This window comes from Engystomops pustulosus, chromosome 6, assembly GCF_040894005.1.
Source record: "Engystomops pustulosus chromosome 6, aEngPut4.maternal, whole genome shotgun sequence".
In the NCBI taxonomy this organism is placed as follows: Eukaryota; Metazoa; Chordata; class Amphibia; order Anura; family Leptodactylidae; genus Engystomops; species Engystomops pustulosus.
The window spans coordinates 157,599,276-157,743,454 of NC_092416.1; the positions used below are offsets into that span (position 1 = coordinate 157,599,276).

Below are 144,179 nucleotides of genomic sequence, written 5' to 3' on the forward strand. Positions count from 1 at the left end.
GCTCCTGTACGGCACCGTGCGCCCATTGCTGTCTATGGGGGACATATACACTCACCGGCCACTTTATTAGGTACACCTGTCCAACTGCTCGTTAACACTTAATTTCTAATCACATGGCGGCAACTCAGTGCATTTAGGCATGTACACATGGTCAAGACAATCTCCTGCAGTTCAAACCGGGCATCAGTATGGGGAAGAAAGGTGATTTGAGTGCCTTTGAACGTGGCATGGTTGTTAGTGCCAGAAGGGCTGGTCTGAGTATTTCAGAAACTGCTGATCTACTGGGATTTTCACGCACAACTATCTCTAGGGTTTACAGAGAATGGTCCGAAAAAGAAAAAACATCCAGTGAGCGGCGGTTCTGTGGGCGGAAATGCCTTGTTGATGCCAGAGGAGAATGGGCAGACTGGTTCGAGCTGATAGAAAGGCAACAGTGACTCAAATCGCCACCCGTTACAACCAAGGTAGGCAGAAGAACATCTCTGAACACACAGTACGTCGAACTTTGAGGCAGATGGGCTACAGCAGCAGAAGACCACACTGGGTGCCACTCCTTTCAGCTAAGAACAGGAAACTGAGGCTACAATTTGCACAAGCCCATCGAAATTGGACAATAGAAGATTGGAAAACGTTGCCTGGTCTGATGAGTCTCGATTTCTGCTGCGACATTCGGATGGTAGGGTCAGAATTTGGCGTCAACAACATGAAAGCATGGATCCATCCTGCCTTGTATCAACGGTTCAGGCTGGTGGTGGTGGTGTCATGGTGTGGGGAATATTTCCTTGGCACTCTTTGGGCCCCTTGGTACCAATTGAGCATCGTTGCAACGCCACAGCCTACCTGAGTATTGTTGCTGCCCATGTCCATCCCTTTATGAGCACAATGTACCCTGTAACATCTGATGGCTACTTTCAGCAGGATAATGCGCCATGTCATAAAGCTGGAATCATCTCAGACTGGATTCTTGAACATGACAATGAGGTCACTGTACTCAAATGGCCTCCACAGTCACCAGATCTCAATCCAATAGAGCATCTTTGGGATGTGGCGGAACGGGAGATTCGCATCATGGATGTGCAGCCGACAAATCTGCGGCAACTGTGTGATGCCATCATGTCAATATGGACCAAAATCGCTGAGGAGCTTCCAGCACCTTGTTGAATCTATGCCACGAAGAATTGAGGCAGTTCTGAAGGCAAAAGGGGGTCCAACCCGTTACTAGCATGGTGTACCTAATAAAGTGGCCGGTGAGTGTATATATAAAATGTATATATTTCCCCCATACGGCAGTGTGAATGTAGCCTAAAGGAAGACATCCACATCACCCTAATTAGTAGTAAGCACCTTATAAGTTTGCAGCCATATGTTGTACCAACTATTGTTATGCCCCATCCACAGAATATGGGACAACAATCTGATTAGTTTGGGTCCAACGGCAGAAGCTCCCACTGATCAGGAGCACGGTGGTCCCATTCAATAAAGTGGCAGGTCCTGCATGTGTTGTGCCGGTCTATTCAATCTGATTGCTATTCCCCCCCCCCCATCTTTGGAGAGGGATAACATATATAAGAGCCACAATCACAGTGTCTGGGTCTATGAGTAAGTGTCCCTGGTTTATGATAGATTTCGATGGTTGGTTCCCCAAGAGTTCCATCTGCAAATGACAAATGTAATATAAATGTCACAGGCCCCACATTACAGGTGACCAGGGTGGGTCGGAGATGTCATAATGTGTATCAGTTTTAATGCCCCATTTTCTCCCAAATACAGAACTAAGTGTCAAACTCTGCACCACCTTGGCAAGGATTCACCTGCAGTCTACCTGTGAATTCCATCACCTTAATAGGGTCTGCAGCATCCAGACACCATAACAAATCGCGTCTTTGCAGAGAGGTCAGGGGTATACAAGAACAAGAGACAACGACATGTAAGGTGTAAAAATATTTTTTATTCGACGTGACTTCTGACATCAGCACGAGACATGTAAACAGACCTGACCCCCCCCCCCCCGGAAAACAGATATAAAAGCACTTTATTTGTACAAACACAATAAGACAACGAGTATTAAGTTACACATATATTACAGCAGCCATGTACAGCGCAGCCAGTGCCTCAGATGTCCTTCTCCTTCACCTGCTTCTTGTACTGCTCATGTAGGTGCTTCTTGTAGGCTGGAAGAGAGAGAAGGATTATCATAGACGTCAGGTCTCCCCAGTCCCTGCACAGCATCAAAGGCTTTTGCCTTCTTCTGTATCAACGCAATATAATGTATAGGTTGGACTTTATGTCTTTGCAACCTTTTACTAGGATACAGACCAGGAGGAGTGGGGAGGGGTTGTGACCTCAAATCACCCAGGGCTGGCGCCAGCACTGGTCATACCTGGGTAAGTGCCAGGGCCCATATAAGGCTGTATAATGAATCCATAGGGGCTTTAAAAAATAACCATGAGGGGGCTGTTTGGCATGATAAACTAGGGAATATGAGACTTCGTTTATATTTTTATTTTTTTTTAATGCCGCAATGCGAGTTTACTGCAAAGGGGCCCACTGAGGCTCTGTCGCCCAGGGACCTACTGAAATCTGGAGCCGACCCTGCAATCAGCTGTAGTTAAGTGGAGTCTTGTACAACATAGTAATATTGCATCAACCCCAGTCTGAACACATCCTTAAAGAGGTGTAACAGGGGTAAAAGCTGCTATGGGGCTCACACATATAGAGTACGTGGTATCGGTGTGGTGTGTCTGTATAAGGTATTGTACGGATATGGTAGTTTATGTATACATGCTGTGATGGTCACCGATATGTGAGAGGATACAAATACAGGTAATCCCCGAGTTACATACAGGATAGGTTCTCTAGATTTGTCCTCAAGTCGAATCTGTATATTTTAGAACCAACTCCAGAAAAAATATTTCTTTCCCAATGACAATTGGAGTTTCAAAATTTTTCTGAAAAGGGAACAAGGATTATCAATAAAACTAGGGGTCATCCAAGTCAGGTGCTGTCACAGGGCACCACTTGTCACAGGGCACCACTTGTCACAGGGCACCCCCCCCCCCCCCCCCCCCCATTTCTCCTAGTTATGCCCCTGCGTCCTTGGAATAAAGGATCTTATCTGTGTAGGACTTTTCATGCACTACATGTAGCTTCATGACCAAAGTCAGGAGAGCAACATAGTATCCAAGGAGATACCTACAAATTGACACATAGTAATTCTACTTACCTATCTGATTCTGCCAGAGTTCTGCAGCCTGAGGATTCAGGGGGCTGTCATTATTGGGTTCTGAAAGGACAAGCATTATACAAGATTAGCGCTCGTTGACATTAAAAAAATTTTTAGCCATCAAGTAAAATCACAAACAAAGTGCCACTTTAGGACTCTCCCCACCAATCTGTGTGTAATCAGGACTCTCCCCAGGATTTACCTTAATGTTTATTCCAAAATCCTGGTCCTATACCTCCATATCTTGCCCTCACATGAAGACACTGGCAGGTTCTCTTTAAGACTGAGCTCTTGCTACATCAAGTTTCTGCAGCCCCCTGACCAGAGGCCTAGAAATCTGCTTATGAAACACTGGTCTAGTTAGACGCAGAGACATATATAATTAATACAAAAGTGAATAATTAAAGCTGGTGTGACCCGAGAGATGAGACACTGCATGTGTGCGCATAGAGTAGTAACAGAAGTGAATTACTGTCAGTCATCCAGTGCTCAGTGTAGTTGTAGCCATCCACTTTCCCTTATAGCGTCAGGGTCCTCCTGCCACCCCAAGTGCCCACTGTGCGAGATAAAGTCACATGACAGCGGTGGACAGTGTCTAAATCTGTTCATTGACACTGGACTTCTGCAGAGAAGATGTTCAGTCCTATTTTGGGACATGGACAACATCTATATGGATTTAATTTACACAAGTGTGAGCATGTTACCCTAGTAAGCCAATTTAAGGCTTCCAAAGGAAATTACCATAAAAATCCATCATAAAAAAAATAGGGACATTTATTCATAGACCCAGGCACCGCAACTGTGGTAATCTTCATTAGTTATCCATCTACTTCCCCATAAAATGTCATGGTTCTCCCCTACCATTGAGCTCCTAATGAGTATCTGCAAATTGATCTACCACTAGGATGAAGGATTGTAAAACAAGTACAGTTACATACTGGTGTGTGCCCCTCTGGCAGAATCCGCTCTTTAGCTTCATATACCCTTGTTTTTAACGGGAAAAAAAATTGTTTTAAAAATTATGCAGAGGAGCCCCTCAGGCTCCGGGCCCCATAGATTGAAATTGAGCCCCTCAGGCTCATTTGTAGAATTACCGTATATAATCGAGTATAAGCCGAGGCCTTTAATTTTACCACCAAAACTGAAAACCTGTTGGCTTGAGTATAATCCGAGGGTGGGAAATGCATTGGTCACAGCCCCCCCCCCCCCCCCCGCAGTATACAGCCAGCCCCCTATAGTATACAGCCAGCCCTGCACTAGACTTCTGTCTTCTCCGTCATGCTCCGTTCCCCCGAGGCTCCTCTTTTGTAACAAGCGGCAGAGACTGGGCCATTCGCTCTGCCGGCCGTTACAGAAGACAGAAGAGGAGCCTCGGGGACTGGAGCATCAGGGAGCAGACAGAAGAGGAGCCGTGCTGAACCGGAAGGAGAGTAGGCAAGTTTATTTTTTTTTTATATTGACTCGTGCATAAGACAAGGTGAGGTTTTTCAGCACATTTATTGTGCTGAAAAACTCTGCTTATACCGTATTCAAACTTTTTCTTAAAAGCAAGGGCATAAGAAGTTACAAGAAGAGCAGATCTTGCCAGAGGGGGCACACACACCAGCGTACAAGTGTACTTTGTTTACAATCCTTTTTCCTGGTGGTAGATGTCCTTTAAGCAGGAGTCCTGCCACTCTGGTTCAATGTTGCATGAGTGGTGGAAATAGCGTTCCTTGTGGGGGCACAGTACTGGCAGCCCCACCAATCACATTGATAGAAGAGAACAAGGAAACTTGTTAGAACTGCCTTAGGGTGTGTCCACACAGCAGGTTTTCTGAAGCCAAAACGCAGGTGCTGATCATGATGGGTGGGAACAGAGTTGCTACTCTTCCACTCCTGGATTGGAGGTCAAATACTGCAGTCGAGAAACTGAGGGTGTGGACACAAATTTTTTTAAAAGCAAAAAGAATTTCCATGTGGATACCAAGCCCATGATGCCTCAGCAAAGCAACAGAGGCAACTAGAGCAAGTCATCTCAATCTCATTCTCCTAGACATTCTAGTCCATAGGCAAGAATTGTCATTTTCTACATCATAACTAGCTCAGGAGCAGGTCTAATGATTGGCAGTGACTGATTCCTGTGTGGTTCAGGATATGCATCTCCCAAAATAACAGAAAGGCGAGTGCTTACAGATTTATCCATTGTTCTGTGACACTTAAAATGTATATTCTGAGGCCAACGCAGACAGAGGCTGGCATGAGGGATTATACGACTATCAGCCAATATCCGTCATCTTCTCCACATGAACTTGTATTATACTTGGACATGGATGAGAAACTCACCTCCCAGAAGGCTCTGTAGAGAAAGCAGGATGGTCCGGACATCGTAAAGCGCTGACCATTTGTCCTTCAGAATGTCCAAGCAGATGTTCCCATGACTGTCTACATTCGGGTGGAAGCAAGGGGTGATAAATTTCACAGTGGGGGCGTTGTAGGGGTAGCCGCTTGGGAACTCCAGAGAAAGCTTGTATCTTAGAGACTCATAGACCTATGTACAAAAACACATTGAGTAAAGGGAACACATTAAAATGAGGTTTTTTAGGTTTCCTGCACACAGGTTACATTATTGCCTCCCCATGACCTAAAATCTATGGGGTAATGAAGCAAATGGATTATGTGGTTGGGTCTCACCTTGAGATGGGAAAACCTCATTAAAAGGGAACCCATCTGTGGTTTCCCCGACCCCCCCCCCCCCCCCCCCAATCTCTATACACATTAGACCCTGCTGGCGGAAGCCAACATATCTCCTATGAATTAAGCTGGATCAGATGAACGGCCCCGCCCCTGTGACTAGTGAAGTCAAATTGACACATAATGAAAGAAAAACACACGTAACATGATAACCTGCCCGGCCGTCACATGGAGGACACAGTAAGCACGAGACTTTTCTAGAATGAAACGTTAGAAGGGAGGGACAGATTCTGACTGTAAAGCATGCAAGAGGCACAGTCATGTGTGGTACAGGACTAACAGAACTGAAGAAGTCATTCCCTTGGAGATACACGCAGTCCCAGCACGTGCAGGCATGGACAGTCGTGTAACGCCTCGTACCGTTTCGTGGGGGAGGATTAGAGATTGGAGGCAGAATAGTGAGACATGAAAATACCATTGCATTGGTCATATTACTACTACAGGACATTTATAAATACCCCCCCCCCCCCATAAGACAATTCCTTTAAAGAGTTCAAAGGGACAGGGTTTATTTGGAAAACAGGAAATGAGTGGTTCAGCATCTAAGTAGTTCTAGCCATAAAACTGGCGAAGTTCGCTTAAAGGGGACCCAAAACAAGTTAGTGTCTATGGAGCCGACGCAGAGAGCGATGAGGGGTCCAACTAGGATACATCGGACCCCCGTTCTCGTGATCGGTGAGGGCCAATTTGTTACATGGCAAAACCCCCTTCGGCAGGAGCTTCACTTGATCTCCGATCCACTGTATAGGGGATATCAAGGTGATTGGTGAGGGTCAGACAGATCCACCCATTACTGAGAAATGGATCCCTCGTGATAGGTGGGTGGTCCCTGTAGTCGAACCCTCACTGATCTGCTCATTGTCACCATCCAGTGTATAGGTAACAACTTGTGCACAACCCCTTTAAGGCATTCCCTCTACTATAGTATGAATGGAGCAGTAATGAGCGTAGATGACCACCGGTTTGTGCACATAAGGGATTTTAGGGACCACCGTGGTCATGATAAATAGGATAACAGCGACCAGACCCCCAGAAATATAGACAATAGGGATTTTTGTAGCAGTAACAAAGTAATAGGAATCATCATCAGTGAGTCCGCTCCATGGATTTAGATTAGAGCCGACAGGGCGGGCTCAACCAGTGCCCCAACAGAGGACCAGTCATACCCAGCGATACAGAGTGCGTGTCACTTACCGTGCCCACAGCGCCATCAATGGTCCCGATCCATTTGAAGAGATTATCGGACTCTGGGAAAGCGGAGATCCCTTTATCTCCAGACATCTGAGGACAAGACAGACACAGTTACCACCATCAACCGCACCGGGCACCCCCCAGCTGGGTATATGGGTAGAGCAGCGCGCCCCCAGCTGGCTATACAGGCATAGCAGGGCACAGGTTTCTGTCAGGAGGGTATTCGGGTATAGAAGGGCACCCCCAGCTGGGTATAGCAGGGCACAGGTTTCTGTCAGGAGGGTATATCAGGGCACCCCCAGCTGGGTATAGCAGGGCACAGGTTTCTGTCAGGAGGGTATATCAGGGCACCCCCAGCTGGGTATAGCAGGGCACAGGTTTCTGTCAGGAGGGTATATCAGGGCACCCCCAGCTGGGTATAGCAGGGCACAGGTTTCTGTCAGGAGGGTATATCAGGGCACCCCCAGCTGGGTATAGCAGGGCACAGGTTTCTGTCAGGAGGGTATATCAGGGCACCCCCAGCTGGGTATAGCAGGGCACAGGTTTCTGTCAGGAGGGTATATCAGGGCACCCCCAGCTGGGTATAGCAGGGCACAGGTTTCTGTCAGGAGGGTATATCAGGGCACCCCCAGCTGGGTATAGCAGGGCACAGGTTTCTGTCAGGAGGGTATATCAGGGCACCCCCAGCTGGGTATAGCAGGGCACAGGTTTCTGTCAGGAGGGTATATCAGGGCACCCCCAGCTGGGTATAGCAGGGCACAGGTTTCTGTCAGGAGGGTATATCAGGGCACCCCCAGCTGGGTATAGCAGGGCACAGGTTTCTGTCAGGAGGGTATATCAGGGCACCCCCAGCTGGGTATAGCAGGGCACAGGTTTCTGTCAGGAGGGTATATCAGGGCACCCTCAGCTGGGTATAGCAGGGCACAGGTTTCTGTCAGGAGGGTATATCAGGGCACAGGTTTCTGTCAGGAGGGTATATCAGGGCACAGGTTTCTGTCAGGAGGGTATATCAGGGCACCCCCAGCTGGGTATAGCAGGGCACAGGTTTCTGTCAGGAGGGTATATCAGGGCACCCCCAGCTGGGTATAGCAGGGCACAGGTTTCTGTAAGGAGGGTATATCAGGGCACCCTCAGCTGGGTATAGCAGGGCACAGGTTTCTGTAAGGAGGGTATATCAGGGCACCCTCAGCTGGGTATAGCAGGGCACAGGTTTCTGTAAGGAGGGTATATCAGGGCACCCTCAGCTGGGTATAGCAGGGCACAGGTTTCTGTCAGGGGGGTATATCAGGGCACCCTCAGCTGGGTATAGCAGGGCACAGGTTTCTGTCAGGAGGGTATATCAGGGCACCCTCAGCTGGGTATAGCAGGGCACAGGTTTCTGTCAGGAGGGTATATCAGGGCACCCTCAGCTGGGTATAGCAGGGCACAGGTTTCTGTCAGGAGGGTATATCAGGGCACCCTCAGCTGGGTATAGCAGGGCACAGGTTTCTGTCAGGAGGGTATATCAGGGCACCCTCAGCTGGGTATAGCAGGGCACAGGTTTCTGTCAGGAGGGTATATCAGGGCACCCTCAGCTGGGTATAGCAGGGCACAGGTTTCTGTCAGGAGGGTATATCAGGGCACCCTCAGCTGGGTATAGCAGGGCACAGGTTTCTGTCAGGGGGGTATATCAGGGCACCCTCAGCTGGGTATAGCAGGGCACAGGTTTCTGTCAGGAGGGTATATGGGTATATCAGGGCACCCTCAGCTGGGTATAGCAGGGCACAGGTTTATGTTAGGAGGGTATATGGGTATAGCAGGGCTCCCCCAGTTGGGTATAAGACACTGTTCACACTCACCATCAGCGTCATCAGCTCCTGCTGCAGCCTGTAACACAACACAAGGCGTTATCAGCACACTGCCCGCACCATAGATAGCCCCCCACAATGTGACAGTGCGGGCGCCCCCAGACCTCACCTTTTGCCCACAGAGCCGCGGGCCGCCTGAGCCCCGGCCTCCATCCCCTTCCGGGCGGTGGCAGAAGAAGCCGCGGCGGGGTCTACATTCTGTGAGGCCATTTGTATATCAGACAATGAGAGCAGCTATGGGGCAGCTCCGCTCAGCTCTCCGGACGCTTCAGCACTGATCCTACCGCCCTCAGTTTGAATGTTTTAAAGCCCGAGCTCGTCAACCAATCGCCTATGCCGGAGGATTTGATTCCACCAATCACAACGCGTTGTATCTGCAGTCACCAAGGTGATCGGCGGCTGTGTCCGGGGGGGTGCTCCCCCATTGAACGTTTAAAAAGCAAGCAACTGATAGGCTGTAATTATACCGCCTCCTCGGCTCACGGTGATTGGTGTATATGAACGTCAGTCACACGGCGGCCTGACGTAATTAACCGGTTCGCTGCCGCATATTAAATATTATACTGCTAATAAATCACTACTATACAGGAGGCGGTACTGGGGGCGGTATGGTGGAGCAGATGACTATGCTGTATGACTACTCCTGATAAAGGAACATGCATGAACTTAGCGCCATGTTCACACTGGTTGGATTTTCTTGTGGATTTATTATTTGGAAATGACACATAATAAACAGAAATGTGTAATAAAACACCAGATTCACCTCTGAAACCAGCAGAAGTCAGGCGGTTCTGTCAGGATGTGGGCACAGAAACCTGAATACAAGAACAGGAGCTTTCGCTGTGTAGCCCATAGAACCGCAGTGCCAGAACCAGGACCGGCTGCCACCGGACCATTGTATTCAGGGACGTTTTTGCACTTGGGAACTAGTTGTGTTGGTACTTTGGACCAGAACTTAGCGTCGGCACCTAGGGACCAGTAATGTTAGTGCTTCAGACAAGAACTATATGTTGGCTCTCAGGGACCAGTTGTGTTGGTACTTTGGACCAGAACTAAGCATTGGCATTTAGGGACTAGTTGTGTTGGTGCTTTATACCAGAACTAAGCTTTTGCACTTGGGGACTAGTTGAGTTAGTGCTTTGGATCAGAACTAAGTGTCGGCACCCAGGGACCAGTTATGTTAATGCTTTGGACAAGAACTAAGGCACTCGGGGACCTGTTGTGTTGGTGCTTTATACCAGAACTAAGCTTTTGCACTTGGGGACTAGTTGTGTTAGTGATTTGGATCAGAACTAAGCGTCGGCGCCCAGGGACCAGTTATGTTAATGCTTTGGACAAGAACTAAGCGTTGGCACTCGGGGACCTGTTGTGTTGGTGCTTTATACCAGAACTAAGCGTTTGAACTTGGGGACTAGTTGTGTTAGTGCTTTGGATCGGAACTAAGCGTCGGCGCCCAGAGACCAGTTATGTTAATGCTTTGGACAAGAACTAAGCGTCGGCGCCCAGAGACCAGTTATGTTAATGCTTTGGACAAGAACTAAGCGTCGGCGCTCGAGGACCAGTTGTGTTGGTGCTTTGGACCAGAACTAAGCCTCCGCACTTGGGGACTAGTTGTGTTAGTGCTTTGGATCGGAACTAAGCGTCGGCGCCCAGAGACCAGTTATGTTAATGCTTTGGACCAGAACTAAGGCCGCGGTCACACGTACCGCTAGACGTCCGTTCATAGCGCGACGCTAGCGCACAGGGGGAGGTCCTCGGCCCGAACGCACATGCGTTTCCAGAGAAACGCATGCGATCGGCTTAACAATCGCATGCGTTTCCCTGGAAACGCATGTGCGTTGGGGCCGAGGACCTCCCCCTGTGCGCTAGCGTCGCGCTATGAACGGACGTCTAGCGGTACGTGTGACCGCGGCCTAAGCGTCGGCACCCAGGGACCAGTTGTGTTAGTGCTTTGGATCAGAACTAAGCGTCGGCGCCCAGAGACCAGTTATGTTAATGCTTTGGACCAGAACTAAGCGTCGGCCCCCAGGGACCAGTTATGTTAGTGTTTTGGATCAGAACTAATCGTCGGTGCTCGGTGACCAGTTGTGTTGGTGCCTTGGACCATCTGTTTTGGTGCTGCCATAGAAGATGAATATTAGGCTGCAGTGTGACGTACGTGGCTGTATCTACAGCACAACTCGCTCTTTATTCATTGCCATGAGATATAATGAGGAATATGGCGCATCTATGTTCCTGGTACACAAGTTACAGCCTAAGAAACTGGGTCTGAATAAATAAAGCGCTGAACCTTAGGCCTCTTCCACATTGGCATTTGTCTTCATATGATTTTGGCTTATGGACACATCCAGATTGTTTTTTTTCTTCCTGGATTTGTTTCTCAGTGATTTGTCTCTGATGTCCTACTGACCTAGTATTTTCAATGGGCCTTTTCACACGTCACTATTTTCACTGATCTAATGTTGTCAGTAGACGCACAAAAAAGCAGTTTCTACATTTCTTTCCGCTAACAAAATCCAAAAGCGTGAAAAAGCCCGTTGAAAGACCTGGTCAGTAAGGCATCAGTGACAAATCACTGGAGCCAGGAAGAGAAAACCAATCTGGATGTGTCCATAAGCCAAAATGGCGTCAGTGAAAAATTACTGTGAAGAAAAACGCCATTATGAAAACACCCATAGGCCTCATGCACACAACCGTAATACAGTAATACGCATGTGGTCCCTAAGTGGTCGCAGAAGTGAGATCACCGACCTGTGACTGTTCTCGCCTCTGTGATTGGCAGCGGCAGTCATGTGACTGCTGACACACCTGAACCGTCAATGTTAACAAAGCACCAGAGGGCGGCGCCCCAGGAACAAGGAGCCTGAACAGGGACGTAACTGGGCGACAACCTCTGAGGCAGCGTTCACACGCTGCGTTATGGCCTGCATTTTGATTGCATTTGAATTGCATTACAACAGCTGAGAGGAGGTGATTTGCCCAATTACATTACTGTTAACATTTCCGTTTACAAAATGCATTGTAAATGCGGTGTTAATGCATGTGTTAACAAACGTAAACAGTAACGTAATCAGGCAAATCACCTCTCATCAGCTGTTGTAATGCATTTCAAGCGCAATGCGAACGCAACCAAAACGCAGCATGTGAACGCGCCCTTAGGGCAATAACCTAGATATCTGTGAAACAGAACCCTGAGGGCGCGTTCACACGTTGCGTTTTGATTGTGTTTGAAACGCATATACAACAGCTGATGTGAGGTAATTTGCCTAATTACATAACCGTTTACGTTTGTAAACGCAATGTTAACACATGCGTTAACAAAACACATACGTGTGTTAACATCGCGTTTACGATGCGTTTTGTAAACGGAAACGTTAACAATGATGTAATTAGGCAAATCACCTCTCCTCAGATGTTGTATATGCGTTTCAAACGCAATGAAAACGCAACGTGTGAACGCGCCCTAACAGAACCCTCTTATACCATTCCCCTTCCTACTTCCCGCCCTTTTCCTTGTGTGTATGGCTTGTTATTTGAGTTGTTTTGTTACTGATGCATGTAATATGTTTATGACAGGATATGCTGGTATAATACCACCCAGCCAGAAAGGAGGGTCTTTTAACCCCTTTCTGTACAAATGCCTGTATCACATTTATTGATAACACTGATTATTGAACAGGCCAAGCTCTAGAGCTCTATACGTTCCCCATACATCGCAATGGCCTCGCGGTGCCGTACGGGAGCAGTGCGGTGCCGCACCGTACCCCATAGAAAGATAGGGCATGACATGACAGGAGGGCGTGATACAATGACCGCCTTCATGGAATCTTCTAGGAAACACACTACAAAGCCGGGTCTTGGTCATGTTTTTTTATTAGAAGAAAACTTTTGTATTTTTCCAGCTCAGCTGTGTCCAGGAGCCGTGTACAAGGGATGTCACAAGTCAGGTGTGGAGGAACCCAACTATCTGCATATCGCCTCATCGGAACCTCACTGTCCACCTTTGGGATGACTGGAGTGTGGATTGTAAATCAGACCTTGGTGCCCCAATCCCACAAATGATCTTTAGTGGTCACAAGCAGCCACATAAAACACTCCAAAATCTCCCTATGTTCCTAATAAAGTGGGGAATGAGGTAAACCCCTTACCCAACACATTTAGATAGCCATCATGGTGAGGGGATCACTTCATTTTGACCACATAGGACATTTACATTTTTACCAGTGTCACTTGACTTTCAGTTCAGTAGAAAAAAAATAAAAAAAAACAAATAAAAAATAAACCACACAACTGATTTTTTCTAATAACAGAAGGTTTAGTATAATGCAGATGTGTACATTACATACAGAGAGGAGAGATGGCGCATGGATGAACATTGGCATAGATGTGGAGATGATGACAAAGTGTATAACGCCCTTAAACATTGTGAAATATACTCAAATATACTCTTTATGAAAACTATTCACCACAAACAACCAATCAGGAGAGGTGATGGAGCACTACGTCATGTCTTTCTTGATATGTAAAGTGAAGCCTCCTGTCTTTTACCTCATCAGTCAGAGATTCCTGACCATAAAATGGCTGCAGAAGGAGGGTCATGTGACAGACAGAGATCACATGACCCTCCATCTGCGGCCATTTTATGGTCAGGAATCTCTGACTGATGAGTTAATATACAGGAGGCTTCGCTTTACATATCAAAAAAGCCGAGCAGAACTATTAATAATTAGTAAATTACCTCATATCCTGCCACCCCCCCCCCCCCCCACCCCGACATTACAAAAAAAGTGAGGTAAAGTGGCCAACCCTTTTAAGGCTGCTCAACGCAGCCTTAACACCTGCAATGGATCCTGGCACCGACCGTCAGTGTTAACCTTTAAGTGCCATGGATGAAGCCTCTTGAAATGACATTGGTTCATGTATGGCTCCATCTATGGCCATGAGGGGGGGGGGGGGGGGGGTAACTAAATCTGCTCCCATTATAGCTGGAAAGCTCCTAAGCCTGACATTATACGGGACCTGTAAAAAGCCCATATACTGCAACACATCTGTATATGGTAAGACCCCTGAAGATGAAAGTAACCTGGGGGTCTAAAAATACAATAAAAAAAAGAAGGAAAAAACCTAAAAGTTAAAATCTTCCCTCTTTCCCTAGGACAGTGGTGGCGAACCTATGGCACGGGTGCCAGAGGTGGAACTCAGAGCCCTCTCTATGGGCACCCTTGCCATCACCCCATTGCAGAGTTCGACAGACAGGACTCAAGCACTCTTGCAGTCACAGGCAGCCCAGGACCCTAGAAGGAAGCTACAATGATAACCAAAGTTTTTTCTCCTTCTGTATTGTTGTCCTCAGGTGCCTATACAATTTAAACATGTGACAGAGCAGGGAGTAATAAGTTACTGTTTAAATTGTTGCATTGGCACTTTGCGAAAAATATGTGGGTTGTAGTTTGGGCACTCGGTGTCTAAAATGTTTGCCATCACTGACCTAGGACACAAATTTAAAAAAAAAAAAAAGAAAAAAAGTATCTCTGTCTACCAAAATACTCTGAGCAGTGAATCCTGTAAATGAAAATGGTGTCTGAATCACCACTTTTTTGCCATTTCGCAACACATTGTAATACAAAATGATCAAAAGGTCATACAGTCCCCAAAATGAAAACATCAGGTCATCCAGCAAAAAAAATGCCCCCTTACACAGGTCCCTACACATAAGCATGACCTCAGAATATGGGGAAACAAAGACATTTTTACAGGCATTAAAACATAATAAAACCTTTACCCGAAGTACAATGTGTCCCGGTACCGGGGACTTTTTTTGGTACTTAATTTAGACTGGCTGACGTGTGGGATAAAGCAGTGCTATAGTGTCATGTTTGTGTCTCATGTGTGCGCATCCAAAATGCAAGTGGGAGGGGGTTTGAATTTGCATATGTGTTTAAGCCAAACCCCTTCCCACTTGCGTTTTGGGTGCATTTAAAACGCAATGAAAACGGCACATGGGAAACTGCCTTCAGGAGGCTTCCCTGGTCTGCGGATCGCTGGTGGCCCCAGACATATGGGGGCCTATACTACTACATAACACAGGATACTTGTAGGTCTGGTTCCACAGTGGTCATTGTGTTTTATTATACATTTTATATCATGCATCATCATACAGACGACTACTCCTGCTCCGTCCTCACATACTCCATGTATTTCCTCATCTTGTCAATCATCCCTGGAGGGGCCGTAAACGCCTTCAGCTCATCCAACCGCAGCTCCTTGCTGTCTCTGCAACATATCGGGTACAAACCAAGTGTCAAAGATATAAAAAACAAAAAAAACAAAAAACACATACAGAATAGAAAGTAACATCGTCACATTCTCTGCCAATAGTGTACTCCATTCCCCATGATATGAAAATGTGGTACGTTCTGTCCCCACTGTCATTCTTCATGTAAAAATGTAAAGAAGTTGTCCACTACAGCAAATAATTAATATGGTTTGTGTTACACGATTTTCTAATATACTTTCTGTAGCAATTCCTCATGGTTTCCAAGATCTCTGCTTGTTGCCTGCTTGCTGTCATGTGACAGGAAGCTTTTTCATGTACTTCCTGTAGATACACACGTCTCCATGGTCATGTGATGTCACACAGGTGCATGGATGATTATAACATACAGTGTAATCAGAGCTGTGTGATAGTAACGAGCCATACACCTGTGTGACATCACATGGCCACGGACCACTGTTTATCTACAGGAAGTAAACATAGAGGTTTTCGATAGCATGACAGTAAGCAGAGAGCTAGGAAAACGTGAGGAATTCATACATAAAGTATATTGGACAATGCAATAACTTTTCATTATGCAAACAATATTAATCATTTGCTGTAATATGCTTAAAGTCGACAACCCCTTTAAATTACTGGGTGTTACTATACTCGGTGTCAAAGGGTCATGTCGCTATAGTGTGAGCACTGACCAGACACTGTAAGGCTGCATTCACACGACTGTTGGGAAACGTATATACGGCCGCAAGCTTGCGTATATTTGTCCCCCATAGGCCGGCACTGGGCGCACGGAGCGGGACGGTGCAGCACACGTGCGACACTGTACCGCTCCGTAAACGTGGAAAAGATAGAACATGTCAGTATCATCTTCAGTATTTCCAAGCAGAATTACAGAGTTATGACGCAGCAATGTGATGATCATTCATGATATTATGAGGCATGTAAGGATTTACTGAAATACACCTGTCAGGAAACAGTAGGGCTCCTCTGGAAGCACCAGGGAGGGCTACAAACCCCTCATAGGACAGGAATAGAAATCGGAACCTTTAGGTTACATGCACACAGCCAAGTGCATTGCCCAGGCCGGATCACAACTGGGTGCAGAAGAGGTGGAAGTGGGGGAGCGCTCCTCACTGGTCGTGTGAATGTAGCCTCACAGATTGTAAATTTTACATATAAACTGATGGTTCAAGGGCAGTACTTTTCCTTTTTTTTTGTTATTCTTACATAAGGGCCTATAAACGGTTGTTCCTATACCTGTAATCATCTGAAGTTGACAATTCAAGGATATCTTCTTCCAGAAGGAGATATACCTACAAGATAAAAAAAAACACATAAGTGGTGGCGCTCATATCTGGATGACATGTACCTATATATTACGGGGGAGTCACAGTATGTGGAAGGGTGGACATGCGTGCACAGCTCTCTCCATTCACTTCTATGGGACTTGCCAGAATAGTGAAGCCTCCTGCTCCGTAATCCTTGCACATTCTTTATCGGTGCAGCAAATTCACTGAAATTTTTCCATTCACTGCATCAACGAGACAAATGTGGGTCCCTGAGGCATATACTGTGGATATCCTATAGAATAACTACTTTTTAAGGTAGTCAGCAGAATCAGGCTGCCCTACCCAGGAGGCAGAATGAAATAACCTCTGGCTGCCCCTCTTGAGGGCAAATGTCATCTGGGTGGCTCCTCTATAACAATTTTCCCCACCAGATTTGACCTCATTAACCTACCAGCCCCCTCAAGTAGGGTATAAAAAGCCCTTTCTAGAATTCCCTCTAAATTTTCCCTGTTTACCTATAAAAATATCTAACAGATGCTGAAACATAACCTGGGGGGCAGAAAACAATGGAAACTTGTGTCCAGATATACCAGTGAGTGCATTGGAGGCAGGGCGCTGCTGTCCACCAGCAGGATAGAGGACAGTAAGCAGGACACTGAGCGGCTGGTACATTTCCATTATACTGTTCTGATAAGGGACCCTGAATGGGTGTGGGATCGCTCGGTATGCAGGTAAGTGTTTGCTGCTCAGGGTTGGTTCCTGTATAATGTAAACCTCAGTAACGCACCATCTTCCCGCCGGTGGCTCTCATGTGTTGCTTTTCCGTCAACCATTGCTTGTCCTGTGGATCGACTGCATACTGCAATGGAAGAAGACAATTCTTTTATCTATAAAGCCAATTACCAAAAACCTGTTCATTCAGTACTGAGACCGATTTAAGTTAAGTGAAGTGGTTTTTACTGGTACAAAAGTAGTCAGTAAATTGGCAACAAAATTCCTCTGCAAAATAAGCCAACTCAGGGCGAATTCACACTAACGCGTGCCTGCCGTACCGTAGCATGGCGGGCACACGTCGGCACAAGGGAATGTCCTATCTTTTCCCCGGGTACAGAACAGTGCCACCTGTGTGCTGCACTGTACTGCTCCGTACGCCCATTGTTGGCCAATGGGGGACGTAAACGACTTATATACGGCGGCCGTATATATGCCCCCCCATCGGCCTTGTGAATGTAGCCTTTAATAATAATTAAAAAAAAAAAAGACACCGACAGGCAAGTCATTAAAAAATATGGAACTACTTATATCCTGCATCCCCCATATTTCCATTCCCTGTGGGGATGTCAGGTGATAAGCTACCTCCAATCCCTGCCCTTAGTGTTATACTGTTAGAACCAGTGATTGGCTACAGTGGTCATGTGTCATTTACAAACACTGGCAGGGAGTGATGGGAATGCCGAGGGAAATCCCCCATTATTCTAACCTCCCATCTGCCGTTGGCTCATTGCTTATCAAATTTCAACAACCACTTTAAAAGTCAAGGCTCAATTTTACCATTTTGTATTTCCCACTGTAGCTACAAGAAAAAAAATAAAAATTTGCTGTCCCGGTAGAGGGAGCTAAGAGAACATGGATCTACATTGCCACCGTTCACATCTAACCTACCTTAAATAGCTCTGGGTGTTTCAGATATATCCGTCCCCTGGTCCCTCCCATTCCTAAAGCCCTAGGAGACATAAAGAGAAGCGGTTATGCATCGCACATGAATATATGTATACATGTAATAATCTAACAGTCCGCTCCTCTTACTTATTAGCCCGCGATCCCAGCACAAACTTGGTTGTCTCATTCAGTCTGGCAGGATCCCACTGGAATATAGAAGCAGAAGAACTTTACATTTCTTGCTTTTATTAGGAATATCATAGACTGCCTTTTCCCCAATATATGAATATATATGATATACAAATATCTTAATCAAGAATATAATATTAAATTGGCCTATATAAGGGACTCAGTCACTAGTTTTTGCACCATTAAAACTAACAACCCCCTGAGAGAAGGGATAAAATGTCCTTTCTACCTTTCCCTTATGTTAAAACGCACCCGTTTACCTATAACAAAACAACAATCCCTCCAAATGCAAAAAGTCACTTTTAGAGGGAGCTTCAATTTCAAGTGCTCGATGGCAAATAGTACCATGATTTTGGTGTAATTTTTAATAATAGAATCTTATCATTCAATACACATCAGAATCATGTCACTAGGAGCTACAGAACCAGAGATATAGGTAGTTGGAGAAATAGGGAGGAATTTATCATACAGCGACACTCATGCACCAGTGTATGATGGTGGGTAAGCCCACATTTCTACAGCTCATCACAAAGATGCACAATACATGATGCATTATGTAATATGAGATCAGTATTATTACACCCATCTATTCTGCCAGTGCTCAGGTCTCTCTGCTCCAGTACACAGGTGACACTACAAGTTTACATACACTATATAAAAAGACACATTTCCTATTTTAGGTCAATTATGTGAGAGAGTGAGAAATTTAAAGGCATTTTTACTAGAAGTTTCCATAAATTTTGCAAACATTTGGTACCATTGCCCTTAAACTGTATGACTCAGGTTTATCTTTATCTTCCTGGCTGATGTCTGGAGATGTTGCTTCAGTATTATCTCATAGTGTTCTTTTCTCATGATGCATCTATTTTGAGTAGTGCACAAGACCCTCCACAAATGCTGCCCCCTGTGGGTCACAGTATGGATGGTGTTCTCAGGCTTGCAGGCTTCTCCGTTTTTTCCTCCAAAATGTAATGATGGTGATTATGGCCAAACAGTTCGATTTTAGTTTCCTCAGACCACAGGACAAGTTTCCAAAAATGAAGGTCTCTGTTCCTGTGTATTTATAAAAATTAACCTGGCGTTTTTAATGTTTCTTTTGGAGTAAATGGCTTTTTCCTGGCAGAGTGCCTTTTCAGCCCATGTCAGTACAGGACTTGTTTCACTGTGGGTAGTGACACACTTTTACCAGCTTCAACAGCATCTTCATAAGGTCATTGGCTTTTGTTCTTGGGTTGAGATGCAAATTTTGGACCATAGCATGTTAATCTCAAGAACTCGTCTCCTTCCTGTGCTTTATAATGGCCGGACATAACCGTCTTTATTGTACTTGTGTATAATTGTTTGTACAATTATTATGAACAAGACACCTTCAGGCTTCTGGAAATTGCACCCAAGAATGAACTAGCCTTGTGCAAGTCCACAATTCTCTTCCTGATATCTCGGCTGATTTCCTGAGACTTTCTCATGATGTTACACAAGAATCAGTTTGTTTCAGGTGTGCCTTCAAATACATCCACAGGTGTGTCTATGATTAACTAAGATTAGAGGAGCTTCCAAAGACACATCATCATAAGGACTGTCCCTAACTGTTTAGTAATCTTACTGTATGTAAACTTTGCAGAAAGTAATAAAAATGCTTAAATTATCACTTTCTCTCATTGTTCTGGCATTTGGCAAATATAAATAATTTTTGAAATGCTAACGGACCTAAAACGAAAAAGATGTATTCTGACTTCATGTCAGGTAGTGAGAAAGCCATGCATAGGGTATCTATATGTAAACTTCTGGTTTCGATTGTACACATCTCTAGGTGTTCCCCATACACAGTATTGTACCTTTGGCCCCTCACGTCTTATAGGTTCAGACTTGATTCTTAACCTGAAAAATAAACAGAGCAAACACTTTGATCAGTACACAGACTGCTAATAGTCCACGGCCCTGCATCTCCTTTCACAAGGGAGCACATATGTCTAAATCGCTGGCTCTCAGCGAGCCAGCAGAAATACAGGGTTCTGTAAGTTCCCTGTAAGTGACCAATGTAAATTGAGTGCTGGCGTAGAGGTTCGGCTTCTTCTCTGGGTTGAATCGACTGGGGGCAGAGGATACATGGGGCATGTGCGTCTACCAACACTCAGCAGGTGAACGTGCACACGCATATACTGAACACCAGGTGGCACCATCCTATGAAAGTGAATGCTACAGCTTTTTACGTTTTAAAAGGAGCGGTACCAAATTTGATTGTCATCCCATAGACAGGGAGCCCTTTAATGGAAAACAGTGTTCAGTCAGGACAAGTTCTGAAGCTTGGCTCACCTTTCCCTGGCTATCCATACAAATTATTCAGAAAAAATATTTTACTGTGATTTCTATATTTTTCCCCTGAAAGTAGTAACATACATGGAGAAGACCCCATGGAGGAGCTGTGCCTGTCCTCTGCGTCTAGATGGCTGGGGGTGGGATTATTACCGTATATACTAGAGTATAAACCGACCCGAGTATAAGCTGAGACCCCTAATTTTTCCATCAAAAACTGGGAAAACCTATTGACTCGGGTATAAGCCGAGGATGGGAAATGCATTGGTCACAGACCCCCCCCCCCCCCAGTATGTAGCCAGCCTGCCCCCAGTAGTATACAGCACTGCCCCCAGTAGTATACAGCCTCCCCGGCATAAAAAAATAAAAAAAATAAACTTATATACTCACCGTCTTCTGTCTTCTCTAACTTCGTGCTGGGCGCCGCCATTGTTCTCCCCCGGACGACGCTTAGTATGACGCGCCGCTGCTGACGTCATACTAGCCGCTGCCTGGGAGAGAAACATGGCAGCGCCCAGCACGAAGTTAGAGAAGACAGAAGACTGCCGCGGAAGCCCCGCAAGGACATCGGGGGAGCAGCGCTGCACGTCTGGGCCACCAGAGGGTGAGTATATAAGTTTATTATTTTTTAAATATTTTTTATGACTGTATACTGTACATTTTTTGTGCTGAAAAACTCGGCTTATACACGAGTTTATACGGGTAGTTATACTCACGATGTAAATCCTGCAGAACTCCGCTCATGTAAGGAGCTCGGTCCCGGAGGCCGCCCCTTCCTCTGTAAGAAGAAGACAGCTTAGACCTTCCTCTTTATCACGACATCTCATAGAAGTGACCGTTCAAGTTGTTTATTACCTTTTTGGGCACTGGACTCCTCCATGTCTCATCTTCCGCTATCCTTGTTCTCTGATGAGCAAAATAGAATAAAGAAATATGAATGAAAGGGTCAGTACAACGTCTCATCGGCAGCGCAAGGACCCATCAGTGATCCAACCAGTCTCTAGGAGTAGCTAGCACTATACCTATGAAAGAACAAGGCTAATAAGGGGCCATATGGTTAACGCTTTAGTGCATCACACTCTACATGTACGGTGCAGCGTTCAGGGAATTATTGCTCTGCTGCCTCTGTGTTACATCCATATGAGTGTTCACAAGGTTCAGTAAAAGGACAATGTCAGTCATCGAAGAATACAGGGGATACATTTTGAAACTTCATGTAAGGACCACAAAGAGGACAGAAATCGAGTGGTAGATATTAAAGGAAATCTACCACCAGGATGATTGTATACCAAGCACACTGATATACTGGTGTGTGCCCCCTAGTATCCACTTGTATTTAAGCTTCTTTTGCCCTTATTTTTAATAATATAGGCTTTTAAAAACTTATGCAAATTAAACCTATGGAACCCCTCAGACGTTTTTTTGTAAAAAACAGGGTTTAAGAGCAGATCCTGTGCCAGGGAGCAAACACCAGCATGTAAGTGTGCTTGGTTTACAAGCCTTGATCCTGGTGGTAGATGTCCTTTAATTTTTACCATATATCATGTACACTGCCCTTTTTCTTTGGAAAGAAGATGTGATAGGTCATCCCATTTTCGGCATTTGTGTTTTATCTAAAGAAAAAACACTATGGGCCATATTTATCTTTCTGCTTGTGACAGAAATGACCCACAGGATAAAAGATTATCTGATCAGTGATGGTCTTACTGTTGGGATACGGACTGATCGGAGGATGTCCCAGCCGCACTGTTCAGATTTATAACTTCAAAACTTGGAGAATCCCCTTTAAGATCAACTCTGGACTAACTGTAAAGGGGTTTTCCCACAAAGCAAAGTTAGGCCCTATCCACGGGATAAGGCCTAACTTGCTGACCAGTGGGAGTCCAAGAGCTGAGTCCCCGCAGATCGCGAGAACGAGGGATCCGTCGGACCCCTCGCGGCTCCTCAGACTAATGGAGCAGACTGCAGTGCATGACCGTACTGCTCCATTAATCTCTATGGAGCTGATGGAGATTGGTGAGCGGAACTTTCGGCAATTTCTGTCAGCTCCATAGAGATTAATGGAGCAGAATGGTCATGCGCGGCCATCTGCTCCATTAGTCTGATGGAGCACTGAGACCCCCACTGATCAGCAAGTTAGGCCCTATCCTGTGGATATCAAGATATTTTAAAGTCAATTTGCCTCATTCATCAGAAACACTTAACCCTAAAACTGTTCTTGTTGCCCAAAGCTCAGCTTCTGAAAAATAAAATCTGAGCTGTGACACAGTGGGGCAGATTTACTTACCCGGCCCATTCGCGATCCAGCGGCGCGTTCTCTGCACAGGATTCGGGTCCGGAAGGGATTTATGAAGGTAGTTCCTCCGCCGTCCACCAGGTGGCGCTGCTGCGCTGAAAAGCATCTGAACGCGCCGGAATACACCAGCTCGGACCAAGTGAAGGTAAGCGCTTCCCAAGCGACACTTTTTCGGTTTTTAAATGCTGTGGTTTTTCCGAATACGTCGGGTTTTCGTTCGTCCATGCCCCCCGATTTCCGTCGCGCGCATGCCGGCGCCGATGCGCCACAATCCGATCGCGTGCGCCACAATCCCGGGGCAATTCAGGTACAATCGGCGCAAATCGGAAATATTCGGGTAACACATCGGGAAAACGCGAATCGGGCCCTTAGTAAATGACCCCCAGTGTGTCACCCAGCACATGTCACCTGCACCCAAGCCATGTGTGACCACCCTTACTGATCCAATTAACAAGTATGAATGATACAAAGAATAAGAGAGCAGGTGCGGAGCCTATGTGCCCTCTGGGTACACGTGCTGGGTAGAGCGCCCAATTTCCAGGCTGTTCCGATGTCTATCTCTTCATTCATAAGATACAGAAGCCACAAACACTGTCTGTATTCTTTGGATAGTGCTATATACTTGTATGTCTGCATCTTCACATTTACCTCAAGTGCTCCGGATCACAATGAAGTAATGTTCTCAGTGCCGCTGAGCTACATGGCCAAGTTTCTAGTAAAAGTGTCCCCACTACTAGGAGCAGTGAAGGATAACACTGGCACATAAATAGTCCACTATATTTCTGAGGAAAGCCCCCTTAACGTCAGGATAAGTCAGTCAATCGCTGAGCGCTCCATATACATACACTGGACTCATAAACCACGTGTCTGTTGTGGCTTTTCTGCTGTTATGTCTAAAAGGAGCATGGACCTGTAGCTGGGAACACTCCCCCCTTACCTTCACAAAATTGCCTTCCAACACAGGCTTCCCCACAGGTTTTTCTCGGTCTGCAAAGAGCGCCTTAGCCTGCATAGAGAAATAGGACAGTAATTAGTAAGCGTGTTAAACAGCCCAGGTAAGGGCAAGACTAACACTAAGTAGTACCTGATCCAGACAACTGCGACAGGTCTCTCGGATCAGCTGCTCTGGGTCCACTTGATCACCGACATTTTCCCTCACATTGATGGCAGCTCTCTGAAAAAACTAAAAGAAGACGACTATATTGTGGCCAATGTGTAACACATAATATACTGTGCACTCTCACTTGGTGGTGCATTTGTATTAGCCGCTCATCAGACACCAAGTATTTCATTAGTTAAAAACATCACAGAGGAAGGTTTTCTAATCAAGATGGCAGATGTGTCCTAGTCATATATTATATGGTCAGCTGTATATTATATGGTCAGCTGGGCGCTGCCAGACACCTAGGTACTTAAGCAGCTGATCTTATCTGCCATCAGGGACGAGAAGGGGGGTTATTCCATTAACCAATAGAAGAACGGTGACATATTATTTTTATGGTATGCAGAATACCGTTTATACTCGAGTATAAGCCGCGACCCCTAATTTTAAAACAAAAAACTGGTCACAGCCCCCCATTATATAGCCTGCCAGCCCACTCTAGTGTACAGCCAGCCCCCTGTAGTATATAGCCAACCCCTCTAATATATAGCCTGCCTGGCCCTATGGTATATAGCCTGCCAGGCCCTATAGTATATACAGGCGGGCTGGTGTCTGTATACTACAGTGGGCTTGCTGGATATATATTAGAGCCCCTATAGTATATAGCCTGCCAGGTCCTATAGTATATAGCCTTCCAGCCCCTATAGTATATACAGGGGTCTGGTGGCTGTATACTTCAGTGGGCTTGCTGGCTATATATTAGAGCCCCTATAGTATAAGGCCTGCCAGACCCCTGTAGTATACAGCCAGCCAGACCCCTGTAGCAAAAAAAAACACCCAAAAAAAAAAAAAAAAAACACACTGTACTCACCTTTCCGATGCCCTCCGTAGGTCCCCTTCTTGCTCCAGTGCCGGGTCTTCGCGCTCGGCTGGCACATACAATGACGTCAGCCACATGCCGACATCATGGTTTGTGAGCCTCGCAAGTGGTCCTGCTGAGAAGACCCAAAGATTTGCTGGGAGAAATTGGGTATCAAACTTTGTGGAGCTTTTCATCATTTAATCCATGGTGAGTGTTTAATGTAACTGTCCAAAAAAATTCCACCTCCTTTTTGTTTTTACCCATGTAAAACACCTTAAGGATTAACAAACTTCATAAAGTTGGTTTTTCATGTGTTGAGGTATGTAGTTTCTATAATATTCATATGAAACCATAGCAACATAAAGCAGACATTCAGGACATGTTAGTTATGAAGTTATTTGAGTGCTTTAACTATATAAAGTTTTCAACTAATTTGAAGTACTATGTGGCATTACAGAACAATTTCAAAATCCCCTGGATACGTTCAAGTGTTATAACCACTTATAATGACAAAGGGCAGATTTAAAAGTGGTAGTTTTTACACACAGATACATGGCACCAGCTCAGGGTGAGCTGGTGCCGGAGCATATTTTCATCAGTAGAATAAAGCCAGTATCACTAATCAGTAACATTTATATTGGCGCACTGCACTAGGGCACGGCGCACCATGCGCACGCCCGTGCGTGCGCCGGATTCTGAAGTGCTGGAGAGCCGGTGACGTCACCAAGCTCTCCGGCATACTCGCGCCTGCACAACTTTGCACGGGGAAACAGGCCGTGCTAAATTGCGCAGGCGCAAGTGTGCCAGAGAGCTCGGTGACGTCACCGGCTCTCCATCACTTCAGAATCCGGCGCATGCATGGGCGCTTATGGTGCGCCGTGCCCTAGTGCGGTGCGCCAAGATAAATGTTAATATAACTTATAAATCTTTGATACTGGCTTTATTCTACTAATTAAAAGATGTTCCGGCACCAGCTCACCCTGAGCTGGTGCCATGTATCTGTGTGTAAAAACTACCACTTTTAAGTGGTAGGTTTCCTTTAAGGTTAAGGGTAAATTCCATACAATTTTTTTTTTTTTTTTTTTTTTTTTTAATTTCTACTGACAACTCTATCAAGAACACCATCTTATGGCATATGGTCATGTGTTTTTCCCTGTGATAAACCACAGGTGCTCAGGATACCACAAATAAACTTTACCTTCATATATTTATCAAAAACACCTTGAATTTCCTCATTGATGCTCGGCTGCAGGACTGCACGCAGGAGATCCATGGAGACATTGGGATCAGTGAAACTGAAAATCAAATAGAACACATGAACTATACAGAAAATCCCAACACATACAGAAACGAAACATGGAATAGAACTATAACAAGGGACCCATCAGTATCTTACCTAACTGCAACGTGAGCGCGGCGCCCCCTACGCTGCACTTGCCTATGCTTGATCATAATATTCCATGGATTCTGAAAAAAAGTCAAATGAAAAACAATGAGGGATTATTTTGTGCAACACTAACTCAGAATATAATTATATCCAGGTATCCTATCCAAGTATCTAGGTACTTTTTAGAGTTCATCAAAATTTTCATGTTTTGATATTAGGTATGAATATGAATCTGTAAATTACATGAGAATCTTCTGCATTGACAGACCATATCCTGGTATCAGAGGCGTAACTACAGCAGTAGCAGCCATAGCAGCTGCTATGGGGCATGCAGTGTCAGGGGGCCCTGGCATCCGGCCCAACACACTAAAGACTGGAGCATGTGTACCTTTATATACATATTACCCTGCACATTGTACAGCATAATATGTATATAACACTGCACAACTTCCACAGTTCCCACCTGTACTGTTTGACAGCAGCTCAGATAAGAAATGTTGGGGAATGGAGAGGGAACAGCAGCACAACAGGACTGGAATCTCTCATCTCTACTTCCTGCAATCTACTATGTACACTCTGTATGTGTATATGTGATGTGTATATTCTCTATATAAAAGAACTGTATGTATATAAGTATGCAAATGTGTGGGTATATATCCATGTGTGTGATTGTAACTTACATGTGCGAGTATACAAATAGGTATATTTATAGGTAAAGGGAGCCCCATACAGAAGTCGAATATGGGGCCCTGTCTCTCTAGTTACGCCCCTTCCTGTTATAGACACATATTCCATATTCACATGCATAAGTGTCCAAGCACTAGGACTCTGTATTGGACGGGGGCAGGTGCACATGCTCGGCTTACCCTTCATTCACCTCTAAAGGATATCTATAGCTGGAAATTCTATAGAATGGGGTGCAAGTCGAAAATCTGTACCCGCTATCCATTTCTTATTGGATTCTTCAGGATTACTTCATTCCCTTGATCTATTGACCGATGAAAGCCCCAACGACTAGTAACATATAATTTCACCGGCAACGGGGGAAATAACTTAAAAGACTGGAAGGACCAGAGCTATGCAGGATACAGAGTGTTTTTTTAATCCATATTATATTATGTAAAACCCGTCAGTTATTTCTTCTGGAAAACGATTAAATAAATTGACAACTGGGTGTTACAATTCCTCTCGTCAAAGTGGTGTCTCGTTACAGAGTCTGATATTGCCTACACAGATTGGATAGTAGTACCAGTGTGTTTGGGGGCCCCTCTAGCATGTGGTAACACCGAGCTGTCAATGTCAGGAGTCAGCAGGTAGGATTGTATCCATCAAAAGAATGCCTGTCGATATATGCCTATAAATTGTTCAATAAATTTTCATGTAGGACTTTCTTTCACAGATCTGAGCACAGCATGAGCCCTGACCTGATCTTTTAGAACCGTACATGCGGATGAACCACAGATTTACATTACATACATGAATAATGCAGTCAGAATCCACTGATCAGCCCGATTTTTTTTTTTTTTTTTTTTATCTATATCCGATATATAGATTGTGAGTAGGACCCCCAAACACTGAGCCCAGCCACTACGCAACCCCTCATACTGCTATAGTTGGTTTCTTATGGAGGATCCACGGTTCCTATGTAAGCAATTAAAGGGACATGGATCACCCTTTTAAAGGGGTACATATGACCTGTTCACAGGATTGGGGATCCCATGTACCCCATGTGAATAGTAGGTCTCCCACCACCTCCCATAGACACTGATGATAACCATGTGTGCGGCCACTTACCATCAGATACCTTACATGCAACCTTTAGACAAGGTAGGTAGATACAGCAGGCGGCCTCATACTCACCGGGGATCCCCTGTCTCCGGGGTCTCCATCCTCCTCGCCCCCGCTCTGGCCTCTCACCTCCGAATCGTTACTCGTCCCCATCATTGATTATAGTCTCAATCCCGGACATCAAAACACCGGCGCGATGACGTCATCCGGACGCGACCTCCTCCCGTAACCACGGGAACCTCCGTGAGCTTCCTCTACAAGTCCTATCACAGTGCCCCCACTCCGGGTGTCCCTAATAAACATATCCTTAATCTACAGCTCTATCTATTCTACATTGTCAGACAGACAAGGAATTGCTCATTCCAGTAGTAACCAATCAGGTTTCGGCTCTCTGTGCCGAAAGGGTAGATGGAAAATAAGAGCAGGAATCTGATTTGTTGTTATGGTCTTTTTATGTGTATGGGTTTTTTTTATTTTTCCATTCACACACAGCAGATTCTGTTCTAGTAAAATAAAAAAATAAATATATTTTGTAACGCCATTACATTCCACAGCGCTGTACAGTTATATGGCACATATACAGAAATTACAGAATAATAGGTTGTCATGTAATGAGGGACCTGCTTGAAAGAACTGACGGCCTCTTTCAAGCAGGTTGCTCTTTCAGATTTTAGTTCTCTTCAGTTTTTTAGCCCAAAAAAAAATGCAGTGTATGAATTTGCTTCTAGAGTTGGACAACATTATATACAAAAGGAATATTTAAAGGGGATGTCCAGGAATTGGTTGAATTAAGCCAACTTATTAAGGGGTATTTACTAAGTGTCCTATGTGTCTTTTCTGGAGCCGAAATCGTTTCTCGTTTCTTATGTGCTTTCTCACGTTATTTATTTTTATCGCTCAATTTTGAATCCGGATACTTTTCCTGCAATCCTAGTTTCACCAACACTTTTTCTGGTGCATAATAACACCAAACAAAAGCAAATCTACCAACTTCTAAAACCTTTCATGAATATGTTTTGTCAAATCATACCACTCATTCGTTCATCTTATGGTGTGCGCCAAATACATAAAGGCTGTACAGGGCCAGCACGAGGCTTCATTAGGCACCGATCCAAAGAATTAAGTAGTCATTTGGGGCGCACAGTGAATGCCGTAAAATCCAAGCCCACAAGAATACCACCATTTCTCCACCATTTTCACTGCATTTGGAATTTTTTCCTGCTTCCCAGTACATGGCATGGAATATTAAATATAGTCACTAGGAAGTGCAGTTTACATGGAAAAATAAAAAAGTTATACATTTTTGAAGGTGGAGAGTAAAAAAACAGAAACAAAAACTAAAAAGGGCCTCGGCGGGAAGGGGTTAACTAAAGGTTTTAGACTAGTTTTGGTCAGTGGGGCTTATCCTCTCTAAAAGGGCGGACTCTGTGCCAAAGGAAGTGCGTAGCTGGGCAAATGCCAGGGCCCAGAGCTGCTGGGGTGCCCACATAAGGCTGTACATAAGGAAACCATGGGTTGAGGGGGCTATATTTAACCCCTTCCCGCCGCAGCCCTTTTTCGTTTTTGCGTTTTCATTTTTCCCTCCCCACATTCAAAAATCTGTAGCTTTTTTATTTTTCCATGTACAGAGCTGTGTGAAGGCTTATTTTCTGCGTAACAAATTACACTTCAAAATGGTAGTATTTAATATTCCATGCCGTGTACTGGGAAGCGGGAAAAAAATTCCAAATGTAGTGAAATTGGTAAAAAAAATGCATTTGTGCCGTATTCTTGTGGGCTTGGATTTTACGGATTTCACTGTGCACCCCAAATGACATGTCTACTTTATTCTTTGGGTCGGTACGATTACGGGGATAACAAATTTATATAGGTTTTATAATGTTTTCATACATTTAAAAAAATTAAAACCTCCTGTACAAAAATTTGGGGGGGGATTTTGCCATCTTTTGGCGCCAATAACTTTTTTATACTTTGGTGTATGGAGCTGTGGGTGGTGCCGTTTTTTGTGGATTTTGATGACGTTTACAATGTTATCATTTTTAGGACTGTACGACCTTTTGATCACTTTATAGAATTTTTTATTATTTTTAAATGTCAAAAAAGTGCCATTTTCGACTTTAGGCGCGATTTTCCGTTACGGGGTTAAACGCAGTGAAAAACCGTTATCATATTTTGATAGATCGGACATTTTCAGATGCGGCGATACCTAATGTGTTTATGATTTTTACTGTATATTTATATCAGTTCTAGGGAAAGGGGGGTGATTTGAATTTTTAGGTCTTTTTATTATAATTTTTTATTTTTTTTTTATTTTTACTATTTTGCAGACTCCCTAGGGTACTTTAACCCTAAGGTGTCTGTACGATCCTATCATATACTGCCATACTAGAGTCGGCCCGCAAGCCCTCTCCATGCACTCTGTACTATTACGTCACATGTCGGTAAGGGGTTAATGAATCCATAGGGGGCAAGGGGTGCTTTATATAGAGTAACCATGAGAGGGTTTTATATAAAATAACCATGAGGGGGCTGTATATAAAATAACCTAAGGGGGTTGTATATAAAAAAAAACCTAAGGGGGCTGTATATAAAACAACCATGAGGGGGCTGTATATAAAACAACCATGAGGGGGCTGTATATAAAATAACCCTGAGGGGCTGTATATAAAATAACCCTGAGGGGCTGTATATAAAATAAACATAAGGGGGGGTGAATATAAAATAACCATGAGGGGGCTGTATATAAAATAACCATGAGGGGGCTGTATATAAAATAACCATGAGGGGGCTGTATATAAAATAACCTAAGGGGGCTGTATATAAAATAACCATGAGGGGGCTGTGTATAAAATAACCTAAGGGGCTGTATATAAAATAACCATGAGGGGGCTGTATATAAAATAACCATGAGGGGGCTGTGTATAAAATAACCATGAGGGGGCTGTGTATAAAATAACCATGAGGGGGCTGTATATAAAATAACCATGAGGGGGCTGTGTATAAAATAACCTAAGGGGCTGTATATAAAATAACCATGAGGGGGCTGTGTATAAAATAACCTAAGGGGCTGTATATAAAATAACCATGAGGGGGCTGTATATAAAATAACCATGAGGGGGCTGTATATAAAATAACCATGAGGGGGCTGTATATAAAATAACCATAAGGGGGGCTGTATATAAAATAACCATGAGGGGGCTGTATATAAAATAACCATGAAGGGGCTGTTTGGGATGATAAACTAGGGAATATTTTAGGGAACAGGAGACTGTTTAAATTTCAGAGATCTGTCTAGTTCTACTCTGCACTAGTCTAAAGATGGACACATTAATACATCTCCTCCAATATTTATACTGCATTTACGTAAGCGCTATGTGAACGCAATATTAGCCTGCACACACACACACACTTTTCATTAGCATTGCATTTACGTTTTGTGAATATCACATTAGTGTAAACTTTGCTATGTGAATGCAATTTGAACATGTTTACACTGCATTAATGTTACCACATTACATAGCATTTATGTAAAAACAATATGGTAACACCACATATCAGTAGATAGTTGTATCCAAGGACAACTATCTAAGTAATTCTTGTGCATATCACACTGTTACTAATGGGGGACTACTGCTACTTTGGCCTGTGGGGTATACTCTGGCACAGGCCACTTTATACCCTGCGGTATAATCTGGGTTAGGTCACCTTTAGTCTGGGCTGGGAGTATACTCTGGTCTGTTACAGATATCTACCGCCACACATCAGAAGATTTTTTGCAGGATATCACATCTTGCAAAGAGCTGGGGCTAGGTGGTTTAATCCCAAAAGCTCTAATCCCCATTGTTTAGCCCCTGAGACACTGAAACGTGGACCGCATTGTCTACGTGGCTGCAGAGGTTGTGGTCTCTCTGTCTTCATCAGCACCCTGCAGCTATGATCACGGGTTATCGATGACATTGCACCACATCAGTGTTCCATGTAAATGAAGGTCATTTTATTAAAAAAACTATAATTTTAGTTTGTATGTTATTTTAGGTTCCACAATAAATGCATTAACTATTTACAATAAAATTATCATCAGATATGCATATATATTTTTTTAAATATACCGTACAGAAAGAGTTAAATGATACTAATGACTAATAATTTTTTTGTATGTTGCCCAAGGCTCTTTCATAATATGTAGAGCTATATCCATAGTTGGCAACTATCCAAAATTTGCCAAATTGGTCATAACCTCAGCTTGTTCCAGCCTAAGAATGCCCCAGGTAACAGTCCTGCCCCTAGGGTACCACTTGTGGATGGCAATTGCAGGAAACATCTAGACCAAGTAGAGGTTTTGTGGTTCAGTGTGGCGCCGCCTGCCTCTATCAGCCTCTGTAAACTGGATCAATGGGGCAGATTTCATTACTCGGTCCATTTGCGATCCTGCGGCGCGGTGGATTCGGGTCTGGCCGGGATTCATTAAGGCAGTTCCTCCGACGTCCACCAGGTGGCGCTGCTGCGCTGAAAAGCATCGGAACGCACACAAGTTCACCTGCCTATTCCTAGTGAAGGTAAGTGCAAGCTCCGCAACACTTTTTTTGTTTTAAATGCGGCGGTTTTTCCGAATCCGTCGGGTTTTTGTTCGGCCACGCCCCCGATTTCCGTCGCGTGCATGCCAGCGCCGATGCGCCACAATCCGATCACGTGCGCCAAAATCCCGGGGCAATTCAGGGGAAATCGCCGCAAATCGATAATATTCGGGTAACACGTCGGGAAACCGCGAATCGGGCCCTTAGTAAATGACCCCCAATGTGTCATATACCTGACTGAGCCATGTACAGCAAATGTTATATATATATATATCACTCTATTTGGGAAATTTGACCTTTCACATGAAGCTTCAATGTTATAATTCTGTAACACCTGCGTCTTATGCAATATCCTGCATTGCTAGGCCAACAATTTAGAATTTGCCTCCAGCTGCAGATGGACAGATATTGTTATCACAATGACCCTTCTGTGGTGGCGATGGTTTCATTAAATAAAAATAATTGGGCAATTGTTCCTGTCTGCCATGGTTTAGTAATCGCAGGGTGTGATTTTCACACCCTGATAGGATTCATTGTTTCATTAAAAAAATTCCATAAAACCAGCATGCAAACCTAAATGAACACAATGGAGCAGATTTATCAAGCTGTCTGAAAGTCAGAATATTTCTAGTTTTCCATGGCAACCAATAAAATTTTCAAATATTCATGAGCACTGGTAAAATGAAAGCTGAGCTGTGATTGGTTTCCATGGGCAACTAGAAATATTCTGACTTTCAGAAGGCTTGATAAATCTGCCAATATGATGATATTGAGAATATTCTAAGGCTGGGTTAAGGCTGGGTTAACATTAAGTTATTTGCCATACATGTTAGGAGGAACCGGACGTGTCCTTACAACGTATGGCACAGATGTATCCCACTGTATGCTTATACAGTGGGATACGCCGCCTGGGGACCCCGCTCCCCACTGAATGCAGCGGGAGGGGTGTACATTGGCGGCAGCCAGTTATTGGCTGCTGACGATAAACAGGGTGTTCCCCCAGTGATGTCACTGTCCTAATATGCACCTGATGTCTGAGGAAGGGGCCACGCACGAAACGTCACATGACACGCGAGACGGCGCTCTGCTCCATTAAGTAGCTGCATATGGTGTTTCAAACTCCGGCACCCCGCTGTCCACGAAACAGAATATTAAGCAACTATGGACATATGCACAGATGGGGTGAATATTGGTGAAATGTTGCCATGGAAAAAAACACCTGTGTGAGTTGTGCTGCAGTTTAAATATAACGCTATTTCTACGCATTTCCGCTTGGACTATCGTTTCATTGTATATATTGTGATTGCCAGCAGGTGTGGAAACCCAAAGAAGTTTGAGGAAATGGGGCTAGCCAAAGTATAAAAAGTTTTGGTTTATTGCCATGTTTGCGTCATCACACAATGTTCATGAGCAATGAACATAAGCATTTAACCATATACTAAGACAGAAGTACAATTAAGAATACATATTTACCATGTTGCATATGTTAATGGAAATACATGCTATCTGATCTATTACTTAACCCTTTCTTTGAAAATGTATCTAACTTCAGGATCCAATATATGGGGCACATTTACTTACCCGGCCAACGGAGTTCACCCGAAGTCCATTGTCCGACGATAATGCACTGTGGCGCGATTACCCGGTCCGCCGGAGTTCACCTTCTTGTTCCCGGTGTATGTTAGTGCATTGGTTGCTGGGGGGATAACATAAGAGTGGGGGTGCTGGTGACACGAGATGGAAAGATGCTCGATCAATAGTATGAGACGGTGGTGCCTGGGGGATAACATGAGGTGGGTGGTGCTGGGAGAATAACATAAGAGGGGTGCTGGGGGATAACATGAGGTGGGTGGTGCTGGGGGAATAACATAAAAGGGGTGCTGGGGGATAACATAAGAGGGGTGCTGGGGGATAACATGAGAGGAGGGTTGCTAGGAGGATAACATGAGGTGGGGATGCTGGGGGAATAACATGAGGGGGTGCTAGGGGGATAATATGGTGCTGGGGGGGATAACATGAGGGGGGTGCTGGAGGAATAACATGAGAGGGGGGTGCTGGGGAATAACATGAGAGGAGAGGTGGTGGGGGATAGCTTGAGGTGAAGGCTTCTGGAAATAACATGGGGTTCTTGTGGGGATAAAATGAGGTGGGGTGCTGGGGATTAACATGGGGGCTGCTGGGGAATAACATGGGGGCTGCTGGGGAATAACATGGGGGCTGCTGGGGGATGACACGTAGGCGGGGCTGGGGGATAACATGAGAGGAGGGGTGCTGTGGAATTACACAAGAGGAGGGGTGTTGGGGGATAACATAAGGTGAGAGGGATAACATTAGGTGGGGTGGTGCTGGGGAGATCATATGAGAGAAGGGTGCTGGAGGATAACATGTGAGGGGGGTGCTAGGGGATAACTTGAGGGGTGGGTGCTGGGGGGAAAGCATGAGGTAGGGTGGTGCCGGGGAGATCAAATGAAAGGGGGGTTCAGGGGAATAACATGAGAGGAGGCTGCTGGGGGGATAATATGAGAGGGGGTGCTAGGGGTATTATGTGAGGTAAGGGGGTGCTGGGGTGATAATATAAGGGGGCCTGAAAATGAGGGAGCCACAATGTGAGGAAGAGATGGTGTCTACATTAAGGAGGAAAATATACTGTGTGGGAGGTGCAAAAGGGGCAGGTAAAAGACGTGGATAAGGAGGAAAAGATTTTCAAAGCGTGCTACATGCGCCACTACTTTTGTCCCTTTTTTTGCCACTTCAAAAGTTGGGAGATATGTGAAACATCCCCCACCGGGGCCTAGCCTTTTCTTGGGGCCTGGAGGCAGGCGGGGCCCAGAATACTGGAGTGGCTGATGGTTGCGGCCTAGGGCGCTCTGATGTCATGGTGCTTGGTATGGGGACTGGAGGGCTGTCCTACAGCCTGGCAGGTCTCCAGCAGGTGGTGTGTGCAAGAAATATGGAGGGAGAGGCTTATGTACTGGTTCTCCCTGGGGCAATCCCTGAGTGTCCGTAAGATATGTCCCTGGGTGATGGATGGGGAGCCCATGGTGGTATAGCATTATCCAGGGAACAGACGGAGGCAATGTAGTGCAAAATAACTAACGGTTCATTATTAGAACAACTGCAGGCAAACGGCCAAAACAATCTCGGTACAGATTCCGGGTTACTGGAGATTCCGGGTTACTGGAGTGGTCATGGAGAGTGGTCCTCAGGGATTGGTTCACCAGCCTGGTAGCAGATGCAGCTCTTGTCCTGGGTTTAGTTGAGTGTTAGTGCTGAAGGTGCACAGTCTGTGACAGTCTGTGCTTTATAGTGAGAGCTGAGGCCTAGGAGGCAAGTAGTCAGAGCATGTGCTCAAAGATCTCTCTGGTAAGAGAGCTGGGTTCCAAGAGACCTAGCCCCTCCCTGTCCAGGGGTTTTGTCATCCTGGTCAGGTGGTGGCTTTCTCTCCAATCACACTGCAGTGTACATGGTGCAATACAGTTGGTAGACAGAATCACATCCACTTAACCCTTGCCTCTTTAGGCAAAATCTACAGCTGCTGATTACCTAATAAACCAGTGCTAGAACTTACTAGAAGGTTCAGGACACCCTCAGACAGCTCCTCACCTGGAGAGGGCGCTGTTCGCTACTACTCCTCTGCCCATGTATTGACAGGGGTGTTGCATATGTTCCAAGTGGTCTTATTGTACTACCAATGTTTTGTGTATGACAGTGTGTACAACTAGCTAGTGATACTACAAAAAACTCTTGAAACTGATCATGTTAGATATTCTAAATGAATCATTGATATATAGAGATGTAAAGGTTTTAGTAGATGTCATATATTTACAACATGATATATATTGATCCATTTGACTTCTTAGTGAAAAGTTGCAAATGTTTTACAACTAATTCTTAAGTATTTCCTAATCCAGAAGGGGACTGAAGTGATTGTGTGCTTAAATTTACAAATTTTTGAAAAGTGGCACCACATAAATCTGACTTCCACATCTGGACTCATTTGATAAATGGGGCGTAAGAAGGATAAAGTGAAAAGTGAAGTATGTTGGCAAATGTCACAAAAAAACAGACCAGAAAGGCACACAGTTTTGTCTAAATCGGCAATTGAGACAATTGTGAATAACTCCCAACACTCGGGATTGGCTGTGAAGGAGCAGGGGGTGTCGCTAAGCCAAGTGATGGGCATTTTCATATATTTGAAAAAATCACATGGAGTAGCTGCTTCCCAAGGGTGGGGGGGAACTGCTCCTTTCCAGCCCCTCCCGGTGGGCAACTGCCTAGTCACACAGCACATGCTAATGAAAGGTACAATATAACATATCTTTTTTTCTGTAAAACCAATTTTTAATACAAAAACACTTTGGCAGTGTATGCTCTGTGGGGACTGGGGGAGTGATAAAAATGGGTCTCCTGGTGACAGGTCCCCTTTAAGTACGAAGGTAATTTCCCCTCCGTGTTTTCTATGATAACTTTTTGCTCTCCTTGATGCTTGCCCCAATGCGGGAGGTCTAGCAGTTTCCATCCTTGAGGCCAGTAGTTTCTCGGATATCTGCAGTCTTTTAGTTGCTGGTCCTGCTTGAACACCTACTCAACTCATTGGACCAAATGTTTGTGGTCCTCGCTGTAACCTTTCTTTTCTAAACTTCTGCTACTAAATTTCTGCTTCTTTGTGTGACTTTGCTTCTGATTAGACTTTTCCTTCTTTGTATGTTCTTCTTGTGTGAACTTTGCCTTGAAAGTTTGACCTTGATCTTGACTTGTACAGTATCAAGTCACCATCTTCATCATTTAGTTCACTTGTAGAATATGGCCTAACTTTATTGTGTCTCAGTATTGGGGATTGTACTATTTTATAACTATTTTATATTCAATCATTTTATTGAAGTAAAAGAACTTTAAGTTACAAGTCGGGGATAAATAACAATAACACATACAAGTTACTGTCGTCATACATATTGGATACAATTACAACTATAAGTGCGTCCCCCCTTAGATTTTATCAGTTCAATATTGGAGGTGACCAGCTGTTAAAATCGCGGGCTTTAGCCTGGTCATATGTTGTGGGTCAACTGTGTTCTTTTTTATAACTATTTTATAACATTTTATAACATATTTTAAAGTTTATAACATATGAATTATCATATTTTTTGGCATAATTTACAACTGTAGCTAGACACTTTACATCAGTCAAGTGACGCTTGACTGACGTAAAGAAACCTGCGAAGAAACTGTGAGGCGAAACCCTGGGTCGGGCAGTGACTGGCGTCCTCGTGGATTTATAATATGCAGCCCTGAAGCGCGTTTCGGCTCAAATGAGACAAAACGCGCGTCGGGGCTGGAATCACCCAGGACACGTGAACCAATGTAACTAATATGGGTAAGAAAGTTCCGCTTTCTACTTGGGGCACATGTTATAGGACCTCATAGGCTCAGTGATATTGATCTTTGATTGCACACTGCACTTTGCTTTATACAATTTCCCAAGCTTGCTACCATGAACACTGCAAGGTTTCCACAGTGTCCAAATTGAGTGATTCCCTTGTCTGTGGATCACCATCTGTGGTTGTACATTTTTAATAGTTTTTGTATATGTATACTGAATAAAGATTTATTATACTACCTTAACTTATGTGGTCAGTGCTTTGTCCCACAGGTAGCAAACCCTCATATGGTTCTGTAAACTGAAAAATAAAAGATTTTTTAGCTTTTGTTGGGCAACGGGAAATGGAGAAATGAAATGGGTTTTCTTGGTTTATGAATTATATATATATGATATATATGATATAATACATAACATGTATTATAAGATATACATTTTAATGATGTTTAACTCCACAATAACTAACTTAACAGGGCATTTAGGGACATTCACATAAAAATAAAATATACTTTAAAAACACATCCCAAAATTATCCACAAATTGACTGGATAAATTGACAATAGGGTGATTTTTTTCAGGATTTACTTTGGATGTGCACCGTAAACCATTTCCTTGTGTTTTTTAGATATGATCAAATTTGTCTGGACTAATCTGATCTCATTTTTAATTACAGGAAGCTTCTTAGAAATGAATTGCATCATGGGACTGTAATTGTATCATTACAGCCTGGAGACAAACAATACAGGTTTTGCTTCGAATTAGACAGTAACTTTTTGTTAAAAGAGCCGCTCATTTGTCGTATTATGGCTAGGACCCTCCAAGAGTTGAATATTAAATTGCAGACAATTTTTTGCCCAGTTCTTCCTTCCTTCCTTCCGTCCCTCATGTCGTACCAGTTTACCGTCCCTCATGTCGTACCAGTTTACCGTCCCTCATGTCGTACCAGTTTACCGTCCCTCATGTCGTACCAGTTTTCACAAGTATTTATAGGGGTCGCCCAAAGTTTACAAGGTAGTTGGTGGGAACAGAGGTCACATAATCATTAATGGGTGGAGGTGCAGGACGTAGTGAGAACAGGATTACCATTCTATGGATTGCAGGGGTTCCGCTCTTGTAATTGGTGAGGTTCCCAAAAGTCACCTTGAGGATGACTTCTAAATGTGGGACAACCCCTTTAATGACGACGCAGTGAGGGCCACGTTAGCAGGTTTGTATTACAAGTTACTTTAAATCGGAGTAAACCCAGTTCACCTCAAAAAATTCCTAATTACTTGTATGTGACAAACAAAATCTCATTGATAAGGCGATTTCCTTGTTTCTGGAGGCCACCACCCACACAGAGGTTACCATTGCCTATATAAGAGCCTGGCACTGCCAGTATACACCACATCTACCATATCATGGAGATGAAGATGAGCCCCATTCAGGTCTCCTTCCTCGGGGTCTTCCTCTGTCTTGTTGTCCGGAGTATAACATCAGCTTGTAAGTCATGAAGGGGCTGTTTGGGATCAGGATACTGATGGCATATACTTGTAAGAACACATGTATTATACTTACTATACATATACTTACCCTGTGCTAGCTACATGTCATTCATAGGTAGACCCACAAAACAACCCAAGCATGAGACCCCACGTAGGGGTGGAAAGCAGCCAATTCTAAGCTATGGCCTTCTCTAGCATAACATTGTTTGTGGCGCCAGAAATGCGAATACAAATACCCCTTAATGAATGTTCTTTATGTTCACTTGACTGGCAAAGTTTTGATGCTTTATGATGAGGGATGCGAGATTATGATTATTATGTCATAGTGAGTATAACGGCCCTTTTGTCTAAGACCTTGGATAGTGATACCTTATTATCCGCATTTTACAACACTTTTGTGATGTGTATTGTACTCTTTGTATCACTTTAAAGCATTGATTCATATATAGAATGTGTAGAGGATCATTGATCACCCCAATAACGCCATCTGTCGTTAGAGTGTCTTGTAAACTAATTAGTGGGGCATTGAGATCATGGCTCTCTTCTAATAGTCAGTGCTAATAGTTAGTCTAAAAGAGAGAAATACAGGGAGGAACACAAGATTTTTACCTTGTAGAAGAGGCAGAGAGCATTACCATTGACTCTACAGGGAGCAATTGGGTGGTTATGAGGCCAGGAGAGCATCTGGATTTATCTAGTGGCCATTGGTTGCCAAATATAATTGTCCCCCAAAATACCTTTTCTACTTACCTTTACACTTTAAAGAGATTGGCCACTTATATCAAATGTTAAAGGAAATCTACCACCAGGATGAAGGATTGTAAACCAAGCACACTGACATATTGATGTGTACCCCCTCTGGCAGGATCCACTCTTCTTTTAGCTTCTTATGCCCTGGATTATTCAAAAAAAGGCTTTTAAAAGTATGCAAATGAACCTGAGGGGCCTGGAGCCCCATAGACTCATTTGCATAATTCTTGAAGCCTTTTTTTTTAAACAAAAGAATAGAAAGCTTAAAGAAGAGCAGACCTTGTCGGAGGGGGAACACACCAGTAAGTAAGTGTACTTGGTTTACAATCCTTCATCCTGGTGATAGATGTCCTTTAAGAAAGTAAGTATAAGACCATAATAGGCCCATCCCTCCAACCACTGTTATGGAAGTGCTTATGACAACTGTGGCATGCAGACAGTAATGATGACACAGTCCCCTCCATCTGTCAGAAGCCAGCAGAACACAGGATGGCAAAGGAAGTTCCAAGTCCTGTACCTGAGGGTCAGTGGCTCCTGGCAAACTTTAACAATAATATTATATAAAGATGAGAGGGTCGATCAAAATTCAGGTTCAACGGGTTCATCTGAATTTCACAACAAAATTTGGTTCGGGACCCTTATCTCTGGCCGAACTGTAAATCCCATTAAAGTCAATGCGGACCCAGATTTTAACAGCCAAAAATGGCTATAAAATGGGGATAGATGGCTGAAAAATAGTGGGAATAACAGGGAAGCTTTCCTGCCCACAATGGGCTAAGAAAAGAACTTGAAATAACATAACATTTAAAAACCACAAAGAAATAATAAAATATAATGAAATATAATATAATTAAAATAAATGATGTCACAGCGGTTAAAGGGGTTGTCCACTTTCAGCAAATATTTGATGTTGTTTGTGTAATAAAAAGTTATACAATTCTCCAAAATACTGTACTTTCTGTATCAATTCCTGGTGGTTTTCTAGATCTCTGCTTGCTGTCATGCTATAGGAAGCTTCTATGTTTACTCCAGTGAATGGGATGGACACACAGGTGCATGAGCCATTATTATCACAGAGAGCAATAGGAGTTGTGTGATAATAACGGCTTGTGCACCTGTGTGACATCACATGACCATAGACTGATTTATATTCTATTCATAAGCATAGACGTTCTTAAAGAAGGGCAGCAAGCAGAGATCTAGAAAACTGTGAGAAATTGATACAGAAAGTATATTGGAAAATTGTATAACTTTTCATTACAAAATTAATAGCAAACAGCTGAAAGTGGACAACCCCTTTAAACATTTGTGAATTTGAAGTTCCATTTAGTACAGAATTGAAAAATTTTAATTTGAAGTTCAATTAAAACTTCCATTAATCCCAAGTTATATGGGATCCATGCTTTGTTCATCTTAAAAAATGGTTAGGATGTTCACATTGCCTGTAAGAGGGCAGATTCTCTTATGGGTGATGACACCACCGCCGGTGCTCAACAGCACAGGAGCTATAGAAAGATCTTAATGGAAGATGCCCACTATTCAAGGGCCAAATCTGTTTTTCTAATGACGGAGAAACATGCAAACTGTGCCACTGATTTGCTGAGAAGGCCTGGAAAAACAAGAAGTAGCATGAGGAGCTGTTCCAGTATCTTAAAACCTATCTGCAACCAAGACATTTATGCTCTTCGGTTCTCATCGGCATCATAGTAAAGGACATCTACCACCAGGACACTTACATGCTGGTTTGTTACCTCTCTGGAAGGATCTGCTTTTCTTTTAGCTTCTTAAGTCTTCATTTTAACTAAAAAAGGTTTTAAATATTATTCAAATTAGCCTGAGGAGCTCAGGGCTCGATAGGTGACAATAAAGCCTGGAGCCCCAGAGGCTCATTTGCAGAAATGTTAACAACTTTTTTTGTAAAAACGAAGACATTAGATGCTAAAAATAGAGCAGATCCTGACAGAGGGGGCTCACACCAGTATGTAAGTGTACTTGGTTTACAATTCTTCATCCTGGTGGTAGATTTACTTTAAACACTTCATGGGATTGTCATAGTGGAGTCCCCGTTACATCAGAGATAAATCGGTATATTAAACTTCTCCCTCTCTGTATTGCGGTTATATATATTTATGGTTATATATGTATATGTTTGGAGGTGTAGTAACCAAGGTCAGTCCATATAATAAACATACCCTAGAACTTAAAGGGGTTTTCCCACGAGCACAAGTTAGGACTTATCAATAGACTAGGGTCTAAGATGCTGATCTGTGGGGTCTCAGTGATGAGACCCCCACAGATCACAAAAATGAGCGGTCCGGTGGGGTCCCACGTGCTACTAAATGGCAAAAAGTGGCGATCTAGGCATTTGGGCACCATTTTCCGTCACCTTTTCACCAGCGAGAATAATAATTTTTACATTATGATTGATTTGACATTTTGGGACGTGTCGATACCTAACGTGTTTATGATTTTACTTATTTATTTTGATATTTGTTCTAGGGCAAGGGGGGTTATTTTAATTTTTATATATTTTTATTTTTTTTTCTATTATTACAAGCCAGACTGTTCCTAGCTGTTAAGGCCACCAATCAGCACCCCCTGATGATGTCATGAAGGGCGCCGATTGGCAATCCAAGATGGCGGTGCCCCTCGGAAGCACTGTTAGGTGCCGCTGTCGGCTTTCACCTCAGCACCTAGCTGGTCAACTTCCGCTATTGGTGTCAGCACCGACCGTGGCAGTTACGGGCAGGTGTCAGCTGTGTAATACAGCTGACACCTGCTGCGGATGGAGAGGTCTCAGCCCATAAGCCCTCTCCATACTCCCCTCACTGCTATATGACTTATATAGTCGAACAGCAATATGGAAGTGGTTAACATGCTCTCCAGTACCCCGCCTTATTATTTTACTGTCCAGCAGACTCACTTATTTATATTCTGTCCAGCAGCAGCCTTCCTTAATAATACACTGTTCAGTAGTCCCCCTCATTAATGTACTGTCTAGCAGCAGCCCACCTCATTAATGAAATGTCTAGTACCTCCCCTTAATAATGTATTGTCTAGCAGCAGCCCACCTCATTAATGAAATGTCTAGTACCTCCCCTTATTAATGTATTGTCTAGCAGCAGCCCACCTCATTAATAAAATGTCCAGTAGCTCCCTTATTAATGAAATGTCCACAGCAGTCCCTCATTAATAAATGTCCAATGCAGCAGCAGAAGCTTTCCTCGTCACATTTAAAAAAATAATAAATTCATTACTTACCTCCTTTGCTCCATGGCTTGCTCCTCCGTAAGAGATAGAGACAGGTCTGTACAGTAATAGTGTAAATGAGGTTCAATAATGAAAACTTCTTTGTCTGTAACTATTTTTCTAGGTAATGAGAGGCCCGGAGTGTGCCCCCCAGAAAGGTTCTATAATTCAAGTGAGAAAATGGAGTCACAATGTGAAGATGACAGTGAATGCCCAGGAGACAAAAAATGCTGTGAAGACAATGGTGTCAAATTCTGCAAGCCGCCTGCTGAAGGTCAGTGTATGTGCTCCATACAACAATGAATGACAGGGATATACATTGCTAATTTAAAAAGAAGAACAAGTGCAGGGGCGTAACTACAGCAATAGCAGTTGGGGTCATCCGACTGGACACACTAAAAAGTGGAGAATGTGCACCATTATATACATAATGGGGCAGATTTACTTACCCGGTCCATTCGCAATCCAGCGGCGCGTTCTCCAATGCTGATTCGGGTCTTCCGGCGATTCACTAATGTAGTGCGCTCGATGTCCACCAGGTGTCGCTGCTGCGCTGAAGTCCGTTGGAGTTTACTGGAGTTCACCAAGCCAGGCCGGGTGCAGGTAAGTGCGTGTCAAGCGACACATTTATATTTTTAAATTCTGCGGTTTTTCCGACGGCCATGCCCCCCAATTTCCGTCACGTATACGCCGGCGCCGATGCGCCACAATCCGATCGCATGCGCCAAAAACCCGTGGCAATTCGGCGCAAATCGGTAATTTTCGGGAAACCCAATGAAAAAAAGCGATTCGGGCCCTTAGTAAATGACCCCCATTATACTGCACATTGCCCCAACTCAAGTCATAACAGCATTGTATAGGGGCACATAATAAGCTTTCCAAACATTTCTTATGTCCTAAGTATCTGTCATTTTAGAGAAAATGCCATCATTATTATAATTGATCCACACAAATGAGGTTCTTGGTGGCCTACATCTGGAGCTGATCCTGCCCCCTAACCTGCCTTATTCTTTATATGCTTCCTATCACCAACCCTTTACACAAAGATTGACATCTTCCATAGGTGTAAAAATAGTCACAAAGGGGGGTGGAAGGATAGTCTTCTGCCTTCGTGAAACCTTTGACTCTTTGACTTTGACTATTCTTGACGCCCCAGATCTTGGCCTTCACTTCAACCTCAAGAACATCTCTAGCATCCAATCCTTCCTCACAGTCAACAGTCCACAAAATTGCTGCTCCATTTCATCATCTCATACTTGGTCTACAGCAACATTCTTCTAAGTCTAGCTAACTCTCTGACACCCTGCTAATCCATCCTGCTGTCCACCTAATCCATCTGTCTCCTGGCTTGTCCTCTGCCTCTCCTCTCTACCAGTCCCTCCAGACTTACAAAGCCTTCCGTAACCTGTCTCCTCCATACATCTCTGACCTTCTGCTCCACTCTCCTACTCTACGCTCTTCTACGCAAACATCTCCAAGACTTCTTTTGTGCTGCCTCCAAATTACAGCTCTCCCCTTCCAAACCTTCAAACGTAACCCACAACCCACCTATTTAGTATTGTCTACTCCTCTGCTACGCTCCCTTACCTTATGTCTCCATTTACCGTCCCACACAGATTGTTCAAGTTTATGTAGTTTTGTTCCCTCACCTTAGATCTCCATTTACCGTCCCATAAAATTGTTACAGTTTTATGTAGTTTTGTACCTTTTGTACTTATTTTTGTTTGCTAAAATCTACTAATGTTAACTACTTTTCAAATGCAAAGCACCACATAAGCGGCTCTGTATAGTAAATACAATAGTAAGTAAACTTGCTATACTAGTTCACAGGGGCCTAGGGTTTAGGCTATCAATTCAAATATAAGGCTAGTATTTGTTTTTCTTGTTAAGTGTTATATTAATGATTTTTGTATGCATGCAGGAAGAAATGGCACATGTCCCCCGTGTTCATATCAAGAAGGGATTACTGAGCGCCGTGATGATGTGTGCAGTGCTGACAGTGATTGTGCTCCTGGATCTCTGTGCTGCTTTACGGACTCTAAGAAAGAATGTACATCTACTGAGGGTAGGTTATTTTATACAATATAATTTACATACCTCTTCACATGTCCATCAAGTTCAACCAAGGAAGGGATTAAGGGGAACAGTATCTATATAACATAACCGTCAATGTTATTTAGATGTAAAAAGGCATCTAGACCCTTCTTGAAGCTCTCTGCTGTCCCTGCTTTGACCAGCACCTGTGGCAAGCTATTCCACAGATTAACAGTTCTCATAGTGAAAAAGCCCGGTTGCCTCTGGTGATGTTTGACAAAGGCTCCTTGTGAGCTGAAACGTTGCACATGGAATAAAGACACCCCATCACTTTTGGACACTATCTTGTAGTGCTGCCGTTTAAAAAAAAAATTTATATATATATATATGTGGTCCATGGCATTGGTGCAAAATAATGAAACAACTGAACCCCACCACTTTGGCTCCTCTCATCTGCTTCCTACTGGTCTAAAGGGACATCTGCCACCAGGATCAAGATCGATAAACCAAGTATACTGACATATTGGTGTGGGCCACCTGTGGCAGGATCTGATCTTCTTTAAGCTTCCAATGTTTTTAAGAAAAAAAAAAGGCTTTAAAAATGATGCAAATGAGCCTGAGGGGCTCCAGGCTCCATTAACACCTATGGAGCCCCTCAGGCTCGTATGCATAATTTAAAAAAAAACTTAAAAAAAAGGGTATAAGAAGCGAAAAGAAGAGAGAATCCAGCCAGAGGGGAAACACACTAGCTTGTAAGTGTGCTTGGTGTACAATCCTTTACACTGGTGGTAGATGTCCTCTAAGGGTTGTAGTGGTTAGGTCACATGACCTGTGCAGCCAATCACTGACATCAGTGGTGCACAAAGTGGCTGCAACGATATCACTGCTGCAAACCTCAAGACCAACAGAGAGAAGAGGACATGATGTTGATGTGACATCCCTGCTGTAGCCAGATAGAAGAACGCAAGTGAGAGTTGATGGGTGGGCAGTAGGGGATTCCTACCTGTGCCTTAGTCTTGTTAAACTTGGACAACCCCTTTGAAACAAGAAAAGAAGAAGTCTTCATATAGACATTCTCAGAAGATATCTGGAAAAATAGAAGATCTTCCAGACTGGTAGAGGAAACAAAACCCCCACATTAAGGAAGACTTCCTATCTCCTCTTTGCTGGACTCCTTCTAGTTGTACCCGCACACATCCTAGCCCTTGTTAGCACCTCGGCAAAGTCAACTAGAAGCTCCACAGACCCAGTGGGGCACATTTACTTACCCGTCCTGCGCGATCCCCGAAAGTGCATTGTCCGACCGGAATACACAACTGCTGCGATCCAGAAAGATCGTGCAATATCCTGCATGTGTCGCTTCCCCGCTCAGGTCCGCCAGAGTTCACCTTCTTCTTCCTGGTGCATGTAAGTGTTTGGTCTTGCGACACAAATTGAATGTTAAATCCCATCCGAATCAGTCGGATTGTCACAGCCGTGCAAAACCCGAAAATGCCGGGAAGTCCGAAGGAAATGTGATCCTCGGACCCTTAGTAAATAAGCCCCAATGGGTCAGCACGCGGTACTTACAACTATCACCACTTCTATCATTGTTTTTGTTTATTTTTCTACATCTTCTGCCTTGTTCTGATTTTGAACTGTTTGTTTTCAGAAAAAGAAGGTTTCTGTGGGATTGCGAAATTTTGTTTTCTTCCACAACGCCCACTTTGTAAAAATGACACAGGATGCCCGGGTAAAGAAAAGTGCTGTCCATCCGAATGTATAGATATGTGTCTCCCTCCACTGAAAGGTACATTTTGATAACAAGGTTTTAGTTGTTACTATGGGGGTCATTTACTAAGGGCCCGATTCGCGGTTTCCCGACGTGTTACCCGAATATTTACGATTTGCGCCGATTTCCCCTGAATTGCCCCGGGATTTTGGCGCACGTGATCGGATTGTGGCGCATCGGCGCTGGCATGCACGCGACGGAAATCGGGGGGGCGTGGCCGAACGAAACCCGACGGATTCGGAAAAACCGCCGCATTTAAAACAAAAAATCTGTCGCGGAGCTTGCACTTACCTTCACTCAGCCCGGCTCGGTGAACTCCAGCGCGTTCCGATGCTTTTCAGCACAGCAGCGCCACCTGGTGGACGGCGGAGGAACTACCTTAATAAATCCCGGCCGGACCCGAATCCAGCGCAGAGAACGCGCCGCTGGATCGCGAATGGACCGGGTAAGTAAATCTGCCCCTATGAGTAAGGTTCCTATATCAGTTGTGTCACCATAAAATATAGAATCTGTAACACTTTTTGGAATTTTTGTTCTTCTACTATTCCTTTTAAAAAACGTGTTATGAGTTATTCAACTGGGTGTTGCAAATTGGTCCCCGCCCCATCTGATAAGGTCAACACTGATTGGACAGTATCAGAAACCAATAGGAAACACATCCTCCTGACATATACTAATTTTTTTTTTTTTACTGTTTATGTTACTTTTTTGGGGATTGAACGTGATATACTATAGTAATGTTTATCCATATAAATATCCAGCAATGGTTTAATTTTTTGTAATTTTTTTTTAGAGCGACCTGGTCAATGTCCCCCTGTGGTATCTGAGGAGTCAGACGAAGATGAAAGCCCAAAGACAGATGATTACTCAACTAGGATAATAATCCGATGTGACTCTGATGCTAACTGTACCGCTCCCTATAAGTGCTGCGAAACAATGTGGGGAAAGAATTGTACTGCTCCAATGGGCGGTAAGTCTATATCATATAAAGTAAACCTGCTTGGTGGTCAAATTAAAGGGAAGTGTTAAAGGGAATGTCCAAGATTATAATAATTACCTTTCTTTGTGCTAGAAACAGCGCCCCTCTTATCCATGAATTTCATTTGGATTTGCAGCTGTATTCAAGTTGGATACTCTTTACAAAATAAAAAGAAGCCCCATATTGTCTGTCAGCGGGTTTGACCATATAAAGCCGCAGCCAGTGTGAGGTATTGTCCCGGGAGGTCTGTGTAACCGTACCTATGTGTGTGTTGAACGGTGAAAATTTGCATTCATATTCCAGGATTGCAGCTGGACTTTTTGCAATGGTGTGCCCTAGTGTTTTACAACTTCTCACTAAAAAAGCACAACCCCTCCTTTTTGAGTTACTTCTGTAGTATTCACACAAAAGCCTTTTTACAGCAGTGACTGTGGAGGGCTGTGCTGCATCCCGGTGAATTGACCTCACACACACACACCAATGCTCTAAGTCCAGCTACAATCCTGGAATATAACTGCATATTTCACAGACCTGCTGCTAATAGAGCACACATAAAGGTAGGATTACACAGATCTCCAGGGCAAATACCATAACACTATCTGCAGCTTTGTATGACAAGTTACCTTTAGGTCCCATTAAGCTTATTTTATTACTTTCTTCCTTTTAGTGTCTTTAATATAGATATTGTGCTAAATGTGTAGGATGAGTCAACAAAATGGCTTATTTAATACCAATTATAGGTTGTAGCTATGATTATGTGGATGTCGGTTACTATGGCCAATTAAGAGAGAGTGACCTATACTTTTGCTTGAGTTGTATGAACCCACACAATTACCCTACATTTTTGTGGGGTTACCTTTGCCAGGTAGTATATAAAGATCAAAATCTTATCAATTTAAATGTCAATGGATAAAACTAGAAACTACAGTTATTTACCAGGTGACTTGTATTTACTGTATGTTTACTGTGCACAATATTTCATGATATTCCAGGTCTGACATTTTTTTGTCTTTTTTTCCCTCTAGTTGAAGATCTGGAATAGTAACGTGAAGTGACAAATATACAGAACAATGAGCAGTTCTTTTTTATTATTCTACTTTTCACCGTATAATCAGATATGTGATCAGATGACATATGACCCATGGTGGTCAGGGCAAAGAGACCCCTTGTAATCATCCTATTCTTAGATGGGGGTCACCCATAGTAATCCATTGTCGGTGCTCAGTCCGTCAAGTACAATCACTCATTAACCGCTCATTAACTCATTAATCGCTACATTAACATAATAACATATAATACAGTATAAGGAGGCAGAATTATGGGAAACCTCTTCTGGACTGCTACTATGGGGACACTTGGAAGCCTGATTTTCCTGCTATGCAAACTTTGTGGATTTTGGAGAAAAAATGATATGAAATAAAGCTTCTTAAATGTTCTCAATTTTGTAAGTTGTTCCTTGAGTACAGCGTGTTATAGTCACCCTACATATGCGACACAAACTCTCAGGGTGCGGTCACGCATAGCGTTTAACGCATGCGTTTGTTAACACAATGTTAATGCATGCGTTAACACAAACGTTAACATTAGCATTTTGTAAATGCAAGTGTTAACAGCTGTTTAATAAGGCAAATCACTTTTCAGATATTCCAATGCGTTTTTAAACGCATGCGGTAAACGCAACGTGTGACCGCACCCTCAGGTAAGTTTCAGAGGAAGCCAATTCACAATCAGCTGGATGTGTTGTAGCATACCGCCGCCATGCGCTAAAGGGTCTCACTGTGGTTATTCCTTCAGCTGATATCCCTGTTTTGATGGTCGAATGTACAGTGGGTACGGAGAGTATTCAGACCCCTTTATATTTTTCACTCTTTGTTTCATTGCAGTCAATTGGTAAGATCAAAAAAGTTCTTTTTTTTGCTCATTACTGTACACTCTGCCCTCATCTTCCAACAAAATATACAGAAATGTTGATATTACTACCACAAGAAAAAAAGGAGTTACTCAGTTCTCAATATAAAATTCCACAAAAATTTTTTACAAATTAATTACAATGGATGTAAATGGAAGAAATCCAATATCAAACTGGTCCGAATTAGCTAAAGTCCTGTGCACAATATAGGGTATACCCACCAAAAAAGGTAATAGATAATAATAAATATGCCTCTAGGGATCATTTTAGCCAATTGCACAAATGGCTAAAATGTATGAGATTGGTGGAGTGGGAAGTAATAGATCAGTGTCTTACCCATTTTGTAGTGCAGCAGGAAAAGCCCTTGGACACCCCAACGCGTGTTTCACCCACACTTCCTCAGGGGGTAGTTATGACATTTGGGAGTAGTTCCGTATTTTGAAGATGGAGGGCTAGATGCCCGGTCCTATTATGTAGCAAAATGAAGATGTGGTATCTAGAAATGTTGATATTGTTGGTAAAATATCACATGGTGATAAGTATTCAGCCCCTTTGCTCAGTGTTGAGTAGAAGCTTTGGAGCTGGTGCAGCCAGGAGTCTACTTGGGAGGATGTAACAAGTTCCTCACACCTGGATTTGGGGATCCTCTGCCTCTTCCTTGCAGATCCTCTCCAGTTCTGTTAGGTTGGATGGTGAATGTTGGTTGAAGCCATTTTCAAGTCTCTCCAGAGATGTTCAATTGGGTTTAGGTCCGCATTCATGTTTCCTTCAATTGTAACCAGTCGTCCTGTCCCTACCCCCAAAACATGATGCTGCCACCATGCTCTTACCAATTGGCTGTAATGAAACAAAGAGTGAAAAATGTAAAGTGGTCTGAATACTTTCTGTACCTACTGTAATTAGCAGGGGTCTTCTGATTGGGGCCCCTCTTCCCCTTAAACGAAACCTACCACTTGATCCCGGCCTAATGACCTCCTCCCACCACCCCCTGGGCTCTTTACCGCTGACCCCAGGACATATTTTGTTTAAGGACAAAAAACGATTGTTTAGACAAAAAAAGTATTCTATATTCTATAGAAATGTGGCTGCGGCGCTTCACTTACATCACCCTGGTAATTCCGCGCACATCAGATATTTAATTGTGCACGCCCCATCTTTGTTGTGTTCCTCCTCATTGGACCGAGAGCCGGTGATGTTACTCAGCTCTTGGCACTACCTGCGCATGTGCACGCAGTGAATCTCACACAGCTGCAATGTGCCGCGGCCGGCTGTGCAAGATTCAGTGACTGTGCATGTGCATAAGCTTCTTTTATATACAGCTCTCTCACCCCCTATAGATTCATCAGAAACAGCCTCCCACAGCCCCATGGATTCCTTATATACAGCCTTATGTGGCCCCCCCCCCCCCAGCAGCTCTGGGCCCCGGCACTTGCCCAGGTATGCTCACTGCTGGTGCCGGCCATGTGGATAAACCACATACTCATATATTCATATATATTTGTAATCCATGGCCTCGTTCCTTCTAAAATTAACTTTTTAAAGTATGCTAATGAGTCGGAAAGGCTCCTGGGCGGTTCCCAGAGCTCCTCTATGCTGCAGATTCGCCACAGTCACGGTGCCTGGTTGAGTAAGTGTCCTTAGGTTACCCATGCTTGAATTTTCTTTTTAAAAATTTTTATCCTCCTCCTTCTGGTCGTTTAGACAGTTATTCTCATGTGAATAAGGGATAAAAATTTAATCTATTGATGTGTCAGTCATGAGACCAGTGCAGAGTAGAACCAGACAGATCTCCAGTGCGCCAGATTAATCCCTGTGTCTGATCCTGGATGATTTATCTGGTCTACTATAAGACTGGTGAGTCAGACTTCGCTCCTCCTCCTTTAGTTAGTCTAGTTTTCTGCACCACAATATTGAATTTTCTTACACTATACAGAAAAAGAGATTCAATAAACGGCCTCAATGTGTCATACAAAAATACAAAACTTTATTTATAAGCCATAATGACATGAAACACACACAACAAAACAATCTAAAAATACTTAAAAAGGTACAAGAATGCACACATAAATTCAGGGACAATGAAAAGAACACAGCAAAGTCCCTGCAGACACCCCTCAACCCTGCCAAATATATGTAAACATACACTCACCGGCCACTTTATTAGGTACACCTGTCCAACTGCTCGTTAACACTTAATTTCTAATCAGCCAATCACATGGCGGCAACTCAGTGCATTTAGGCATGTAGACATGGTCAAGACAATCTCCTGCAGTTCAAACCGAGCATCAGTGTGGGGAAGAAAGGTGATTTGAGTGCCTTTGAACGTGGCATGGTTGTTGGTGCCAGAAGGGCTGGTCTGAGTATTTCAGAAACTGCTGATCTACTGGGATTTTCACGCACAACCATCTTTAGGGTTTACAGAGAATGGTCCGAAATAGAAAAAACATCCAGTGAGTGGCAGTTCTGTGGGCGGAAATGCCTTGTTGATGCCAGAGGTCAGAGGAGAATGGGCAGACTGGTTCGAGCTGATAGAAAGACAACAGTAACTCAAATCGCCACCCGTTACAACCAAGGTAGGCAGAAGAGCATCTCTGAACGCACAGTACGTCGAACTTTGAGGCAGATGGGCTACAGCAGCAGAAGACCACACCGGGTGCCACTCCTTTCAGCTAAGAACAGGAAACTGAGGCTACAATTTGAACAAGCTCATCGAAATTGGACAGTAGACGATTGGAAAAACGTTGCCTGGTCTGATGAGTCTCATTTTCTGCTGCGACATTCGGATGGTAGGGTCAGAATTTGGCGTCAACAACATGAAAGCATGGATCCATCCTGCCTTGTATCAACGGTTCAGGCTGGTGGTGGTGCTGGTGTCATGGTGTGGGGAATATTTTCTTGGCACTCTTTGGGCCCCTTGGTACCAATTGAGCATCGTTGCAACGCCACAGCCTACCTGAGTATTGTTGCTGACCATGTCCATCCCTTTATGACCACAATGTACCCAACATCTGATGGCTACTTTCAGCAGGATAATGCGCCATGTCATAAAGCTGGAATCATCTCAGACTGGTTTCTTGAACATGACAATGAGTTCACTGTACTCAAATGGCCTCCACAGTCACCAGATCTCAATCCAATAGAGCATCTTTGGGATGTGGTGGAACGGGAGATTCGCATCATGGATGTGCAGCCGACAAATCTGCGGCAACTGTGTGATGCCATCATGTCAATATGGACCAAAATCTCTGAGGAATGCTTCCAGCACCTTGTTGAATCTATGCCACGAAGAATTGAGGCAGTTCTGAAGGCAAAAGGGGGTCCAACCCTTTACTAGCATGGTGTACCTAATAAAGTGGCCGGTGAGTGTACATAGTAATAAAGCAGCCAACCATATAATTATGCAAATAAACTACAGCAGCAAAATCCCCAGCAAGTTTGTGCAATCAGCACGTAAAAATATAGTTCACAAAGTCAAAGTAGGTCAAGCTCTGTTAGGGCAGATGCGGGGGAGGCAGACGCCACGCGTTTCGTCACACACAAGTGACTTCCTCAGGGGTAAGTGGAATATCTGTTGTGTGACCTCTAAAAAATTGAAGTAAATCCACTCCCCCAAACGACCATCCCACCTCCCCTCCTTTGTTTCTATACAAAATTATACCTATTACACCTGTGCACATCATAACGGTGTCGAAAACAGTGTTGAAAACTTCCGGGAAATTAAGTAATGAGTGACGAAGGTATCGTCTCCAAGGCACTGGAGACGCTGGAAAAAGAAGCGCAAAGTAGCTAATTCACCAATGTGTATCACAGTAGTACAACTGAGAACAAGTAGTAAGTAGCCCCAACCAAAAGTGCTAAAAAAAATAAGTGCAAATCCCAAAAACGGGACAGAGCATGAATAATAACCCAATATAAAGATGTGTGAAGACTGAAATCATGCCTGCAATTGCAGTATACAGGCGATCCCCTGCTTAAGGACTCCCGACTTACAGACAACCCATAGTTACAGACGGACTCCTCTACCCAATGTGACCTCTGGTGAAGTCTTTGGATGTTACTATAGTCCCAGGCTACAATGGTCAGCTGTGAAGTGTCTGTAATGAAGCTTTATTGATAATTCTTGGTCCAATTACAACAAAAAATGTTGAAATTCCAATTGTCACTGGGGCAAAAATTTTTTTTTCCTGGATCTACCATTATAAAATATACAGTTTCGACTTACATACAAATTCAACTTAAGAACAAACCTACGGACCCTATCTGGGGACTGCCTGTAATGGAGTGAAGATCCACAAAAAGAAATAAACTTTGACCATAATACATTAGAAGTGACGCTCTATCCAATATTATTAATAGCAAAACGGAAGACGGCACAATAATTAGCAAAAACTATTATTAAAGATGCTCGAAAGAAGTTGAGACTCACACAAGATCCTGACACAGACATGTAATTACATACACAGTGATTAATAATCACACAACTCGAAAAGCTGCCAAAAAGGCAATAAAACCACACAGGGAAAATACCAGACGCCTGGATATTCACATAATAGGGATTTAACTAGAGATGAGCGAACATGCTCGTCCGAGCTTGATGCTCGTTCGAGCATTAGCGTACTCGAAACTGCTCGTTGCTCGGACGAATACTTCGCCCGCTCGAGAAAATGGCAGCTCCCGCCGTTTTGCTTTTTGGCGGCCAGAAACAGAGCCAATCACAAGCCAGGAGACTCTGCACTCCACCCAGCATGACGTGGTACCCTTACACGTCGATAGCAGTGGTTGGCTGGCCAGATCAGGTGACCCTGGAATAGACTAGCCGCTGCCCGCGCTGCTCGGATCATTCTGTGTCTGGATGCCGCTAGGGAGAGAGCTGCTGCTGGTCAGGGAAAGCGTTAGGGTGTTCTATTAGCTTACTGTTAGGCAGGAGTGATTCTCCAAGAACCCAACAGCCCTTCTTAGGGCTACAATAATGTTCTACTTTTTTTTTTTTTTATTTGCATCTAGTACCATTTTGTGAGGAATTAGCAGGGGGACTTGCTACCGTTGTGTTTAGCTCTTAGTGGCACACATATCCACCTTAAACACCAAAGTGGGTAAATTTAGTAGGGGTTGGATTTCAATTAGGCACAGTCTGCCATTTTTCCTTTTTTATTTTACGTTTATTTTGTTTAATAACTCAGTGTCATCTCATCTGGCATAGTAGTGTGCTTTCATACTTGGCTAGAAAATAGCCATAGGAGAATCCAAACGGCTTACGCCTACAGTAGCGTTATATATTTGATTTCTGGTTGATCTGCTGGTGGCTGTACTTGCTGCAGTGCATCTACTAGCCAATTGTGAGCAATTTGTAGTGAGACTTGCGACCGCTGTGTTTTGCGCTTAGTGACGCACATATCCATTGCAAAGACCGAAGTGGGAAAATTTAGTAGGGGTTGGATTTCAATTAGGCACAGTCTGCCATTTGTCCTTTTTTATTTTACGTTTATTTTGTTTAATAACTCAGCGTCATCTCATCTGGCATAGTAGTGTGCTTTCATACTTGGCTAGAAAATAGCCATAGGAGAATCCAAACGGCTTACGCCTACAGTAGCGTTATATATTTGATTTCTGGTTGATCTGCTGGTGGCTGTACTTGCTGCAGTGCATCTACTAGCCAATTGTCAGCAATTTGTAGTGAGACTTGCGACCGCTGTGTTTTGCGCTTAGTGACGCACATATCCATTGCAAAGACCGAAGTGGGAAAATTTAGTAGGGGTTGGATTTCAATTAGGCACAGTCTGCCATTTGTCCTTTTTTATTTTACGTTTATTTTGTTTAATAACTCGGTGTCATCTCATCTGGCATAGTAGTGTGCTTTCATACTTGGCTAGAAAATAGCCATAGCAATAGGATAGCATTGTTTGGTTTTAAAAACTCAAAAACACAAAAAAAAAAAAAAAACACAAAAAAAAGTTAAAAAAAAATTAAAGCTATAACTCTCATTTTAAAAATGTTTAACCCGAGGGCTAGGGGTAGAGGACGAGGGCGGGGACGTGGGCGTCCAACTACTACAGGGGTCAGAGGCCGTGGTCCTGGCCGGGGTGAGACACCACCTGCTTATGAGGGAGCAGGGGAACGCCGCAGAGCTACACTTCCTAGGTTCATGTCTGAAGTTACTGGGACTCGTGGTAGAGCACTGTTGAGGCCAGAACAGTGCGAACAGGTGATGTCGTGGATTGCTGACAATGCTTCGAGCAATTTGTCCACCAGTCAGTCTTCCACGCAGTCCACCCATGTCACCGAAATCGCCACTCCTCCAGCTCCTGCACCTCAGCCTCCTCCCCCCCAGTCTGCCCCCTCCCAGGAAAATTTGGCATTTGAACCGGCATACTCTGAGGAACTGTTTTCTGGACCCTTCCCACAGTCACAAACCACTTGTCCGGTTGCTGCTGAGCAATTTTCCGATGCCCAGGTTTTCCACCAGTCACAGTCTGTGGGTGATGATGACCTTCTTGACGTAGTGGAAGTGTGTAAAGAGGTGTCCGACGATGAGGAGACACGGTTGTCAGACAGTGGGGAAGTTGTTGTCAGGGCAGGAAGTCCGAGGGGGGAGCAGACTGAGGGATCGGAGGATGATGAGGTGACAGACCCAAGCTGGGTTGAGAGGCCGGGTGAACACAGTGCTTCTGAGACGGAGGAGAGTCCTCGACCAGAACAGGTTGGAAGAGGCAGTGGTGGGGCCAGACGGAGAGGCAGGGCCAGAGCTGGTGCATCAGCGCCAAATGTGTCAACTAGTGAAGCTCCCGTGGCGAGGGCTCTTGCGGCGAGGGCTAGATCTTCAGAAGTCTGGAGGTTCTTTAAGGAAACACCGGATGACCGACGGACTGTGGTGTGCAACATTTGCCAAACCAGGCTCAGCAGGGGTTCCACCACTACTAGCTTAACTACCACCAGTATGCGCAGGCATATGAATGCTAAACACCCCACTCAGTGGCAACAAGCCCGTTCACCTCCGGCCGTGCACACCACTGCTCCTTCCCCTGTGTCAGCTGATAGTCAGCCCCCTGCCCAGGACCCTGCCACAAAAACCCCATCGTCGCCTCCACGATCCTCCACAGCATCCACCAGCGTTCAGCTCTCCATACCCCAGACGCTGGAGCGGAAACGCAAATATAGTGCAACCCACCCGCACGCCCAAGCCCTTAATGTGCACAACTCCAGATTGCTTAGCCTGGAGATGCTGCCCTATAGGCTAGTAGAGACCGAGGCCTTTCGCAACCTCATGGCGGCGGCCGCCCCTCGGTATTCGGTCCCCAGCCGCCACTACTTTTCCCGATGTGCCGTCCCAGCCCTGCACCAGCACGTGTCAGACAACATCACCCGTGCCCTGACCAACGCCGTTTCTGACAAGGTCCACCTGACCACGGACACGTGGACGAGTGCTGCCGGGCAGGGCCACTATATATCGCTGACGGCACATTGGGTTAACTTGGTGGAGGCTGGGACCGAGTCTGACCCTGGGGCTGGTCATATACTGCCGACGCCGAGGATTGCGGGGCCTACCTCGGTCCAGGTGTTTCAGGCCTACTATGCCTCCTCCTCCTCCCACCCCTCCTCCACCTCCTCCTCCGAACTACCATCCGTGGGCACGGCGCCATCAGTCGGTAGCTCTAGGCACAGCAGCAGTGCCGTTGCTAAGCGACAGCAGGCGGTGCTCAAACTGCTGAGCCTAGGCGATAAAAGGCACACCGCCCAAGAGCTATTACAGGGCATCACGGCGCAGACTGATCTGTGGCTGGCACCGCTGAACCTGAAGCCAGGCATGGTTGTGTGTGACAACGGCCGTAACCTGGTGGCGGCTCTGCAACTCGGCAGACTGACACATGTGCCATGCCTGGCCCATGTGTTAAATCTGATACTTCAGCGTTTCCTCAAGACATACCCCAATCTGTCAGATTTGCTCACGAAGGTGCGCCGCATCTGTGCGCATTTCAGGAAGTCCAGCACAGATGCTGCCACTCTCAGGGCAGCGCAGCGCCGCCTCCAACTGCCCGCTCACCGACTGTTGTGCGACGTGCCCACGAGGTGGAATTCAACACTGACCATGTTATCCAGAGTTTACCAGCATCGCCGAGCCATTGTAGACTGCCAGATGTCAACTTCCACCAGAACTGGTAGTCAGGTCAGTCAGCTTCCTCAAGTCTACAATGAGGAGTGGACGTGGATGTCTGATATCTGTCAGGTGCTGAGTAACTTTGAGGAGTCAACACAGATGGTCAGTGGCGATGCCGCCATCATCAGCCTCACCATCCCGCTGCTTGGCCTGTTGAAAAACTCTCTGATCAGCATGAAGTCGGAAGCTTTGCGCTCGTCACAAGAGACGGGGGAAGAAGATTCCCTTGTTGATAGCCAAAGCACCCTTAGGTCTGTTTCTCAGCGCATATCGGAGGAGGTGGAGGTGGAGGAGGATGAGGAGGAAGAGGAGGAGAATGTTGGCGAGACACAAGAGGGGACCATTGTTGAGTCCTTTACTGTTCAGCGTGTATGGGCAGAAGAAGAGGAGTTGGAGGAGTTGGAGGAGGAGGAAATGGACAGTCAGGCCAGTGAGGGGAGTGAATTCTCACGCGTTGGTACTCTGGCGCATATGGCAGATTTCATGCTAGGCTGCCTATCCCGTGACCCTCGCGTTCAAAGAATTTATTCCAGCACCGATTACTGGGTGTTCACTCTCCTGGACCCACGGTACAAGCAAAATCTTTCCACTCTCATCCCTGCAGAGGAAAGGAGTGTGAGAATGCATGAATACCAGCAGGCCCTGGTGCACAAGCTGAAACAGTATTTCCCTTCTGACAGCGCTAGCGGCAGAGTGCGTAGTTCTGCGGGACAAGTAGCGAGGGAGAGTAGGCGAGCAGGCAGCTTGTCCAGCACTGGCAAGGGTACGCTTTACAAGGCTTTTGCCAGCTTTATGTCACCCCAGCAAGACACTGTCACCTGTCCCCAGTCTCGGCAGAGTAGGGCTGATCTTTACAGAAAGATGGTGAGGGAGTACGTAGCTGACCATACCATCGTCCTAAATGATCACACAGCTCCCTACAACTACTGGGTTTCAAAGCTGGACATGTGGCACGAACTGGCGCTGTACGCCTTGGAGGTTCTTGCCTGCCCTGCCGCTAGCGTCTTGTCCGAGCGGGTTTTCAGTGCAGCTGGTGGCATCATCACCGATAAGCGTACACGCCTGTCGACTGACAGCGCTGACAGGCTGACGCTTATTAAGATGAATAAAGCCTGGATTTCTCATAATTTCCAATCTCCACCAGGTGAAGGAAGCTCAACCTGAATAATTGATCCACTCCTCCTCCTCCTCATTTTCCTCCTTCTCCTCCTCTTTGTACAGTAAAGCAGAGTAAACTGGCTATTTTTTGACAGGGCCCACTGGCTCTTGCTATAGTACTTTATGCATTTAATTTTTCTGGAGGGCCACCGACCCGGTCCTCTGTTTTAAACAATTTTTGGGAGTGCCACATACAGGCACTCAATCTATTCAATTTTTCTGGAGGGCCACCGACCCGTTCCTCTGTTTTAAACAATTTTTGGGAGTGCCACATACAGGCACTCAATCTATTCTATTTTTCTGGAGGGCCACCTACCTGCTCCTCTGGTTTGAAAACTTTTTGGGACTGCCACATACAGGCACTCAATCGATTCCATTTTTCTGGAGGGCCACCTACCTGCTCCTCTGGTTTGAAAACTTTTTGGGACTGCCACATACAGGCACTCAATCTATTCTATTTTTCTGGAGGGCCACCTACCTGCTCCTCTGGTTTGAAAACTTTTTGGGACTGCCACATACAGGCACTCAATCTATTAAATTTTTCTGGAGGGCCACCTACCTGCTCCTCTGGTTTGAAAACTTTTTGGGACTGCCACATACAGGCACTCAATCTATTCAATTTTTCTGGAGGGCCACCTACCTGCTCCTCTGGTTTGAAAACTTTTTGGGACTGCCACATACAGGCACTCAATCTATTCAATTTTTCTGGAGGGCCACCTACCTGCTCCTCTGGTTTGAAAACTTTTTGGGACTGCCACATACAGGCACTCAATCTATTCAATTTTTCTGGAGGGCCACCTACCTGCTCCTCTGGTTTGAAAACTTTTTGGGACTGCCACATACAGGCACTCAATCTATTCTATTTTTCTGGAGGGCCACCTACCTGCTCCTCTGGTTTGAAAAATTTTTGGGACTGCCACATATAGGCACTATCCAAATTAAATTGTCTCCATAGCAGCCTCCACACGTTGTCTCCATTGCTACCTCCAAAAGTCGTCCATATAGCTGCCTCCATACATCGTCCCTTTATCAAACGAGGTGTGTCAGGCAGAAATTTGGGTTGTTTTCATGGATTCCACATCAAAGTTGTTAACTTTGTCGCCACCCAGCTGTGTTATCCACAAAATATACTAATAAACTTTTATCATTTACCAATATTATTTCAGCGCTTCTTGCGCATCTGTTTACATTCCCCTCACCCGCCATATCCTAAACTTATAAGAACGCTACTACACTTGATCTTATACAAAAGGTTCTTAGAAGTGCTGTTTGGGGAGTAGCCTAGAGACAGGGGCTTGGATTGGCGAAAGCTCGCCTGGCAGCGGAGCGCCAACTCCATGCCAAGATCCAACTAACATAGTTTTAACTGCAGAACCTTTAATCTACTACTAGTTCACTGCCTCCATACATGGTCCCCTTATCAAACGAGCTGTGTCAGGCAGAATTTTGGGTTGTTTTCATGGCTTCCATGTTAACTTTGTCACCACCCTGCTGTGTAATCCACAAAATATACTGGCAAACTTTTATCATGTACCGATATTATTTGAGCGCTTCTTGCTCACCTCCTTTGGTTCCTCTCTGCCACCCATTGGTCCATTTAGGGTATGTCGCCATGCCACTCTCTAGCCTGCTGCCGCTGCCTCTGCATGCCGTCCCCTATAGTGTCAGGGTCAATTATTGCATGTTTTAGATGCTATCTAGCTTCATTCTGTCACTCTGTCATGGCCATGCTGTTGCCCATAATTTTGGCATAATGGTGCGATTAAGCAGCCTCAGAGGCCTCCATGCATGCTGCCCCTGCTGTTTCCTGTCCATTTCCGTGGTGTTTCCATCCTTTTCTGAGGTTCCCAGGTGTTTGGCCAAGCTTCCCTGTGCAGAGCCTTGGTCCCCTTGAAAAATGCTCGAGTCTCCCATTGACTTCAATGGGGTTCGTTATTCGAGACGAGCACTCGAGCATCGGGAAAAGTTCGTCTCGAATAACGAGTACCCGAGCATTTTAGTGCTCGCTCATCTCTAGATTTAACCCATAATTACTAAGGGTATGACAAAAACCTCCCAATTGTAAAATGGTGTATGACAGTCAAATACAGGCGGTCCCCTACTTAAGGACACCCGACTTACAGACAACCCATAGTTACAGACGGACCCCTCTGCCCCATGTGACCTCTGGTGAAGCTCTCTGGATGCTTTACTATAGTCCCAGACTGCAATGATCAGCTGTAAGATGTCTGTAATGAAGCTTTATTGATAATTCTTGGTCCAATTACACCAAAAATTTTGAAACTCCAATTGTCACTGGGGCAAAAGAAAAAAAATTGTCTAAAACTTCCATTATAAAGTATACAGTTTCGACTTACATACAAATTCAACTTAAGAACAAACCTCCAGACCCTATCTTGTATGTAACCCGGGGACTGCCTGTATACCCTGATGGAATTTTTGAAAATGTGCCGCCACTGTTGACCATTGGTTATGGTAGACAAATGTGGTTGAATCCTTTGTTGTAACTTTTGTGTTGTTTGCCCCATGTAAGTCATGTATCACAGACAAATTAAATCATAATTGACGTTTCTGGTTTGACAATTAACACAGTGCGAAGAGCGTGTTCCTCATGATATGATGGATTAACAGAAATTGTACATGCTTCCATCAAAGGACATACTGAGCAATTGCCAAAAGGGAAAGAGCCTTAAAATCTGATCCCTGTACCCAGGGGTATAGTTGGGCACTGAAAGTGACTGTGCGATGAATTTCTTGCTCAATGGGAAGTCAAGCTTGGTACTGGAGTAACATACAGTTGGAGTCTCCCAAGAGGATATTCCAATATTTTTTTAGGAGATCATGAATGTCTTCCCATTGGTTATTAAAGTTAGTTACTTTTCTAGGTTGATCTGTTTTAGATCTATCTCTTGGTCTCAAAAGATCCCACTGATCTCAGTCTTGTGCACATACACTCACCGGCCACTTTATTAGGTACACCATGTTAGTACCGGGTTGGACCCCCTTTTGCCTTCAGAACTGCCTCAATTCTCCGTGGCATAGATTCAACAAGGTGCTGGAAGCATTCCTCAGAGATTTTGGTCCATATTGACATGATGGCATCACACAGTTGCCGCAGATTTGTCGGCTGCACATCCATGATGCGAACCTCCCGTTCCATCACATCCCAAAGATTCTCTATTGGATTGAGATCTGGTGACTGTGGAGGCCATTTGAGTACAGTGACCTCATTGTCATGTTCAAGAAACCAGTCTGAGATGATTCCAGCTTTATGACATGGCGCATTATCCTGCTGAAAGTAGCCATCAGATGTTACAGGGTACATTGTGGTCATAAAGGGATGGACATGGTCAGCAACAATACTCAGGTAGGCTGTGGCGTTGCAACGATGCTCAATTGGTACCAAGGGGCCCAAAGAGTGCCAAGAAAATATTCCCCACACCATGACACCACCAATACCAGCCTGAACCGTTGATACAAGGCAGGATGGATCCATGCTTTCATGTTGTTGACGCCAAATTCTGACCCTACCATCCGAATGTCGCAGCAGAAAATGAGACTCATCAGACCAGGCAACGTTTTTCCAATCTTCTACTGTCCAATTTCGATGAGCTCGTGCAAATTGTAGCCTCAGTTTCCTGTTCTTAGCTGAAAGGACTGGCACCTGGTGTGGTCTTCTGCTGCTGTAGCCCATCTGCCTCAAAGTTCGACGTACTGTGCGTTCAGAGATGCTCTTCTGCCTACCTTGGTTGTAACGGGTGGCGATTTGAGTCACTGTTGCCTTTCTATCAGCTCGAACCAGTCTGCCCATTCTCCTCTGACCTCTGGCATCAACAAGGCATTTCCGCCCACAGAACTGCCGCTCACTGGATGTTTTTTCTTTTTCGCACCATTCTCTGTAAACCCTAGAGATGGTTGTGCGTGAAAATCCCAGTAGATCAGCAGTTTCTGAAATACTCAGACCAGCCCTTCTGGCACCAACAACCATGCCACGTTCAAAGTCCTCAAATCACCTCTCTTCCCCATACTGATGCTCGGTTTGAACTGCAGGAGATTGTCTTGACCATGTCTACATGCCTAAATGCATTGAGTTGCCGCCATGTGATTGGCTGATTAGAAATTAAGTGTTAACGAGCAGTTGGACAGGTGTACCTAATAAAGTGGCCGGTGAGTGTATATAGACCTGCAAAAATCATTTTTGGGGGATATCCTCTTTTTCAAAAATGTTCATTCAAACCTTTAGAATGTAATTGGAAGTCTTCATTCATACAATTGTGTTTCATGGGTAGAAATTGGGCGAAAGAGGATGAAAGCTGGTAAAATGTAGTAAACCGTTAGTAATCGTCTGTCTTTGATATAAGGAAGTTACCACTCCTGATGATCTTTAAGTCCAAAAATTCAACCATCTGGGAATAGTAAGGGGTGAAAAGAATATTGAAAGAATTGTTTGGTCCACTGATAAATTGATGATCCAGGGACAAGGAACCAGTCCAAAACTGCAAGATGTCATTGATAAAACAGAACAATATTGTTGGAACAGCAATGGGAGGTAGACTTGACTCTCCTCCCACCAACCTAAAAATAGGTGGGAATATGAGGGCACTCATCGAGCCCCCATAGCCATTACCTGAAACGTGTCGATAAAAAGTATGATCAAAAAGAAAATAATTATGTTTTAGTACAAAGTCCAACAGATCTGCAAGAAAAGAGTTGTGTCTACGGTTGCCAGATGTTTAAGTATCATGAAAATGTGTACTGACCTGTATTCCATCCTGATGGGCACAGAGCCTCTACATATAAGGTAACCAAAAATGTATCATGAGGAAGAGAAAGATTTTCCATTTTCGATATTAAATGTATCGATTCCTTTATGTAGGTTGGTAAGGACAAAACAATCAGTTGTCAATATAATCCACACATATAGGGGATCATTTACTTACCTGGTCCTGTCGAGATCCAGCGGCTTCACTAAGATTCACTAAGGTTGTGTGCCCGATGTCGACCAGGTGTCGCTGCTGTGCCGAGGTCTGTCGGAGTTCACCATCCAATCCCTGGTGCATGTGGGTGATTGATTTTGCGAACACAATTCGTTTTTTAAATTCCGCGGTTTTTCCGAATCCGTCGGGTTTTCAGACGGCCAGGCCCCCACAGTCTTTTGCACACTATCCTCCTATATTGCAAAAACTTGATCAACGGAAAAATATGTGAGTCATAAGATATAGAACCATATACCGTATATACTCGAGTATAAACCGACCCAAGTATAAGCCGAGGCCTTTAATTTTACCACAAAAACCTTGTAAAACATATATATTTTTTACTCGAGTATAAGCCGAGTTTGGGTTTTTGTGCTAAAAAACTAGGCTTATACTCGAGTATATAAGGTAAATCTTTATTGACACACAGATAAAAACAAATGTATACAGGACAACAAATATACCTGTATAACAAATAAACGAATAGACCACAACTGGTTAAAAGAGTATGTCTAAAATATTGGCAAATATATGCCAAGAGGTAGGTCAACTAATCGTATATACAGTACTCAGGTAATCAAATATAAAATATGAAAGAAGTGATAAAAAGTCATATCAGAAGCAATCAGTAGGAGACCTGTATGGTCTTACCCCAGAGGAGGACTTATAATACCATACCAAGAGAGGGACCCCCACTGTATACCCCAGAAGCAGTGGCGTACCGCGGTCGGAGCCGTCGCCATTGAGACCGGGCCCATCGGAAGGGGGGGCCCGAGCGACCGTCTCGATGGCGACCATGGTACGCCACTGGCAGTCGGGCAGGGGTCCCCGTCCGTCCGGACAGGAAGCTCCTGGCCATCACTGAATAGTGCTCGATGCGGCCACTCGAGCACTATAACCGGAGCAATGTGGCCGGAAAACCACCCCGGCGCATATCGCTCCATGAACTAGGATGCGCGGCCTCGTGATGACGTCATCACCCGGCCGCGCACCCCTTCCTGTCTGGCCACGGGCAGAAGACAGAAGACGCGGGACTTGCAGCCAGAGGTTAGTACAGGTTTTTTTTTTTTAAATCAATCAGTTGTAAAAGGGGCTTATTGTATAAAATCATTAATTTGATGTGATAATTAATTGTGTGTGTGGGGGGGGGGCAGAATATGTAATAATTCATTGTGGGGGGCAGAATATGTAATAATTCATTGTGGGGGCAGAATATGTTATAATTAATTGTGTGGGGGGGGGCAGAACATGTAATAATTCATTGTGGGGGGAGAGAATATGTAATAATTCATTGTTGAGGGGTACAGAATATGTAATAATTCATTGTGGGGGGAGAGAATATTAAATAGTTAATTGTGGGGGGCAGAATATGTAATAATCACTGATATGTCGGTTAGCAGAAAGGGTTTTGAGGGTTTATTTTTTTTTAGGTATAATTGGGGGGGCGCCCCATTAGGAATTTTGTCCCGGGCCCAGTGGACTCTAGTTACGCCACGGCCCAGAAGTATATCACTTCTTTCATGTTTACTATTTATATTTGATTATCTGGGTACTGTATATACAATTATGTGACCTACCTGAGAAATCTCTTGTAGCGCAAAACGGGCCGGCTTTTGAGGGCTACAATAAAGTCTGCACTTTTTGCAACGCCCCGGAAGAAGCCTCGCTGACGAAACGATGGGTAGTGCGGTCACGAAAGCTAGCGTCCCACTATTGATTTTGATATGCCCATTTTTAACTTTGACTCTTGTGAGTATGATGAATTTAAATACATTTTAACTTGTTGGAACGTGCCTCACCATCTGCCTGTATATTTCTTCCAGCTACAGCGCTTTACAAATACAATTAATGGAGGATAAGGAAAGAGCGATGGTGCTAGTCTGAATGGTGACATACTTTCAGCAGGAGGAATTGTGGATTGGTGCCGTTCATCGGTGGATAAAGATTGAATAACGTGGGAGAGAAAATTATTGGGAGCTCCGGTTATAGTGAACACTCTTTTTCTCTATTTCTCTCTTTCTTTGGACTTGAGTAGCTCCACTAGGGGCAAATTGTGCACCACAAATAATTGGTTTTTGGTCCCAATACCTGCCTGAGGTGTGTTATGTGCGTGGAGGACGCAGTTGCCTGCTTTTTTTGCTCTGATTGTCTTGGTTCGTGTCCACATTTTTGAACTTTGGGTAGCAAATAAAAAGTGGGTACAACAGGATGTGTGATAGGGAGGTACTTATGCTCCTTTTTGTTTAGAATTCCATGTGCCATAATTAACAATCTATCTATTTTGTGCTGAAAGATGTAGGGTTGGCTGGAATTGAGGTATATTGAGTTTTGTGGTGCATAGACTGAATTGTCTGGTGCAAGTGTTATTTTTTATGCAGACACCCCCTCCCCTTTTATAGAGGACACCCCCTCTTTTAGTAAGAAAGATTGATAAATTTTCTTCACTATTGTCAGGGTCAGGGGCAGTGGACCACTTGGACCACCCTGGACGATGACGTAAGCCGACACCTGGGACCAGAATCTAAGTGGCACCTGATTTTCACCAGAGCCGCCGCAAAGCAGGTTGGACTCGTTGCGGCGTGGTACCACCAGGTGGTTCCACAGGCGCGACTTTGTCCTCGGTGGCGGCCAAGGCGAAGTACAGAATCGTCAGGCAACTGGAACAGACAGGAAGTCGAGACAGGCAGCACGGGATCAGAGTCAGGGACATAGCGGAAGGTCAGGACAGGCAGTCCGGAATCAGAGTCAGGAACGGAATCGAGGTCACAACGAGAAATCACTATAAACGCAGAGGACATAGGAACAAGCTTTCTCAATGGCAACAAGGTACAAAGATCCGGCTGGGAAGACATTAAGGGGCAGAGAATTTATTGCAATTGGCAGCCGGCCAGTGGCAATAATCAGCACGCTGGCCCTGTAAATCTCTGGAAACTGGAGCCAGTGTGGGAACGCGGAGAGGTAAGCACAGCGGCAGGGGTCTGCGGGCACATCTAGGAGCATGGGTGCACCTGCGACCAGGGTTGTGAGTCACAGGAACACCCGTGACAACTTTAAACAGTCTTTATCCTAATTAACTAACAAACCCTCAGGTAGGTAATAAAAGGTCCTATCTAGTGTTCCATTTCTTAGGTCAAATCTCGCCTGTTTATCTAAAACAAACACCAATGATGCCCAAAAAAGCTCCCTGACTTATCTACTGCTTCCATAATGGGGAATCCCTTTAGAAATTGACTAGATTTCCCAGTAAAGAAGATTAGGGCAGTGCGGATGTTGTGGTTGCACCTTGACTTTACTATGTAAGAAGTCATTAACTTATAGACGGACAAATATAGCTCCTTCACGTGCACTCAAGGAAGTTCCCACCAATTTAGTGAACCTGATGTACTTCATTAAAGTTGTGTAATCACAGTACACGTCAACAATGTTCTTTCAGGTTTTGCAATGATGACTTAGATGTGACCTTTAATGCAATTGTTCCTTTAATGTATCAATTAATATAAGGTAATGAACACAAAGATGCATTGATTCACCAGTGTCCTCTTATCTGGAGGTCACCACCCACACAGAGGTCACCACCACCTATATAAAAGCCTGGCACAGCCAGTATACACCACATCTGCCATATCATAGACATGAAGAAAATTCAGGTCTCCTTCCTCGGGGTCTTCCTTTGTTTTCTTGCTTGGAAAATTTCGCCAGCTGGTAAGTCATGAAGACTAAAAAAGGTTCCTGTATCATAGATAATGTATATAATGGATGTACTTATATCACAGACAGATAATGTATATAATAGATGTTCCTGTATTATAGACAGATAATGTATATAATAGATGTACTTATATGATGAACAGATAATGTATATAATAGATGTACTTATATTATAGACAGATAATGTATATAATAGATGTTCCTGTATCATAGGCAGATAATGTATATAATAGATGTACTTATATCATAGACAGACAATGTGTGTAATAGATGTACTTATATCATAGACAGATAATGTATATAATAGTTGTACTTATAACATAGACAGATAATGTATATGATAGATGTACTTATAACATAGAAAGATAATGTATATAATAGATGTACTTATAACATAGACAGATAATGTATATAATAGATGTTCCTGTATCATAGACAGACAATGTATATAATAGATGTACTTATAACATAGACAGATAATGTATATAATAGATGTACTTATAACATAGAAAGATAATGTATATAATAGATGTACTTATAACATAGACAGATAATGTATATAATAGTTGTACTTATAACATAGACAGATAATGTATATAATAGATGTTCCTGTATCATAGACAGACAATGTATATAATAGATGTACTTATAACATAGACAGATAATGTATATAATAGATGTACTTATAACATAGACAGATAATGTATATAATAGATGTACTTATAACATAGACAGATAATGTATATAATAGATGTACTTATAACATAGACAGATAATGTATATAATAGATGTACTTATATCATAGACAGATAATGTATATAATAGATGTTCCTGTATCATAGACAGACAATGTATATAATAGATGTACTTATAACATAGACAGATAATGTATATAATAGATGTTCCTGTATCATAGACAGACAATGTATATAATAGATGTACTTATAACATAGACAGATAATGTATATAATAGATGTTCCTGTATCATAGACAGATAATGTATATAATAGATGTACTTATAACATAGACAGATAATATATATAATAGATGTACTTATATCATAGACAGATAATGTATATAATAGTTGTACTTATATGATAGGCAGATAATGTATATAATAGATGTAGTTTGTACACAGGATACATCTGAAATGCATAATGCTGGAATTGTTATTAGAACAGCTAGTGATCTATAAGTGGGTTGTCCTCTGAGCTCATGGGATCTGTTCTTAATAAATCAAAAATCAAATAAATCAAAAATGTCATTCCTTTTGGCTATCAGGGCAAACAGAGGGGATTTTTTATGTACCCCTGCCCAAAAAATTATCTATAATTCCAGCCAATAAAATAGCTGCATTGAAAAAATACAACTTATTCCACAAAAAACAAAATCTCATACAGCAAAAAAGGAACTACATGACTGTAGGAATAAAACCATTAAAAACTAAAACCGATTTAAGACTCAGTCCGTTTAGAGCAGGTCATTAGGACTTGGGATCCCCGATTCTGCATATTGTTTGGGGTCACAGTCCTGTAGATAGGGTATAAATGTCTTTTATGTTAAAGTTCCTGTAAATCTTTTGTAAAATACAAAATGTGACTTCTTGGCACCAGAACACAGGTCTGCGGGGTTTGAACAAACCTCCTTCACATGATATATAATCTCTGCAGTGCAAGTCAACCGGTGCTGCAAATACTATCCACTGTATGTCAAAGTATACTCAACATATTCAGCACATAAAACCGCATAAAATCTGAGACAAAACTGCCCATGAAATCTACAAAACTACATTAACCGTCTGGCAGAGACGATCCAGTGGCAGACTTTGTGCATTGTAAGAAATCTGCTCTGTGTATGACCTGCCTGTACATACTTTTAAAGGGATTGTCCAGTTACGCAAGGTAAAGCTGCAGCACAGAGGGGCTCTAGTAACACTCCCTTGAGCCCTTCATGCTCATAAGTTATAATCAGTTGAATTCAGAAGGAAAAAGGCCACGGATAACTAATATAAGAAGATGACCACAGTCCCGGTGCCTGGTTCTATGAGTAAGTGTCCCTGGTTTATCATGATTGATTTTTATGGTAGATTTCCTTTAACACTCCTGGTCATGTGACCACTGAAGCCACTGATTGGCTACAATGGTAATGTGATAACTACACTGACGGCTCATGTAGGATGTCAATGGAGAATAGGACAGAGCGGAGGTAGCGGGGAGCCATAGCAGGGCAAGTACTTATCCGGAGCCCTCTAGTCTCCAGATGGTCTAGTCAGACTGTAAAATCCCTTTTAGCCTTACTTTATCAAGCTAAGTTATACTATATTTATCCTTCTTCTAGTGGCTGTGAGGCCTGGAGAATGCCCCCCGGAGAGGTACTATAAGTTAAAGGAGAGTGGGTACCAAGACTGTGTCAATGACGAAGACTGCGATGAAGGCCTAAAATGCTGTACAGACAATGGTTCCAAATTGTGCAAGCCGCCTGATAAAGGTCAGTATGTGTGCACCAGCGCCACACCTGTCAGTTGGTTATGTGTGGGATTGCACCCCTGCATTCTTCATTTCTGACCTCTTTACACATATATAAGGTTGCTAAGTAACTACTACAGGTTACTTACATCTAGACAGTCAAGAACAGTTGTAGACTAAGGTTGCATTTACACGTTGCATTTGTTAATGGAATATAAACTCAATTCTGTTACATTTACAACATGTTAAGAATGGCCCACATTTACTAAAAACTATGTGTAATGTGCACTGTACGCCACTACATTTCTGGCGCCCGTTCTTCATGAATCTGGCGCCCCATGCACTGCTCCGACAGAGTGCACCAACTTTTTTTTGTGCACCTTTAACACGGGGCATGCAAAACAATTCTGTCGGACTTTGCATGTTAAATGTGGTGCACGGTCCAACTGAGCTGCAGAACGCCTGCTTCAGCGCAGAAATTTGTGTCGCATAAAGAATTGTGCAACCGTGACATAAATGTTGCCCGGACACTTCTTAAATACCCGTGCAAGCAGTGTGCACTGAAAAGAACATGCAAAGTCTGACAGAAAATTGGTGCAAGATCCTTAGTAATTGAGCCCCAATGGGGGGGGGGGGGGGGATTTATTAACGCACTTGCACCACAATTCTAGTGGTTTTGAGCCAAAAACAGTGTCTAAAATGCCTTGCACCACAGTTATCAAGGCTTTTGGGCTGTTTTTTTGGGCAGTTTCCCGACTTGTCCGATTAAGGGGGTGTGGCCTCCAAGAGATGAGCGTTGCCTCACGTAAAAGGGGCATGACTTGCGGGAAATAGTCCGTCCGCCCAAAATCCACCCTAATGTGTTTAGTTTGTGCTGATCTTATTTCTGCATAAATGCAATGTTTACTCTCTGACTAGAGTTGGTAATACGCTGGTCTCTGACTAGCTGTTGGTAATAAGCTACACATTTAATACTTCTGTCCCTGGGACAATTTACTATCCCCAGCGCCAGTTTCTATTCTCCTAGACTATTTTTCTTCATTCCTAGACCATTCTTCAGCACCAAAAAAAAAAGCAAAGAACAGATATTCTTCATTGTGTCTGAGTTTCCGCACCAAGAAAACCACGCCCCTTTTCTGGGCGGAGTTGGAGGATCACATTTTTTTCTAGCGCCGCCCACTAATAAATCAGTTGCAAAGGAGAACGGGTGGTGGAAAAAAGGCAGAGACCCCATTGTGTTTCACTTGTGTTTTTAAATGCAACTGAAACACATAGGGGAGGGGCTCAGTCAGATTGAAACGCATGCGTTATGGAATGAGCTGCACGGGCTTTGCATGAAAACAATGCAAAACTTTAGATTCTCGTTACTGATCGCATGTGATCAGTGGAAACACATATGAGATTATGCCAATTGCAATTGAAACATAATTAAAATGCAACATGTGAACGCAGCCTTAGGGTGCGGTCACACGTTGCGTTTAACAAATGCGTTTAAAACCGCAGTGCAATAGCTGAAAAGTGTTTTGCCTAATTAAACAGCTGTTAACACGTGTGTTTACAAAACACAACCGTTAACACATTGTTAACACATTCATTAACATAGCGGTTAACACATGCGTTTTGTAGACGTAAGTGTTAACAGCTGTCTAATTAGGCGAATCACTCTTCAGCTATTGCAATGCGTTTTTAAACGCATGCATTAATCGCGACGTGTGACCGCACCCTGAGATATCCAACCCTGCCAGGGGTCATTCACATGCCATTGACATTATTATGTATTAATAATGCATGAAAAAATTAAAAATTACAACCATTTTATACCAAGATCAGTTCATAAAGTAAAAAAGTTATGCACTTTCACTGAGTTCTGTATAATTTTATAACAATTTTATTTATACATATATTACCGTGTATTGTTTTATTACTAGATTTATGACTGCTTGACCCAGCAGAAAAGGATTGTAACATAGTTAGGGAACCATAGCTTCTGACTTCTGAACGTTGCCCCACTTCCCCCATAAAAATATACATACACACATGTTACAATCAAATACAGTATATACCCGTCATATATACTTGCAGCAAATACACCCATGCATTATAGACACAGACATACAGCATGTACACATCTCATATACACACATACAGAAAATACACACATGCATACAGTACCATAATCAGACATACAGCATATACACACACATACTAATTAAGTATTTACACACCACACACACACATATATATATAGCATTTTCACACCCAATAACCCAGATACCGGGGCCCTCTGCGACTGCAGGCCCCATAGCAGCTGATATGGCTGCTACCCCTGTAGTTATGCTCCTGACGACATAACATTCCAGTTCATCCGTTATGCTGATAAAAAATACTTATTTAATAAAGTTGGTATTTTTCTGGGTATATTTTTAAATATTGCCATGTAAATTAATGTTATATTTACGAGTTTTTGCGTGTCTACAGAAAAGGATGGCAAATGTCCCGAAAGTGCCCCAATCACTGAACGCTGTACTGATATGTGCTCCTCTGACAGTGAGTGCCCTTCTACGTCAAAGTGCTGTTTTACACAGTGTGGAAAAGAATGTGTGCCCGATTTTGGAGGTAGGTTATGATTTCCAAATATGACAAATCTTATCCTTCTTTATCCTTCATTTTATTACCTCACAGAGGCTATTGTGGATATAATGGATATTCATAAAAAAGTAATATGAGTATTTTATAGCTGGATTTGTGTCCTCACACTGCTGTGCTGTAAGATCTCTGCATTGAGCTGTTCCCCAGCCCCTCCCCTCTGCATGACTGATGTAGGGTAGGCTTCTGGTTGGATTCCACAACTGTTGCTAATGGTAAAGGGGAGGAGCTATGTAGCAGTGTAATGGAGAGAACTGACAGCACAGCAGTGTGAGGACACCCTTAGCTCCAATCTTGGAATATGAATTTGTTTTTAACAGTCCTGCTGCAACTAACAACAGCACAAAGGTATATACAGATCTGCAAGACTGCTACAGAGCACTTTGCATGGTGCAACTACAAGTAGACTCAAAGAAAAACTGCAAGTAAGCCCATAGAAAAAAGCCGGCCACCAGAGTATTTGTATAGGAGTATTTGCTCACTCTCCTGCAATATTTGGCTAACAAATACTGATTTAAAATACTAAACAAATACTGAGTGTATAAAAGTGTGTTAACCTATACTTGTTTTCTCGTGTAGGATATAGCTAAAATATGCAACAGCCCCATCTGGTATAGATTTCAATTTTGCTACAAGTTATGTGTAATGGCCCGCTGGACGGTCATTAGTAAACCGGCTCCCTTTAGGTTCCTATATAAGCTGCAGATTCTGGTCATCTCTGTCCCTTGTCTATAGGATAACTAATTATTTCCAGGGATTTATTCCTTAGTATTTGCCACCATCTACTGCTCACTTCTAGTATTGCAGCTGTATTTTCCATCGGTTAACATGTCTAATGTTGATATAATGTAATTATTGTGGTAACACTTCTCTGCACCGAGCTCCACTTTTGGTTGGAAGGCTGGGATTCCCCCCAGAGTGGGAGGTTATAAATATCCACTTCAGTCTAGGAAGTCAGTCTAGCGCTTTCCATTGCTCACTACACAAGGCCTGCAACTGCTGTCTCCCCTGAGATGGCGTCTCCTTCATCAGGCCTGAAGCTTTGCCTCTATACAGAGCCTGTCTCCAAAACTGCTGCCAAAATTCGTCTCCAGTCCCAAACCACAGGACCTAGGCAGTGAGCTACACCAGACTGGTTACAACCACCAGCTAGGACCACTACCTCAGCCTGTTACGGTTGCTGTGTTGGAGTCTTGGAATAAAGAAACTGCGAGTTTAACTTTCATAACCTTTGTCTCCACACAGGGCTGGCACCAGGACCAGGCATACCCGGGCAAGTGGGGGGCTGATTCGGTCACTGGGAAAAAATTGTTGGCCATAAACCTGCTGCTTTTGGCCAGTTGCCCCGCGGCTTAAAACTGGCCTGGTTGCTGCAGCATTTCTTTATATAGCATCTCTTTATATATATGCATAAATAACACAGGATATCTGTACCCCATAGTCTCATATTTTACATTGGCCCACTGCAGCCTTACCCTCTTTTCTTTCCTTACACAGTAATACCAACACTGCCGGTCTGCTTTAACTTTAGGAAACAGTCCTATATGTCTTTAGTTTCTGCATTTTTAATATCGCCACGTAAGTTCACTGCAAAGGGGCCCTCTGAGGCTCTGTTGCCCAGGGGCCTACTTAGACCTGGAGCCGTCCATGTCTCCATGCGATCTCTGATCACATTGGACTTGTCACAGTCGCTTGGTCCAGCTGGAACAGGCCTCTTCCATGTGAGGGAATGCAAGAAGAGTGGGATGCCGTTGTGATGGAGGTTCCCCCCTGTGTGATGTAAGGATCTCCGGGTAGATCAGGGGTCTCAAACTCGCGGCCCGCGGGCCAATAGCACATTGTAATGAATGAGGAGGAAAATCCCCATATACTGCCATACTGTAGTATGGCAATATATGATAGGATCGATCAGACAACCTAGGGTTAAAGTACCCTAGAGAGTCTGAAAAATAGTATAAATAAAAATAAAAAAAAGTTTTTAAAAAAAAAATTATAATAGAAAAACATTAAATTTCAAATCACCCCCCTTTCCCTAGAACTGACATAAATATAAATAAACAGTAAAAATCATAAACACATCAGGTATCGACGCGTCCGAAAATGCCCGATCTATCAAAATATGATAACATTTTTTACAATGCGTTTAACCCCGTTACGGAAAATAGCGCCCAAAGTCGAAAATGGCACTTTTTTGCCATTTTGAAAAATATAAAAAAATCTATAAAAAGTGATCAAAAGGTCGTACAGTCCTAAAAATTATATAATTGAAAATATTGTCATATTTCGCAAAAAATGACACCACCCACAGCTCCGTACACCAAAGTATAAAAAAGTTATTAGCGCCAGAAGTTGGCAAAATCAAAAAAATAATTTTTGTACAGGTTTTAATTTTTGTAAATGTATGAAAACATTATAAAACCTATACAAATTTGGTATCCCCTTAATCGTACCGACCCAAAGAATAAAGTAGACATGTCATTTGGGGCGCTCAGTGAAAGATGTAATATCCAAGCCCACAAGAAAATGGCGCAAATGCATTTTCATTGCATTTGGAATTTTTTTCCCGCTTCCGAGTACATGGCATGGAATATTTAATACCATCACTATGAAGTGCAATTTGTTACGCAGAAAACAAGCCGTCACACAGCTCTTTACGTGTAAAAATAAAAAAGTTATAGATTTTTGAAGGTGGGGAGTGAAAAATGGACATGAAAAAACAGGAAAGGGCCCGTAACCGGTTAATCCCCTTCCCTCCGGTACTTGAAGAAGATGAAGTCGCCGCTCTGAACGCACTTGGTGCAGGTCAGAGCGGCGACTTCATCTTCTTCGATGGGAGGGACACGGGGAGGCAAGTACCGGGGGAGGAGGGGGGGATGGAGTGTCCCTGACTGGGCTCAGTGCGGTAGGAGCTTGGGACCCCTCGGTGCACAGGACACGTTCATAGAGAGAACACGTCTCCCAGCTTGGGGCTTTCCTTGCACTGGGAGACGCCGTGACATTTGAATCTGAATAATGATATTTTGTAAGCGCATTTTGTGTGGAAAACTTGATGCGGCCCAGCCTTACCCAGAATCTACCTCCAGCGGCCCCCAGGTAAATTGAGTTTGAGACCCCTGGGGTAGATGGTAGAGGGGAGGCATGTGATGTTAGCAGAAGCCAGGGATCGCACGTGGAGACAAGATGTAGAACATCAAACTTACAGTCTCTTTATTCCAAAACTTCAACAATGGTCCCAGGCTGAGGCAGAGATCCTTTCTGCCAATATCTGAGGTAGCTGTTGGATGCCGTCTGGTACAGGAAGCTCACAGCCCAGATTCTGGAACTTGGGAGTGGAGAAGGTAGAAGCACATCCTGTATAGGTGCAAGGCTGCAGCAGGCCTGATGGAGGGAGATTAGGCCGCGTGTCCTCTCACATGGTGGGCAACACACCTTCTCGGACTTTCTAGCCATAGGGAGTATATCAAATCTCCCCTCTGGGTGGATTGACATTAATGAAACACAACTTTGGTTAACATGTAAACACTCCCTTCCCAGGCAGATAATATTCAGCTGCAGTACCAATTATAGACCGTAGAGGTCACTGGACTCTATGGACAAATGCAATCTAATAGGGGTGATTTTTATCGTAATGACTGCATCGGCAGGGCCATTACACTGTTACACTATCTCACCCTGCCCCATGTTCCATCATCACTGGGATTACAGCAGAAAGTGCTCACTGCATAGGCTGATAATTAGTTTCTGGTGGGATTTTAAAGGATTTTTTTTTTCATTTCAAAATTTTGAAAAGAATATGCAAACATTCAAAAGGCAACAATAGATTAAGGAAAAAATGCATAAAATACAAATATTGCCCCCCTGGGGGGAATGGTCTATCATAGACCCCAAAATAAGCAGTGCCCTAGATGCTAAATAAAGGCATAAGAGGTTATAAAACAAACTGAGAGGGGAGAGGGGGGGGGGGCACAAGCAATAGAAAGACCTCACGAGGAAGGAGGGGAGGAAAGGGTAAACCAGGGGCAGGAACCATCATAGGGTTCTATTACATTGTATATTGAGGTCAGTGTAGTCGCGGTCGGGAAGGTTGGGGAGGCGATGCGATGGCATTTTCTTTATAAATGAGCTAGGGGGGATAAGTATGTGCTGCTCTCTGGGTATACAGTAAGTTCTCAGTGCCAGTCCGTAGCCTCTGATTCTCATAACAGAAATGAATGAAGTGCCCCCATAAATAACATCCTCTCACCTGTAACTTTGTATTTGTGTGGATTTGTCTCTTTTGTTCTATTCTAATTGTGATTTTTTTTCTTTATAGAGAAGGATGGGGCCTGTGAAATGAAAGATGTAGCTACATGTATTTGGGCACAACGATCCCTTTGTACAAAGGACGGTGGGTGCTGGAGTAATAGAAAGTGTTGCCCAAATGGGTGCGCAAGAAGGTGCCTTAATCCTGTGTCAGGTAAATAGTGAATGCTTATTAATACCTTTAGGGTACTATGGGGCACTATAGGCAGTGATAGTCTCACAGGCTTCACAAGTTCAACCTCTTAGTAGATGAACAAATGTGTCATGAAGTGGTACAGTGAGAAAATATCCCTCAATACATGTATACTATGTGTATAATTAAAGGGGTATTCTCATCCAAGCACTGGCATTCAGTTTTATTAATCTGCCATTTATATACATTTCTTAATTTCATTGTTATTAAAAAATGTTTTACCTGTGTGTACACAGATAAAATCCAAGTCTTAGAAACAAGACTGTGTACTTGGATACCACCACCTCTGCTGGAGAGATTGCACAAAGAAACAAAAGGTTTTTGTATATAAAATGTCTGGGAGTTACTGCAGGTCATACAGCCATTCTGTAGTAATGATCGCTGAATCCAGGGGGTCAGGCAGGACTCAATAGTGCATGTCTGCCCGCTGCTGCCAAAATGTAAGGTGGTCGTATCCGAGGAAGGCCATCTCATTTCTAAGGGACAACATGGCTACATTTCTGAGAAATTATCTTCACATAGGAACATTTTTTTTAATAACATCCAATTGAAGAAATGTTTACATATGGCAAATGAATTAAATTAAATGTGAATGCCCAGATGGGAATACCCCTTTAAGACACCATAATCTTGCATTCATTAACACAAAAATACAGAAGTAGTTGGCTCTGTGTCTCCATTGCGACCAGGAGACCTTCCATTGAAAGTTAACGGCCTGAAAAAATTAAAGTACAACTGTAAAATATGAAAACTTTTGCCTAACTCTGCACTAAGCAAAAGTAAGCAATTCTCTAATTTACTCTAATTAGCTATCTTTGGGTATTTAGCAGCTAGCAGAGGTGCCCCCCCCCCTCCAGGCTACTCTCCTTTTGTTGTAGTTTCTGGTAACCATGGGAAACCATATAGGACAGTGCCTTGGCTGATGTCACAACAGGAAGTGCTGCCCACTACAGGAATAGCTGAATATGATTTTATAAGAAGGGACGATAGATATATGAGGCTACATCTCAGGATGGGAAGAAGACAGCAACATGATACAGGTATCGTTGGAATTGTTATCAAAGGCTCTCTACAGCTCTGCTGAAACCATTTTTTTTTTCAGTAACTTTACAGTTACACTGTAAGCTTCTCAGTTGGGCCTCATTTACAAGCCTGTAAATGGCAGCAAGCTAGACTGCCATCCCGGAGATTATAGGGCAGGTCCTATTCCTGTCCCAGTTTTCAGTACGGCTGTTCATCTCCTATGGAGAAGAACTTTTGTCCTTAGACTGCAAGTTGAAAAGTACAGCATTTTGGGACTGTCCTTGCTAGATGTCAAAGTTAAATGTCAAAGATAAAATGCCAATGTCTTCCCAAAAATATGCTTCTCTCCGAGAATGTGGAGCACAATGCACAGGTCGGATGCTATTTCTTAGGCACATGCTATGATGTCCTTTATTGTACTTTGAAGAAATAAAGACAAACAGAATTTCATCCAAGATCTGTGAGTGCCCGGCCATTTCTTCACATGTTCCACAATACACATGTGGTACAAACATGTAAAACTTTTTGATGTTATCAAAGACACTCATGAAAATTTTGCCAAAATTTGAGAAGGCATGTTTGGCTTTTGTAAGCAGCGGGGAGGTGCAACTGTTCTTTGCAGGGTAACACAGTGCACCACAGAAAAGCTGACCACCTAAAGGGAACCTGTCACCAGGACCCTATTTTCATTAAAGACAGGTTACAGAATCCCATTACACCTGTAGTGCAAATATGCCTTTCTGCCATCTCTAAGCATTTGCATTACAATATAATTGCGTGTTCTAACTTACCTTGCACCCTGACAGAATTATCTGTGTATTCCCAGGGGTTGGGCTTTGGTTTGGATGCATTTCAAAAAACAACATTTGACTTGTCTGTGCAGCAGATTCCTTAGCTCTTGGCCCCTACCTTTAAGTTCCTGTACAGATTCTCTATCCTGCTCCTTCACAGAGCTCACAGCTGGGTGAGCTGACATCATTGGGGAAGGGAGGAGCTATACAGGAGCTCAAAGGTGGGGGCTGAGAGCTGAGCAGTCTGCAGCACAGACAAGTCATGTGTTGTTTTTTTTCAAATTAATCGAAACCATAGCCCAACCCCTAGGACTACACGGAGGATGCTGTTAGGGTACAAGGTAAGTTATAACACACAATTATATTATAATGCAAATACTTAAAAAAGGCACAAAGACATATTTGCACTGCAGGTGTGATGGGCTTCTGCAACCTGTCTTTAGTGAAATTAGGTCCCTGGTGACAGGTTCCCTTTAATGAGACACTTTCATAGCAAAATGCAGCTATCACAAATGTACAACAACCCCAAAAAGTGGAATGTAAAAAACTTTTGTCAATCTATTTATAACTTGCCTTCGGTATGTATACTTAGCTTGATATTTGCTTGATACAGGTCTTAATTTCATCTTTTATATCTTTTACTAGGTTAAAGCTTGGGCAAAGAATATAGATGTTCGTGTCTTATTATACCCTGATCTTTTTATTATCAGTGTGAGTTATATATGACTGCATATCCATCACAAGAAAATAATTGTCTGGTTCACAAGAAAGCAGCAAAAGTCCTCCATAAATGATCCAAGGAGAAAGCAGGTGCAAAGACATCTTTCAAAAAAATGTTTGCAGGAAGAAGAGGATCATGGCGGAGGAGCTGCATACAGTAATGCTGGATATTCTTCACTCAACACTATTGTGTGCCGACTAGTCTTACCCCCTGTATAAGCTTCTATAGTGAAAGTGGGACCCAAGCGATAGGGACATGACTTTTTAGCTTACTTGTAAGGGACTATGTAGATAAAAACTGATTTTACATTCACAAGATTTCAGCATAAGCTGTCAGATGTCATATTTCACAAATAATAAACTTATCAATGGTCCATTTGATGGTTCTCTATGGCTTAAAGGAGGGGTCTACGGATCCTGGAATCTAGATAAAAGAAGTGGAATCATCCCCTACAGGTAATGAACATGGGTTCTAGGACAGTCGAACACCCCTAAAGTGGTGATAGATGTCCTTTAAGTTTTTTTTAACAACATATGAACATAAAAATTCAGTCCCACTCTTCCATATAAACTCCCCCCATCCCCTACCAGCTCCTACTTCACCAGTCTGTTCATAAAAACAGGAGAACAACCAGTACATAACCGATCCAGTTGCGATAGTCACAGCACACAACGAGAAGGTACAGCAAAACATCAGCATTGCATACACAGATATAAAAGGAAAGCATATAATAATCATACCTGAAATTTCAGCGCGACCCCCCCACCTACCTGTAAGTGATTATAATATAGGCACTTTTGGGCGGTATTCTGGCACCCAACCCTTCTAGGGGGTCCATGGCCATCCAAACCACCCACTGAATTTTATACTGAGAAGGATCTTTACTAGAGATGAGCGAACATACTCGTCCGAGCTTGATGCTCGTTCGAGCATTAGTGTACTCGAAACTGCTCGTTGCTCGGATGAATACTTCGCCCGCTCGAGAAAATGGCAGCTCCCGCCGTTGTGATTTTTGGCGGCCAGAAACAGAGCCAATCACAAGCCAGGAGACTCTGCACTCCACCCAGCATGACGTGGTACCCTTACACGTCGATAGCAGTGGTTGGCTGGCCAGATCAGGTGACCCTGGAATAGACTAGCCGCTGCCTGCGCTGCTCGGATCATTCTGTGTCTGGATGCCGCTAGGGAGAGAGCTGCTGCTGGTCAGGGAAAGCGTTAGGCTGTTCTATTAGAATAGTGTTAGGCAGGAGTGATTCTACAAGAACCCAACAGCTCTTCTTAGGGCTACAATAACGTTTTATTTTACTTTTTTTTGGTTTGCCTGTGGCTGGGCTTGCTGCCATTAGTAGTGCAGCTAGTACCATATTGTGAGTAATTTGCAGGGAGACTTGCTACCGTTGTGTTTAGCGCTTAGTGACGCACATATCCACCTCAAACACAGAAGTGGGACAATTTATTATGGGTTTGATTTGAATTAGGCACTCAATTACTCAAAGTAATCTGGCAAAGCAGTGTGCTTTCAGTGTAGGCTAGAAAATAGCCATAGGAGAACCCCAACGGCTTACTTAGGCCTACAATAGCGTTATATTTTACTTTTTTTTTGTTTGCTTGTGGCTGGGCTTGCTGGAATTAGTAGTGCAGCTAGTACCATATTGTGAGGAATTTGCTGGGAGACTTACGACTGTTGTGTTTAGCTCTTAGTGACACACATATCCACCTTAAACACCGAAGTGGGACAATTTATTAGGAGTTTGATTTGAATTAGGCACAGTCTTCTGATTTTTTTTTTTTTACGTTTATTTCTTTTTATAACTCAAAGTCATCAGGCACAGCACAAAATCCAGTTGTGTGCTGTCAGTGTAGGTTAGAAACTAGCCATAGCAATAGGATAGCATCATTTTGTTTAAAAAAAAATAAAAATAAAATAAACACAAAAAAAAATTTTTTTTTAAGTTTACACTTTAATTTGGAAAATGTTTAACTCGAGGGCTAGGAGTAGAGGACGAGGGCGTGGACGTGGGCGTCCAACTACTGCAGGGGTCAGAGGCCGTGGTCCTGGGCGGGGTGAGACACCACCTGCTGATGAGGGAGCAGGGGAACGCCGCAGAGCTACACTCCCTAGGTTCATCATGTCTCAAGTTACTGGGACTCGTGGTAGAGCACTGTTGAGGCCAGAACAGTACGAAGAGGTGATGTCGTGGATTGCGGACAATGCTTCTAGCCATTTGTCCACCAGTCAGTCTTCCACGCAGTCCACCCATGTCACCGAAATCAGCACTCCTCCAGCTCCTCCACCTCAGTCTCCTTCCCCCCAGTCTGCCCCCTCCCAGCAAAATTTGGCATTTGAACCGGCATACTCTGAGTAACTGTTTTCTGGACCCTTCCCATAGTCACAAACCACTTGTCCGGTTGCTGCTGAGCTATTTTCTGATGCTGAGGTTTTCCACATGTCGCAGTCTGTGGGTGATGATGACATTATTGACGTAGTGAAGAAGTGTGTAAAGAGGTGTCGGACGATGAGGAGACACGGTTGTCAGACAGTGGTGAAGTTGTTGCCAGGGCCGAGGGGGGAGCAGACTGAGGGATCGGAGGATGATGAGGTGACAGACCCAAGCTGGGTTGATAGGCCGGGTGAACACAGTGCTTCTGAGACGGAGGCGAGTCCTATAGCAGAACAGGTTGGAAGAGGCAGTGGTGGGGCCAGACGGAGAGGCAGGGCCAGAGCTGGTGCATCAGCGCCAAATGTTTCCCGTAGTCAAGCTCCCGTGGCGAGGGCTAGATTTTCAGAAACACCTGTTGACCGACGGACTGTGGTGTGCAACCTGTGCCAAACCAGGATCAGCAGGGGTTCCACAACTACTAGCTTAACTACCACCAGTATTCGCAGGCATATGAATGCTAAACACCCCACTCAATGGCACCAAGCCCATTCACCTCCGGCCGGGCACACCACTGCTCCTTCCCCTGTGTCATCTGCTAGTCAGCCCCCTGCCCAGGATCCCGGCCCAAACACCTCCCGTGCGAAAACCCCATCTTCGCCTCCACGATCCTCCACAGCATCCACCAGCGTTCAGCTCTCCATACCCCAGACGCTGGAGCGCAAAAGGAAGTATAGTGCAACCCACCCACACGCCCAAGCCCTCAACGTCCACATCTCCAAATTGCTTAGCCTGGAGATGCTGCCCTATAGGCTGGTAGAGACCGAGGCCTTTCGAAACCTCATGGCGGCGGCCGCCCCTCGGTATTCGGTCCCCAGCCGCCACTACTTTTCCCGATGTGCCGTCCCAGCCCTGCACCAGCACGTGTCAGAGAACATCATCATTGCCCTGACCAACGCCGTTTCTGACAAGGTCCACCTGACCACGGACACGTGGACGAGTGCTGCCAGGCAGGGCCACTATATATCGCTGACGGCACATTGGGTTAACTTGGTGGAGGCTGGGACCGAGTCTGACCCTGGGGCTGGTCATATACTGCCGACGCTGAGGATTGCGGGGCCTACCTCGGTCCAGGTCTCAAAGGCCTACTATGCCTCCTCCTCCTCCCACCCCTCCTCCACCTCCTCCTCCGAATTACCATCCGTGGGCATGGCGCCATCAGTCGGTAGCTCTAGGCATAGCAGCAGTGCCATCGCTAAGCGACAGCAGGCGGTGCTCAAACTGCTGAGCCTAGGCAATAAAAGGCACACCGCCCAAGAGCTATTACAGGGCATCACGGCGCAGACTGATCTGTGGCTGGCACCGCTGAACCTGAAGCCAGGCATGGTTGTGTGTGACAACGGCCGTAACCTGGTGGCGGCTCTGCAACTCGGCAGACTGACACATGTGCCATGCCTGGCCCATGTGTTAAATCTCATAGTTAAGCGTTTCCTCAAGACATACCCCAATCTGTCTGATTTGCTCACGAAGGTGCGCCGCATCTGTGCGCATTTCAGGAAGTCCAGCACAGATGCTGCCACTCTCAGGGCAGCGCAGCGCCGCCTCCAACTGCCCGCTCACCGACTGTTGTGCGACGTGCCCACGAGGTGGAATTCAACATTAACCATGTTATCCAGAGTTTACCAGCAGTGCAGAGCGATTGTAGACTGCCAGATGTCAACTTCCACCAGAACTGGTAGTCAGGTCAGTCAGCTTCCTCAAGTCTACAATGAGGAGTGGACGTGGATGTCTGATATCTGTCAGGTGCTGAGTAACTTTGAGGAGTCAACACAGATGGTCAGTGGTGATGCCGCCATCATCAGCCTCACCATCCCGCTGCTTGGCCTGTTGAAAAACTCTCTGGTCAGCATGAAGTCGGAAGCTTTGCGCTCGTCACAAGAGACGGGGGAAGAAGATTCCCTTGTTGATAGCCAAAGCTCCCTAAGGTCTGTTTCGCATGCTAGGCTGCCTATACCGTGACCCTCGCGTTCAAAGAATTTATTCCAGCACCGATTACTGGGTATTCACTCTCCTGGACCCACGGTACAAGCAAAATCTTTCTACTCTCATCCCTGGAGAGGAAAGGAGTGTGAGAATGCATGAATACCAGCAGGCCCTGGTGCACAAGCTGAAACACTATTTCCCTTCTGACAGCGTTAGCGGCAGAGGGCGTACTTCTGCGGGACAAGTAGCAAGGGAGAGTAGGCAAGCAGGCAGCTTGTCCAGCACTGGCAGGGGTACGCTTTACAAGGCCTTTGCCAGTTTTATGTCACTCCAGCAAGACACTGTCACCTGTCCCCAGTCTCGGCAGAGTAGGGCTGATCTTTACAGAAAGATGGTGAGGGAGTACGTAGCTGACCATACCATCGTCCTAAATGATCACACAGCTCCCTACAACTACTGGGTTTCAAAGCTGGACATGTGGCACGAACTGGCGTTGTACGCCTTGGAGCGGGTTTTCAGTGCAGCTGGTGGCATCATCACCGATAAGCGTACACGCCTGTCGACTGACAGCGCTGACAGGCTGACGCTTATCAAGATGAATAAAGCCTGGATTTCTCCGGATTTTCATTCTCCACCAGGTGAAAGAAGCTCAACCTGAATAATGTATGCACTCCTCCTCCTCATTGTCCTCCTTCTCCTCCTCTTTGTACACTAAAGCGTAGGAAACTGGTCGTCGTCTTTTTAGCTGCCTCCACACGTTGTCTCCTTATCAAACGAGCTGTGTCAGGCAGAATTTTGGGTTGTTTTCATGGCTTCCACATCAAACTTGTTAACTTTGTCGCCACCCTGCTGTGTAATCCACAAAATATAATGGCAAACTTTTATCATTTACCGATATTCTTTCAGCGCTTCTTGCGCATCTGTTTACATTCCCCTCACCCGCCATATCCCAAACTTATAAGAACACTACTACACTTGATCTTATACAAAAGGTTCTTAGAAGTGCTGTTTGGGGAGTAGCCGAGAGACAGGGGCTTGGACAGGCGAAAGCTTGCCTGGCAGCGGAGCGCCAGCTCCATGCCAAGATCCAACTAACATAGTTTTAACTGCAGCACCTTTAATCTACTACTAGTTCACTGCCTCCATACATCGTCCCCTTATCAAACGAGCTGTGTCAGGCAGAATTTTCAGGTGTTTCACCAGATACATAGTGGAACTCGGCCCATCTGTCGCCGCCATGCTGGAGACCTGAAGTTGCAATCATAGCAGCGCAATATGGATGCCCCATACTGTCGCTCTTAATCATGGAACCATTTCCGAAAAAACAATTAAAAATAGAACCACTATGCTATTCCATTATTCCTAGGTGAAATATTCAAACAACCCGGCCTGCTTTGAAAATTATAATTTTTTCAAAGTAAACGCTTCTGGCCCCCAGGCCCATTTTGGGTGGGGAGGAGCCGAGAGACAGTGGCTTGGACAGGCGAAAGCTCGCCTGGCAGTGGACCGCCAGCTCCATCCCAAGATTAGGCAGCCTCAGAGGCATCCATGCATGCTGCCCCTGCTGTTTCCTGTCCATTTTGCCTCCACGATCCTCCACAGCGTCCACCAATGTCTCCATGCGCAACTTTCAACTCTCTATACCCCAGACGCTGGAGCACGAGAGGATATGCAGCACATCATCCCCTTATCAAACGAGCTGTGTCAGGCAGAATTTTCAGGTGTTTCACCAGATACATAGTGGAACTCGGCCCATCTGTCGCCGCCATGCTGGAGACCTGAAGTTGCAATCATAGCAGCGCAATATGAATGCCCCATACTGTCGCTCTTAATCATGGAAGTCGTCTCCATGGCTGCCTCCACATGGCGTCCCCTTATCAAAAGAGCTGTGTCAGGCTCATTTTTCGGGTGTTTCACCAGATACGTTATGGAACTTGGTCACTATGTCGCCACCATGCTGTGTTATCGACTAAATATACCGTCAACCTTTTGTTCACATAGGAAATCATTTCAGCGCTTCTTGCTCACCTCCTTTGGTTCCTCTCTGCCACCCATTGGTTTGAAGCCTGAGTCCATTTAAGGTATGTCGCCATGACACTCTCTAGCCTGCCGCTGCTGCCGCTGCCTCTGCATGCCGTCCCCTATAGTGTCAGGGTCAATTATTGGATGTTTTAGATGCTATCTAGCTTCATTCTGTCACTCTGTCATGGCCATGCTGTTGCCCATAATTTTGGCATAATGGTGCATTTAAGCAGCCTCAAAGGCATCCATGCATGCTGCCCCTGCTGTTTCCTGTCCATTTCCGTGGTGTTTCCATCCTTTTCTGAGGTTCCCAGGTGTTTGGCCAAGCTTCCCTGTGCAGAGCCTTGGTCCCCTTGAAAAATGCTCGAGTCTCCCATTGACTTCAATGGGGCTCGTTATTCGAGACGAGCACTCGAGCATCGGGAAAAGTTCGTCTCAAATAACGAGTACCCGAGCATTTTAGTGCTCACTCATCTCTAATCTTTACTCATGAAATCCACGTAAATCTGTTCATGCTCTCAATACACATGTACACAAGACCCAAGGTCCTCCAAAGGTCCCGAATCCACCTCCATTCGCCAAGAAGCTTGATTCTAGTACCATATGCAGGAAGTGGATTTATGAGTTTGTATGGGCTAAATAGCCCTAGGGCCATGGTAGACTAAATCCATCCCTGCCACCTACCACCAGTCTGTCTCTAAAGAGGACCGGAGATACCAGGCTGGTTCGTCAAGCCACCAAGCCCATAGTTTTTAGAACTTTGGAGCAGTATTCTGTTTGGCATACACAGACTTTTCATTTAGTAGAATAATTTCCACTCTACTCATTCTTTTTTAGTTGGAGAAATATGGAGCAATGACCTCTCCCCTCTATATAGAGATGCACGGCATACAGCCGCGCCCATGCGGAAAGATAGGACATGTGCTATCTTTTTCCTGTGTACGGAGCGGCACTGTATCGCTCTGTGTGGCCATTGCCGTCTATGGGGGACATATGTACGGCCCCAAGCCTGTGGCCGTACATACGTCCCCCATACGTTTGTGTGAATTCGGCCTAACACACATAAGGTTTACAACCCTTTCATAAATTCTATAACCAATTGTTTCCAAAGAATATATGCCTATATGTTTATTTGTTTTTCTTTATCAGGGGTTGTCATAGCTCCCAACTGTCCCGGATCCAGCAGAACAGTCCTGGATTTCGGGCTCTGCCCCGCTATCCCACCCGCATACCTCGCCCCTGAGGTGGGAGGTATAGGGTTGTTATTTATACCGTATATAAAGCTGCAAAACTATGTTTAGATTGGAAAATTTCTACCCTCACGCTTTCCAAAATATGTTTAGTAACCTAATGCCAAACTATAGGGGCCATAGTCTGTTGGTTGTTGTGGCAGTTAGCCTTGATAGCAAAACATCACAGCTCAGCTTTTATTTTTCTACAAGTCATTAATATAATCTCTGATTGGTTTTAAAAGCAAATTAGGCCATTCTTAATATAAAATATCTTATGTGTGAGATAATATGATTTCGATTATGAGGCTAAGCCAACATTGTTGTAGAGTGATTAGATCATCTCTGATACTCCCGTCACAAGCAGAGCTGCAGCCTTATCCTTCCCATTATATCCTCTCTGACACTTCAGTTACATCCAGAGCTGCCATCATCTATTAATTGTTAAATAATTTCTGATACTCTAGTCATATCCTGAACTGCAGTCTTATATCTGACGTCAGATCATTTCTGATACTCCATTCATATCCAGAGCTGCCATCATCAAACTATTGTTACAGAATTCTTGATATTCCAATCACATCCAGAGCTGCAATTATCTATCTATCGTTATATAATCAGAGATTATGGCAGCTCTGGATGTGACTGGAGAATAAATCTGCCGTTATATCATCTCCAGCCACTTCCAGAGCTGCAGTCTTATCCTTGCCATTATATCATCTCTGATACTCCAGTCAAATCCAGAGCTACAGAGCTAATTAATCAATAGGATCTCTGTATATACTTAAACTTTAAGGGGGGTGTATATAATTAACCCTTAGTGATCCATGACATACTATTACTGAATGGATTGCTGTTAACTTAGTGCCCCATGCAGTAATAGTACGTCATGGAGTCAATGCCGACTCAGCTCACCACCATGGCTGAACCAGCATCTGGAAACATGGGGTGTCAGCTAAGACTTACAGCTGACATCCCAGTGCAACTCCGATCATGGGTGTTAAATGCCTGCAGGGGCCCCCGCAGTGTCTTTTGGGGGTGGCGATTGTTGCTTTGGCAGCCCCGGCAGCTTAGACCCCAGGGCTGTCTTCTATAGTAAATACCTGTAAGGTCCTGTCCTATGTGATTGCATAGGTTCACAGTGATAGTAAAATATAGACATGGATAGCAGCAAACATCCCATAGATCTGGATTGAATTGCAGAGGTGGTGCTACTAGCTGTAAAACCCATCTGTCATAAGGGTAGCAACTAAAAACTAAAATTAGAAAAAATTGCTGAGCGCTCACCACTGCTATGATGAAAATTTGGAAATTTTATTTATTAACATATAAGAAGTTCCATATAGAAATGGCTAGATAAAATACATAATGAAATACATAAACAATAAAATAACACACAACATACAATAAAATAAACTTTTAAATGTGTTAGTTACACTTAGCGTAGTTCATATAGATCAATAAAAGATATATTGCTGGCCGGACTGTAGGTATATAGTCACAGAAGGGCCCTAGTGACTTAATAGCTCTGTCATATTGTATCCTGGGGATAATGAAAATGCGGGGAGTCAAGTATATTCTTATATATGTACTTGTTGGTTACTCCAATGCAAACTCAGATGGAAATATAACTGTTCTCTCCAGATAATGATGCAAATTGTAGGGACACTCAAGATATTATCAAGATATTATTGTGGGGTGAGAGGTACTCACCTGCAGATGTCACAACAGTACAACAACAAGTTTGTGGCCCGCCTGCGCACACAGTCATGTGCATGAGGTCTTAGCCATGATATTATAGCTCTCTGCAGGCAAGAATGCTGAAAACTATAAAGAAATGAAGTCAAATGTCTGTAATAAAATTGTCATGTATGCACAATGCTACCTCTTGTATTAATAAAGAACACTTCTGAGATAATCCCTAGACACTTCCTTGTGTGATTTGGAAGTGGTAATTGGTCATTTTGCAATCCTGCTTAATACATCTTTGTTAATTTGACCTATTTTCTCTACTGCAAGATGCCCTGTTACAATAAACTTTTTGAAGCGATCATGGAGAAATCATCCAGGATGATCATGCATGCGAAGGTGAGAGAACACAAATATAGATAAGCATGGTACAAAGAAAATATGACATCATCTCCTTATAGCCCTGAGATATGCTTGTTGCCCGGGGGAGATTGAGTAATCTTTAGTAAACAGTCTTTTTTCCATAAGCAATGTTACACAACCCGCCCCACACTCACACTACAATGAACTAGTCACACATCAGTCATAAGGATGGTAACCGTCTCCAATTTAGAGCAAGACCATATCATGTTCAGTAAGGCCTCCCCTAGCGTCCAGCGGGCACCGGTGGTAAACAAGGTCCTGTACCTCCCACCAGATCTTGTTATGAGAACGTAAGAGGAGGCACGAAAGATCCCAGTTGTTTAAAGCAGTGGTCGTCGAGAGCTATATATTATAGAATATACATCCTGAGGGTGACCCCAGTTAGAGGGTATTCCCATCCTCTAAACTACTGGGTCAGAGAAAATCTGCCCATGGGTTAAGGACTTGGCCCATTGCAGGGTCTCTAAGATAATTCAAGCTTTCCTTCAACCCCAAATGAGATCTCTTAAAGGAAATATACACTAACATTAAACTACACATAACTCACCTTACCTCCTCTTTATCTTGACAGCATTGCCTCCGGGTTGGTAATTATTCACACCTCTCACACCTCACACCAAATTAGAGGCACAAAGGGAATGAATAGAAGGATTGCATAATCAGTTATCTGGCGTGTATCATTATCATGAGACCAGACTCCTTGTCGCATCCCTAAAAGCGGTCCAGCATGGGAGGTGCAGAGCGTTTATAATTAGCAGCCCGGAGCATTGGACATCTCGTCCCCACGATCCATGTGGCTAATTATACGTCTCTCCCAGAGTGTCAAGACTAGCGTCAAACAGCGCCCGGATCAACATCAAGTGGAGAGGTGGTAAGTATTTGTAGGTTTTTTTAATGTTTTTTTGCGAGGTTCATTCCCTTTAAATGACAAACATTCTCCATTTCGGATACTTTTTAAAAGTGTCTCCTGCCTCCTTCCATGCCATAAGGGCTGGACTGTCACCAACAGCAATAAAATGTGAATCCGTTTCCAGTTCCCTGTGTTGTAGAACCTTCCCAAATTGTTGCGTCTTTCCCATGGCTTTTCTAAGAATATTATCTACACTACAATTTGTATCCTTTACATTTTAATAGAGCATAAAATTGTTTATGAGAAACTAATTCTACTTTGAGAAAGCTAAAGGAGTGCCCAATGTAACTACATGTCATAAAGAGATTCGGGCGAAATGGAGAAGGCTCGTAAAAGATCTGTATATTCACATTATATTGCAGTACAGTCGTATCGCACTACAGGCAGTCCCTGGGTTACGTACAAGAATGGTTCTGTAGGTTTGTTCTTAAGTTGAAATTTGTATGTAAGTCGGAACTGTATATTTTATAATTGTAACTCCAGACAAATACTTTATGGTCTCTGTGACAATTGAATTTTACAAATGTTGGATTGTCATAAGAACCAGGATTAACCATAAAGCTTAATTGCAGACACCTGTGATAACGGTTATAGCTGATTATTGTAGCCTAAGGCTAAAGTACAGTAAATTACCAACATCCAGAAGTCTGTTTGTAACTAGGGGTCGTCTGTAAGTTGAGTGTTCTTAAGTAGGGGACTGCTTGTATACTGCATGAACGATCAGACCCTTTAGCCTTCAAAAACCCAAGGGGAACATAAAAAGTAGTAGATAAAAGATGAAAAAAACTTGAAAAAAATTATAAAGTTATTGATTTTTTAAAACTGGGAAAAATGCAAAAAAATTTTAATCAGGAAGACAAGGCTGATTGAATTGGTAAAGGAAATGAACGCTGTGGCCGGCGCCTATCAGGAATACACAACGCCCAATAAAAATTAAAATATTGTGTACTTTATTTAGTGTCCCAGGTCAACATCTGTAAAGAGTTTGTATGTTCTCTTCGTGTTTACGTGGGTTTCCTCCGGGTCCTCCAGTTTACTCCCACATTCCAAAACATACTGGTAGGTTGATTAGACTGTGAGCCCCATTGAGGACAGGGACTGATCTGACAAACTCTGTGTAACGCTGCGTAATCTGTGTGGGCTAGCTGTATTTCACAGCGCTCCCTGTTTTTTGTCTCTTTCATCCTTCATCAGAGGTACATTGGAGACGAGAGACCCGTTGCTTCCTTCCCAGGTTATACATTTTTTAAAAAAAACGTATGCGGTTAAGTAAACAGGACCCAAGTGGCCATCATATGTCACACCTACTCACTCCCAGTCAGTCTCGGAATCTCCCCTTCCGCTCTCATTGTTTATGTCCTCGTGGTTTATGGACTCAATGGGGCAGATTTGCTTACCCGGCCCATTCGCGATCCAGCAGCGCGTTCTCTGCGGTGGATTTGGGTCCGGCCGGGATTTATTAAGTTAGTTCCTCCGACGTCCACCAGGTGGCGCTGCTGCGCTGAAGAGCATCGGAATGCACTGGAATACACCGAGCCGGGCTGAGTGAAGGTAAGTGCAATTTTCGCTACACATTTTTTTAAAAAAATGCGTCGGTTTTTCCAAATCCGTCGGGTTTTCGTTCAGCCATGCCCCCCAATTTCCGTCGCATGCATGCCAGCGCCGATGCGCCACAATCCGATCGCGTGCACCAAAATCCCGGGGCAATTCAGGGAAAATCGCCGCAAATCGGAAATATTCGGGTAACACGTCTGGAAAACGCGAATCGGGCCCTTAGTAAATGACCCCCATTGTTTGTGCTCAGAAGCCTCTTGAAGGTTTTTTTCCAAAAAATAAATTTCACCAATTTTAAATGCTCTTTAATTAAGGAACAGGTGCGGTCCAAATAAAGAAGCATTCAGAACATATTGACTTACTTTATCAAAGTTTTGTAACCATAGTTAACGCCGAAACCTTCTCTTAGGAAATCTTGCAATCATTACTCAGGTGTGACTATTTATGTGAGATATCCTTGTTTCTGGAGGGCACCACACAGAGGTTATCACCACCTATATAAGAGCCTGGCACTGCCAGTATACACCGCATCCACCATACCTACTACATCATAGAGATGAAGATGAGCCCCATTCAGGCCTCCTTCCTCGGTGTCTTCCTCTGTCTTGTTGCCCTGAGTATAAAATCAGCTGGTAAGTTAGAAAGACTAAATGCTAGATGTAGTGATAGCATAAAGTATATATTATACTGTATATTGTATGTTATATATGCATTAGAATACATTGGAACCCCCATGCTATATTATTTTATATAAATGCATAACCCATATTCTTTAGCGCCATATTGTCTTGTAAACACAGTTTGTTGTCACAAGTTTGTTGAGACATATCCACACCATGTAACTTTGCGTGTGCTATTAGTAGCAGAAAGATTGAAAATCTGATTTGAGGATTGTAGCTGGACTTTTTGCAATACGGTGTGTCCACACACTGTTGTGCATTGAAATCTATTCACCAAACTGATCCACTCGCTCTCTTCCCTGCTCTGAGTAAAAGATGTAGCAGACTTCTGCTTGAATTCTACAGCTGTCACTCACAGAAGGGTGGAGAGCTTGTAGAACTGCTCAAAGCAAAGATCTCACAACACAGCAGTATGAGGAAATTCCCCCAGTGCTCGATGTCCAGCTACAATCCTGAAGTATAAATTAATTTTTCACAGTCCTTTGTGTGTGCTGTTAGTAAGAGCAGGAATATAAAACTGATTTGCGTATTGTAGCTGGACTTTTTGCAATGGCGTGTGTCCTCACACTGTTGTATGCAGAAACCTATGCGGCAAACTGATCTACTTGCTCTCTTCCATGCTCTGAGTAAAAGATGTAGCAGAGTTCTGGTTGAATTCTAGAGCTGTCACTCAGAGAAGAGTGGAGGGGATCAAGAACTGCTCAATGTGAACATCTCACAGCACAGCAGTGTGCGGAAATTCCCCCAGTGCTTATTGTCCAGCTACAATCCTGAAATATAAATTAATTTGTCACAGTCCTGCTGCTACTAGCAACACACACAAAGGTATGCCTTGCATGGTCATAACTGCTGATATGTACTGGATATATTCTAATGGTTCTCTTACACAGCTGAGAAATATGGTCCATGTGAAGGCCCCAGTTTCTTGCCCTACTATAGCTCATGTGAATTTAGAATTAGCATGGCTATACTATACAATACACACACTGCATCATATGAGTATGACTACTGCCATTTTTCACAGATTTATTCTCTTTATTCTAGAGGCTGATAAGGCTGGAGTGTGCCCCCCGGAAAGGAAATATATTAAGACAAATGAGAATCCACCTCCGGCCTGTAAAACTGATAGTGACTGCCTAGGGGTAAAGAAATGCTGTACAGACAATGGTCAAAAATTCTGCAAGATGCCGGCTGGAGGTCAGTATGTGTGCGCCAAACAACAAATGCTTTGCTCCAAATTGTTGAAGGGTGATACGAAGATAAAGGATATACTCTGTCTCCCAAAAATCTGTCTCTGTTCCTTACCCCTCACACAGCCATCTATTAGCCTGTTCACCAGGTGACCATCATTAGTCTCATACTAGCGCAAAAAAGCAATAGTCCCTCCATCTAGGTGACTGTTACACAAACAATATTAATTATTTACTATGATGTGCTTAAAGTGGACAACCTCTTTAAATTATTTTTAGTAACTTGGTTCTCTCCATGGGGCCCACTGTGCGCCGGCTATGATAAGGCCCCCCAGAAGCCTCTTGAAGCCTCTTAAAGCACTGATAAATCATTTCTTAAGAGTCTGGTCATGCTTTGTAGCAGATTACTTTGCCCCTGAAGCTGCCCCACATCTTGCTGCAGGTGGTGCTACCTGAGACAAGCGGCTCAACTCGCCTCATGGCCAGTGCTGTCCTCTTGGGGCGGCAAACATAATTCACAAACAAAAAGATCCAGCATTCTGAAACATTTTAAAAACGTGCATCTTATTCGAACTTGGCTACAATCACAGTGCTTGATACCCCTGTGGACCTGCATGTTTCACATGTTTATAATTCAGCCGGATTTCCCGGCTTTTATTTTTAAACTAGTCTCCCCCTTCACACCCATTTAGCCCCCTTGTTTAAACCCAGTCAAACAATTCTCTTCCCTGTTTCCCTCATCATGCTATGATTTCAGTCCCTTCAGGTCCTTCGTAAAGGGAACCTGTCATCAGGTTCACTAAAGACAGGTTTCAGATGCCAATTACCACTGCATTGCAAATATTCTGCCTTTTCTGTGCATTAAAATATAATTGTGTGTTGTAATTTACCCTGACAGAATCATCTGTTAAGTCCCAGGGGTGGGCTTTGTTTTGGATACATTTCACGAAACAATATTTGCCTCGTGTACAGTACTTGTGTTTGCTGCTCTCTCCTCAGCTCTCAGCCCCCACCTTTGTGCTCCTGTACAGCTCCTCTCACTGATATCAGCTCACCAGGCCATAAGTTCTGTGAAGGAACAGGAGGGAGGAGATGTACAGGAGCACTAAAGCACTAAAAGCTGAGTCACATGTTGTATTTTGAAATGCAGCCAACCCAAAGCCCAAGTCAGGGTGCAGGGTAAGTTATAACACACAATTAGGTGTGATGGGCCGCTGTAACCTATCTTTAGGTAGGTTCCCTTTAAGTACTGACCTTCATATGTATGTTCAAATCAGGGACTGCCCTCTTGACTATTCATTCCAATGTAAGGTTCCCTTTAAGTACTGACCTTCATATGTATGTTCAAATCAGGGTCCGCCCTCTTGACTATTGATTCCAATTTCAATGAGGCACTTATTGAAACATCATTACTGTACTACTAAAATATGTAATTAAAAAATTAAATCATACCATACAATTCACTTTTATTTCTTTTTGCGTGTTTGTATATAGATAGACCTGGAACATGTCGCAAAATCAAAGATGAACCGGAACCTAATGGACCCTGTAATGATGCATGCACTTCTGACAATGAGTGCGCTCCCAAAACGAACTGCTGCGAAACGAAATGCAGAAACAGATGTTTGCCTGATCTAGGAGGTAGGTTCTTATTACCATTTTATATGATGCCTGGTGAGGGGACTGGTAGGTTGGTGTGGTAAAAGCTGGTGACCATGTTTGGCAGCACAACCTCCCCATGGTTGGCCCCTGGCATGGACCCAAACTACCTATATTATAATCCGCCACTACCCAATTCCATACATAACATCCTCTCACCTGCAGTTGTTTTTTTTGCATTTTTTTGTATTTCTTTCTTTCACTTTATTCTTATTTGGAATTTATTTTTCTTCACAGTGAAACCCGGAGCTTGTTCACAGGAAGTATTACAATGTTTTTTAGGACAACGCAACACTTGTGGGAATGACACTGACTGCCCAAATGAAGAAAAGTGTTGCCCTGCTAGTTGTGGAAATACATGCCAGCCACCAGTCAAAAGTAAATATAGAGTATTGTGAGGGGTGTCTTACATAGAAAAGGGTGAAACACTTTACATCCACTGTAAACATGCGCCAAAAATAGGCCAACGCACAAAAAGTTTAACACATTTTTCTGGCGTAAAAACACATGACCCCCTCCCAGATCTTGTGCAAGCAACAGATGGTGAGGCGAGGCTGCAGAAACAGGGAACCAGAGCTGGCTCCTTCTCCAGTAACCTAGGGATTTCCAGTATAACTCAATAACCCTTTCACCTTTTTGAACAATGCAGACCTCACCTCCCATAAAAAAAAAAAAAAGATAAATTGTATGTCCTCAAAAACTGCTAAAAGTGAAAACGAAAAATGTGGTAAGTGCAGCATATTGAGCATGTCTGGGTAGTAATGTGCACCCAGGCTGCTCAAAGAGAATTAGGAGATTTAGTACTGGACTGGAGGTCTTTTATCAGTATATTTATGCAGGTTGTCAATGAATAGAAATGGATAAAATAATGTTTTTTTTGCAAACTTAAAAAAAAATCTACCACCAGGATAAAGGATTGTAAACCAAGTACACTTACATTCTGGTGTGTTCCCCCTTTGGTAGGATCTGCTCTTCTTTTGGATTCTTAACACCTTATTTTTTTTTAAATAAAAAGGCTTTTAAAATTATACAAATGAGCCACCAGCGCATTTGCATCATTTTAAAAGCCAGATCCTACCAGAGGGGGCACACACCTACATGTAAGTGTGCTTAGTTTACAATCCTAGACCCTGGTGGCAGATTTCCTTTAAAATCAGACAAAATGGACAAGGTTGAGCTTGATAATAGTTTAAAAAATTCCTCCAAATAGTAGATTTACCGAAGCCTCTAGTCTGATAGACAATGTGGAGGATAAAACTAAAATATTCCCTGCAATTTAATTTGGTCCATGGGCTGCCATGGACAGGTGAGAGTTTGCCTGTGTGTGATGCAAACCCTAAGACACCTTGGGGCACATTTACTTCCCCGCCCGTGGTGCGTTTTCCGGCGAGGATTCGGGTCCGGCGCGATTCACTAAGATCGTGCGCCCGAGTTCCTGCATCCGTCGCTTCTGCTCCGAGGTCCGCTGGAGTTGACCTTCTTCTTCCCAATGCATGTGAGTGCTGATCTTGCAACAAAATTCCTTTTTTAAATTCCGTGGTTCGTCCGAATCCTTCAGGTTGTCCGACGGCCACGCCCCCCAATTTCTGGTGCATGCAAGCCGGCACCGATGCGGCACAATCAGATCGCATGCGCCAAAATCCCGGGGCAACTCAGCGCAAAACGGAAATAATCGTGAAACCCGGCAAAAATGCGGTGTTCGGACCCTTAGTAAATGTGCCCCAGTATGTTGCGTACTACACCCCTTTTCGCAAGTAGAACTGCATATTAGGTAAGCGAAGGAATGGCAGGTAATACTAAAAACATGCTGGGCATACTTTACATGTTCAGATCCATAAAATCAAGATAAAAATACTTAGCAAAACATGTTTGTTAAGAAAATCCAGCCAGATTCCGAATCAAAACTTCATAGTTTTTAATTTAAAGAGCGAAATTTGAGAGAGACACTAATTTCTCTGCAGTACATGCTCCTGTCACTCTGGTCAAACATATTTTAAATAGGCAGATATTGCTTTTTCTGTCCTGTTACTCTCTGTCTGCAGGCCCCTCCCATCCTAACATTCTTATTTTAGTGGTTGGAAGGGCGTGCTTTTTTTAATTTATTTTTTATATACAATCTTATAGAGGGTTTACCTAGTAGATCATCAATATTTGCAGATGATACTAAGCTCTGTAAAGTCATTAATACAGAGGAAGATAGTATAACATTACAGAAAGATGTGTGGAAGCTGGAGGATTGGGCGGAGAAATGGATGATGATGGTTAATGTGAAAATAGAACTTGGCCCGATCTCATATGTGTTTTGAATGAAATGCAAACATGAAATGTTAACACCGCTCATTGCCAATCACATGCGCCTCAGTCAAAACTCATATTTGATTAGGTCAAGCTTAGCTTTATTAGGTGAGTGTAAGAAGTCTGTGATAATGGAAATGCTGCAGTAACACAGATTTAAGACATCAGTCATTCAACAGGTTTCCTGTGTCATCAGTGCAACACTTAAAGGGGTTGTCCAGTGACCCCTACCCATAGGATAATTGGTGGGGGTCTCAGTGATGATACCCCGAGGATCAGGAGAACAGGCGTCCATTGTGTCCCCGATGAATAGAGCAGGGAAAACAAGTGGGGAATCAAGCACCATAGACAGTGAATGGAGCAGCTAGTACATGTATGACTGGCTGAGCCGTTCATTAGGGATTTAAAGGATCCCCATTCCCGTGATCCCGGGGGGCCCATCATGGTTTTTGCTATTAACTAAAACCTGTACCATAGCAAGTATCATATCCCAATAGAATATTAAACTTTCTGTAGAGTAGCCAGTCCCAGGGTCATGTGCACAGTAGGACTCTGGACTTCCTGCGACCTGCAGGAACTGTTTGCATGCCCCTCCCATCATAGCCACTCCTATATCTCTGATTGGCTGGACATGCTGAGGGGCGTGCCTCTACATCCAACGGAAGGTAGTAGGACACGAGACATGACAGAAATCCTTAGTCCTGCTCCCCATGGGTCATGTCCTGCCGGCCTTAGCAGTAACTTTACCAGGGTAAGTATTGTGATCGTAGTCAAAAACTTTACAGGTTTCCATTATCCCAAACTTTACGAGTTTTCCAAATCTCTACTATCTAGTCTTCACAAGTGTAAAAAGATAACATAACATTGGCCTCTAATGTATATGAGATTTGTATATAATGTAGGTTTACTGTGAATTATATTCTGTACGTGGCGATCTCACATCATTGTTTTGTTCTGTTTCTAGAATAAGACGTGGACGAGAGAAGAATTAAACTCAGACTTGTGAGCGCTGCTGCTTCTTCTTTTTATGTTTATTCTTGCCTTCATATATGGCCCATAATCATTTACAAGGAAATCTAACATCAAAATCCAGGGGGCATGATAAACCAGGGGCACTTACTCATAGATCCAGAACATCTACTTATATTTGTTATCCATGGCCTCCTTCCATCTAAAATCAACTTTTAAAATTATGTTAATGAGACTGAGGGTCTACCTTAGTCCCTGGGTTTACAGACTTTTACACTGTCTCACCCTCCCCCCAGCATGTTAGTGCCAGAGCACAAGTGACACATTGATGTTAATGTGAGTGTTATTGAGCTGTACCTGATCTCGAACTTCTGACTGAACTGGGTTTGTGGACCCGAGCCCGAAAAGTTCAGAACAGACCCTGTTTGAAGGCTTTTTTTCTTGTTAAAGGGGCTTCATAAATTTTCCCTTCTGTGTCATATCAAAATGTAGTGTGGAGGGGGATCCATGAGGTGAATTCATGTTCTCATATAAGGGCACATTCACATGTCCGTCTGCGGGGACGTACATGCGGCCGCATATATGTCCCCATAGACGGCAATAGCGGCGTGGCGCAGATACCACACATGTGTGGCACCGATCCGGGCCGCACACCGCAAAAAGATACAGCATGCTCTATCTTTCGCCGTGCGTGCGGCCGTGCGCCGCTATTCTCTATGGAGGGAGGAGGGGGTCAACCAGAACCCACTTATATGTCGCAAAGTGCCAACATGACAATTTAAGAAGTAACTTATTGATCTCTGCTGTATCACAGGTTTTAATCATATTGGCCTCCTGAGGACATCAATACAATAGAAAGATGATGGAGAAATTAGGATTGTAGCTTCCTTACAGGGTCCCCTGAAGACGAAGGATCAGGGGACCCAGAGCAGGAGCTCCAATGAGAATCCATCTCTATCCACTCCTTCTTGCTCCTCCTGTTGCGCTGAGCATGGCACGTCCTGGGCTGTATTGGAACACAGGAGAAATCCTTGAGTTGGTGAAGATCAGAGTGCCAACAGAAAGGGCTCTGAGTGCCACCTCTGGCACTGGTGCCATAGTTTCGCCACCACTGTCATATAACCTTTCACAATACATAATGTGAGGGCTCAGAATAATGAAAATCTACTTGAGGTCTTCCACTATAGGGATGCTTGACTATCTGTTTTACCATTTATCACTAGCTTGTGGATACATGGCATGGAATAAAGTTTCATATAGTTCAAGAGAAAGTCTCCTGTGTGAAATTTTGTGAGTTGCTCCTTACTGACAATATATTTTAGAACGGTCCTGTTCTAGGCTCAGTTTCATAGGTCAGTTAACATACCGATCCTGACAGGGTAAAACAATATCCAGTTAATGCACCCAGATCATCCCGGTCCAATTCTCTTCATACATTGAAGACTATAGACCTCTACAGGTTAGACAAGAGCTTTCAGTGCGGCCCATTTAGACGTCCTTGAGGTTCTTATTTACACACAAATTTTATCTAATTATGGAATATAATAATCGGTCTCATCACCAAAGGAGAAGATATATAAAAGTGAATGAAGCATAAAGTATAATTAGGTGTTCACCCTGTAATAAACACACACATTGTGGCACATGTACTTTTGTTTTGGCATAACTTTTTTGTTAATTTTACAACGTTTTGTAGCACATGTGCACTTTTGCGTCATCTTTTTTTAAAGCAAGCCTCCTTCAATGGTCTCCATTGTCTTGTTTTCTGCAGTGTTTTCTGTTATGGCTGCTACCTCTGGATTAACAACCCTGTATTGAAGGGTAAAAGTGCAGTTTAAACGGTATCAAAGGTCATATTTTATATTTTGGATGCAGTCAGGGGTGTAATAATTGCGCCTGAAGGAAGAAGTGGGCCCATGGCTGTCACTCTTGAATATTCACGCTGTTATTCCTAGAAATAGCTGCAGGCCCCTGATGCAGCGCACAAGGACATAACTAAAGTTTATGCAGTGTACCACTGCAGATGACCGGGATGTCCCGGTGCATGGAGATGGTGTTGTACAGGAGGAGATTTTGATCTTTGAAACTGTATGAAAACATTATAAAACCTATACAAATTTCTTATCCCCGTGATCGCACCGACCCAAAGAATAAAGTAGACATGTCATTTGGGCCACACAGTGAAATCCATAAAATCCAAACCCACAAGAAAACGTTGCAAATGCATTTTTCCACCAATTTCTCTGTACATGGCATGGAATATAAAATACCATCATTATGAAGTGCAATTTGTTACACAGAGTGTACATTAATAAGGAAAAAAAATAACTATTTTGATCTTACCAATTGGCTGCAATAAAACAAAAAGTGAAAAATGTAAAGGGTACTGAATACTTTCCATACCCACTGTATATAGGAGAATTATTACCTGTGGAATTAATGTAGTCAACAGTGTTAATTTCCCCCAGTCTTCTCTAGTTTTGGTTGATGCAAGATGAACTGAGAGTTCATCCTATATCCAAAAATCATGACTACATAGGGCAGGGCCGCACCTGCCATGAGGCGAGATGAAAATCTCGCCTCAGGCGGCAAACGTCCGACCCCTGATGAGAGCGGCATCTTGGGTGAATAAAATGAAGGTGATTCGGGCGGCAATGGGCGCCCATCATGAAATTAATCGCGTCTGTTTCTTTAAGAACACAGACGCGATTAATATACAGAGCGGCGCAGGCAAACCCAGGCGGCGTAGCACTGGAGGACCCAGGCGACGTGTGATGATGTCACACCGCCTGCGTCCCGGCACAGATCGTTCGGGGGTAGCAGAGGAAATGGCAGCGGCTGCGTGCAGTCTTGGGTCTCCGCGATGCCGCCGGCAGCATCAGATAACGATCCCCTCCAGACTCTCAGGGAGCAGCGGAGGAAGCTCAGATGATGCACCAGGTAGCACAGCAGCTGCCCCCGGCCGTGGATGTTTATGGCGGTCTGTGTAAGTCAGCCCCGAACTCTCACAGCTGCCGCTCCTCCTGCTTAGGGTACCGGCACCATCGAATCTCCACGATGCTAACACGCAGCAGCCCAAGCCCACAGCCATCTTGGGGACACAATTGGAGGAACTGATGTATGTATATAATGTGTCTATATATATGTATGTGTTTATGGTGTATGTGCTGTGTGTGTGTGTTTTGTGTGTGTGTTTTGTGTGTGTGTGTGTGTGTGTGCGCATGTGCATGTGCTGTGTATGTGTGTGTATGCTGTATATAAACTGTGTGGGTATATGATGTATGGTATGTATATACTGTATGTGTGATGTCTATATACAGTATGTATATGCAGTATGTGTGTATATATTGTTTATACTGTATGTGTGTATATACTGTAAAGTGTTATATATATATATATATATATATATGTCCAAGTATATTATGTTTATATGCTATATGTGTTTATAATGTATATGTACTATACAGAATGTGTGTATATGATGTGTATATGTTGTACGTGTGTATAAATGTATGTGTACATATTTTGTGTGTATATACTTTGAGTTTATATATAATGTATATATGAGTATAAATATATCTATGACTACATAAATGTGTGTGTATGAGTTTATACATTTGTGTGAGAGTGTAATAATGTGTATAATGTGTAGAACTTGCAATATAACTATGTACTATACTATGAACTATGTAAATGTATATAAATGAGTGTGCTTTTACAATTCTGTATAAATCTGCTATGGGGCTGCGTGGGAACGTAAACTGAGGTTATTTCGGGGGGGGGGGGGGGAGGGGCAGCATTTTCAAGTTTCGCCTCAGGCAGCAAAAAGGCTAGAATCGGCCCTGACATAGGGAATATGAAGAATACAGGAATAACTTCTATAGGGTCACTATTTTGGTAGCATGGGCCATTATCTACTTATTGAGCCCATCTGTACCCTTACACCTGATTTTTTTAATTATTTCCCTTTTTGTTCACACTCCTTAGTACTATAAAGCCCATTATTCTACTCCGAAATACAATACAGCACAGGCTATAGGTAGTGGGACAGGAACACCCTGCAACGGCCCACTCAACCACTGGGCACACCACCCTTACATTGCCTCCATGCCAAGTATGTCAGGAATTTTGCCTATTTCAGGGCTTTTACACAAATTTTCAGGCATGCAATACCAGATAAATCTGCCCCATTGAGTCCACGACTAACTGGGACCTTCCAAGAGATCACTTCTCCTAATCAAGGTTGTTTTTTACTCCAAGAAGATTCAAAGAAGATTCCACCAAGATCTTTACTGAGGAGGAAATTGATGACACTTATTAAATCAGCAGGTTTTTCAAGTCACCGAAGAATTCACGCAGAAAATGCTGTAATCATGTTATGCAAGTCCAACCCCTCCCACAGAGGTTACCGCTGGCTATATAAGAACATGGGACTCCAATATACATCTACCATACCTTCCCTATCATTGAGATGAAGATGAACCACATTCAGGTCTCCTTCCTGGGGATCTTCTTCTGTTTTCTTCCCCTGAAAATAACATCCAGTAATTCGTGAACAGTAAGCGCTAGATCTAGAGATATCATAGATAGATGATATATATAGACTGGGTACGAAAAGTATTCAGAACCCTTTCAATTTTTCACTCTTTGTTTCATTGCAGCCAATTTGTAAGATCAAAAAACTTACACACTGCAAAATGTAGATATGTTTTTGATAATTTATTAAACAAGAAAAATGGAGATGCTGTCCATTTTCTTCTGATCCTTGAGATGGTTCTGCTCCTTCATTGGAGTCCAGCTGTGTTCAACTTAAATGATTGGACTTGATTAGGAAAGGCTCACACCTGTCTATAACAGCTCACAGTGCATGTCAGAGCACATGAGAATCATGAGATCTAAGGAACTGTCTAAGGAGCTCAGAGACAGAATTGTAGCAAGGCACAGATCTGGCCAAGGTTACAAAAGAATTTCTGCAGCACTCAAGGTTCTTAAGAGCACAGTGATCTCCATAATCCTTAAATGAAAGAAGTTTGGGACGACCGCAACTCATCTTTGAGCTGGTGGTCCAGTGGCTATGGGATGGCTATGCTGCTTCGGTGGGGCAATTCTACGCCAAGTCATGACTTGCATATAACTGTATGAACTGAGGTCTGAGCATAGAATCTTACGAAAATAGGTTCTTTATTTAAGTAAATACAGTGTAAGTGACATATCGGGAATCAAGCCTTCAGAACTTCAGGGTATAGAGAGGCTGGGTATTGTGCGGCTACACTGTAAGTGTAAGTGACGTCATCGGCTAGCGGCGATCCGTCGCCATGGTAGCTACTTCGGGTTAACCCATTCATTACAATGCGCTATCAACACATTGTAATGAATGAGGACTAAAATCCCCATATACTGCCATACTGTAGCAGTATATGATAGGATCGTACAGACACCCTAGGGTTAAAGTACCCTAGGGAGTCTGAAAAATAGTAAAAAAAAAAAAAAAATTATAATAAAAAAACCTAAAAATTCAAATCCCCCCCCCCCTTTCCCTAGAACTGATATAAATAAAAACAGTAAAAATCATAAACACATTAGGTATCGCCGCGTCCAAAAATGCCCGATCTATCAAAATATGATAATGTTTGTTCACTGCGTTTAACCCCGTAACTGAAAATCGCACCCAAAGTCGAAAATGCCACTTTTTTGCCATTTTAAAAAAAAGGTGCTACAATATAGATGATGATATATTTTTACTCTGTAAAAATGACAGTGATTGTCAAGGAGATGAAAAATGCTGTACGGACAATGGTTCCAAAATCTGCAAGCCGCCTGCTAAAGGTCTGTATGAATGATGGTACAGATCTTCATTGTGGTTCTGTGATATGGCCGGGGGTTGTGTCTGGGATTGCAGCATAGCTCTATTTTCCCTGTACAGGCAGTCCCCGGGTGACATACAAGATAGGGTCTATAGGTTTGTTCTTAAGTTGAGTTTGTATGTAAGTCGGAATTGTATATTTTATCATTGTAATCCCAGCCAGAACTTTTTTGGTCTCTGTGACCAGGGGCGTAACTAGCAGAGGCTGGGCCCCATAGCAGACCATTGAATAGGGCCCCATTCCCCTTATATATATACACATATACAGCATATAAACACACACACAGATATACAGCATATATACACACGCATCCAGTATATACACGATACACAGATGCAGCATATATACACATGCATCCAGTATATACACAACATACACACAGATATACAGCATACACACACACATCCAGTATATACAGCATATATACACACACATCCAGTATATACAGCATACACACACATATACAGCATATACACACGCATCCAGTATATACAGCATACATACACACACATCCAGTATATACAGCATACACACACATATACAGCATATACACACGCATCCAGTATATACAGCATACATACACACACATCCAGTATATACAGCATACACACACATATACAGCATATACACACACATCCAGTATATACAGCATACATACACACACATCCAGTATATACAGCATACACACACATATACAGCATATACACACGCATCCAGTATATACAGCATACACACAGATATAAAGTATATATACACACATCCGGTATATAAAGTAAACACACAGATATACAGCATATATACACACACATCCAGTATATACACAACATACACACAGATATAAAGCATATATACACACACATCCAGTATACATAGGATACACACACATATACAGCATATATACACATGCATCCACTATATACAGCATACACACACATATATAGCATATATACACATGCATCCAGTATATACAGCATACACACAGATATACAGCATACATACATTAACACATCCAGTCTATACTCAACATACAAACACATACACACAGATATACACATATACACACACACATGCAGTAATTTTACTTACCCACCTTCAGCTCAGCTCGGATGTCACTCGGTGGGTTTCAGGGGTGTACCTAGACGGTCTGCTGACTTAGGCGAGCCATAGAGAGACACCCCCGCCCATGCATACAGCGTCCTGCCATGTAATATACAATTCATACAGTGTATCGCCATGTAGTATAACATGCATACAGTTTACCGCCATGTAATTTAAAATGCATATAGCATACCGCCATGTTGTATAAAATGTATACAGCTTATCGCCATGTAGTGTAAAATGCATACAGCATACCGCCATGTAGTGTAAAATGCATACAGCGTATCGCCATGTAGTATTAAATCCATACAGCGTATCACCATGTAGTATAACATGCATACAGCGTACCGCCATGTAGTATAAAATGCATACAGCGTATCACCATGTAGTATAACATGCATACAGCGTACCTCCATGTAGTATAAAATGCATACAGCGTATCACCATGTAGTATAACATGCATACAGCATATCACCATGTAGTGTAAAATGCATACAGCATACTGCCATTTAGTGTAAAATGCATACAGTGTATCGCCATGTAGTATAAAATGCATACAGCGTATCACCATGTAGTATAACATGCATACAGCGTACCGCCATGTAGTATAAAATGCATACAGCGTATCACCATGTAGTATAACATGCATACAGCGTATCACCATGTAGTGTAAAATGCATACAGCATACCGCCATGTAGTATAAAATGCATACAGCGTATCACCATGTAGTATAACATGCATACAGCGTACCGCCATGTAGTATAAAATGCATACAGCATATCGCCATGTAGTATAAAATGCATACAGCGTATCGCCATGTAGTATAAAATGCATACAGCGTATCGCCATGTAGTATAAAATGCATACAGCATACCGCCATGTAGTATAAAATGCATACAGCATACCGTCATGTGGTATAAAATGCATACAGCATACCGTCATGTGGTATAAAATGCATACAGCATACCGTCATGTGGTATAAAATGCATACATCATACCGTCATGTGGTATAAAATGCATACAGCATATCGCCATGTAGTATAAACTGCATGCAGCGTAAAGCCATGTAGTATAAAATGCATACAGCGTATCGCCATGTGGTATAAAATGCATAGAGAGACGCAATCCCCCCCCCCCCGCCCATGCATACAGCATCCTGCCATGTAATATAAAATGCATACAGTGTATCGCCATGTAGTATAACATGCATACAGCTTACCGCCATGTAATTTAAAATGCATATAGCATACCGCCATGTAGTATAACATGCATACAGCGTATCGCCATGTGGTATAAAATGCATACAGAGTAACGTCAGGTAGTATAAAATGCATACAGCATACCGCCATGTAGTATAAAATGCATACAGAGTACCGCCATGAGGTACAAAATAGAAGCCCTGATAAATATCACAAATGTTGCATATACATACAGCATATACACACACATATACATATATACACAGATACACACATATATACATATATAATAATAATAATTCTTTATTTATATAGCGCACTCAGATTACGCAGCGCTGCACAAAACATGTAAAAAATTGGTCCAGATATACACACATATATATATATATATATATATACGAAGATAAAGTAACCTTACCTCTCTGTTGTGTTCTTATGTTCGGCGCCTTGTGCTGCAGCGGTGGTGGAGCCGGGAGCGGGAAGACTTGGTAGCCGGTGAGGGGGGGGGGGGGATATGGAGCCTGGAGCTTGAGCGGGGGCAGTCGGAGCAGGGAGCCGGGGGGGAAGGGGGAGACAGGAGCGGAGCAGGATTGAAATGGGAGCAGAGCGGGGTTGACACGGGAACGTGGAAACATTGAAAAAAACCGTCACGTTCTTGTGGGCCCAGTTTTTACGAAATTGACTGTGCACTCAAAATAACACCTCAGCTTTATTCTTTGGTTCGGTGCGATTGCGGTGATACCAAATTTATACAGGTTTTATTGTGTTTTAATACATTTTCAAAAATTAAGCGAATGTGTACAAAAAAGAAAAAAAAATTCGACATCTTCTGAAGCTAATAACTTTTTCATACTTTGGCGCACGGAGCTGGGTGAGTTGTTATTTTTAGCAAAATGAGCCGACGTTTGCATTGCTACCATTTTGAGGTCTGTGCGACATTTTGATCATTTTTTATTCCATTTTTTATGTGATGTAAAAAGGTGTAAAAGTCGCATTTCGGACATTTGGGCGCCATTTCCCGCCTCGGAGGTCACCGCCGGCCGTAACCGTTTTTTAATTTTGATCGATCGGGCATTTTGGGACGTGGCGATACCTAATGTGTCTGTGATTTTTACTGTTTATTATGTTTTATATCAGTTCTAGCGAAAGGGGGGTGATTTGAATTTTTAATATTTTATAAATTTCTTTTTATTTTTTAAACTTTTTTTTTCACTAATTCTTAGACCATCTAGGGTACATTAACCCTAGATGGTCAGATCGCTCCTACCATATATTGCAATACTTCTGTATTGCAATATATGGCATTTTTGCAGCTCATTCATTATAATGAGCCACTGGCTCATTGAAACGAATCTGTAGAAGCCATTAAGCCTCGGGTCAAACGAAGACCCGAGGCTACCATGGCAACCAATCGCTGCCCCCCCGATGACGTTCGGGGGCGCGGCGATTGGAATAAAGATGGCGGCGGCGGCCGTCTTTTAAATGCCGCCGGCGACTTTGCCAGCGGCAATGAAATGGTTAATAGCCGCAATCGGTGCAAGCACCGACCGCGGTTATTAGCGGTGGGGGTTTGCTGCAATATGCAACAACCCCCACCCTTGTATGAAAAGGACTCAGCCCGTGAGCCCTCTTCATACATTCCCTATACATTCCCTGAGCGTTAAGGGGTTAAAAAGCAAAAAAAAGATTGTATATATCACAAAACTGTAGCAGTAAAACTCTATCATACAAGTGATTTATTACAGATTATTTTTCACATTGTACCTAAATTATATATGATAAGATTCCCCCAAGTCAGCTAAGACCAGTGTCGGACTGGCCCACCAAAGTACCAGAGGTTCCTCCGGTGGGCTCTGGTTCAACCCAATACTGAATATCAAAAAATCAGCAGTAAACAACCCAATTTGGAGGCAGCTTGAATCTATCTCCTGGGGAAGATTAATGTTCTCTGGTGGGCTTAAGGATCCCCAGTCCGGCACTGCTCCTAGCTACATCCAGGACACTACTGACCTTCTAAATAAACTCAAGACTGTAGGCCCACTTCCTGATGGTACAATTCTGGCCACCATGGAATCTCTATACATTAACATTCCCCACAAAGATGGAATAGCAGCATGTGGGGCACACATGGAGAAGCACAACCTACCAACAGAACTGGTCACAGAACTCACACAATTTCTCATTTGGAGAGGATCTGTACCTACAGTGTATGGGAACATCAATGGGTTCAATGTGTGCTCCATAGTATGCCAATCTTTTTATGGCTCAACTGGAAGGTGCTTACTTATCCACATACACCACAAAACCCATGACCTACCTCCGTTATATTGATGACATTGTGATCATCTGTACTTCAGATGAGGAGGCCCTGCTTCAGTTCCATGAGGGCTACAACAACTTTCACCCCACCATCAATCTGAAACAAAGCTATTCAGATAAGGAGAAACACTTTCTGGATACCACCATACAGATTAAAGACAACTGCTTAACCACAACAATATTCCATAAACCAACAGACAGAACGGCCTACCTGAGAAATAACAGCTTCCACCCCAAACATACCAGACAGTCTATCATATACAGCCAGGCCATACGCTACAACCGTATATGTTCAGACAAGAAAGACCTGGAAAAACACCTGGTGGAGCTAAAGTCTGAATTTCTCCAGTTGGGCTACAGACCAAATAAGAAAAGCGGCAGCCATCAACGGAGACCATTTACTCACATATAAGGAGACCCAACAGGAGGCCAGAGTACCCCTAGTAGTCACGTATAGCCTATAATTGGAGATCTCACGTCATATTGCCAAGGAACTTCAACCGATTCTGCATAAAGATACAAGACTAAAAGAAATATTTCCAGTCCCTCCTCTCCTGTCCTTCCGGCAACCATAAAACCTGACACAACTGGTTGTCCGGAGCCCTGAGACCTCCATCAGAAAATGGTACCTTACCCTGCCTGCAAAGCAGGTGTAAAATGTGCCAGCATATTTGCACATGTGACCAGGTACCTGTACCTCAATCACAGCAGGTACATCAGATCAAGGGGACCTTTTCCTGCCTGTCCTCTAATGTGGTCTACCTTATTATGTGTCAGCAGTGTCCAACCACAGGCCTTTATGTTGGGGAAACAGGTCAAAGACTCCATAAACGTATGAACTTGCACAGATCTGATATTAAAAATGAAAGGAAAGATCTCCCAGTGGCTGCAAATTTCTCCAGAGAGATGAAGATTTGCAGATTACTATTTTAATCGGACATTTTAAGACACAGAGGGAAAGGAAAGAATGGGAGTATAAAATAATGCAGAGATTCAACACCTGGAGGGCACAAGCAAATAAGAGCCAGAGCTCTCTTGTCTTGCCTCACAGGTTTTTAGTCTGTTTATTACCATCCTGTTGTAAATAAGATGTCCCTGTTTTTATCAATCTGTTGTTTTAAAGTTTTTTTTTTAATATCCTTTGATGATGACTGTTTAGTGTGTATAAAATGCTGTGAATTTTCAGTTTCATGCATAACATCATGTCTGACAAAGAGAACTAGTATTCTCCAAAGCTCAACATCAAATATGCTCAGTTAGTCTCAAAGGTATCGCCTGATTTCTTCACTCTTCTTCTGTTCTCCATGGCTAACACGGTACAAATCTACACTACTGCACCCACTTAGACACTGTGGACCATATTTGAACACATGTTTTAGCAGACCTCTGCAAACATCCTCTGACACAGCACCATAGAAAGTAGTCAGAGGGAGAGGAAGGCTAACTAGAAATAACAGGTCTCTTTTGGGTGGGGTGGGGTGGGGGGGTTGGTTGGTAGTGATGAGCCTAGTGATGGGCCTAGTTTGACACCACTTATGGGCTTCAAGTCTGTTGTAAAGTTCGATGTACACGCCTAGATTCAGTAGTGGATTATAATACACACATTTAGGGAGGTAGCCCGGGGCTCAAGGGTTATAGTGGGCCCATGGTCACCCCAACCACACACTTAATTTTACTGAGAAGGAACTTCACCCATGAAATCCCTGTGCATCTGTTCCTATCAAACACATGTACACAAGAGCCATTTCAGGACCTTCGGAGGTTCTCCAAAGGTCCTAAAACCACAGATTGAAAGCAGGGAGAAAGGACACCTCAAACTTGATCCTAGAACCATATGTATAATATTCATATATATAATAGTCATACAGCCCCGGACCCATATGTCAGGATCTGAACCAGTATCATTTGGTCTTTATGCTCGGTTCTCTACCATTGTGCTAAGTAGCCTTGTATTTTATACCTGTCCTTATGTTATTGTTGTTTCTGCATTACCTGCTGGGGTTTTTAGGTCTCAGCTGTGTTATCCTATCAGGAGTAGCCGGCTCCCTTTATGGCTGGTTTGGTCTTTCAGTATTTGCTCGGTATTGTTGTATCTGCAGCTTATCCCTGGCTCTTCACTGTGTCCCATCATCATCATGTTGACGGAGAACCATCCAATATGACTTCAGTTCATTCAGGGGTCTATTTATTACTCATCAGATTGAATTCTGGTGGTCTTTAAGATAACCCAAATGTCTGTGGTTCTGGTAAACAGTGAGATCATTGTCCATGTCTGTGCAATGCTACCTCTGTTACCAACAGTAAAAGTTGGGAACGTTCCTCAATGTTCTTCTTCCTTGTGTCTTTTGGAAGTGATTGTTGGTCATTTTGCAAACTTGTTCAATATGTCTTTGTTTAACTGACCTATTTTTTTTTTATTATTCCAAATTATTATCCTGAAACCAGACATGGAGGAACAGCGCTGAGACACACAGTACAGGTTGTGCTTCTTAGAGGGGTTGTTAGACAATGGCTGTTTGTTAAAAGGGGTCTACTTGGAATAAGCTGATCATTACTGGCTGTACTATAGCAACCAACCAAAAACATAAAGCTTTTTACTGCACCCAATAACATTTTTCATAAATCATACAAAACAGAATAAGAAGATAAAAGAATAAAAAGGAAAGTCACACAGGAAATCACAGAAGGTCACAAGTAATAAGGCGCGAAAGTTATGATCGAGGCCAACAACAGCCTATTGGGTCCCATAGAACACTAGATGTAATATGGACCCGCTCTGTGCTACGAGCAATACAGGGAAGTTCTGAGGGAGGCTAAAGATCTTTTGATTGAAAAGTCAAGAGGAAGATCAGAGGAAGGAGCTGAACATCTGTCACTCTGCCGGTCACATCTTAAAGGCACATTTAATACCCTGCAGTACATTAGATGATTGCTTGTTCATGTCCCATGGTGGATCTAGTAAAAAAGTTAAAATAAATGTTATTCAATAAAAATGCCCATAACATATAAAAGACATATAATGCACAAAAAAAGTCTAATTCATTGCACAAACCCCACATATATACGGGGACATTTACTTTCACGGTCCTATCACGATCCCCGCTCTGCGTTGTCCGACGAAGATGAGGTTCGGTGCCATTCACCAACATCGTGCGTGCAATTTCCTGCATGTGTCGCTTCCCCGCTGAGGTCCGCCGGAGTTCACCTTCTTCTTCCCGGTGCATGTGAGTGCTTGGCTTGCCACACCATTTTGTTTTTAAATTCCATGGTTTGTCCGAATCAGTCGGGTTGTCCGAAGTCCACACCCCCTGTTATGTGTCGCATGCAAGCCGGCGCCGATGCACCACAATCCGATGGCGTGCGCCAAAAACCCGGCCAATTCGGCGCAAAAAAGAAAAATTTGGGAAACCAGACAGAATCGCGGTCCGTGGACCCTTAGTGAATGTGCCCCATAGTATCACTGCGTCTGTAACAACCCATATAATAAAAGTTAAATAATTTTTGAACCCGCACGATGAACACCGTAAAAAAAAAACAGTTAAAAACCCACCAAAAATTATGATTTTTACCTATTTAATCCCACAAAAAATGCAATAAAGTGATCAAAAATATGCGCTCCAGAATGATACTGTTGCAAAGTAGAAAATGTCTTGAAAAAAAAAGCCATCAACCAGTTCTGTAGTCTAAAAAGTAAAAATATTACCGTATATACTCGAGTATAAGCCGACCCGAGTATAAGCCGAGACCCCTAATTTTACCACCAAAAACTGGGAAAACCTATTGACTCGAGTATAAGCTGAGGGTGGGAAATGCATTGGTCACAGACCCCCCTCCCAGTGTATAGCCAGCCAGCCCCTTATAGTATACAGCCTTCCCCCTAGTAGTATACAGCCTGCCCCCCAGTAGTATACAGCCTGCCCCGTGTAGTATACAGTCTGCCTCCAGTAGTATACAGCCTGCCCCCAGTAGTATACAGCTTGCCCCCAGTAGTATACAGCCAGCCCCCAGTAGTATATAGCCAGCCCCCAGTAGTATACAGCCAGCCCCCAGTAGTATACAGCCTGCCCTGTGTAGTATACAGCCTGCCCTGTGTAGTATACAGCCTGCCTCCAGTAGTATACAGCCTGCCCCCAGTAGTATAAAGCTTGCCCCCAGTAGTATACAGCCAGCCCCCAGTAGTATACAGCCTGCCCCCAGTAGTATACAGCTTGCCTCCAGTAGTATACAGCCAGCCCCCAGTAGTAAACAGCAGCCCCTAGTAGTATACAGCAGCCCCTAGTAGTATACAGCAGCCCCTAGTAGTATACAACCAGCCCCCAGTAGTATACAGCCTGCTCCCAGTAGTATACAGCCTGCCCCCAGTAGTATACAGCCTTCCCCATGTTTTATACAGCTTGCCCTCAGTAGTATACAGCCAGCCCCCAGTAGTATACAGCCTGCTCCCAGTAGTATACAGCCTGCCCCCAGTAGTATACAGCACTGCCCCAGTAGTATACAGCACTGCCCCAGTAGTATACAGCCAGCCCCCAGTAGTATACAGCCAGCCCCCAGTAGTATACAGCCTGCCCCCAGTAGTATACAGCCTGCTCCCAGTAGTATACAGTCTGCCCCCAGTAGTATACAGCTTGCCCAGCATAAAAAAAAAATGAAACTTATATACTCACCCTCCAGTGGCCCCTATGTGCAGCGCTGCTCCCCCAATGTCCGCGCAGGTCCTCTTCTGGCTTCCGCTCCCGTCTTCTTTCTTCTCTAACATCGTGCTGGGCGCTGCCATTGCTCTCTCCCGGCCGGCGCCTAGCATGACGCGCCGGTGCTGATGTCATACTAGGCGCCCCCAAGGACAAAGACATGGCGGTGCCCGGCACGGTGTTAAAGAAGAAAGAAGATGGGAGCGGAAGCCAGAAGAGGACCTGCGCGGACATTGGGGGAGCAGCGCTGCACATCGGGGCCACCGGAGCGTGAGTATATAAATTTATTATTTTGAAAGTATTTTTTATACTCCCCCAGTAGTATTGACTCGTGTATAAGCCGAGGGGACGTTTTTCAGCACATTTTTTGTACACGAGTATATACGGTATGCCACAACAGCGATGAACAAATGATAGATTTTTCCCCACATTAGGGTTTTATTTGGAAAATTTAGTAAAACATAAGAAAACATATTCAAGTCTGGTATCCCCGTAATCGTATTGACCCATATAATAAAGATAACATAATTATTAAACTATAGGGTAAACACTAGAGATGAGCGAACATACTCGTCCGAGCTTGATGCTCGTTCGAGCATTAGCGTATTCGAAACTGCTCGTTGCTCGGACGAATACTTCGCCCGCTCGAGAAAATGGCATCTCCCGCCGTTTTGCTTTTTGGCGGCCAGAAACAAAGCCAATCACAAGCCAGGAGACTCTGCACTCCACCCCGCATGACGTGGTACCCTTACACGTCGATAGCAGTGGTTGGCTGGCCAGATCAGGTGACCCTGGGATAGACTAGCCGCTGCCCGCGCTGCTCGGATCATTCTGTGTCTGGATGCTGCTAGGGAGAGAGCTGCTGCTGGTCAGGGAAAGCGTTAGGCTGTTCTATTAGAATAGTGTTAGGCAGGAGTGATTCAACAAGAACCCAACAGCCCTTCTTAGGGCTACAATAACGTTATACATTTTTTTTTTTATTTGCTTGTGGCTGGGCTTGCTGGCACTAGTAGTGCAGCTAGTACCATATTGTGAGGAATTTGTAGTGAGACTTGCTACCGTTGTGTTTAGCTCTTAGTGACACACATATCCACCTCAAACACCAAAGTGGGAAAATTTATTAGGGGTTGGATTTCAATTAGGCACAGTCTGCCAGTTTCTTTTTATTTTACGTTTATTTTTTGATAACTCAGCGTCATCTCATCTGGCATAGTAGTGTGCTTTCATAGTTGGCTAGAAAATAGCCATAGGAGAATCCAAACGGCTTACGCCTACAGTAGCGTTATATATATTTTATTTCTGGTTGATCTGCTGGTGGCTGGCCTTGCTGCAGTGCATCTACTACCATATTGTGAGGAATTTGCAGTGAGACTTGCGACCGTTGTGTTTAGCGCTTAGTGACGCACATATCCATCGCAAAGACCGAAGTGGGACAATTTATTAGGGGTTGGATTTCAATTAGGCACAGTCTGCCATTTACTTTTTATTTTACGTTTATTTTTTCATAACTCAGCGTCATCTCATCTGGCATAGCAGTGTGCTTTCATAGTTGGCTAGAAAATAGCCATAGCAATATGATAGCATCGTTTGGTTTTAAAAACTAAAAAACACAAAAAAAAAACACAAAAAAAAACACAAAAAAAAAGTAAAAAAAAAATTAAAGTTATAACTTTCATTTTCAAAATGTTTAACCCGAGGGCTAGGGGTAGAGGACGAGGGCGGGGACGTGGGCGTCCAACTACTGCAGGGGTCAGAGGCCGTGGTCCTGGGCGGGGTGAGACACCACCTGCTTATGAGGGAGCAGGGGTACGCCGCAGAGCTACACTCCCTAGGTTCATGTCTGAAGTTACTGGGACTCGTGGTAGAGCACTGTTGAGGCCAGAACAGTGCGAACAGGTGATGTCGTGGATTGCCGACAATGCTTCGAGCAATTTGTCCACCAGTCAGTCTTCCACGCAGTCCACCTATGTCACCGAAATCGGCACTCCTCCAGCTCCTGCACCTCAGCCTCCACCCCCCCAGTCTGCCCCCTCCCAGGAAAATTTGGCATTTGGCATATTCTGAGGAACTGTTTTCTGGACCCTTCCCACAGTCACAAACCACTTGTCCGGTTGCTGCTGAGCAATTTTTCGATGCCCAGGTTTTCCACCAGTCGCAGTCTGTGGGTGATGATGACCTTCTTGACGTAGTGGAAGAAGTGTGTAAAGAGGTGTCCGACGATGAGGAGACACGGTTGTCAGACAGTGGTGAAGTTGTTGTCAGGGCAGGAAGTCCGAGGTTGGAGCAGACTGAGGGATCGGAGGATGATGAGGTGACAGACCCAAGCTGGGTTGAGAGGCCGGGTGAACACAGTGCTTCTGAGACGGAGGAGAGTCCTCGACCAGAACAGGTTGGAAGAGGCAGTGGTGGGGCCAGACGGAGAGGCAGGGCCAGAGCTGGTGCATCAGCGCCAAATGTGTCACGTAGTGAAGCTCCCGTGGCGAGGGCTCCCGCGGCGAGGGCTAGATTTTCAGAAGTCTGGAGGTTCTTTAAGGAAACACCGGATGACCGACGGACTGTGGTGTGCAACCTTTGCCAAACCAGGATCAGCAGGGGTTCCACCACTACTAGCTTAACTACCACCAGTATGCGCAGGCATATGAATGCTAAACACCCCACTCAGTGGCACCAAGCCCGTTCACCTCCGGCCGTGCACACCACTGCTCCTTCCCCTGTGTCAGCTGATAGTCAGCCCCCTGCCCAGGACCCTGCCACAAAAACCCCATCATCGCCTCCACGATCCTCCACAGCATCCACCAGCGTTCAGCTCTCCATACCCCAGACGCTGGAGCGGAAAAGGAAATATAGTGCAACCCACCCGCACGCCCAAGCCCTCAATGTCCACATCTCCAGATTGCTTAGCCTGGAGATGCTGCCCTATAGGCTGGTAGAGACCGAGGCCTTTCGCAACCTCATGGCGGCGGCCGCCCCTCGGTATTCGGTCCCCAGCCGCCACTACTTTTCCCGATGTGCCGTCCCAGCCCTGCACCAGCACGTGTCAGACAACATCATCCGTGCCCTGACCAACGCCGTTTCTGACAAGGTCCACCTGACCACGGACACGTGGACGAGTGCTGCCGGGCAGGGCCACTATATATCGCTGACGGCACATTGGGTTAACTTGGTGGAGGCTGGGACCGAGTCTGACCCTGCGGCTGGTCATATACTGCCGACGCCGAGGATTGCGGGGCCTACCTCGGTCCAGGTCTTTCAGGCCTACTATGCCTCCTCCTCCTCCCACCCCTCCTCCACCTCCTCCTCCGAACTACCATCCGTGGGCATGGCGCCATCAGTCGCTAGCTCTAGGCACAGCAGCAGTGCCGTCGCTAAGCGACAGCAGGCGGTGCTCAAATTGCTGAGCCTAGGCGATAAAAGGCACACCGCCCAAGAACTATTACAGGGCATCACGGCGCAGACTGATCTGTGGCTGGCACCGCTGAACCTGAAGCCAGGCATGGTTGTGTGTGACAACGGCCGTAACCTGGTGGCGGCTCTGCAACTTGGCAGACTGACACATGTGCCATGCCTGGCCCATGTGTTAAATCTGATAGTTCAGCGTTTCCTCAAGACATACCCCAATCAGTCTGATTTGCTCACGAAGGTGCGCCGCATCTGTGCGCATTTCAGGAAGTCCAGCACAGATGCTGCCACTCTCAGGGCAGCGCAGCTCCGCCTCCAACTGCCCGCTCACCGACTGTTGTGCGACGTGCCCACGAGGTGGAATTCAACATTAACCATGTTATCCAGAGTTTACCAGCAGCGCAGAGCGATTGTAGACTGCCAGATGTCAACTTCCACCAGAACTGGTAGTCAGGTCAGTCAGCTTCCTCAAGTCTACAATGAGGAGTGGACGTGGATGTCTGATATCTGTCAGGTGCTGAGTAACTTCGAGGAGTCAACACAGATGGTCAGTGGCGATGCCGCCATCATCAGCCTCACCATCCCGCTGCTTGGCCTGTTGAAAAACTCTCTGATCAGCATGAAGTCGGATGCTTTGCGCTCGTCACAAGAGACGGGGGAAGAAGATTCCCTTGTTGATAGCCAAAGCACCCTCAGGTCTGTTTCTCAGCGCATATCGGAGGAGGTGGAGGAGGATGAGGAGGAAGAGGAGGAGAATGTTGGCGAGACAGAAGAGGGGACCATTGTTCAGTCCTTCACTGTTCAGCGTGTATGGGCAGAAGAAGAGGAGTTGGAGGAGTTGGAGGAGGAGGAAATGGACAGTCAGGCCAGTGAGGGGAGTGAATTCTTGCGCGTTGGGACTCTGGCGCATATGGCAGATTTCATGCTAGGCTGCCTATCCTGTGACCCTCGCGTTCAAAGAATTTATTCCAGCACCGATTACTGGGTATTCACTCTCCTGGACCCACGGTACAAGCAAAATCTTTCCACTCTCATCCCTGGAGAGGAAAGGAGTGTGAGAATGCATGAATACCAGCAGGCCCTGGTGCACAAGCTGAAACAGTATTTCCCTTCTGACAGCGTTAGCGGCAGAGTGCGTAGTTCTGCGGGACAAGTAGCGAGGGAGAGTAGGCGACCAGGCAGCTTGTCCAGCACTGGCAGGGGTACGCTTTACAAGGCCTTTGCCAGTTTTATGTCACCCCAGCAAGACACTGTCACCTGTCCCCAGTCTCGGCAGAGTAGGGCTGATCTTTACAGAAAGATGGTGAGGGAGTACGTAGCTGACCATACCATCGTCCTAAATGATCACACAGCTCCCTACAACTACTGGGTTTCAAAGCTGGACATGTGGCACGAACTGGCGCTGTACGCCTTTGAGGTTCTTGCCTGCCCTGCCACTAGCGTGTTGTCCGAGCGGGTTTTCAGTGCAGCTGGTGGCATCATCACCGATAAGCGTACACGCCTGTCGACTGACAGCGCTGACAGGCTGACGCTTATTAAGATGAATAAAGCCTGGATTTCTCATAATTTCCAATCTCCACCAGGTGAAGGAAGCTCAACCGGAATAATTTATGCACTCCTCCTCCTCATTTTCCTCCTTCTCCTCCTCTTTGTACACTAAAGCAGAGGAAACTGGCTATTTTTTGACAGGGCCCACTGGCTCTAGCTATAGTACTCTATGCATTTAATTTTTCTGGAGGGCCACCTACCCGGTCCTCTGTTTTAAACAATTTTTGGGACTGCCACATACAGGCACTCAATCTATTAAATTTTTCTGGAGGGCCACCTACCTGCTCCTCTGGTTTGAAAACTTTTTTGGACTGCCACATACAGGCACTATCCAAATTAAATTGTCTCCATAGCAGCCTCCACACGTTGTCTCCATTGCTACCTCCAAAAGTCGTCCATATAGCTGCCTCCATACATCGTCCCCTTATCAAACGAGGTGTGTCAGGCAGAAATTTGGGTTGTTGTCATGTATTCCACATCAAAGTTGTTAACTTTGTCGCCACCCTGCTGTGTTATCCACAAAATATACTGGCAAACTTTTATGATTAACCGATATTATTTCAGCGCTTCTTGCGCATCTGTTTACATTCCCCTCACCCGCCATATCCCAAACTTATAAGAATGATACTACACTTAACTTGATGGAGGCTGGGACCAAGTCTGACCCTGGGGCTGGTCATATACTGCCGACGCCGAGGATTGCGGGGCCTACCTCGGTCCAGGTCTCAAAGGCCTACTATACCTCCTCCTCCTCCCACCCCTCCTCCACCTCCTCCTCCTCCGAATTACCATCCGTGGGCATGACGCCATCAGTCGGTAGCTCTAGGCACAGCAGCAGTGCCGTCGCTAAGCGACAGCAGGCGGTGCTCAAACTGCTGAGCCTAGGCGATAAAAGGCACACCGCCCAAGAGCTATTACAGGGCATTCCACATCAAACTTGTTAACTTTGTCGCCACCCTGCTGTGTAATCCACAAAATGTACTGCCAAACTTTTACCATTTACCGATATTATTTCAGCGCTTCTTGCGCATCTGTTTACATTCCCCTCACCCGGCATATCCTAAACTTATAAGAACGCTACTACACTTGATCTTATACAAAAGGTTCTTAGAAGTGGTGTTTGGGGAGTAGCCTAGAGATAGGGGCTTGGATTGGCGAAAGCTCGCCTGGCAGCGGAGCGCCAGCTCCATCCCAAGATTCAACTAACATAGTTTTAACTACAGCACCTTTAATCTACTACTAGTTCACTGCCTCCATACATGGTCCCCTTATCAAACGAGCTGTGTCAGGCCGAATTTTCAGGTGTTTCACCACATACATAGTGGAACTCGGCGCGTCTGTCGCCGCCATGCTGGAGACCTGCAGTTGCAATCATAGAAGCGCAATATGGATGCCCCATACTGTCGCTCTTAATCATGGAAGTCCTCTCCATGGCTGCCTCCAAATGTCGTCCCCTTATCAAACGAGCTGTGTCAGGCTCATTTTTCGGGTGTTTCACCAGATACGTTATGGAACTTGGTCACTATGTCGCCACCATGCTGTGTTATCGACTAAATATACCGTCAACCTTTTGTTCACAGAGGAAATAATTTCAGCGCTTCTTGCTCACCTCCTTTGGTTCCTCTCTGCCACCCATTGGTTTGAAGCCTGAGTCCATTTAGGGTATGTCGCCATGCCACTCTCTAGCCTGCCGCTGCTGCCGCTGCCTCTGCATGCCGTCCCCTATAGTGTCAGGGTCAATTATTGGATGTTTTAGATGCTATCTAGCTTCATTCTGTCACTCTGTCATGGCCATGCTGTTGCCCATAATTTTGGCATAATGGTGCGTTTAAGCAGCCTCAGAGGCATCCATGCATGCTGCCCCTGCTGTTTCCTGTCCATTTCCGTGGTGTTTCCATCCTTTTCTGAGGTTCCCAGGTGTTTGGCCAAGCTTCCCTGTGCAGAGCCTTGGTCCCCTTGAAAAATGCTCTAGTCTCCCATTGACTTCAATGGGGCTCGTTATTCGAAACGAGCACTCGAGCATCGGGAAAAGTTTTATAGCCTACATAAGGGGCCAATGAGGAAACTAAAATCCTGGCAGCTGCAGGGTGCTCCTTCCCTTCTGCGCCTCGCTGTGCACCCATAAAACAAGTAACAGCCACATGTGGGGGGTCTCTGCACTCAGGAGAAAATGCAGAACAAATTGTATGGTGGGTTTTCTCTTTTTATCTTTTGGAAATGTGTAAATTTTAGGACTAACATCACATCACTTTTTTAGAAGCTTATTGCTGCATGTTTCCACTTGAGTCTGTCATCCATCTACACACCGAGATACAGTAGTGGATTATAATACACGCAGTTAGAGAGGTAGCCCGGGGCCCATGGTCACCCAAACCACCCACTTAATTTTACTGAGAAGGACCTTTACCCATGAAATCTCTGTACATCTGTTCCTATCAAACACATGTACACAAAATCCATTTCAGGACCTTTTGAGGTCCTCAAACCACAGATCAAAAGCAGGGAGAAAGGACACATCAAGCTGGATCCTATTACCATAAGTAGGAAGTGAATCCCAGACTTGTCGGGGCTATAATAGTCATACAGCCCCGGACCCATATGTCAGGATCTGAACCAGTATCATTTGGTCTTTATGCTCGGTTCTCTACCACTGTGCTAAGTAGCCTTGTATTTTATACCTGTCCTTATGTTATTGGTGTTTCTGCATTACCTGCTGGGGTTTTTAGGTCTCAGCTGTGTTATCCTATCAGGAGTAGCCGGCTCCCTTTATGGCTGGTTTGGTCTTTCAGTATTTGCTCGGTATTGTTGTATCTGCAGCTTATCCCTGGCTCTTCACTGTGTCCCATCATCATCATGTTGACGGAGAAGCATCCAATATGACTTCAGTTCATTCAGGGGACTATTTATTACTCATCAGATTAAATTCTGGTGGTCTTTAAGATAACCCAAATGTCTGTGGTTCTGGTAAACAGTGAGATCATTGTCCATGTCTGTGCAATGCTACCTCTGTTACCAACAGTAAAAGTTGGGAACGTTCCTCAATGTTCTTCTTCCTTGTGTCTTTTGGAAGTGATTGTTGGTCATTTTGCAAACTTGTTCAATATGTCTTTGTTTAACTGACCTATTTTTTTTTTATTATTCCAAATTATTATCCTGAAACCAGACATGGAGGAACAGACACACAGTACAGGTTGTGCTTCTTAAAGGGGTTGTCCATGTTAGACAATGGCTGTTCGTTAAAAAGGGTCTACTTGGAATAAGCTGATCATTACTGGCTGTACTATAGCAACCAACCAAAAACATAAAGCTTTTTACTGCACCCAATAACATTTTTCATAAATCATACAAAACAGAATAAGAAGATAAAAGAATAAAAAGGAAAGTCACACAGGAAATCACAGAAGGTCACAAGTAATAAGGCGCGAAAGTTATGATCGAGGCCAACAACAGCCTATTGGGTCCCATAGAACACTAGATGTAATATGGACCTGCTCTGTGCTACCAGCAATACAGGGAAGTTCTGAGGGAGGGTAAAGATCTTTTGATTGAAAAGTCAAGAGGAAGATCAGAGGAAGGAGCTGAACATCTGTCACTCTGCCGGTCACATGTACAAACACACTATACACTACATATACATATATATATATAGGGTTAGTAACTGTGAGACTAGTGAGGGCTTTGTCATCGTGTCCATGCAGGCTGCACTTTTCAGATGTTTGCTGCAGATTCTAAGGCTGATTACACAAACCCCTGGACACCCCAAGGATTCTATCACCACCGATTAGAGCTGAGGAACCTGGAACCTGTCCGCCCATACCCAAAAAATCACACAGATTACCTTGTACATCAGTTTCCAAGTGTAAAAAACTTGTTTTTATAGCCGACAAACATTAACCCCTTAGCGCTCTATGGCCGATATATTGGACACTGAGCTGATGCCGGTCCAGCTCGAGATCTTAGCTTGGTCGGCATCAGGGTAAGTGGGTGGCCGGCTGTCACTAACAGCCGACACCCCAGTGTAACCCCCGCGGTTGAAGTGGGCTCCGATCACGAGTGCTTAACCTGTTAAATGCCGCAGTCAGCACGACTGCAGCATTTAAACTATCCTTCAGGGGTCTCTGCTTCCTAACGCCCCCCGGTGCTGTCTTGGGGGGCGGGGGGGCACATATCGGTCTGCAGGCCTGCAGGCAGTGCCTGTAAGATAGGGTCTATGAGGTCATCTTAAAGGCACATTTAATACCCTGCAGTACATTAGATGATTGCTTGTTCATGTCCCATGGTGGATCTAGTAAAAAAGTTAAAATAAATGTTATTCAATAAAAATGCCCATAACATATAAAAGAAATATGATGCAAAACCCCACATATATAGGGGGACATTTACTTTCACGGTCCTATCACGATCCCCGCTGTGCGTTGTCCGACGAAGATGAGGTTCGGTGCCATTCACCAACATCGTGCGTCCAATTTCCTGCATGTGTCGCTTCCCCGCTGAGGTCCACCGGAGTTCACCTTCTTCTTCCCGGTGCATGTGAGTGCTTGGCTTGCCACACCATTTTGTTTTTAAATTCCGCATGTTGTCCGAAGTCCATACCCCCTGTTATGTGTCGCATGCAAGCCGGCGCCAATGCACCACAATCCGATGGCGTGCGCAAAAACCCGGGCCAATTCGGCGCAAAAAAGAAAAATTTGGGAAACCAGACAGAATCGCGGTCCGCGGACCCTTAGTAAATGTGCCCCATAGTATCACTGCGTCTGTAACAACCCATAGAATAAAAGTAAAATAATTTTTGAACCTGCACGATGAACACCGTAAAAAACAGTTAAAAACCCACCAAAAATTATGATTTTTACCTATTTAATCCCACAAAAAATGCAATAAAGTGATCAAAAAAACATATGCACTCCAGAATGATACTGTTGCAAAGTACAAAATGTCTTGCAAAAAAAAGCCATCAACCAGTTCTGTAGTCTAAAAAGTTAAAATGTTACTGTATATTCTCGAGTATAAGCCGACCCGAGTATAAGCCGAGACCCTTAATTTTACCACCAAAAACTGGGAAAACCTATTGACTCGAGTATAAGCCCAGGGTGGGAAATGCATTGGTCACAGACCCCCCGCCAGTGCATAGCCAGCCAGCCCCTTATAGTATACAGCCTTCCCCCGAGTAGTATACAGCCAGCCCAGCCTGCCCTCAGTAGTATACAGCCTGCCCCCAGTAGTATACAGCCTGCCCCGTGTAGTATACAGCCTGCCTCCAGTAGTATACAGCCTGCCCCAGTAGTATACAGCTTGCCGCCAGTAGTATACAGCCAGCCCCCAGTAGTATACAACCAGCCCCCAGTAGTATACAGCCTGCTCCCAGTAGTATACAGCCTGCCCCCAGTAGTATACAGCTTGCCCCCAGTTGTATACAGCCTGCCCCCAGTAGTATACAGCCTGCCCCCAGTAGTATACAGCCTGCCCCGTGTAGTATACAGCCTGCCTCCAGTAGTATACAGCCAGCCCCCAGTAGTATACAGCCAGCCCCCAGTAGTATACAGCTTGCCCCCAGTAGAATACAGCCTGCCCCCAGTAGTATACAGCCCACCCCCAGTAGTATACAGCCTGCCCCCAGTAGTATACAGCCTGCCCCCAGTAGTATACAGCCTGCCCCATATAGTATACAGCCTGCCTCCCGTAGTATACAGCTTGCCCCAGTAGTATACAGCCAGCCCCCAGTAGTATACAACCAGCCCCCAGTAGTATACAGCCTGCTCCCAGTAGTATACAGCCTGCCCCCAGTAGTATACAGCCAGCCCCCAGTAGTATACAGCTTGCCTCCAGTAGTATACAGCCAGCCCCCAGTAGTATACAGCCAGCCCCCAGTAGTATACAGCTTGACTCCAGTAGTATACAGCCAGCCCCCAGTAGTATACAGCCTGCTCCCAGTAGTATACAGCTTGCCCTCAGTAGTATACAGCCAGCCCCCAGTAGTATACAGCTTGCTCTCAGTAGTATACAGCCAGCCCCCAGTAGTATACAGCTTGCCCCCAGTAGTATACAGCCTGCCCCGTGTAGTATACAGCTTGCCCAGCATAAAAAAAAAATGAAACTTGTATACTCACCCTCCAGTGGCCCCTATGTGCAGCGCTGTTCCCCCGATGTCCGCGCAGGTCCTCTTCTGGCTTCCGCGCCCGTCTTCTTTCTTCTCTAACATCGTGCTGGGCGCTGCCATTGCTCTCTCCCGGCCGGCGCCTAGCATGACGCGCCGGTGCTGATGTCATACTAGGCGCCCCCAAGGACAAAGACTTGGCAGCGCCGAGCACGATGTTAAAGAAGAAAGAAGACGGGAGCGGAAGCCAGAAGAGGACCTGCACGGACATCAGGGGAACATCGCTGCACATCGGGGCCACCGGAACGTGAGTATGTAAACTTATTATTTTTTTAAGTATTTTTTATACTCCCCCAGTAGTATTGACTAGTGTATAAGCCGAGGGGACGTTTTTCAGCAAATTTTTTGTGCTGAAAAACTCGGCTTATACACGAGTATATACGGTATGCCACAACAGCGATGAACAAATGATAGATTTTTCCCCACATTAGGGTTTTAGTTGGAAAATTTAGTAATACATAAGAAAACATATTCAAGTCTGGTATCTCCGTAATCGTATTGACCCATAGAATAAAGATAACATAATTATTAAACTATAGGATAAACACCAAAATAAAAAAGGAAAAAAATCCAGTACAGAATTGATGCTTTTCTGCTCCTGCCCTCTCAAAAAAGTTCATAAATTTTCAACAATAGGTGATATCAACCCCAAAATGGCAACACTGGAAAAAGCATCTCGTCCCGCAAAAAATATACCATCATATGGCCCTAATAAAATTTTATAGCCTACATAAGGGGCCAATGAGGAAACTAAAATCCTGGCAGCTGCAGGGTGCTCCTTCCCTTCTGCGCCTCGCTGTGCCCCCATAAAACAAGTAACGGCCACATGTGGGGGGTCTCTGTACTCGGGAGAAATTGCAGAACAATTTGTATGGTGGGTTTTCTCTTTTTCTCTTTTGGAAATGTGTAGATTTTAGGACTAAATGAACGTATAACCTATAAAATTTGACTATTCTAAATTTCACCTCCATTTTGATTTAATTACTATGAAGATCTCAAGGGGCTAAACAATCTACCAAAAAGCTGGGCGTGTACTGCTATCTACCGGGGGTATGTGCGATGGCTACCTAGTTACAGGGGGCCATGTGATGTGGCTACCTATCTACTGGCGGCATGCTCTGTGGCTACTGTCACGGGTGACCCCACGATCTAGTCCTGACGTATGGCACGGGTGCCCCGCGTTGTGGTCTTTCAATTATTTAATTTAGTCTAATTCTGTTCTTTCTTTTGATGGCGTCTTCCCAGCAGATGACAGCGATGTAGATTATACTTGCTATTGTTGTTTTGCAGAATATTTTTAGTGTCTTATTACATGTATAAAACGATTTCAGTTTCCTTAGAAGGTACCATCTTCACATCACTTTCTGAAAAGCTTATTGCTGCGTGATTCCACTTGAGTCTGTCATCCATCTACACACCGAGATACAGTAGTGGATTATAATACACGCAGTTAGAGAGGTAGCCCGGGGCCCCTGGTCACCCAAACCACCCACTTAATTTTACTGAGAAGGACCTTCACCCATGAAATCTCTGTACATCTGTTCCTATCAAACACATGTACACAAATTCCATTTCAGGATTTTTGGAGGTCCTCAAACCACAGATTAATAGCAGGGAGAAAGGACACATCAAGCTGGATCCTATTACCATATGTAGGAAGTGAATCCCAGACTTGTCAGGGCTATAATATTCATACAGCCCCGGACCCATATGTCAGGATCTGAACCAGTATCATTTGGTCTTTATGCTCGGTTCTCTATCACTGTGCTAAGTAGCCTTATATTTTATACCTGTCTTTATGTTATTAGTGTTTCTGCATTACCTGCTGGGGTTTTTAGGTCTCAGCTGTGTTATCCTATCAGGAGTAGCCGGCTCCCTTTATGGCTGGTTTCGTCTTTCAGTATTTGCTCGGTATTGTTGTATCTGGAGCTTATCCCTGGCTCTTCACTCTGTGTCCCATCATCATCATGTTGACGGAGAACCATCCAATATGACTTCAGTTCATTCAGGGGACTATTTATTACTCATCGGATTAAATTCTGGTGGTCTTTAAGATAACCCAAATTTCTGTGGTTCTGGTAAACAGTGAGATCATTGTCCATGTCTGTGCAATGCTACCTCTGTTACCAACAGTAAAAGTTGGGAATGTTCCTCAATGTTCTTCTTCCTTGTTCCTTTTGGAAGTGATTTTTGGTCATTTTGCAAACTTGTTCAATATGTCTTTGTTTAACTGACCTATTTTTTTTTATTATTCCAAATTACTATCCTGAAACCAGACATGGAGGAACAACACTAAGACACACAGTACAGGTTGTGCTTCTTAAAGGGGTTGTCCATGTTAGACAATGGCTGTTTGTTAAAAGGGGTCTACTGGGAATAAGCTGATCATTACTGGCTGTACTACAGCAACCAACCAAAAACATAAAGCTTTTTACTGCACCCAATAACATTTTTCATAAATCATACAAAACAGAATAAGAAGATAAAAGAATAAAAAGGAAAGTCACACAGGAAATCACAGAAGGTAACAAGTAAACAGGCGCGAAAATATGATAGAGACCAACAACAGCCTATTGGGTCCCATAGAACACTAGATGTAATATGGACCTGCTCTGTGCTACCAGCAATACAGGGAAGTTCTGAGGGAGGGTAAAGATCTTTTGATTGAAAAGTCAAGAGGAAGATCAGAGGAAGGAGCTGAACATCTGTCACTCTGCCGGTCACATGTACAAAAACACTATACACTACATATACATATATATATATAGGGTTAGTAACTGTGAGACTAGTGAGGGCTTTGTCATCGTGTCCATGCAGGCTGCACTTTTCAGATGTTTGCTGCAGATTCTAAGGCTGATTACACAAACCCCTGGACACCCCAAGGATTCTATCACCACCGATTAGAGCTGAGGAACCTGTCACCTCCGCCCATACCCAAAAAATCACACAGATTACCTTGTACATCAGTTTCCAAGTGTAAAAAACTTGTTTTTATAGCCGACAAATATTAACCCCTTAGCACTCTATGGCCGATATATTGGACACTGAGCTGATGCCGGTCCAGCTCGAGATCTTAGCTTGGTCGGCATCAGGGTAAGTGGGTGGCCGGCTGTCACTAACAGCCGACACCCCAGTGTAACCCCCGCGGTTGAAGTGGGCTCCGATCACGAGTGCTTAACCTGTTAAATGCCGCAGTCAGCACGACTGCAGCATTTAAACTATCCATCAGGGGTCTCTGCTTCCTAACGCCCCCCGGTGCTGTCTTGGGGGGGGGGGGGCACATATCGGTCTGCAGGCCTGCAGGCAGTGCCTGTAAGATAGGGTCTATGAGGTCATCTTAAAGGCACATTTAATACCCTGCAGTACATTAGATGATTGCTTGTTCATGTCCCATGGTGGATCTAGTAAAAAAGTTAAAATAAATGTTATTCAATAAAAATGCCCATAACATATAAAAGAAATATGATGCAAAACCCCACATATATAGGGGGACATTTACTTTCACGGTCCTATCACAATCCCCGCTGTGCGTTGTCCGACGAAGATGAGGTCCGGTGCCATTCACCAACATCGTGCGTCCAATTTCCTGCATGTGTCGCTTCCCCGCTGAGGTCCACCGGAGTTCACCTTCTTCTTCCCGGTGCATGTGAGTGCTTGGCTTGCCACACCATTTTGTTTTTAAATTCCGCATGTTGTCCGAAGTCCATACCCCCTGTTATGTGTCGCATGCAAGCCGGCGCCAATGCACCACAATCCGATGGCGTGCGCAAAAACCCGGGCCAATTCGGCGCAAAAAAGAAAAATTTGGGAAACCAGACAGAATCGCGGTCCGCGGACCCTTAGTAAATGTGCCCCATAGTATCACTGCGTCTGTAACAACCCATAGAATAAAAGTAAAATAATTTTTGAACCTGCACGATGAACACTGTAAAAAAAACTGTTAAAAACCCACCAAAAATTATGATTTTTACCTATTTAATCCCACAAAAAATGCAATAAAGTGATCAAAAAAACATATGCACTCCAGAATGATACTGTTGTAAAGTACAAAATGTCTTGCAAAAAAAAGCCATCAACCAGTTCTGTAGTCTAAAAAGTTAAAATGTTACTGTATATTCTCGAGTATAAGCCGACCCGAGTATAAGCCGAGACCCTTAATTTTACCACCAAAAACTGGGAAAACCTATTGACTCGAGTATAAGCCTAGGGTGGGAAATGCATTGGTCACAGACCCCCCGCCAGTGCATAGCCAGCCAGCCCCTTATAGTATACAGCCTTCCCCCGAGTAGTATACAGCCAGCCCAGCCTGCCCTCAGTAGTATACAGCCTGCCCCCAGTAGTATACAGCCTGCCCCGTGTAGTATACAGCCTGCCCCGTGTAGTATACAGCCTGCCCCAGTAGTATACAGCTTGCCGCCAGTAGTATACAGCCAGCCCCCAGTAGTATACAACCAGCCCCCAGTAGTATACAGCCTGCTCCCAGTAGTATACAGCCTGCCCCCAGTAGTATACAGCCAGCCACCAGTAGTATACAGCTTGCCTCCAGTAGTATACAGCCTGCCCCCAGTAGTATACAGCCTGCACCCAGTAGTATACAGCCTGCCCCCAGTAGTATACAGCCTGCCCCGTGTTTTATGCAGCTTGCCCTCAGTAGTATACAGCCAGCCCCCAGTAGTATACAGCCTGTTCCCAGTAGTATACAGCTTGCCCCCAGTAGTATACAGCCTGCCCTCAGTAGTATACAGCCTGCCCCCAGTAGTATACAGCCTGCCTCCAGTAGTATACAGCCAGCCCCCAGTAGTATACAGCTTGCCCCCAGTAGAATACAGCCTGCCCCCAGTAGTATACAGCCTGCCCCGTGTTTTATGCAGCTTGCCCTCAGTAGTATACAGCCAGCCCCCAGTAGTATACAGCCTGTTCCCAGTAGTATACAGCTTGCCCCCAGTAGTATACAGCCTGCCCCCAGTAGTATACAGCCTGCCCCCAGTAGTATACAGCCTGCCTCCAGTAGTATACAGCCAGCCCCCAGTAGTATGCAGCTTGCCCCCAGTAGAATACAGCCTGCCCCCAGTAGTATACAGCCTGTTCCCAGTAGTATACAGATTGCCCCCAGTAGTATACAGCCTGCCCCCAGTAGTATACAGCCTGCCCCCAGTAGTATACAGCCTGCCCCGTGTAGTATACAGCCAGCCCCCAGTAGTATACAGCCAGCCCCCAGTAGTATACAGCTTGCCCCCAGTAGAATACAGCCTTCCCCCAGTAGTATACAGCCCACCCCCAGTAGTATACAGCCTGCCCCCAGTAGTATACAGCCTGCCCCGTATAGTATACAGCCAGCCCCCAGTAGTATACAACCAGCCCCCAGTAGTATACAGCCTGCTCCCAGTAGTATACAGCCAGTCCCCAGTAGTATACAGCTTGCCCCCAGTAGAATACAGCCTGCCCCCAGTAGTATACAGCCTGTTCCCAGTAGTATACAGCTTGCCCCCAGTAGTATACAGCCTGCCCCCAGTAGTATACAGCCTGCCCCCAGTAGTATACAGCCTGCCCCGTGTAGTATACAGCCTGCCTCCAGTAGTATACAGCCAGCCCCCAGTAGTATACAGCTTGCCCCCAGTAGAATACAGCCTTCCCCCAGTAGTATACAGCCCACCCCCAGTAGTATACAGCCTGCCCCCAGTAGTATACAGCCTGCCCTGTATAGTATACAGCCTGCCTCCCGTAGTATACAGCTTGCCCCAGTAGTATACAGCCAGCCCCCAGTAGTATACAACCAGCCCCCAGTAGTATACAGCCTGCCCCCAGTAGTATACAGCCAGCCCCCAGTAGTATACAGCTTGCCCCCAGTAGTATACAGCCAGCCCCCAGTAGTATTCAGCCAGCCCCCAGTAGTATACAGCTTGACTCCAGTAGTATACAGCCAGCCCCCAGTAGTATACAGCCTGCTCCCAGTAGTATACAGCAGCCCCCAGTAGTATACAGCTTGCCCTCAGTAGTATACAGCCAGCCCCCAGTAGTATACAGCTTGCCCTCAGTAGTATACAGCCAGCCCCCAGTAGTATACAGCTTGCCCCCAGTAGTATACAGCCTGCCCCGTGTAGTATACAGCTTGCCCAGCATAAAAAAAAATGAAACTTGTATACTCACCCTCCAGTGGCCCCTATGTGCAGCGCTGTTCCCCCGATGTCCGCGCAGGTCCTCTTCTGGCTTCCGCGCCCGTCTTCTTTCTTCTCTAACATCGTGCTGGGCGCTGCCATTGCTCTCTCCCGGCCGGCGCCTAGCATGACGCGCCGGTGCTGATGTCATACTAGGCGCCCCCAAGGACAAAGACTTGGCAGCGCCGAGCACGATGTTAAAGAAGAAAGAAGACGGGAGCGGAAGCCAGAAGAGGACCTGCACGGACATCAGGGGAACATCGCTGCACATCGGGGCCTCCGGAAGGTGAGAATGTAAACTTATTATTTTTTAAGTATTTTTTATACTCCCCCAGTAGTATTGACTCGTGTATAAGCCGAGGGGACGTTTTTCAGAACATTTTTTGTGCTGAAAAACTCGGCTTATACACGAGTATATACGGTATGCCACAACAGCGATGAACAAATGATTGATTTTTCCCCACATTAGGGTTTTATTTGGAAAATTTAGTAAAACATAAGAAAACATATTCAAGTCTGGTATCTCCGTAATCGTATTGACCCATAGAATAAAGATAACATAATTATTAAACTATAGGATAAACACCAAAATAAAAAAGGAAAAAAATCCAGTACAGAATTGATGCTTTTCTGCTCCTGCCCTCTCAAAAAAGTTCATAAATTTTCAACAATAGGTGATATCAACCCCAAAATGGCAACACTGGAAAAAGCATCTCGTCCCGCAAAAAATATACCATCATATGGCCCTAATAAAATTTTATAGCCTACATAAGGGGCCAATGAGGAAACTAAAATCCTGGCAGCTGCAGGGTGCTCCTTCCCTTCTGCGCCTCGCTGTGCCCCCATAAAACAAGTAACGGCCACATGTGGGGGGTCTCTGTACTCGGGAGAAATTGCAGAACAATTTGTATGGTGGGTTTTCTCTTTTTCTCTTTTGGAAATGTGTAGATTTTAGGACTAAATGAACGTATAACCTATAAAATTTGACTATTCTAAATTTCACCTCCATTTTGATTTAATTACTATGAAGATCTCAAGGGGCTAAACAATCTACCAAAAAGCTGGGCGTGTACTGCTATCTACCGGGGGTATGTGCGATGGCTACCTAGTTACAGGGGGCCATGTGATGTGGCTACCTATCTACTGGCGGCATGCTCTGTGGCTACTGTCACGGGTGACCCCACGATCTAGTCCTGACGTATGGCACGGGTGCCCCGCGTTGTGGTCTTTCAATTATTTAATTTAGTCTAATTCTGTTCTTTCTTTTGATGGCGTCTTCCCAGCAGATGACAGCGATGTAGATTATACTTGCTATTGTTGTTTTGCAGAATATTTTTAGTGTCTTATTACATGTATAAAACGATTTCAGTTTCCTTAGAAGGTACCATCTTCACATCACTTTCTGAAAAGCTTATTGCTGCGTGATTCCACTTGAGTCTGTCACCCATCTACACACCGAGATACAGTAGTGGATTATAATACACGCAGTTAGAGAGGTAGCCCGGGGCCCCTGGTCACCCAAACCACCCACTTAATTTTACTGAGAAGGACCTTCACCCATGAAATCTCTGTACATCTGTTCCTATCAAACACATGTACACAAATTCCATTTCAGGATTTTTGGAGGTCCTCAAACCACAGATTAATAGCAGGGAGAAAGGACACATCAAGCTGGATCCTATTACCATATGTAGGAAGTGAATCCCAGACTTGTCAGGGCTATAATATTCATACAGCCCCGGACCCATATGTCAGGATCTGAACCAGTATCATTTGGTCTTTATGCTCGGTTCTCTATCACTGTGCTAAGTAGCCTTATATTTTATACCTGTCTTTATGTTATTAGTGTTTCTGCATTACCTGCTGGGGTTTTTAGGTCTCAGCTGTGTTATCCTATCAGGAGTAGCCGGCTCCCTTTATGGCTGGTTTCGTCTTTCAGTATTTGCTCGGTATTGTTGTATCTGGAGCTTATCCCTGGCTCTTCACTCTGTGTCCCATCATCATCATGTTGACGGAGAACCATCCAATATGACTTCAGTTCATTCAGGGGACTATTTATTACTCATCGGATTAAATTCTGGTGGTCTTTAAGATAACCCAAATTTCTGTGGTTCTGGTAAACAGTGAGATCATTGTCCATGTCTGTGCAACGCTACCTCTGTTACCAACAGTAAAAGTTGGGAATGTTCCTCAATGTTCTTCTTCCTTGTTCCTTTTGGAAGTGATTTTTGGTCATTTTGCAAACTTGTTCAATATGTCTTTGTTTAACTGACCTATTTTTTTTTATTATTCCAAATTATTATCCTGAAACCAGACATGGAGGAACAACACTAAGACACACAGTACAGGTTGTGCTTCTTAAAGGGGTTGTCCATGTTAGACAATGGCTGTTTGTTAAAAGGGGTCTACTGGGAATAAGCTGATCATTACTGGCTGTACTACAGCAACCAACCAGAAACATAAAGCTTTTTACTGCACCCAATAACATTTTTCATAAATCATACAAAACAGAATAAGAAGATAAAAGAATGAAAAGGAAAGTCACACAGGAAATCACAGAAGGTAACAAGTAAACAGGTGCGAAAATATGATAGAGACCAACAACAGCCTATTGGGTCCCATAGAACACTAGATGTAATATGGACCCGCTCTGTGCTACCAGCAATACAGGGAAGTTCTGAGGGAGGGTAAAGATCTTTTGATTGAAAAGTCAAGAGGAAGATCAGAGGAAGGAGCTGAACATCTGTCACTCTGCCGGTCACATGTACAAAAACACTATACACTACATATACATATATATATATAGGGTTAGTAACTGTGAGACTAGTGAGGGCTTTGTCATCGTGTCCATGCAGGCTGCACTTTTCAGATGTTTGCTGCAGATTCTAAGGCTGATTACACAAACCCCTGGACACCCCAAGGATTCTATCACCACCGATTAGAGCTGAGGAACCTGTCACCTCCGCCCATACCCAAAAAATCACACAGATTACCTTGTACATCAGTTTCCAAGTGTAAAAAACTTGTTTTTATAGCCGACAAATATTAACCCCTTAGCACTCTATGGCCGATATATTGGACACTGAGCTGATGCCGGTCCAGCTCGAGATCTTAGCTTGGTCGGCATCAGGGTAAGTGGGTGGCCGGCTGTCACTAACAGCCGACACCCCAGTGTAACCCCCGCGGTTGAAGTGGGCTCCGATCACGAGTGCTTAACCTGTTAAATGCCGCAGTCAGCACGACTGCAGCATTTAAACTATCCATCAGGGGTCTCTGCTTCCTAACGCCCCCCGGTGCTGTCTTGGGGGGGGGGGGGCACATATCGGTCTGCAGGCCTGCAGGCAGTGCCTGTAAGATAGGGTCTATGAGGTCATCTTAAAGGCACATTTAATACCCTGCAGTACATTAGATGATTGCTTGTTCATGTCCCATGGTGGATCTAGTAAAAAAGTTAAAATAAATGTTATTCAATAAAAATGCCCATAACATATAAAAGAAATATGATGCAAAACCCCACATATATAGGGGGACATTTACTTTCACGGTCCTATCACAATCCCCGCTGTGCGTTGTCCGACGAAGATGAGGTCCGGTGCCATTCACCAACATCGTGCGTCCAATTTCCTGCATGTGTCGCTTCCCCGCTGAGGTCCACCGGAGTTCACCTTCTTCTTCCCGGTGCATGTGAGTGCTTGGCTTGCCACACCATTTTGTTTTTAAATTCCGCATGTTGTCCGAAGTCCATACCCCCTGTTATGTGTCGCATGCAAGCCGGCGCCAATGCACCACAATCCGATGGCGTGCGCAAAAACCCGGGCCAATTCGGCGCAAAAAAGAAAAATTTGGGAAACCAGACAGAATCGCGGTCCGCGGACCCTTAGTAAATGTGCCCCATAGTATCACTGCGTCTGTAACAACCCATAGAATAAAAGTAAAATAATTTTTGAACCTGCACGATGAACACTGTAAAAAAAACTGTTAAAAACCCACCAAAAATTATGATTTTTACCTATTTAATCCCACAAAAAATGCAATAAAGTGATCAAAAAAACATATGCACTCCAGAATGATACTGTTGTAAAGTACAAAATGTCTTGCAAAAAAAAGCCATCAACCAGTTCTGTAGTCTAAAAAGTTAAAATGTTACTGTATATTCTCGAGTATAAGCCGACCCGAGTATAAGCCGAGACCCTTAATTTTACCACCAAAAACTGGGAAAACCTATTGACTCGAGTATAAGCCTAGGGTGGGAAATGCATTGGTCACAGACCCCCCGCCAGTGCATAGCCAGCCAGCCCCTTATAGTATACAGCCTTCCCCCGAGTAGTATACAGCCAGCCCAGCCTGCCCTCAGTAGTATACAGCCTGCCCCCAGTAGTATACAGCCTGCCCCGTGTAGTATACAGCCTGCCCCGTGTAGTATACAGCCTGCCCCAGTAGTATACAGCTTGCCGCCAGTAGTATACAGCCAGCCCCCAGTAGTATACAACCAGCCCCCAGTAGTATACAGCCTGCTCCCAGTAGTATACAGCCTGCCCCCAGTAGTATACAGCCAGCCACCAGTAGTATACAGCTTGCCTCCAGTAGTATACAGCCTGCCCCCAGTAGTATACAGCCTGCACCCAGTAGTATACAGCCTGCCCCCAGTAGTATACAGCCTGCCCCGTGTTTTATGCAGCTTGCCCTCAGTAGTATACAGCCAGCCCCCAGTAGTATACAGCCTGTTCCCAGTAGTATACAGCTTGCCCCCAGTAGTATACAGCCTGCCCTCAGTAGTATACAGCCTGCCCCCAGTAGTATACAGCCTGCCTCCAGTAGTATACAGCCAGCCCCCAGTAGTATACAGCTTGCCCCCAGTAGAATACAGCCTGCCCCCAGTAGTATACAGCCTGCCCCGTGTTTTATGCAGCTTGCCCTCAGTAGTATACAGCCAGCCCCCAGTAGTATACAGCCTGTTCCCAGTAGTATACAGCTTGCCCCCAGTAGTATACAGCCTGCCCCCAGTAGTATACAGCCTGCCCCCAGTAGTATACAGCCTGCCTCCAGTAGTATACAGCCAGCCCCCAGTAGTATGCAGCTTGCCCCCAGTAGAATACAGCCTGCCCCCAGTAGTATACAGCCTGTTCCCAGTAGTATACAGATTGCCCCCAGTAGTATACAGCCTGCCCCCAGTAGTATACAGCCTGCCCCCAGTAGTATACAGCCTGCCCCGTGTAGTATACAGCCAGCCCCCAGTAGTATACAGCCAGCCCCCAGTAGTATACAGCTTGCCCCCAGTAGAATACAGCCTTCCCCCAGTAGTATACAGCCCACCCCCAGTAGTATACAGCCTGCCCCCAGTAGTATACAGCCTGCCCCGTATAGTATACAGCCAGCCCCCAGTAGTATACAACCAGCCCCCAGTAGTATACAGCCTGCTCCCAGTAGTATACAGCCAGTCCCCAGTAGTATACAGCTTGCCCCCAGTAGAATACAGCCTGCCCCCAGTAGTATACAGCCTGTTCCCAGTAGTATACAGCTTGCCCCCAGTAGTATACAGCCTGCCCCCAGTAGTATACAGCCTGCCCCCAGTAGTATACAGCCTGCCCCGTGTAGTATACAGCCTGCCTCCAGTAGTATACAGCCAGCCCCCAGTAGTATACAGCTTGCCCCCAGTAGAATACAGCCTTCCCCCAGTAGTATACAGCCCACCCCCAGTAGTATACAGCCTGCCCCCAGTAGTATACAGCCTGCCCTGTATAGTATACAGCCTGCCTCCCGTAGTATACAGCTTGCCCCAGTAGTATACAGCCAGCCCCCAGTAGTATACAACCAGCCCCCAGTAGTATACAGCCTGCCCCCAGTAGTATACAGCCAGCCCCCAGTAGTATACAGCTTGCCCCCAGTAGTATACAGCCAGCCCCCAGTAGTATTCAGCCAGCCCCCAGTAGTATACAGCTTGACTCCAGTAGTATACAGCCAGCCCCCAGTAGTATACAGCCTGCTCCCAGTAGTATACAGCAGCCCCCAGTAGTATACAGCTTGCCCTCAGTAGTATACAGCCAGCCCCCAGTAGTATACAGCTTGCCCTCAGTAGTATACAGCCAGCCCCCAGTAGTATACAGCTTGCCCCCAGTAGTATACAGCCTGCCCCGTGTAGTATACAGCTTGCCCAGCATAAAAAAAAATGAAACTTGTATACTCACCCTCCAGTGGCCCCTATGTGCAGCGCTGTTCCCCCGATGTCCGCGCAGGTCCTCTTCTGGCTTCCGCGCCCGTCTTCTTTCTTCTCTAACATCGTGCTGGGCGCTGCCATTGCTCTCTCCCGGCCGGCGCCTAGCATGACGCGCCGGTGCTGATGTCATACTAGGCGCCCCCAAGGACAAAGACTTGGCAGCGCCGAGCACGATGTTAAAGAAGAAAGAAGACGGGAGCGGAAGCCAGAAGAGGACCTGCACGGACATCAGGGGAACATCGCTGCACATCGGGGCCTCCGGAAGGTGAGAATGTAAACTTATTATTTTTTAAGTATTTTTTATACTCCCCCAGTAGTATTGACTCGTGTATAAGCCGAGGGGACGTTTTTCAGAACATTTTTTGTGCTGAAAAACTCGGCTTATACACGAGTATATACGGTATGCCACAACAGCGATGAACAAATGATTGATTTTTCCCCACATTAGGGTTTTATTTGGAAAATTTAGTAAAACATAAGAAAACATATTCAAGTCTGGTATCTCCGTAATCGTATTGACCCATAGAATAAAGATAACATAATTATTAAACTATAGGATAAACACCAAAATAAAAAAGGAAAAAAATCCAGTACAGAATTGATGCTTTTCTGCTCCTGCCCTCTCAAAAAAGTTCATAAATTTTCAACAATAGGTGATATCAACCCCAAAATGGCAACACTGGAAAAAGCATCTCGTCCCGCAAAAAATATACCATCATATGGCCCTAATAAAATTTTATAGCCTACATAAGGGGCCAATGAGGAAACTAAAATGCTGGCAGCTGCAGGGTGCTCCTTCCCTTCTGCGCCTCGCTGTGCCCCCCATAACACAAGTAACGGCCACATGTGGGGGGTCTCTGTACTCGGGAGAAATTGCAGAACAATTTGTATGGTGGGTTTTCTCTTTTTATCTTTTGGAAATGTGTAAATTTTAGGACTAAATGAACGTATAACCTATAAAATTTGACCATTCTAAATTTCACCTCCATTTTGATTTAATTACTATGAAGATCTCAAGGGGCTAAACAATCTACCAAAAAGCTGGGCGTGTACTGCTATCTACCGGGGGTATGTGCGATGGCTACCTAGTTACAGGGGGCCATGTGATGTGGCTACCTATCTACTGGCGGCATGCTCTGTGGCTACTGTGGCCACGGGTGACCCCACGATCTAGTCCGGACGTATGGCACGGGTGCCCCCGCGTTGTGGTCTTTCAATTATTTAATTTAGTCTAATTCTGTTCTTTCTTTTGATGGCGTCTTCCCAGCAGATGACAGCGATGTAGATTATACTTGCTATTGTTGTTTTGCAGAATATTTTTAGTGTCTTATTACATGTATAAAACGATTTCAGTTTCCTTAGAAGGTACCATCTTCACATCACTTTCTGAAAAGCTTATTGCTGCGTGATTCCACTTGAGTCTGTCACCCATCTACACACCGAGATACAGTAGTGGATTATAATACACGCAGTTAGAGAGGTAGCCCGGGGCCCCTGGTCACCCAAACCACCCACTTAATTTTACTGAGAAGGACCTTCACCCATGAAATCTCTGCACATCTGTTCCTATCAAACACATGTACACAAATTCCATTTCAGGACCTTTGGAGGTCCTCAAACCACAGATTGAAAGCAGGGAGAAAGGACACATCAAGCTGGATCCTAGAACCATAAGTAGGAAGTGAATCCCAGACTTGTCGGGGCTATAATATTCATACAGCCCCGGACCCATATGTCAGGATCTGAACCAGGATCATTTGGCCTTTATGCTCGGTTCTCTATCACTGTGCTAAGTAGCCTTATATTTTATACCTGTCTTTATGTTATTAGTGTTTCTGCATTACCTGCTGGGGTTTTTAGGTCTCAGCTGTGTTATCCTATCAGGAGTAGCCGGCTCCCTTTATGGCTGGTTTCGTCTTTCAGTATTTGCTCGGTATTGTTGGATCTGCAGCTTATCCCTGGCTCTTCACTCTGTGTCCCATCATCATCATGTTGACGGAGAACCATCCAATATGACTTCAGTTCATTCGGGGGACTATTTATTACTCATCAGATTAAATTCTGGTGGTCTTTAAGATAACCCAAATTTGTGTGGTTCTGGTAAACAGTAAGATCATTGTCCATGTCTGTGCAATGCTACCTCTGTTACCAACAGTAAAAGTTGGGAATGTTCCTCAATGTTCTTCTTCCTTGTGTCTTTTGGAAGTGATTTTTGGTCATTTTGCAAACTTGTTCAATATGTCTTTGTTTAACTGACCTATTTTTTTTTTATTATTCCAAATTACTATCCTGAAACCAGACATGGAGGAACAGCGCTGAGACACACAGTACAGGTTGTGCTTCTTAAAGGGGTTGTCCATGTTAGACAATGGCTGTTTGTTAAAAGGGGTCTACTGGGAATAAGCTGATCATTACTGGCTGTACTACAGCAACCAACCAGAAACATAAAGCTTTTTACTGCACCCAATAACATTTTTCATAAATCATACAAAACAGAATAAGAAGATAAAAGAATAAAAAGGAAAGTCACACAGGAAATCACAGAAGGTAACAAGTAAACAGGTGCGAAAGTTATGATCGAGACCAACAACAGCCTATTGGGTCCCATAGAACACTAGATGTAATATGGACCTGCTCTGTGCTACCAGCAATACAGGGAAGTTCTGAGGGAGGCTAAAGATCTTTTGATCGAAAAGTCAAGAGGAAGATCAGAGGAAGGAGCAGAACATCTGTCACTCTGCCGGTCACATGTACAAACACACTATACACTACATATACATATATATAGTATAGGGTTAGTAACTGTGAGACTAGTGAGGGCTTTGTCATCGTGTCCATGTAGGCTGCACTTTTCAGATGTTTGCTGTAGATTACACAAACTCCTGGACACCCCAAGGATTCTATCACCACCGATTAGAGCTGAGGAACCTGTCACCTCCGCCCATACCCAAAAAATCACACAGATTACCTTGTACATCAGTTTCCAAGTGTAAAAAACTTGTTTTTATAGCCGACCAATATTAACCCCTTAGCGCTCTATGTCCGATATATCGGACGCTGAGCTGATGCCGGTCCAGCTTGAGATCTTAGCTTGGTCGGCATCAGGGTAAGTGGGTGGCCGGCTGTCACTAACAGCCGACACCCCAGTGTAACACCCGCGGTTGAAGTGGGCTCCGATCATGAGTGTTTAACCTGTTAAATGCCGCAGTCAGCGCAACTGCAGCATTTAAACTATCCTTCAGGGGTCTCTGCTTCCTAACGGCCCCCGGTGCTGTCTTGGGGAGGGGGGGCACATATCAGTCTGCAGGCCTGCAGGCAGTGCCTGTAAGATAGGGTCTATGAGGTCATCTTAAAGGCACATTTAATTCCTTGCAGTACATTAGATGATTGCTTGTTCATGTCCCATGGTGGATCTAGTAAAAAAGTTAAAATAAATGTTATTCAATAAAAATGCCCATAACATATAAAAGACATATAATGCACAAAAAAAGTCTAATTCATTGCACAAACCCCACAGCGGACATTTACTTTCACGGTCTTATCACAATCCCCGCCTTGCGTTGTCCAACGAAGATGAGGTTCGGTGCCATTCACCAACATCGTGAGCTCACCTTCTTCTTCCCGGTGCGTGTGAGTGCTTGGCTTGCCACACCAATGCACCACAATCCAATGGCGTGCGCCAAAAACCCGGGCCAATTCGGCGCAAAAAAGAAAAATTTGGGAAACCAGACAGAATTGCGGTCCGTGGACCCTTAGTGAATGTGCCCCATAGTATCACTACGTCTGTAACAACCCATAGAATAAAAGTCAAATAATTTTTGAACCCGCACGATGAACACCGTAAAAAAAAACAGTTAAAAACCCACCAAAAATTATGATTTTTACCTATTTAATCCCACAAAAAATGCAATAAAGTGATCAAAAAAACATATGCGCTCCAGAATGACACTGTTGCAAAGTAGAAAATGTCTTGAAAAAAAAGCCATCAACCAGTTCTGTAGTCTAAAAAGTAAAAATGTTACCGTATATACTCGAGTATAAGCCGACCCGAGTATAAGCCGAGACCCCTAATTTTACCACCAAAAACTGGGAAAACCTATTGACTATAGTATAAGCTGAGGGTGGGAAATGCATTGGTCACAGACCCCCCCCCCCCCCGTGTATAGCCAGCCAGCCCCTTATAGTATACAGCCTTAACCCCAGTAGTATACAGCCAGCCCAGCCTGCCCCCAGTAGTATACAGCCTGCCCCGTGTAGTATACAGCCTGCCTCCAGTAGTATACAGCTTGCCCCCAGTAGTATACAGCCAGCCCCCAGTAGTATACAGCTACCCCCCAGTAGTATACAGCCTGCCCCCAGTAGTATACAGCCAGCCCCCAGTAGTATACAGCCTGCCCCCAGTAGTATACAGCTTGCCTCCAGTAGTATACAGCTTGCCTCCAGTAGTATACAGCCAGCCCCCAGTAGTAAACAGCCTGCCCCTAGTAGTATACAGCAGCCCCTAGTAGTATACAGCAGCCCCTAGTAGTATACAGCCAGTCCCCAGTAGTATACAGCCTGCTCCCAGTAGTATACAGCCTGCCCCCAGTAGTATACAGCCTGCCCCGTTTTTTATACAGCTTTCCCTCAGTAGTATACAGCCAGCCCCCAGTAGTATACAGCCTGCTCCCAGTAGTATACAGCCTGCCCCCAGTAGTATACAGCACTGCCCCCAGTAGTATACAGCCTGCCCCCAGTAGTATACAGCCAGGCCCCAGTAGTATACAGCACAGCCCCCAGTAGTATACAGCCTGCCCCGTTTTTTATACAGCTTTCCCTCAGTAGTATACAGCCAGCCCCCATGTAGTATACAGCCTGCTCCCAGTAGTATACAGCCTGCTCCCAGTAGTATACAGCCTGCCCCCAGTAGTATACAGCTTGCCTCCAGTAGTATACAGCCAGCCCCCAGTAGTAAACAGCAGCCCCTAGTAGTATACAGCAGCCCTTAGTAGTATACAGCAGTCCCTAGTAGTATACAGCAGCCCTTAGTAGTATACAGCAGCCCCTAGTAGTATACAGCCAGCCCCCAGTAGTATACAGCCTGTTCCCAGTAGTATACAGCCTGCCTCCAGTAGTATACAGCCTGCCCCGTGTTTTATACAGCACTGCCCCCAGTAGTATACAGCCAGCCCCCAGTAGTATACAGCCTGCTCCCAGTAGTATACAGCACTGCCCCCAGTAGTATACAGCCTGCTCCCAGTAGTATACAGCCTGCCCCCAGTAGTATACAGCACTGCCCCCAGTAGTATACAGCACAGCCCCCAGTAGTATACAGCCTGCCCCCAGTAGTATACAGAACTGCCCCCAGTAGTATACAGCCTGCCCCCAGTAGTTTACAGCCAGCCCCTAGTAGTATACAGCCTGCTCCCAGTAGTATACAGCCTGCTCCCAGTAGTATACATCCTGCCCCCAGTAGTATACAGCCAGCCCCCAGTAGTATACAGCACAGCCCCCAGTAGTATACAGCAAGCCCAGCATAAAAAAAAAAAATGAAACTTATATACTCACCCTCCAGTGGCCCCTATGTGCAGCGCTGCTCCCCCGATGTCCGCATGGCTCCTCTTCTGGCTTCCGCGCCCGTCTTCTTTCTTCTCTAACATCGTGCTGGGCGCTGCCATTGCTCTCTCCCGGCCGGCGCCTAACATGACGCGCCGGTGCTGATGTCATACTAGGCGCCCCCAAAGACAAAGACTTGGCGGCGCCCGGCACGATGTGAAAGAAGAAAGAAGACGGGAGCGGAAGCCAGAAAGGACCTGCGCAGACATCGGGGGAGCAGCGCTGCATATCGGGGCCACCGGAGCATGAGTATATAAATTTATTATTTTGAAAGTATTTTTTATACTCCCCCAGTAGTATTGACTCGTGTATAAGCCGAGGGGACGTTTTTCAGCAAATTTTTTGTGCTGAAAAACTCGGCTTATACACGAGTATATACGGTATGCCACAACAGCGATGAACAAATGATAGATTTTTCCCCACATTAGGGTTTTATTTGGAAAATTTAGTAAAACATAAGAAAACATATTCAAGTCTGGTATCTCCGTAATCGTATTGACCCATATAAAAAAGATAACATAATTATTAAACTATAGGATAAACACCAAA

General features: G+C 44.4%; 3 protein-coding genes across 5 annotated transcripts; 1 reads left to right on the plus strand and 2 right to left on the minus strand.

Annotated features, from left to right (window-relative positions):
• Positions 1-1,967: 1,967 nt before the first annotated feature.
• Positions 1,968-9,399, minus strand: UBE2C (ubiquitin conjugating enzyme E2 C). The gene is made up of 6 exons (XM_072112027.1): positions 9,104-9,399; positions 8,986-9,013; positions 7,151-7,237; positions 5,549-5,753; positions 3,224-3,283; positions 1,968-2,171 (listed from the first exon to the last, which is right to left on the minus strand). Exons 1-6 carry the CDS (start codon positions 9,202-9,204, stop codon positions 2,113-2,115), a joined length of 540 nt encoding a protein of 179 aa, XP_071968128.1. The 5' UTR covers positions 9,205-9,399; the 3' UTR covers positions 1,968-2,112.
• A 5,694-nt stretch (positions 9,400-15,093) lies between these two features.
• Positions 15,094-28,506, minus strand: DNTTIP1 (deoxynucleotidyltransferase terminal interacting protein 1). The gene is made up of 13 exons (XM_072112028.1): positions 28,226-28,506; positions 26,375-26,445; positions 26,177-26,273; positions 24,099-24,197; positions 23,952-24,020; positions 21,574-21,624; positions 21,435-21,496; positions 20,241-20,283; positions 18,364-18,422; positions 18,220-18,280; positions 17,345-17,416; positions 16,526-16,581; positions 15,094-15,267 (listed from the first exon to the last, which is right to left on the minus strand). The coding sequence occupies exons 1-13, from the start codon at positions 28,307-28,309 to the stop codon at positions 15,159-15,161; spliced, it is 933 nt and encodes a 310-aa protein (XP_071968129.1). The 5' UTR covers positions 28,310-28,506; the 3' UTR covers positions 15,094-15,158.
• Positions 27,601-49,806, plus strand: LOC140064796 (whey acidic protein-like). Of its 3 annotated transcripts, none has more exons than XM_072112031.1 (6): positions 27,601-27,678; positions 43,712-43,861; positions 45,509-45,652; positions 47,273-47,410; positions 48,186-48,362; positions 49,397-49,806. In XM_072112031.1, the coding sequence occupies exons 2-6, from the start codon at positions 43,768-43,770 to the stop codon at positions 49,411-49,413; spliced, it is 570 nt and encodes a 189-aa protein (XP_071968132.1). In that variant the 5' UTR covers positions 27,601-27,678; positions 43,712-43,767; the 3' UTR covers positions 49,414-49,806. The 3 variants fall into 3 exon arrangements, with proteins under 3 accessions (XP_071968132.1, XP_071968130.1, XP_071968131.1); XM_072112029.1 differs by lacking the exon at positions 27,601-27,678 and adding an exon at positions 39,452-39,586; XM_072112030.1 differs by lacking the exon at positions 27,601-27,678 and adding an exon at positions 39,524-39,636.
• The last annotated feature ends 94,373 nt before the right edge of the window (positions 49,807-144,179 follow it).

Coding starts and splice junctions, on each gene's coding strand:
- UBE2C (XM_072112027.1), bottom strand. CDS start 9,204: ATGGCCTCACAGAATGTAGACCCCGCCGCGGCTTCTTCTGCCACCGCC. Junction 7,238..8,985: donor AGGAGCTGATGACGCTGATG/GTGAGTGTGAAC, acceptor TCTTGTCCTCAG/ATGTCTGGAGATAAAGGGAT. Junction 5,754..7,150: donor TTGATGGCGCTGTGGGCACG/GTAAGTGACACG, acceptor TTTTGTACATAG/GTCTATGAGTCTCTAAGATA.
- DNTTIP1 (XM_072112028.1), bottom strand. CDS start 28,309: ATGATGGGGACGAGTAACGATTCGGAGGTGAGAGGCCAGAGCGGGGGC. Junction 24,198..26,176: donor TTTTTGATAAATATATGAAG/GTAAAGTTTATT, acceptor GTCTTCTTTTAG/TTTTTTCAGAGAGCTGCCAT. Junction 18,281..18,363: donor CTGGGATCGCGGGCTAATAA/GTAAGAGGAGCG, acceptor TATGTCTCCTAG/GGCTTTAGGAATGGGAGGGA.
- LOC140064796 (XM_072112029.1), top strand. CDS start 39,505: ATGGAGATGAAGATGAGCCCCATTCAGGTCTCCTTCCTCGGGGTCTTC. Junction 43,862..45,508: donor CTGCAAGCCGCCTGCTGAAG/GTCAGTGTATGT, acceptor GTATGCATGCAG/GAAGAAATGGCACATGTCCC. Junction 45,653..47,272: donor AGAATGTACATCTACTGAGG/GTAGGTTATTTT, acceptor GTTTGTTTTCAG/AAAAAGAAGGTTTCTGTGGG.